At 39.1% G+C, this 102,079-nt stretch overlaps 7 protein-coding genes across 13 annotated transcripts; 4 read left to right on the forward strand and 3 right to left on the reverse strand.

Moving 5' to 3' along the window:
• Positions 1 to 1,361: 1,361 nt before the first annotated feature.
• skila (SKI-like proto-oncogene a) lies at positions 1,362 to 40,771 on the forward strand. Its single transcript, XM_055058218.1, has 8 exons — positions 1,362 to 1,607; positions 5,845 to 7,124; positions 28,615 to 28,710; positions 29,167 to 29,255; positions 30,736 to 30,878; positions 32,805 to 33,187; positions 34,817 to 35,047; positions 36,619 to 40,771. Exons 2-8 carry the CDS (start codon positions 6,003 to 6,005, stop codon positions 36,871 to 36,873), a joined length of 2,319 nt encoding a protein of 772 aa, XP_054914193.1. The 5' UTR covers positions 1,362 to 1,607; positions 5,845 to 6,002; the 3' UTR covers positions 36,874 to 40,771.
• Positions 40,772 to 43,673: 2,902 nt separating this feature from the next.
• nadkb (NAD kinase b) lies at positions 43,674 to 57,495 on the forward strand. 5 transcript variants are annotated; one of them, XM_055058352.1, is made up of 13 exons: positions 43,680 to 43,896; positions 44,844 to 44,869; positions 45,395 to 45,688; positions 45,775 to 45,858; positions 46,378 to 46,507; positions 48,060 to 48,168; positions 48,960 to 49,045; positions 49,669 to 49,771; positions 49,863 to 50,026; positions 55,739 to 55,838; positions 55,922 to 56,079; positions 56,600 to 56,682; positions 56,758 to 57,495. In XM_055058352.1, the coding sequence occupies exons 3-13, from the start codon at positions 45,396 to 45,398 to the stop codon at positions 56,915 to 56,917; spliced, it is 1,470 nt and encodes a 489-aa protein (XP_054914327.1). In that variant the 5' UTR covers positions 43,680 to 43,896; positions 44,844 to 44,869; position 45,395; the 3' UTR covers positions 56,918 to 57,495. The 5 variants fall into 5 exon arrangements, with proteins under 5 accessions (XP_054914325.1, XP_054914327.1, XP_054914324.1 ...); XM_055058350.1 differs by having other exon boundaries at positions 43,674 to 44,869; XM_055058349.1 differs by lacking the exon at positions 44,844 to 44,869.
• Positions 57,496 to 58,204: 709 nt separating this feature from the next.
• Positions 58,205 to 69,963, reverse strand: sec62 (SEC62 homolog, preprotein translocation factor). Its single transcript, XM_055058292.1, has 8 exons — positions 69,895 to 69,963; positions 65,930 to 66,038; positions 63,937 to 64,042; positions 63,582 to 63,771; positions 62,869 to 62,964; positions 62,731 to 62,791; positions 62,512 to 62,631; positions 58,205 to 61,081 (listed from the first exon to the last, which is right to left on the reverse strand). The coding sequence occupies exons 1-8, from the start codon at positions 69,928 to 69,930 to the stop codon at positions 60,549 to 60,551; spliced, it is 1,251 nt and encodes a 416-aa protein (XP_054914267.1). The 5' UTR covers positions 69,931 to 69,963; the 3' UTR covers positions 58,205 to 60,548.
• Positions 69,964 to 70,219: 256 nt separating this feature from the next.
• On the reverse strand, positions 70,220 to 79,060 carry samd7 (sterile alpha motif domain containing 7). Of its 2 annotated transcripts, none has more exons than XM_055058144.1 (9): positions 78,782 to 79,060; positions 75,134 to 75,270; positions 74,879 to 75,002; positions 74,213 to 74,337; positions 74,034 to 74,115; positions 72,728 to 73,404; positions 72,527 to 72,642; positions 71,812 to 71,922; positions 70,220 to 71,514 (listed from the first exon to the last, which is right to left on the reverse strand). In XM_055058144.1, the coding sequence occupies exons 2-9, from the start codon at positions 75,234 to 75,236 to the stop codon at positions 71,278 to 71,280; spliced, it is 1,575 nt and encodes a 524-aa protein (XP_054914119.1). In that variant the 5' UTR covers positions 75,237 to 75,270; positions 78,782 to 79,060; the 3' UTR covers positions 70,220 to 71,277. The 2 variants fall into 2 exon arrangements, with proteins under 2 accessions (XP_054914119.1, XP_054914118.1); XM_055058143.1 differs by having other exon boundaries at positions 78,776 to 79,060.
• Positions 79,061 to 83,730: 4,670 nt separating this feature from the next.
• Positions 83,731 to 84,746, forward strand: LOC129378033 (apolipoprotein D-like). The gene is made up of 4 exons (XM_055058278.1): positions 83,731 to 83,954; positions 84,029 to 84,150; positions 84,222 to 84,307; positions 84,421 to 84,746. The coding sequence occupies exons 1-4, from the start codon at positions 83,835 to 83,837 to the stop codon at positions 84,660 to 84,662; spliced, it is 570 nt and encodes a 189-aa protein (XP_054914253.1). The 5' UTR covers positions 83,731 to 83,834; the 3' UTR covers positions 84,663 to 84,746.
• A 1,178-nt stretch (positions 84,747 to 85,924) lies between these two features.
• On the reverse strand, positions 85,925 to 87,311 carry LOC129378031 (apolipoprotein D-like). The gene is made up of 4 exons (XM_055058276.1): positions 87,157 to 87,311; positions 86,514 to 86,635; positions 86,333 to 86,421; positions 85,925 to 86,256 (listed from the first exon to the last, which is right to left on the reverse strand). The coding sequence occupies exons 1-4, from the start codon at positions 87,274 to 87,276 to the stop codon at positions 86,015 to 86,017; spliced, it is 573 nt and encodes a 190-aa protein (XP_054914251.1). The 5' UTR covers positions 87,277 to 87,311; the 3' UTR covers positions 85,925 to 86,014.
• Positions 87,312 to 91,861: 4,550 nt separating this feature from the next.
• apoda.1 (apolipoprotein Da, duplicate 1) lies at positions 91,862 to 94,266 on the forward strand. 2 transcript variants are annotated; one of them, XM_055058233.1, is made up of 5 exons: positions 91,862 to 91,948; positions 92,030 to 92,167; positions 92,948 to 93,069; positions 93,174 to 93,259; positions 93,348 to 94,266. In XM_055058233.1, the coding sequence occupies exons 2-5, from the start codon at positions 92,033 to 92,035 to the stop codon at positions 93,581 to 93,583; spliced, it is 579 nt and encodes a 192-aa protein (XP_054914208.1). In that variant the 5' UTR covers positions 91,862 to 91,948; positions 92,030 to 92,032; the 3' UTR covers positions 93,584 to 94,266. The 2 variants fall into 2 exon arrangements, with proteins under 2 accessions (XP_054914208.1, XP_054914207.1); XM_055058232.1 differs by having other exon boundaries at positions 91,879 to 91,948; positions 92,010 to 92,167.
• The last annotated feature ends 7,813 nt before the right edge of the window (positions 94,267 to 102,079 follow it).

Raw genomic sequence — 102,079 nt, forward strand, 5'->3', positions numbered from 1 at the left:
AGGATGATAACCTTCTGAGGTTACAGCGTTCATTCAGTCTCAAGAGTACAACGCTGTACTTACCCACTCTTCTAAGAAAATTTCTGATTTAATCGCTAAAAAGGATTTCTGTCTTCTTCGAACACTAATTTTTGTTAGATCCTTTCTTCTGTGAAATTACAATGTACCTCCTAGGTGACCTTTTGACCTCTTTTGGAGGACATGTCCATATGACGAGCGGGGGAGGGGGCCAGAAAGACTCCCTTTAACCCAGTGAGTGTGTCCTCTTTTGTCCTCTCGTTTTTCTGTGAACTCAATGGGAAGTCAACAAAACAGAGAGCAAATGCTAAAGAAGGACATGCAGAGGGGGGGAAAGGTTCAACGCCCTGTCAAAAATATCTCTTTAACTCTGTAAAATTTGAAGATGTTAGAACATTTTATTTTGGCTTAATGTAAAGAGATATCTGAAGTATATATAGAAGGAAAATGTGTTTTGACATAGTTTATATTTTTTGTATGACCGATACTCACGTTTGATTTGTTTTATTTTCTTTTTCAGGGGATAATGAAAATTAATAAACATGAGTAAGTAATGTAGATACACCAGATTTATCCAAAGAGAAGCTTGTTCAAGCTTAAAGTTGGAAAATCAGTTGGATTATTAGCAATATAATTGGGTAATTAGAATAATAATTATTATTAGCTGAAACACCAATACTACTACTACTTATAATAATAATCATTAGTGAGTTATACAGCTATTTGACATTTAAAATACACATTTATGCTTAATGTAGTCATGTAATGCAACCCTTGAATCTATTATGATATGATATATACAGAAAGAGAAGGGAATATAATAGAACATAATAGACTAGAATAGGATAGAAAAAGCATTTATTCTAAGAAATTCTAGCGTAACAGAGGCATCATATATAAAGGTCCACATAAAAAAGTTTTTAAAGTGTTAAAAACAAGATATAAAAATCCAGATTAACAGTGAGAAGAATAATAGCAATAATAAAAATATTTGGAACAAGACTAAAAATACTTTGTGGTTATTACAAATAAAAATAAAAAATATTCAAGAGATATGGATCCTAAGTTGGATCACTTATCCCAATTTTTTTTTCAACATACACACACACAGTACACACACACATATATAAATATTTATAAAAGTTTAAAATGTTGTCAAAAAATATCACAACATAGTATTTAGGTATTGAGTTGCTTTAAAAAATTTGAATTCCCATCTTTTAACCTAAGTAGCTAAATCAAACTCCTCAGTTTCTGTTTTAAATGTTTTTGTTTGCGTGCCCTCGCCCCCTTTACAAAAGTTTCTGGAAGCGCCCCTGGTGCCTCTCGGCTCCGCTGGAGGGGAAAACTCCAGCGTCTCAGACCGTGCCAGACAGACAGACAGACAGACAGGAGGACAGACAGACGAGAGACACCCCCGCATAGTTTCCGTCAGCCGGGTGACGTCTCCGCCTCTCAGCCCGTGTGCAGTGTGACGTTACGGGGCTGTAGTGGAGCCTCTCTCTGCATCTTGTTGACGGTCCGCCAGGCTTTTCCAGTACAGAGAAGACCCCGGAGCGGAGAGGACGACGCGGACGTCGTTCAGGCAAGTGGTGGCTACTACGAATAATAATAATAATAATAATAATAATGATGATGATGGTGATAATGACGATAGAAGGACATTGAGTTTTTAAAACGGGTCGGTTAAAGCGGGGGTTGTTGAAGTGGAGTACGGTTTGTGGTTAACGGTCGGGTTTGCTCCGTTCAGCCGCCGCGAACGGAGACGGTGAAGCTAATCTCCTTTAGCCTCCCGTATCGCTCCCTATCAGGGGGGAGGTGAACCCGCTGGAATATCAGCGCTGGGTTATCTTCCTTATCGGTCACTGTGCTGGGGTAGCTCGTCCCGGTGAAGCGCCCCGGTGAGAGTCGGTCGAAGCGGACACACCGTGGCGTGTGGACGGAGCCCGGCGGGTCAGCTTCGTTTAGCCTGTCCGAGCTCCGTTTAACAGAGAATACCCTGGAAATGTGCTCCTTCCCAATCACTTTTCATTTCTGCCTATTTCTCTTTAAATAAGCCAACAGGCAATTTATTTCCAGGGTCTTCTTCTTCGCTTTAAATCTTTTGTAAGAACGAGTTCACAGCTCCGAAGGTGGAATATTTTTAGTGCTTTTTTCCGAGCGCGGCGCCCTTCCGATAAACGCCGCGGTCGGAAACCCAACCGTGCCCTCAGCAGATCGGCGTGCGCCAGACCAGACTGTAGCGTAGACAGTGAATGTCATTATCAGCACTGTCTGCATACCAGAGCCGAGCCAGAGGAGAGCGGCTACAGACTGAGGAGGAGGGGGGAGGGAGAGCAGGGGCATTACGCGGTGTCCTTGCAGCAAAAATGATACTAGAAGTGGAGGGAGTGACATTAAAGGAGATCAAGTTTACGGATTTTTGCGAGGCGTCTCATACTGTCGGAGTGAAGCTCTGCGGGCGATGCGCTTTCTGCCGTAAATTAATGGATCATAATGAACCGAGGTTGAAGTTGGCATCCGATTCGCAGCTTGAATAAAGGACCATTTCGCCGCATTAAACGAATCTGGTCAAGCTTGAACTTTAAAGGGGGCGATTATGGTTGAATGTCGATCCCCGTAGACAGGTGAAACTCAGAAATGATCATGAAAATGCAGACAGTCCTCAATGTCCTGGATGGTTTAATGTCACTTTGGTTCAAATTAATGGTTCATCACCAGAGGACACCGGAGCTGCACACCCCTGCTGTATTCAACTAAAAGAACAAGCCAGAATTAGCTTCTCTCACACTTTTTTTGTTGTTGTTGTTTTAGTTTTAGTCAACACCTTGGGTCTTGAAAACAATAACACCCAGACAGCTCAAACCTGTCAAACCTGAATAGAATAGATCTAGACTAATGAGATATTCTATGAAATACCGTTTGTGATTTCTTAAACGTCTATTTTGTTTATAAAAGTGAAAATATCTACAATTTGAAGTCCAATTTTTGCTTCTTCAATGTTCATGATCGGGATAACCTTGAAAATAGTAGCGAGGTAGGTAAAATAGACATGATGGACAAAGATACAACAAAATTATGCTGTCTAATAACAAATTAATTTCACGCATTGTAATCGTCCTTTAAGTCAAGTACCGACTTAAAAACTTTAGATCCAGCGTCATCAAAAGAGTGCAGAGATGGTGGCTTCTTGAAGCCCACAAATATTTCATATTAAAGCACCTACACACATCAACCTGCCTAGACTTGGAGACGGAAAAAAAAAAAAAAGGTATTTCCGTTCTCCAGAAAGATGCAAACTCATAACCCTTGGGACAATGATTAATTGATCATTAAGTCGTAGTGCCTTGTTTTCCGCTCTGTTGCTGAACATTCTATAATTTCTGCATAATTATTTACCTTGATATAGCAGAACTTTTGGCACTTAAGAAACTGCAGCTTTGGTAAGTTGCACCTCTTCTATCAGTTGTTTATCACTGCTTTAGAAAGGACACTTTTCATTTGCAAAGTTATTTTTCACTCAAAAGAAAAAAAAGCAGGGCGGTAAAGGATTTTGCACTGTCGAGCCTTGGTAAACTGGTTTGTTAAAATTCTCACTTTGCGCTTGAGAATTTGGTTTGAAACCCTTTGGTTGGACTGCCTGATGTAAATTTTCTCCTTTGTTTGTGTGAAGTGGGTTAATGGCCATTTGGTTCAGTGGACCATGCTGGAAGCCTCTGACCTCTGTTGCCCAAAGCAGAGGCAGCATAAAACATTACACTCTTTGTGAACCTTTGCTGCTCTGAAACAATTTTCAGTTATTTTTTTTATATCAGGAACAGGATGTATAGTGCCTTCGCATGAGCAAAAACCTCCTAAAATGTATATATATTGACATCTACAAACTTAAGACTTTTTATGTTTGAGAACAAAGTAGTGACACCATGAGGTCAATATGTGGTTTTCAAATTTTTTTTTTACAAATTAAGGTTTGAAGAGTGGAATTTCAGACTGAGGTGGAAGCAGTGGCGGAGCTAGACTTTTTTTCAAGGGGTGGCCAAAGGGTGAGCAAGGCTTTATCAGAGGGGTCCATATACAAATGATGAACGAAAGGAAACAAATATTTTCTCACACACACTCAAATTAAAATAGTTTATTTAACTAAGATTTGCCATGACCAAACAAGACGTTAAACGGCACTATGGAACAGTGAACATGTAAATGTAAACTCAGAGCCAATAATATGACCAAAAACAAATTCTCAAAAATAAATAAACAAATAAACTGGTATGCAATAGGTTGTGCTGGGTGGGGGCAGTTCAGTGCCATTTCCTTCTGCTTCACTGTCTTCCTCCCCAGAATCTGACTCTGAATCTGTATCACCCTCATCTCTCTCTGGAACTTAATTGGAAATGCATAAACAGACACAATAAAAATGCAAAAAGCATCATGCTAACCTTTAGAATTAGGCTTATTGGATTTTAATACTTAATAACTCTCTGTCACAGCCTCTAACCCGCTGGTGATCCACTTGGGCCTGGAGTCTCCTGGCTGGATTCTCCAGGTTGGTCACTGCTGCAGGGTTCTGTATGGTCCTGGTCACTGCTGCAGGGTTCTGTCTGGTCCTGGTCACTGCTGCAGGGTTCTGTCTGGTTCTGTCTGGTCCTGGACACTGCTGCAGGGTTCTGTCTGGTTCTGTGTGGTTCTGGTCACTGCTGCAGGGTTCTGTCTGGTCCTGGTCACTGCTGCAGGGTTCTGTCTGGCCCTGGTTTTTGCCTCTTTCAGAAGAACTGGGAGATATTCCCTTTTCTCTTCATTTGGGCTCTACACAAAATAAGACAGCCTGGTATTTAGACTCCATGACTGTTTGGCAGAGACAACACTATTTAAACTATTATTTAAACTAGTTTTTAGTTTTCTGTAGCTAGCTAAAATACTAAATTAAAAATACATTAATTAAAATTAATTAATATAACTAGTTAGGTTATAATTCAAAGCTTTCATATGACATAGCCTACTTACATTTCAGTCATTACAAAACTTAATGATTTTTCACATATTCTTACCACACACATTTCAAGCAAGAGCTGGGAGATAGAAAACATTACAGGGCAGCATGTCACTAAAACATATGTTAAAAGAATCTGTCTAAAACACGACCTACCAGCACTAGCATGGCTAATATAATAAACGAGGCACTATGTAGCGGTGCACAACCATTTTTTTTCTTTTTAGAAATGTATGACAATTGCCGCCTCTCATTAGGAAGGTAACAGCGGTTACCGCTGAGCGGTAAAATGTTGTAAATACCTGCAGAACTCCTGACGGTGTAACTCTAAATGTGTTTTGGATCAAGCAGGACCCACATGTCAGTTTAACCAATGAACAGCGTCGGGCATCGAGCTGCCTTCAGGGACAGTCGGAAATTACAGTTTTCCTGACAAATCTTTGCCGATCTCATAAGTATTATATTTTAAAATTACCATTTCCAGTGGGGTGGCACTAGGGGTGGCCAGGGCTCTGTTGTGGGTGGCAAGTGCCACCCCGGCCACCCCTCTGGCTCCGCCACTGGGTGGAAGTTCACGTCTCCAAATATGCAGCTAGAGCTACAATGAAGTGGATTAGGGTTAGGGTCCAGGCAAAGATTTGCAAAGTAATGACTGAGAGGGATTCAATGTAAATGCCTGCAACCATTTAAACAATTTTTTTTACATCCCTTTACTTTGTTATGTATTGCATTAAATCCCTAATAAACTCCAGTGAAGTTTGCTTAAAGGATGTAAAGACGCTACAATGTATAGAGTTGCCTTTTCTAAAATACCCTTTTTGTTTTTTGTGTGCAGACAGCGGATCAGAACCTAGAGACCTTCCGGAACCATCATGCATGTTTGCAGCTACCAGAAGACTTTCATTTAGTAAAGACTTGAAGGGAAAAACGGAAACCAGGAAAACAAGAAACAGAGGTCAGAAGAAAAAGCGAAGGACGATAATTCCCATACTTGGACATGGCCAGCACTCAGACCAGTTTGAAAACCCCTTTTAAAGACTTGACCTCCTTTAAGGGCAACATGAAGAGGCCATACAGGGAGCGAATGGAGGACGCGCCCATCAAGAAGCGAGTGATGGCAGAGATCAATCTGAAGAGGCGCGGTTTGGACTCCTTCCCGAAACTTCCCAAGGTGAAGAAGGAGCTGATGGAAGATCTAGCCCATGAGGCTGAGATGGACGCCGAGGCCCGGAGCGAACTGCACATCGTGGGCTCCGTGAAAGCCCTGGACTTGAGTCCTGGTCTCAAACACACGCTGGCTCAGTTCACCCTCAGCAGCCAGAGCTCCCTCGGTGGCCCGGCCGCGTTCTCGGCCCGAACGGGCCACGAGAGCTCCCCCGCAGGACTGCCGCCCCTGCCCTCCCCACCTGTTCTGGGTGGAGGCCCTCTTCTGGTTCCTTGCGACAGCTCCACCGAACTCACCCACTCCCTGTTAGAAGGAGAGTCCATCTCCTGCTTTGTGGTTGGCGGCGAGAAGCGGCTCTGCCTTCCTCAGGTGCTGAACTCAGTGCTGCGGGACTTCTCGCTCCAACAGATCAACACCGTGTGCGACGAGCTGTACGTCTACTGCTCCCGCTGCGACGCCGAGCAGCTGCACATCCTGAAGGTGCTGGGCATCCTGCCGTTCAACGCTCCATCCTGCGGCCTCATCACGCTGACTGACGCGCAGCGGCTGTGCAACGCCCTGCTGCGTCCCGGTGCCGCCCTCCCCACCGACCCCAGCGGCAAACGGTTATCCCAGGGCCTGCTGAAGGAGAGCGAGGCCAGCTTCCAGGTGGAGCACCAGTGTCTGGGCAAGTGTCAGGGCCTCTTCGTGCCCCAGTTCTACACCCAACCCGAGGCCCCCTGCATCCAGTGCGTTGAGTGCCAGCTGCTCTTTTCGCCACAGAAGTTTGTCATGCATTCACACAAGTCACCTGATAAGAGGACCTGCCACTGGGGCTTTGATTCAGCCAAGTGGCCCTGCTACCTGCAACTAGCCAGGAAGTACCAGGGAACTCCGGAGGAGCCCAAACTCAAGCAGCTGCTGGACGAGGTCAAAGAGAAGTTCCACTATCAGCTCAAGAGCTCCCTTGACAAAGTAAGTCAGCATTGTTTGTTTTGTGTGTTGTGTTAACTTTTCTCTCCTAAAAACTTGCTTTTCCTCTCACTCTGTCACGGCCTGAATGAGGCCAACTTGTCATTGAATAGTTCTCACATTAGTGCGCCTCATTGATCCCTGAAATAGCTAGCTTCCAGTCTTCTTCCATCAGTTGCACCTTCCACATTGAATGATGTGCTTGTTATTGCAACCTGGTTAGATGAGATTGGATTGCTGGTTGGATCTTAGAGTTTCTGACCAATTGTTCAAGGTGAAAATTGTCATGCTCTGGTGGCTAATCTAATAATAAAAAGTGTATATTTTTTTGTGTTGGGAAGTATATGTTTGTTTTTCTGGAGTGTAAGAAGTTGTGATGTTACGATCATGGCTATTAAAGCAAATTCACTCATCTGCAAATTTTGCTAATTTATTTTCACCATTCATCTTCAGCACATCTGACAAATCACCTTAACATTTTCACTGTTTCCTTATTTTCTGACCAATCACTGCAACTGCGCTGAATTTCGACCAATCCCCAATAGCCTTTTAAATTCATTTCCTCTTTCACAACATCTCTTGAAAGCCGAACCTGGAAGATAAAAGCATGCGTGTTACATTTACCTTTTTTTGTTTGGTTGTTTTGTTTCAAAAACTATTTTGAGATGTTCTGTAGGATTTATTGTTTCTTCTTCTGCATTTTAACAACTCCTCAGGACATAATTGTATTTTTATCAAGGGTGCTATTTCAAGAATGTACTTGAAAATGTGATTTGTACTTTAAATATGTTAAAACCCTGTCTTTTTTGGGGAGATTATGTGCTGCAATTTTGAATTTTAGGGTGCAACAAAAAAAAAACATGACTGTCTGGAGGGACTGTATATGTGGTTGATTTATTAGGCTGAAGCAGACTGCCTTATGGTCAGTGTTTTCTTAAACCAGTGTTGACCCAGAGTGTGTCTGAGTCCCGGGACAGGTGGTGACATCTGCCTCCCCAGGTCTGATCAGACCTAAGTTAGTCCAGCTGGCTACAGCTGAGGAGGAAGTGCATAATTTGTCCCCTCAGGGGTCACCTACAGGTCAGTGGGAATGGCGCTCAACAAAAGGTTCGGCGTAGGAGGTTCAGGGACGCCTGAATAGAATTGCTGCTCCAGTTTGCCTCAGTAAATTGAAACCTCTTTTTTTCATACGTGCCTTTGCAGTTAAAAAAATAACATAATGCTCCCTAAACAAGCTTACTTTGAGATTTCTTTTTCCAATCTAAATTTTTTGGCGGGAGTGAGTGTTTCTTAGAATAAAGGAAACTATCTGCACGCAAAAGCTATTTTTCAGAGTCCTTTCACCTGGAGGCCAACCTGAAATTGGTTCATTGAATTTCTTCATCTCATCTCTGAGGCTCTGAATTGCTTGATAGTTTTCCTTATTCTCTTTCTTCTTGCTGCAGGTGGGGGGAAAACATGTCAATATATGATCAAAGCCACAAGGCCAGCAAGTCTATAAAAAAGTCAACAGTCGCTGAGGGAAAAGCTGTAGATTTTCTCCCCCTGCCATGAAGTAGTTTATGTCCCCTGACCTGCCTTTGACCACAATAGAACCCCCCTCCTCCCCCCGGTTTCACTCTTGTATTGTTTCTGGATGTTTTTGTTGGTTCGCTGCGGTTTGTTCATGCTTTGATGCACAAATGGAGATAATTTTCCCCTTATAGTCAAAGCAAAACCAACAACCCTCACTGACATGGTTTATTTGTCACCTTTCCTAACAAAGCGGCTGCTTATGTGCGCAGAGATGGACTCCAAAACAAACACACAAATGTTTGTGTGTTTGGGAAACAGACAAATGATTTCCCTCTTCCGTGTCTGGTTGACTCGGAGCGTGTGGATGCGGCGGAAACGCCGTCTGCTGTCTCGTCGTCTCGCATCCTAACCGCATTCCTGTTCCACCCCTTTCCCATCTCTCCGACTCGGAGGTTTCTTCTCAGAGTTTTTATTACCGCAACGGAAATGCACTCAGTGAACAACAATGGACCCGGGCGACAAAAGCACCAAAGCATCTGTAATGTCATGTTGGATTATAAGTCCTAACATCTCGGTGTGCTTTTTTTATGTGTCAGACGCTGTCGCTCTGTGTACGTGCTTGTGTGTGTGTGTGTGTATGTATGTGTAAAGAGCAGATAATTGGAGGCCAGTGTGACACATTTTTCGTCTCTCTGTCTCACACTCTGTCAGGCTCTCTGGAGCCTGCGTCTCACCACTGTTCTAGGTGCTGTCTCTTCTCCGAGGTGATTTCCACACTTTCTCTGTAACGTCAGTGCTAGTGACGAGGTTTTATCCCACTGTGCCCTTTTCAAACTTTAGTTTCATTTTAGAAACCTCCAGAATCACTTATAGGCTTTCCTGGTTCCTCTGCTTCTGTTGGGAAAATCCAACTTTCAATTTAAGTACATTTATTAGTTTATCAAAATCATATGTGGGATAGTGCTAGGTACCGTAACAATCTCTTTAAAAATAATTGTAAAGAATAACTACTTTTTTTTCAAGATGACCAGTATTAGAGGTCCTTATTGGTAATCTTTGACATTCTGTATCCCTTTACTTATTAATAGGACGTCAGACAAAAAACCCATTTCTTTCAGCCACTAGGCTGGATGAGGAGCCATGTTTATCTTTCCCTCACACACAGTGAGCAGCACGGTAAACGAGGTAAAGCGTAGCATCACCATAAGCAATATTAGATGCCTTGATTAGGAGTGAAGCCATAACAAAGCTGTTTCTGTCCTACCACCACAAACGTAACTCTGTGTGGTTTGCTAAATACTACTGGGATTGTAAATTAGCATGCTTTGGTCAGATGAGATTATGGCTGAAGCGATTAATTGGATTAAACGGACGAATCGTGATGAATCAGATGTTGAAATAATCTAATCTCTTAATAGATTAATTAACTGGAGTATACGGGCTAAAAGAATGATGTTTGCTGGATGAACAACAGTTTCAGAGCAGAAGTTAAATCCTGAACTACTTAGGTGGCAGTTTTAGCTTCCTCTAGTTCAAATCTCCTGTTAAGCAACTTTTGATATCCAATGATTACTCAAAAAATAGTCAACAGATTATTCCTGCACTGTAGAAAAAGCTGAGCTTTTAACATGCTGCTAATAGAAGTATTTTTTTTAGCTGGAGATGCATCCAGCTTGTGCTACTAGGATTCTGCGTTGTTGCCTTTTAGGCAATAAAATATTTATTTTATTAACAAATGAGTTTAATCATTTGCTTAATTGCATTTTTAATGTGTTTCTGATGCTATATATGTGCCAGTTTTTGCGTGATTAATCATACAATTAATTATTGAATTGATAGAATAATCGATTACTTAAATTAAATCAGTTGCAACAATATTTATTTTTTCTCATCTGTACCGGAGATGCCAGTCGATGAATCTGTATGTATCCGTAAGTGTCACTTCGTACTTTTCCAGGGAAGTACGAAGTGACAGGGGGGCATGTTCCTGGAGAGGTTCCGGCATGGAAGTCCTCCAGGAAGCAGGTGATTTTCGACATTAAAGGATGATGACACTCAACCCGCCTCCGCCCCTCCCCTCCTCTTGAGAGCGGATGTATGAGTGTATAAAAGGTCAATAGTTAGAGAACAAGGTGACCCGGCAGCATCCCTCTTTACTCAGTCACAATACGGCGCTTCCCCTCCCATGGCCGCGCGATCTGCGCCTGCACATGTACGTAAATGAGAGGAAACGAGGAGGACATGTCGCTCAACCCCGAACATCCTCCAGACTCTTGGTGTCCAGCCGCCTCCACTCGACTGGCTGTGTGACTCATTTTTTCCATATCCCAGTGGATGTGAACAGGCCAGCCATGCATGCATCCCTGCGTTCTGGTTCATGCCTCGAACATGAACCCCCTTTTCCCATGAGCCCTTATTGACACACGGCGTCAATGTGCACATTTACTAGCGAGACGAGCTGAGACGCACACGAGAACAGATTTTTTTTTCTTCTCTCTTCAGTGGCTAGAAAGTCCCATATCCTGTTGGGAGTGTTTGGTTTAAGTAGGTGCATTTAAAAACTCCAGGACCTGCACTCTTTAAATGGCGCCTTGTGCCTGGAGGCCCGGCTGGCCCGTCTGCAGATCCCTGCTGTGTAAATAAAATTTGCTTGACGGACGCCATGAACAGACAGCAACAGCAAGCCAAAGCCTTATTAAACAGATTATTTTGGTACTCCACAAACAATGGGCTCATTTTGCCCACATGAGCCTGTGAAAGTGGCTTAGACTCTACAGTCAGACATCAGGTGGCGTCATATTTTATTTTCTTCTTTCCTTTATTTGGTTTCCAAAGAAGACAGGAAGCAACAGAGCAAATTCAGATTTGAGGTTTGGTTTTTTTTTTCCACCTTGCTGCATCGGTTTTAACTAAGCAACGGGTAACAAAAAAACAACACAACAAACATTTTGTTTCACTTTTATTTTCTCTTAAAGTCTGTGCATTCGGTTTCACCTTGTACGTGAGGCTTATCTTTGAGGCGCCTGCGAGCGAAACCCCGGACATGTGTTGCTTATTTGCCCTGGCCTTGTTTTGCAGCGTCTAGCTGGCCCAGAGTCAGAGGAGTCAGACGGAGGGAACAGCCTTCCCTCTGTCTGTCTCCCCCGGCCGGGCAGACACAGAGGCTGCGGCACAGACGGCAGACAGCTGCATCCCTCTCTCTCTCTGGCTTCCTCTGTTTGCTATTTGGAAACCAGTGACTTCATTACCACAGAGCAGCGCAGCTGTAGTCTCTGGCTGGCTCCTGGGCAGTCTGCTGCGTCTGCCTCTCTGTCATGCTCGTATCTAATTGGATTTTTGCAAACATGCTAATTAGGCGAGGGCCGCATTGAGCTTCTCACAGTGTGATAACCTTAGATAGAAATATCACAGTATTTACACAAAAATTGAAAAATAAAATCAAGTTAATTTGACTTGCAGGGTGAAAACCAGACCTGTTCTCTAAAAAGCACAAGAATTAGCTTTTTATTGTAGCATAAACAAGATATTTGAGTTTGGTGTCATTAGTCAGGTTATATGTTTAATTACCCAGCCTGGTGTTAGCAGCTTAACACAAGCCACTAATGGCTCACCACCTTTAGCTCAGAGTGACGGGTTGGAACATGTTATCACTGGTTGGGGCTAAGCAGGCTTCAAATTAGCTTGATATGGTCATCTGTTGATTTCTGATTGAGCAGACTGAATCATTAAAACTTGTGAGGTTTAACTTTTTAAAACCCAGCTTTTTAAAAACACAAAGTAACTTGACAGCCATAAACATGATGGTAACCATTCACCATGTTGTTCCTGCTTTTCTCTTCCCTTTAATCACCACTTTTTTTTGAGTTCATACTTTCAAAAGTTTTATCTTCCAACATTGGGTTTGCAATCCTTCCCTCATCTCCTTCCTCCCTGGTGCACATCGTATCTCTGAATGCCCCCCAGACTCCAGTCGGCTAACAGTAACAAAGTAAGCGGTCAAATGACCTGATAAGTTGATCATTACATAAGCAATAAGACCACTTGTGTGCATCTGCGAGGCGGATGGGCGGAAAGGCCAGCGGTTATTGATCAGATCTGCAGCCTCGACGGATGTGACAAGATGCAGATGACACGAAACAGAGAAAGAAGAAGAGAGGAGGAGTGAAACGAGAAAAATTGGAGAGAATGTCGGAAAAAGGGAGGGAAAGAGTTGGGGAGGTTAAGTCATCGCAGGCCAGTTTAAATGTTATTCAGTCACAAACAACTCCTCACCAGCCTCGTCCACATCTATTTGGCACTTACTGGGGGATTTTGTGTCCAGCTTGCCTCTCTCTTCTAGTTGAAAATTAACCTCTGCAGGACCTGAGCTGAATCTCCAGTCTGTCCGATAGCGGGGTGCCCAATCACATGCTCGCCACCTAACAACCAGCACACAGACCCACATTTTGGTGTTTCTCCTACTAAACACAGAGCTGCTGGTGTTGAGCAGAGAAACATATCATCTCTACCGACTGTAGTTTGCTTGGTAGGAGTGCTGATGGTTGTTGTGTGTGACCATGCTGCTTGTTGCAAAGGACCGAGCGGGGCCCCTCGAGGTGGGAGGAGCCGAGCCGAGGGGCCCTCTGCTGTGTCACCAGCAGGTCAGTGGCAGTATTACAGAGCTGTAAGCATCTCGCTGGAGAAATGCCAAAGTCATTACTTCTGAGTCTTTGTTTTGAATAGACAAGAATATTCTGGAGTTTTTGGTTTCACATGCTCAGTTGCCTCAGAACAGTTCAGGTCTTTACATGATTTAGTCCAGGAGCATCTCACAGTCTCTGCATTATGGTAAAACATGGAGCATTTCTATACTGGTTGGTCATTTCACTGCAACCGGATAATTTTTTGCTTGGTCAAGTCGTTGAAAGACAGAATAATCCAATTGTTTTCTGACCAATGAACACAGAATACATACCATTTTTATATTCTTTAGAAAATATTAATTAAAAAAACTACTTCATTTATTATTTAGATGCACCGATTGTCCTGGCTGAAACTACTCTTCAATATTTTTAATTTTTTTTATTGATGTTTTTCTCTAGGGGAATGTACCACACATAATCGAAGGAAAATGTACTGGAGGTTTGATGATAGATGTTGTATTTTTGTATGCAGTAGAAAAAGTACAAATCGCAAGAGAATCCTCAATTATGAATCAAAGTGCATACGTTTTTGTTGGAGCAATTCTTAGTTTTGATGCATTTACTGAAGGGTAAAAAAGAATCTGAATGTTCTAATTCTTATTTCTGCCTGATTTGTTAAGTCCTCTTCACTTAAATCTACTTATCAAAGTCAGAATATGAATAAACAAATGAAGCAGATAACATTATTGTAAAAGCAGTGAGATCATGTGATGCATCTTTGTTTTAAACGTTTTTTGGTGTGGTTATTTACTGAAGATTACACTGTCAGAATCTCATACCAGCTCACGCTCACACTGAAGTGGGCTTACTTTTGAGCAGCAGAGATGGCTCTGTCTGTACACTGGAGCCTCTGCCAGGTCCGCCAACAGTCACAGACTAAACAAACCTGTCAAGCCCCTCCCAGTCGTCCTTCAGACTTTAAAAGTGGCCCAGACTGAAGGCTTGTTTGCATGTTTGCCTCGCCCTGTCCCGTCTCTCCCCTCCTCCCCTCGGGGCACCAGGCCAGTTTGCTGCTTCTAAGGAAAACCAGCCTGATAACGATTGAAATCAGCAGCAGTTCCATGTAATGAGCTACGAGTCCAAACAAGACTGATTGGTGGAGAAGAGATGCATCTGAGTGGCTCGCCTCGGTTGTTTTCCATGAGACCAGAGTGATGAGTCTCCGTATTAATTAATCGACGTGTTTATGAGAAGATTAGCCGTCCGCTGTCTGGTCTCCAGGGGAGACAGCCGTAGGAGCAGGTTGGTGTCCAGGCAGCGTGGGGAACTGTGCGTTTGCATTTGAAAGGCTCCTCCCCCCGGGAACGGTGATTAATGAAGACATAAACTGAGAAAACCAGAGACGAAGCTATCCACAGGAGAACCAACATATGCAGCTCACTCCAACTCCCGGTCGCTTATTTACCCCCCCAAACCCTCCATCTCCCAGACAAGCAGATAAACAGGATATCAAAGGCGTGTCATAAGTCCCGCTGGGCCGCCGCGCTGCACATCCACAACACATTAAGCCCAGCCACCACACGGATCAATTATGCATGTTGCAAACATGGGGAAACCAAGGGAAAAAAGAAGAGCTGCTCTATTAAAACGAATCCCCATCCATCCACTTTGCTGCTAATTTATCACCCTGTGTGGTAATGCCTCGCCATCTCAACATGGAAGTAATTCTGCTCACAATGTTTGAAATTAGCTGGCCGCAGTCTTCCAGTCCGACGGCCACACATGTTTTAATAACCCACAGTGGCAGCCGAGTTAAGTGTTTCCATGATCTGTTATTAGTTTCTGCCTCAAGTCTAGACGGCGAATGAAAACAGAAAGCCCAGCACTGCTCCCACCTGCTAAACTCGGTCCGCTTGGCCCCGTCAGGCTCACCTTTGCTCCACTAACTTAAACTTCAAACACCTCCCAACTGTTTTCTTCCCGTTCCACCGTCGGCAGTCTCTTTACCCCATAAATCCTGATCTCACAAGGGGCTCTGAGTGATTTTGCTCGAGGCAAAACTGTAAAAGTAGCAACCAGGAAGCAGAAAGAAGCAAGGGACATTTTGTACTTCTACCCGCTCTTCTATTACTTTCAATCCCTCCGTTACCAAATGTTGATGTTTATCTCATTGTTAATCCCACCTGCATCGACATTGCTCATGGGAGTCATCCGTCTCACTGATATTTCTTCAGAATATACACCGTGTTCCAAATTATTATCCAAATCGGATTTAAGTGTCATAAAGATTAGATTTTTTGTTGTGCTATTAAATTTATAGATGATATTGTGTGTCAGGGCTCTTTGAATCACTATAATTAATTTCAGAGATCTGGGTTGATTAGTTTGTCTGATGAGTTCAATTAAAGAAAATTTACTTAAGAAGGATGTTCCACATTATTAAGCAGGCCACAGGTTTGAAGCAATATGAGAAAGAGAAAGGATCTCTCTGTCGGCGAAAATCATCAGATAGTGTAGTGCCGTATGACAAGATATGAGAACATTAGATATTTAACAAAAACTAAAGCGTTATCATGGTACTGTGAAGAGATTTGTGGCAGATTCAGAACAAAGATGGGTTTGTGCAGATAACGAGAAAGGTTTCTCTTCGACAAATTTATCGGATTAAGAGAGCAGCTCTTAAAATGCCCTTACAACGCAGCAAACATTTATTTGAAGCTGCTGGTGCCTCTGGAACCTCGAGGTGTAGGATCCTCCAGAGGCTTGCGGTGGATGAACCTACTAATCGGCCTCCCCTAACCAGCTCACAAGCAGAAACGGTCGCAGTGGGCCAAAGAAGGGGTCCTATGTTAAGATGTAACTCGGTCTGTTAAGATGTTTTTGATTGAAATAGTTTTTGATTTTAGTACATGTGACCGCTTAATGCTGTACATTCAAAGAATGACCGCTTGCAGTTCTTTATAATGTTTATTTCCATCAAATGTTTAGAAAATCATCTGTGAATAATAATTTGGAACAGTACAGTTTGAGTTTTTTTATTTTTGAAAAAAAAAATGCTGTTCTCATGGGGAGCTTTGTTCAGTAAAATTTGATTACTGTAATAGTTCATGACTTGAAAATTATACTGACCACCATTTGCATTGACCATTTAAGAAAATCTGAGAAAACATCACTTGCATAATAATTTGGAACACGGTGTGCAATGTTTTCTTTTGCCTCATTTCCCTCTGGAGATTGTAGCAGCTCAATTAGTTGCTGTATATATAGAGGCTTGGTTCTGCTTCTCCCTCTAGATCAACTCGGTCACTAAAAAGTTTCTGACCTCAATATGAGCTGTGAATGGTAACAGCTTGTTTGAAAGTAGTGGTGGTTCTGCGCTAGTAGTGGTGACAATGTGTCGAAAAGTGTCTTCGCAATGACAGTAAGTCTTGTTAAGAGCTATACAGCTGAAACAATTAATCAGATTAATCATGACAAATCGATTATTGAAATAATCAACTAATCTCTTAAATTGATTAATTGTTACGTGAAGTGTACAGACTCAAAAAAAAAAAAAGGCCATTTCTGTCCAATTAGTAATTCGGTAATCCAAAAAATAATAAACAGATTAGCCCTACACTTCATTGATGAGTCAAGCAGAAAGGGGTGAGCTTTTCCACATGAAAATACTTCAGTGGTTAAATGTGGTTAATCATGAGACTAATCAATAGAATCATTTATTACTAAAATCATTCATTGCATTCATTGTTTGTTGCCTGTTCCTTGGCTGCAGCATTGCTGCTGGAGAAACTTGGCTCTCAACAGGGTCTTGTTACCCTTGACTTTATCCTTCACAAAGCGCAGTTTGCCTTGTGGTTTCTTTTTATTTTTACAATCTGGCTACAGTTTAACCAGTTCCTGTGACATGTGTGCGTTGTAATGCCAGACATCTGATTTGTCATCGCTATCAAAATGAACTGGCTGAGACACATCCTGATCCCCGATGAGGCCATCCGTGCTGTATTTCTTCATAAGACTGACTCATGTTGAAGGGGATCTAGCAGTCAGTCTAACGATGCAGATTTTTTGGCAGGGTTGCCTTTTTTTCCTTCCTTTTTTATTTGTCAGCTGCTCTGGCAGACAGCCATCCCGCCCCGTTTTCTGTTCAGCAAGGGTGTGCACCTTATGGGAGACGGAACGTCCTTGTCATTACCGTGACGTTGGAAGGCCATGATGACCCGCCAGTCGCAGGAACCCTTCAGAAGTCGCAGACTGCATCTCTTCCTAAAGGTAGTCAAGGGGTCAGACAAACAAATATAGAATAAAATGCAGTCACCAGAAGATACTTCCTCCCCCCCATCCCACATCTCCCACCACCGTCCTGCAGCATGAGTCATGGCGCTCCATCCGTGCTGCGGTCTGCTCTCCACTCATCAGCGTCACGGTGGAGCCAGGACGAAGATTTATTACGGAGCAGGTCTCTCTCCCAGTCCGTTTGATCTTCGCCCAGGTGTGTTCACTTAGTGCTCTGACTCAGGCCGTAACAAGGTTTTTCCAGAGGCGAACCGGCTTCTCCTGCTCCAGACCGCTAATGGAGAATCGACTCGACCGAGGGTGTTTCAGTTTTAGATTAGATTGAGATTTCCTCGGAAGGAAAAAAAGAGACACTTTCAGAAATATTAATGTTTCTTGAAAAAAATAAAATCACTCGTGTGAGTCTGAAGGAAAGACTGTTGAGCCCCAGAGATGTGGAGGCCGAAGTCAAGCTGTCCATTCAAGTAGCAGCAGTGGAGGCTTCAAACAAGCGGCAACATGTAATATGAATGAGACCCGAGCTCCCTGCAGAACAGCCACCGTACCCAGTTTGAATTCAACAGCCTTTCTTTCCATGTAGCTCTGATAGATTTAACCCTGCGGGGCATTTTAGCCAGGTGAAAACTTCTCTTTGTGACACTGTGACTGTATCTTGGGTCTGGATCTCCTGAAGCCCTACAGTTTTCCAACCTTCCCTCCTCCGACCTCATTGCTGGCTGTGATAGCTCGGACGTTAATGCAGCTTTCCATGCTTCAGCAGAACGAAACCAAACAGGGTTGATTGATTGCCAGTAAAGAAGCACCTAAAATCTCAGTTTAGGATAGTTTTATTTGCAGATTTCTCTAGAACTGTCATGCAAACATATAAACAAAAATATTATCTTGAGACCATTTTCACATAATGCAATGGTAATGGCATATTAATGCAAGTGCACCCTCTCAAAGACCAATAAACTTTAATTTCTAATAAACATTTAACTCTAGAACTGGAAGACATTTTAAATATCCAAAAGAAATAAGTAAAACATCCAAATCGACAAATAAAATGGAAAACAAACAAGATTGTCCTTCTAGTTGAGACAAATGCACCAACCCATCATTCAGTCTTAGATAAAAAGAGATTTACGAGAAAAACAAATGGAAATGATCAAGCTTGTTTAAATTTATTCTGTGATTCATTGATTTATTGCTACAGAGATGCACCAGCTAGAATCTTGTTGCCAACTTCTAGTTTTTGATTTGCCAATATAGATGTTTAGCCAGTTCAGTTCTATAACAAAGGTTTTTATCCACAAACTTGACAACTGAAACATTTCCAAATCCATGATGTTTCATTACAGACAGAGGTTAAAAGGACTGTCTATAACAATACTGTATTGTATTGTATTGACTCCTGTTCTCCACATAAGATTATTTTTCTTCTTTTGCAATTTTCTTTGGTTTGTTATTTTGTTTGTATGTCCTTTTAAGTCCTGTAAAGCCCTTGTATTGCCTTGTTGCTGAACATGTGCTATATAAATAAAATTACCTTTACCTTCTACCTTTATTGAGCCTCGCTGTAAACTCCTCTGAGTCTTGCTCTCTCTTGCTCTCCCGCAGCCTGAACAAACTGCAATGGATTTTGGCATGTTGTATTGAATAGCTTCTTAAATCTTACTTTCACTTCATTTTAAGTAGATCATTGACATTTTGAATATTCTTCCTTTAGTAACAGCCTCTACCCTGAAGACCTCTAGTGCGACCTGGATACGCTTAACATTTGTTCACTGATTGGAAAACGATTGGATGTTTGATTTTCCAAGCAGTCAGTCACCAATTGGAGGAGATGAAGCTGAAAATTGTTGGATTTTGATCAAGGTCTGATTTCTCTGCAGTGATTAAGCATTAATTAGTCCTAATTAGACATGCACATGGTGATTTAAAATACGTCCAACAGCCAAGCAACTCTTTATTGCTTGGTAACTTTAGTTTTGCCTTGAAAGCGGGTCGGGCTGCGTCTCCATTTTGCGTTTTTCTCTTTCTGTAGTGATAGCAGTGCATTGCTGGCCTGCTGACAGCCTCTCTCAGCTTTCAGTCTGCTTAGCAACGCTTGTCCTCTCCGCGGCTCTCTCACTCGCCTCTTGTCTCCAAGCGCTCCGAGTTGTTTCATCCGTTTCGAATAGTAAGCCAAGCTCCCTTGTTTAGAAAACCGGGAGACCGATTCAAACATGATTTGTTAAACCAGTCAAACATGATTTGTTAAACCAGTACCCTGCCTTCTGATGAGCAAAAACTACAAGCAATTGTGGAGAATTTCTTCCTTTTTGGTTGGTAAAGCGCTTGCAGTTCTCTCACAGACGCAGAAGCTGTGTGAACGGTGTCCCAGTTAGAGCTCAGATGATGAGTACAGTCATCGGCAGACAAGACAAGGGCCCACTGGCCTCATTCTGAGTCTGTGTGTCCTCCTGGGAGCATGAAGTGTGTCTGCTCGTGTCTGTATTTGTTTGCTTGCAGTAAACTGCGTCATCCTCCCACATCACTGTTTGATGGAGCCATTGTTTGATAGGATGTTTGTTTACTCGTGTGTGTGTGTGTGCGTGTGCGTGTGTGCATGCGTGCGTGCATTGTCGTCTCTGTCTCCGGGCCTGGCTTCCTAACGCAGGTGAGCCCTGGCGGCTTTGGTAATTAATGATCTCTGCACCGGGGCGCCGAGGAGGGGAACGTGGCGCTCACACATTTCTGCACATGAGCAGTGCAGTCTAAGGCTATCTTCTATGCTGCACGGTTGATATTTCTTTCATGGATTAGAAACAGTCATGTTCAATAAATTAGAATTTGTACTCAGATCAGGGATGTTTGAAAATAACAACCTTTAGGCAGGTATTAAACATACTTTTCTGTATTTAGTGTATTTTTGATGTAATATTTTAATTTTGAATGTCATATTTTCATTACCTGGAGGAAGAAAATAATCATACTTAACAGAAATAAGGTTTTCATATGTTCACCTATGGGATTAAGCAATATAATGTGTTTTACATAGTGATAAAGTTCCTGAAATAAATGGGTTTTTCAATAATATTCTAATTTATTGAATGGATACACTCTGATTTTTATGAAGAGTACAGACGTGATGACCTAGCTGATTTAATTGCCATGCTATACTTCCCCTCCATGGTTTCTGTCACCCTGGTAAAGATATATCTAAAAAAAGCATTTCTACACCACCACTTTGTCGATGTTCTCGAAATAAAACTTTTAAAATTCCTCTGAGATTATTTAATGTCTTTTATTTTAAGGTTCATCAACGGGTGCTTATAATACTGGAGGGTGAATAAACGGGCCCGAGTAGGGAAACTACAGAAACTAGAACGAGAGAAATTATTTCTAATAATACAAATAAAATATTTCAGTTATCAGAACTAACTCTGGACACCATTTCACAGCTGTGAATCATTCTTCATGTCTTTCTGAGGCTATAAGTGCATTGTGAGGCAATATGTGCTGTCTGCATAGGACTATTAGTCACAGTTCTACAGACACATGATGAGAAGTGTGACATAATTCACTTGCACTTTTTGCTTATGAAGCAATGTCTGCTGGGGATGTACATCGCCCACAATATCTTGGCGCACCGTTTCATCACTGTTCAGAACACAGAGACACAGAACAGGACAATATTTATCATTTTTTAATGCGTCATGTTTATGCTAAATTTTCTATTCTTTAAAGCACTGTCAAACTGTTTTAACAAAATCTTGACTTTAATTAATTTTGCCTGAGTATAGAAAGCATAGCTTCTTTGTTGGATCTGGATCTCACTTCTCTAAAGTTCTCAAGTTAGTCAATTTTTCCCCTGCTGATATGTAACTAAACTAAGCACCCACACAATAAACTATTGTTTTTAAACTTAGACTGGGTCATGAGCCCGGATGCTAAAATTAGAAATAATCAAGAAAATATTATGTTTCTCCTTCAATTGGAAGCAAAGTTCAATCCCTTGTTTGCGAAGGATGCACGATGTGAGGTCTGTCTGATGTACAACTATTTTTAGGGTGAAATGTCTGTTCTCAAATGTCTGTAAAGTTTCATAAAACATTTGGCAGGTCATAAACCTTATTTCCTGATAAATAAATGCATCGAAACCAATAGTTGCTACCAACTTTAGTTTTTAAATCCAGTAGCATGTACTTTAATTTGCTTGTTTTGAGTTTTAGATAAAGATTAGGGATGTACGTTTCTGGAAACAAAACTATTTCAAAAAAGTGCTAAAAACAATAACAAACAAACAAAAACACTGAGTTTCTAAATCGAACTTAGGTAAGCCGTGTCACGGCGCCAGGCGTATCGGACGAACTATTAGCAAGTAGATTGATCATTTTCCAGTGTAGACTTCCACGATTGTACATAGCTGTTTTTAGCCGTCAAACCCTGGTTGTGCAAATTGTAAAATGGCCGACTGGAACTCTGGCCTTGCAGGAAGGAGGAAAGGAAAGTAAAAGAGGGGAGGGAGAAAAACCACATGTTTGACCGTCTAGACTCTAGACGGAGGAGCCATGTGTTGCAAAAAAACCCGTCCTCACTGCCTGGAGCCAAAGCAAGTTGGGAATGTACCTGTCCTCATCTGCCCTCTTTGTGAATGTGTGTGAGAGGAAAACTTGTTCATGACTAACCCAGCTGATGCTTATCAGTGTTTGTCTGACTGATCTTTCTCTTTACGTGCAGAAATAAAAGGTGGAACAGATGTGTGTGTCAGAGTGAAAAGACACAGAGAAAGACTGTTTGTTTCCTCGTTTGTCTTGGCTTTCTGCCTCAATTTTTTTTGTTATATAAATTATTTTTACTTCCAATTTCTGTCACCACCTGTCAGAAAACTCCTTTTGTTTCTGCGCCTCTTATCTGTCTTTGCAAAGCTAAATCTAAAGAAAAACACGTTAAGCAATCCGGTCCCTTACACGTACATCAAACAGAGACCACCATCGACGAATGACCTGCTTTATACATTCTTACAGGAATGAGTCAAGATCTGAAGTCCACTCGTATAATTCTGAAGTACAAAAAAAAAAAAAGAAGAGAAAAGAGGAAAGTATATTGGTTTAATTGCCCCACTTTACTGCCCGCTTCCCCTGTGGCTTTTTATCGATTTGGCTGCTGAAACAAAGTGTGGCTCCCAGTCTGTAGATAAATGGCTTATTGGATTAAGACCATTGTATAAAGGTCTCCGGTGTCCACCTTGTGCGATTTGCCAGGTGGGACCCCTCTGGAGCAAACCACACCCAGAATCTCGGGCTTAAAAGATTGCATCACCCTTCAGCACATCCTCTGTTTGTGTGTTCTGCGAGGTTCAAGGAGGAAGTAGATGTGTGTCTCTCCAGTTTGATCTTTGACACAGCTGATGACTGCAGCAGTACAGGATGTGGTTTAGAAACAGACAGACAGGGTGTGACTGACTGTCTCAGTACTTGTGTGTACCCCCCACAATCCCCCCGGCTGACTGTCTGAAGTAGATAGGAAAGGCACCCAAATAAAGGCTGTCTACTTCCTCTTCTCAGGCTAATGGCTGTCGCTTAAAAGTGGTCAGATGGGGGTTAAAGTGTCACGGTTTGGGTTTGTGGTGCCTTCTAGGAGTTTCAGTTTTAGTACCCCGACCGCTGATGTGTTGGTTTAACTAGAGGTGAAAATGATTGTCTAGTTTTGAGGGATTTAAATTGCAAAAAGAAAATGGTTATACTGGTTTGGGGATGAAAGGTCAGACCTAACCCTTATTGCACCCTTGATCAGGTTTGCCGCTGGGCTTGTCAAGACTTTTTATGCTTGTCTGAGTGTTTTTACATATATGGTTTTATTGTTTTACTGTACGGTCAGTACCCTGATTGCTGGTGCTAAAGGGAGGTTAACGAGGGCAGAAAATAGTTTCTTCTCTGGTTGTTTCCGCCTCTTTGTATAGGCAAGTATTCGTGCTACCTAAGTTTTTCATATCTGGCACATTAAAGCAAACTTCAATATGTTTTTAATGGAATTTTATGTGTTTAGACTGACACAAACTAGCTCATAATTGTGAACAGGAGGAAATGAAACAGGTTTTAATGCTTATTCATATAAAATACTTCAAAGCATCAAAATAAATTTATGTTACATTCGTAGATGTTATAGAATCACATCTCAAACTTTGGCTGGGAGAACCTTAAAATTAATATTCACAGATTCTCTCCTTCCAATTTTGACTTCATTTAAGCTTCTTCAAAGATTTGGCTGAAAAATCTAGTCTATTTGTAACTAATTCTGAAAAACATGCAGTTATTTTCCTTCTGCTTCAGATATGTGTTACTTTGTTTTGGTCTGTCAAAGAAAATCCAAATAAAATACACTGAAGATTGTAGCTGTGGCATGATGAAATTACAAAAGCTTTTGCATACCGATGCATGGATGATGCCTTAAATGAGTTGGAAAACTTTCTCTCACATTATTGATGTCTGAAACAAATGTCTGTTTATTCTCCAACTATCATTTTAAATAATTTAAACGGCACATGTAGCACTTTGCTGATGAATGTTTGTTCATTATGCATGTAAGGAGACAGCACGCATATTTATAGCCAAGAGTCTGTTGCGTTTGGACGGCAGACATCTGGAGGCTTCGCGTGACTCTGAGGAGGAGAGCCTGACCTGTGACCTGGCTGCGTCTCTGTGCTTCAGCATGTCGGTTTGCGTTAATGGCACCTTCGCCTTTAACTGATGAACACATTGCTAAGAATGGAATAATGACGGAGTAGAAACTCGTCCCTCTGCAGCGGATTTGAGCCTGGATTTGAGCCTTCACTTTCGTTTCTTAATTCTAAAATTCTTCATCTGGTGCAGAAATCAGCTGAAATAAATTAAAATGTTTGTGCATAAGCAGAACAATCACTCACTCAATCCTGTTCTATCCTTAAAACTGAGCTATACATATTTTAAAAGACACAAAAATGCTCCTTTGGTTTAAGATGCTTTTAGCTACAAAGTTCAGGTAGAAAAGGAAGAAGAGAAGAGCCCAGATGCTGTAAATGCTGATGGTGGAAGTTAAATGTCTGCACAGATGTCGCTCTGTGCACAAAAATGAAGTGCTTTTACTCTGAGTACAGTGATGGAGAGTCATGGATGTGTGTAGTACTCTGGCATCTAATAGTGCTCCCAAAACAGGACTTTTTTTGTGTGCTACATTAGTGCATCTGCTGCAGAAATGTCACGTGCCGGAGCCCAACGGTCGGGAGACTGAACCGAGGCTTTGGAAGTGGGTCACCGTGGGGAGTTCACATGGCTGTTTGTGTCTAGAGCGGAGCGCTCAGCAGCGCTGCGTGAGTGTAGCTGCAGCAGCAGGCAGACTGCTGGTGATTAGGAACAACAGGGCAGAGTTCAGCTGAGCGAGTGTGTGGAATGCTAATCCACATTGTCATAAGGCGAGCCATGGCCTGACAAAAGGACTGGAGACATCCGGGGGGTTAGAAGGGCTGTTCGTGAGCACGTCTGCCTTGCTCTGTGTGTGTGTTGGTCACAGGAGCGTCTCCAATGAGAGAGATGATTCATTAGTGGAGATTAAGACCAAGCAGCAGCCTGGTATCCGTGCTACTTAAGTAAGGTGGGGGTTGAGGGAACGAGACGGGGGGAAGTGGTTGTTGATATGTGTGAACATTTACACACGGCCAGGTTCATTAAAGAGCAGAGAGCAGTAGTGATAATGAGCCTGGGTGTGTTTTCTTGTGTGGGTGGTGGGTGTAAAGCTATCAGGTGTGCAGGAAATACTGAGAGATAAGCGACCACAGTAGTGGAAAGGAACAAGTAAACGTGTAGAGCTGTGAATGTATGTTATGAAATCATCAAATTAATTTTAATGTAGATAACAATAACAAAAGAATAAAAGTAAATAATGGATTAATGGCATTTCTTGAGTTCAGTTTTGCTGGGAGAGATCAGGCCTGTTTACTACCAGATTGGTGCAATCAATTAAATAGAACCTGTCATGTCAACATGAAGTAGGCCAAAGGATCTCAGAAAGCAACAAGCCTTGACCCTGTCGAAAGAAATTCAATAAGATACGAGACCCATCATTGTGGAAATGGTGATAAATACATTTTAAACACTTTTTTCAGTGACTTGCAATAATTAATGCAACCATTAATTCAGGTCGGTGACAGGAACCTCTGAAGGAGAATGAGTAGCATCAGATTTTAGCAGTTGTAGGATTTCTTTTTTGTCTTTTGCAAAAGACCACAAGTTGTTTCTCCCACTAGTATTTGTCTTGTGTGTTTGTTTTGGCTGTATTTACCCACAATGCCCTGCGCAGTAGTTTGTTTCCTGCTTTTGCAGCGGTCTTCGAACTGCTTGGCATTCGCAAATGCATTCGAATCGCTCCAGAGTTCACTTAATCTGAACCGAGATCTAGGCTTTTAGGTGGACTAGAGTTCGCTATTTTTCGTTAGTTATATTGCGAATTCACACCTTCCTAAATTAACTAGACTTTCCAGGAAAACAAACTAAATTTTGATTTTAAAAAAGTGGACTAAATAGCATTTAGTTTAGGGTGTTGATGCACCATAAACAGGCCTTTAACACTTTGAAACCCCTGCAAATTCTGCAAAGAGGAGAGGGTCAGAATTCCTCATTAGTGATGTGGAAGATTTGTCAGTTGTTGCCACAAAGGGTGAAAAGAAATCTTTAACATTTTCTTTCTAGCAATGTTTGTCCTAAGCATGAAACCTAATCCCAAACAGCCCTGTCCCTCTAATTGATCTGCACAGATATAGAGCAAAGTAGATAAGTGGTCTCAGTAATGGAGCTTCTTCTGTTGTGGGGGTCAAACAGATGAAAGACCCCTGAGAGACCTGAAGTTAATGTCGGTTCAGTTCAGTGCTCTCCATCTGTCTTCCCCTTCACACACAAACCACACACACACACACAACCTTCACAGTGAAGGAAGCTGACGAGAAGGCGCCACCACTGCAGTGTTTTTTTTTCTTGTTTTTTTTCTCTCCCAACTCACTCTTATTACTCAACCCTTCCCTCATCTTTTCACTGTCCCATCATCCCACCCTCTCTCTCCCCCTCCTTCGCTCGCCCCCTCCTTTCAGCGCTGCAGTGCTTCCTTCTGAGCAGAAAAAAAAAAAAAGAGAAAAAACCACCAACCAAATGCGCTCTGGAGCGGACGAGCCTCCTGCCTTCCACACTACACCTGGCTACACATCCAGCTCCATCCTCCATTTGCATGCTCGTTCAGTCATGGCCTTGTAAATAACGGACAGTCCCCCGCTCAGCTGACAGGAGGGGCCACACAAATTAGAACTAGGTAGAGCATCTTCAATTTACAATGAAATAAAAAAAGAGAAACGACTTCCCTTTTATGAGGCAGGGTTTGTGTTTGATAGATGTTGAACAAGGTTTCAGGTCCTGGGGGTGTGCACCAGGCAGTAAAAGATGGTGTTTTCCAAATTGGATAAAAGTGATAAGAGAGAATTATTATGATGTCTAGAGGAATGCAGGCAGATGCTGGACTGCAGCTTGTATAACTGGGACTTAGGTGTCACATTCATTTGCACACATTCTTCTTAGCTTCTGTAATGCATCACTGTGGAGGAAAATCCTTTACTCCAGCTGTTGAAAAGCTGTCTGCTCACCATAGATGGCTTTAAAAGGCGAGGGAGTCAATTATTGATGCTTTCTACAACCTTGTTTCATTTATTTTCTCCTCCTCTGGTCTTCATCTCCCCTCTGCGCCTGTCCCTACCTCACCAGAGCTTCTCTTTGCTCTGGTTCTATCCGCGCTACCTGCCGATTTGCTTCAAAGTGCATGAACGCTGAGGCCTCAGATAAGCATCAACTGTGTCAGTTCGTGGGCTCTTGCTGAGCGCGGCCCCGTGTTTGTACAGAACACAGATCCAGAAAAGCAGAGATGGGAGCGGTGGTATTTAACAAACACATCTGCAGACGCTCTAATGTACATCTGTGCTTTGAAGCGAGAGCTTGACTCCAGCTGCGCTGCATCTCTGCACAGAAGCACCTGACAACAAGACATGTTGACTGTCGGCAAGGCGTTTCCTTGTGGTTTATTTATAGGCCTTCTCTTACTTTCCACAGTGTTGTATCACAGCGAGGCACAGACCAGTTAGAAACTCTCACAGTATGAAGTTTTTAGTGAAAACACTGGTTTTGTTGTAGTTACCATGAAACAATAATGTTCAACACTGTCTAGTTGGTTATATTTGAGAGAGAAAACCAATGACCTATTTTCCTAATGTCATGGTATATAATTATTGATAGCTATTTTGATTAATTTTGGGCAACCAGTCAAATATTTTGACCAACATTTACCAGAAACCCTTTAGTCTCTCTGATGCAATTTCTGGCATCTCCTGAAGGGTTTCAAGTTGTAGAACAACCTGACAGACAATTTTAGCAGATTTGAAACTGCTACTTTAGAAAACGTTGGTATATGTTTGCACTGGTAACTGGCCCATTGCTATTCTAGACCAACCTATCATCCGTGAGGTGTAAAATTCTATTTGTGAGCTGACCTGTGAAGACACTATTGCAGTCATCAATGTGACTAAATATAAATGAGTGAATTAGTTTCTCTTGATCTTGCATTAGACCTTTAATCCTGAGAATGTTCTTCAGACAATAGAAGACCGACTTTGTAATTGTCTTTATGTGTCTTTGAAGGTACAGGTCTGAGTCGACCAATACACCCTGAATTTTTGCCTGATCACTGGTTTCTAGTGGTAATCAGTGAAGCTGAGTGCTGACTAGATCATTCCTCTTCATTAAGATAATTTTAGTTTTGTTTCTGTTCAGCTGAAGAAAGTTATGACATCTCTTCACAATGATTTGGTCAATGAATGAATGGGTTCATGTAATGTAAAGATGTGCATCATCTGCTTTTCAGACATCATGCTGCACTTATAAAACCAATCACTTCCATGGATTTGTTGGACCGAATCTTTGTTTTCCGAATGTTCTGTTCTTCTCCATCCTCACGTCTCTGTGGTTTTGGTAACTCTGGATGGTATTTGTGTGTTAACTCAACTGCCGTCTCTCTCTCTTCATGTGTTTTAGAAGTCGGGAGAGGAAGAGGAGAGCCAACTGAGGAAGTCCTCAGTGGAAATTTGCTCCGCTTCAGACAAGTTAGCTGACACAGAGCCTACGAGAAAGGTCAGTACCCACCCCTAAGAGTCATGAGCCTCACCTCTATTCCTTTTCACACCTTGCGTTCGCTAATTCATAGCAGACGCAAGGTGCTCTGTTCTGTTGGATGAGACTCTTAATCCACTTCCCTTCCACACTCACTGAGTTAAAATGAAGGCTATTCAGTGGGACTATTTTCTCCTCTGAAGTGCATTGTCTCAGCTGATGCCTTATGGGTAATCTCGAACTCACATCTCACATGTATGCATGCATATTGGACTATGGCTCCTATGAGAGAGATGTGCAGAATATTCCCGTCTCACTTTGCTGTTTCACTGTTCATCCAGTCTGCACCAGTTTCCTTCACAGCTCAGTAAATTGGTATAGAACATCTCTAACCATAGCAGTATGTTAGAAAGACAGCGTTTTGGTGGTTGTTTGTCATAGTTATGCTGTTCTTAACTTTTTTCTTCTCTTCCACAGGGGAAACCATCCCCACCAGCTCTGATGTTCAACCGTCTTTTTACAGACATAAAGGAGGAGCCAGGACACCCCACCCTGGTCCATCCCAGGTACTGCACCTCACCTGCTGTGACACAATCTGAAGTTTAAAAATGGTCAATTTCTGCACTGTTATGTCTCATATTGCTTAGTTCAGATACAATTGTATGTTTGTAGTAGCAGACCTCTGCCATTTTACTTCGAGTTACCATAATACGGCCATCCATCCATTGTTCTCTATTTCTTCTTTGCTGCTTCTCCTTCTGTCCCTTCCCCAGTTGCTCCAGTCTGTTTAGTTATCGCTCCATTTTAGGTGACACAGTAATCTCTCCCAGATTAAAGCCTGGAATTAAAGGGTTTACGGAGCCACTGCAGTGTCTGACTGCTTCCCATGGAGACTCTTACAGACTTCAGGCTAGACGAATTAGAGGATGGGAGAGAGAGATTAGAGCCACGATCACCCGGTGGCATCATGAGATTTCACGTTTACATGCATAGACCAGATTAGAACACCAGTTCAGAGCCAGACGAGGTTCAGTTTCGGTTGTCGCAGGGGTCCTCTAGAGGGACACGCGTCTAATGCAAGCCTGCCTTGCATTATTCAATCAGGTCTCAGTTGTTTTAAGTGAAGAAGCTTCATATCCCCGCGCAGGCAGACAGGCAGCGCCTCGTTCCCATCCAGAGGGAGAGCAGGAATGTCTTGGTTGGTGGAGTTTTGAACAGAGCCCCGCTGAGCTGTCAGGCTTAACCTAGTTCACTGCTCCAGCGTGAGCGCGCTCTGAAGCCGGGGCTGCGGCTGGGGGGAGGGCCCAGAGCGCCACACAGATGAGTGTTGACTCAGTGGCTTCCGAGCATCTCCAGGCAGTATCTGTCTCCCCGTTGTGCACCACTACCTGGACGTTTGTGATAAGCTGAAGGCCTGTTTAGGCTGAAATCCTGGCAACGCACGATAAGGAATATCCATATTCCACACAGCGTTTTGTTTAGCTCCTGCTCTGAGATTTATCACGCTGCTTTGAGCTAAAAGAGATAGCAAATGGAGATTGGTCTTTGTTTCAGATGTGTTTGTTGTAAAGGGCAACACAGCATTTTGGAGCCATAACTCTTTACTATTTATAGTTTTTGGTGAAATCGCTGAAAGGAATCTAAACCACCTTTATCAGACCTAAAGCAGAAATGGGGAATATTTTTAAACACATTACAAAGTTCTGAAAATACTCCTGATTCTTGGACCCTTTTTTTCTACATTTTGAAATCACAAACTTACATATATTTTTACATTTTACATAATAGAACAACATGATTGCAAACTTTTCTTTTTACAAATAAAAATGTTAAGATTGCAGCATGTATGGGACCATCATCTTGTGGGACTACTCTGGGTGTGCTGCTTTGTGCTCGTCTGATACATGTAATCCTGATAAAATACTTATTTGTAGTTATAGAACAAGTTCAGTGTGTACAAAATCTGAGATTACACTGTAAAACAAAAGTATTGTGTCTTCGCGCATTTAAATGCTTCGTTTTTAACTCTTCTCCTCTGTTTTCCAGTTACTACCTGTACACATACGATAAGATGGTGGCTCCCAATGTTTCTCTGAGGACGGAGGCGGAGATGAGCCCTGAGGTGTTCGGCGTCCTGCTCAAGCATCACTTCAGCCGCAGGATGCTGGGCCACGAAGAGCCACCAATGGGTCAGTAGGAAATGGAGCGAACTGTGAACTTACCTGCACAAAAATCCACTTTTTGTTTGAAAGTATTTTACTGGGGACAAGAAGAAGAACATCTACACACTTTATGTCGCTTTCTTCTGCAGAGACATGGTGAAATAAACTCAAGGTTTGCAAAAAAATAAATAAATAAATGTTAGTGATAAAATGAAGGTAGTCTGAAATCTGAAAAATGCAGACTAATCAAAATAAAATATCAACTATGGCACAAAATAGTTGCAGTTTTAATTTTCTTAAACAATAATTCCACAATATTTAATTTTGAATGTATAATATATACTTTTTCTTCAAGTTAAAAATAGTTATTGTGAGTAAAACTTTCATTTATTAAAGTTGAGGGAAATTAAAGGTTGATTATTTCAGTTGCTGCAATGAAAGATTGAAGTTTATTTTAAGTCTTTTTACACATCTCTATCACAGGTGTTTGTATGGAGGGTATTTTAGTTGAAAACGCCCCAACATTTTTTTTTAGATCAGAAAAAATAACTTACAGATATGGAACTCAAATAAATGTTGAATGAATATACCATATGTTCAAATCTATAATCAGTTGGCTCAAATGATAGTTATGAAGCTAATAAGCTGATGAAAACTCTTAATACAGAGTACATTTATTTTAATAGCAGTTAGCAAATACAACAAAGAAACACAGAAGATTCATGAAAATTAATTTGATCCAATTTAATGATAATTTCCAAACGCAGTTTTTTTTTTTTACCCCGTTAAATAAATCTTTCATATCTAATTAGAACACCTTTGCACGCCTATTGGACACAGTCTGATGTGTGTCTGCTATAAATATGTGACATCAATACAGCGAAGCAGCAGCTGTTTGCATGCAGCATAAGCATAAATGACAGGCGTATCAAGTTCACGCAGCTCACTCTGAGCTGACACATGCTCAGTAGCAACTTCCAGCACCGAAAACTCTGCAGCTACAGAGTCGCTCATTGACCTTCGGATAACAACACTTGCGGGCTGCCGCACGTCTGACGCGCCGGTGACCTCCTCTTTCACGCCGTGCGTTCACATATACATAAAAAAAAAAAAAAGGATGAATCAGATGAACGGTTTCAGTCTGTCGTTATTAACGCGCCGTCTGATTGCCAGCCTGCATGTTTCTCTCTTTCTCTTTCCGCTCTCCAACCAATCTGTCCTCCTTCTCTCCATCTCTCTGTCTCTCTCTGTTTTCCTGGCAGCCGGCAACGCAACCTCTCTGAGCCGACTCTCCGTCTGTTCCCATACTTCTCTTCTTCCGTCCATCCATCCATCATTGTCTCTTTCCTCTCTGGCTTCCTTCATCTCTCAGTCTGCTGTCAAATCCTCCGCCCACTCCTCTCAGAGTGAGCTTTTCCTCCTTCCTCCCTGCCTTTTTCCAGACCAATCTGGATTTTTTCTCCTTTAAGACGCTGTAGAAAGTAGGCCGTGAACTGCCGTAGTGCAGCGTTTCCCTTCCTCTTTACCAAACTGCTGGTTTGAATAGAGGATCTAATATTAGCTCTGTGGCTTTGAATCAATTTGAATAATGATTTGTGCCAGAGATTAGCATCCAACCGACCGTTTCCCATGATGCACACCCCTTAAAGACCACAGTCAGGGGAACAAGCCGGAGTTTTAAAAAAACAAGGAGATGCAGCGGAGCATCTCACCTACACAGCTCACCTTTATTCCTGTTTCTGTGTCTGAGGGCAAACACAAACAGAAATTGTGGGCGAGTGTTTGGTTCCTCGGAAGAAGTGCGATGTTTTATGAGGTTGTGTGAGGGTGTTACTAACCGTGTGCACACCAACACGACTCACACTTCTTCTTGTCTTTCAACCACTTCCTCTGCTTTTCTTTTGATCTTCTCCCTTCCCGTCCTCACTCTCTTCTCTTTCTTGCCTTCCTCAGATCTCCACGCGTCGCCTCCTGTCACAGCCGGCGCCGAGGAGGCCAAATCCCAGAGCGCGGCGGCTGCTGCCTTGGCCACTGAGCGGGAAAGCCAAACCCAGGCAGTTTCCATGGAGACGAGCAGCCCGTGCTGCAAGAAAGCCACCCACATCCCCTCCCACACTCCTCCTCCGGCATCTCTTCCTCGGTCTGCGTCGATGCTGTCGTCGGAAACGGAAGCGGCGTCAAAGGACATGAGCGCCGCCGTTGCTGCGCCGTTAGCGGCGGCGGTGGGGGTTGTGGAGGACGACAAGGACAGGATTGTTGTGGAGATTATGCAGATGTACAGCACGCAGCAGGAGAAGCTCAACTCCACCCTGCAGAAACAGCTGCAGCTGGAAATGGTGAGTTGGTGGATGGAAACAGAAATGAGTTGCAGATAAACCCGACTAGAACCGTTGTTTCAAAAGGCGTCGTTGACGTTGAGATGACGCCAACCCAACCTCCACCCCGCCTTCTCTCCATTCCAACACTTGCATTAGGAAATATTTTTCTATTTATGCCCGCTAATTTCCCATTCAATTTTTTTATACAAAATTTTCCATACGTTGCAGAATTATACATTGATATTCCCTGAACTTTTTAAAGTCACAGCAACAAACTTCAATGTGTTTTCTATATATAGATCAGTGGTCTGAAACCTTACCATGTCCAGAAACATAAATCTCATTCAGAGCCACAAATGTTACTTAATCTATTGAGAAGAGACAAATTTAAAAATTTTCAATAAAAATCTACTATAGGAACATTGTGGCCACATTTAAAGAACCACCATTTTAATTCTGCTTTTAGATTTTAAAATAAAGACTAACATTTATATGAAGAGGATTGATACATTTTCTTTTAAAGGAAGAAGGTTGATGTTTGTGGAAAAGGATGTAAATAAAAAAAAAATTACAACACAATGATGAGGAAAATCTAAATAATCGTACTGATAATTCTGTCATTTTGTTTTGGAAATTTAATGCAGTATTAATTCCAACAGCTAAAATCTGCACTTTATTTCTATAGTTTTAGCTAAATTATTAAGAGTCATTGTTGAAAGTCCAAATAGCCATTTACGGCTCCAGTCCCGCAGGTTGCAGACTTTTGAGATAGTTCAACACAAAGTACATTGTACAGTGTAAAAATCTTAAAAGTGTGGGTGTGCATTTGCACTTAGCATGTATTCAATGTCGTCGACCAGAACTACTTTTCTTGCTGTGTTTAGCTCAATCTCTGGCCATCTTCCCATCAAGCAGTTTTGTTTTCCTTCTTGAAGAAAAGCATCCCACAGTATAATGCTGCCACCACCATGCTTCACAACAGATGATAGAATATCATTACACAATATTGTCCATTTTTCACCACAAATAGTTTGATTTTGCTCTGACCAAATATTTTCTTGCACATGTCTGCTAAACAACTTTAAACAAGAATTATGGTGCAAGACTAATAATCATTATACTAATAGACTCTCCCACATGAGCTGAGGATCTATGCAGTTCCTGCAGAGTAATCTTAGGCCTTTCAGTGATTTGTTAGATTAATCCTCTCCCTATTCAGTCTATTTGTTAGTTTAGTTTTTCAGTTTCTGTATGACAGATTAACCGTTATTTAAAACATAAGATATAACTCTCCTAGGAGAGTGTAATTGTCACTAATGTTCTCTGATTAACCTCTGAGGGTTACACAAAGCAGCTGCATTTACTCTGAGACGTCAGACTTGAATTATTTTGGCACATCAGAGTAAAAGTGGACAAAATAATCCTATTTTATCTGCAGAAATGATTGAAACCTATGTGCAAATACAAGTCATAGGTTGCGAACACAGTTTGGGATTCTGTCAGGTTTTGGGCAGCGGTGGAAGCACGAAGTCTAACCTCCCTGAGAAGAAGCTGTATTGCAAAGTGTTTCTCCTGCACGCTCAGTGTACGGGATCATTATTATCACCATTACTCAGATCGTTCTTGTGTTGGATTCTGTGCGTCCAGGAGCTGGAGGCGTTGCGTGGGGGTGAGGCGGCGAGGCTACGAGAGCTGAGCGCGGAGCAGCGGGAGCTCCGCAGCGAGCTGGAGGCGGTGCACAGCGAGCAGGCGCGGCGGCTCGGACAGGCCCGGCAGGAGCAGCTGGAGCTGGAGAGCCGCCTGGAGCAACTCCGGCAGCAGGCCTGCGCCTGCGAACCCGGGGCCCAGCGGCAGCAGGAGGCCCACTACACCGCTCAGGTAGGAGTTCCAAATTATTATGCAAGTGATATTTTCTCAGATTTTCTTATATGATCAATGCAAATGATGGTCAATATAATTTTCAAGTCATGAAGTATTACAGTAAATATCACATTTTAATGAACAAGCTCCCCATGAGAACAGTATTTTTTTTAAATAAAAAACTTTTTTAACAGCTGCTCTCTTAATCTAATGCATTTGTCTAACAGAAATCTTTCTCATTATGTCTTTATCTGTACAAACCCATCTTTGCTCTGGATCAGCCACAAATCTCTTCACAGTACAATGACAATACTTTAGTTTTTGTTAAATATCTAATGTTCTCATATCTTGTCATACGGCACTACAATGTCTGATGATTTTCGCCGACAGAGAGATCCTTTCTCTTTCTCATATTGCTTCAAACCTGTGGCCTGCTTAATAATGTGGAACATCCTTCTTCAGTAGATTTTCTTTAATTGAACTCATCAGACAAACTAATCAACCCAGATCTCTGAAATTAATTATAGTGATTCAAAGAGCCCTGACACACAATACCATCTATAAATTTAATAGCACAACAAAAAATGTAATCTTTATGACACTTAAATCCGATTTGCATTATAATTTGGAACACAGTGTAAACGCATCACCAGTTCAAAGTCACGCTGAATTACAGCAATATAAAACTTTGTTTTATGGGCCATTTTTACATCAAAAACTTTTTCTTTTCTTTTTTTTCACTCTTTCTTCTGTAGATATGCTAGATATTTGAAATGTTTGTCCGGTATTATTTGAACTCTGAGTTTTGTGTAAGAATGTAAAAACACTCTTAGAGGATGTTGTTTGGGTTTCCAGGAGATTAAACCTGGAGACAGACTGAGTTATGTTGGCCTGAGCTCAGCTCTGCAGTTTCACATCCAGCCTCACCAACACAGCTTTTGACTCCACTTCTCAGCAGATTCTTGAAAATTTCCTAACTTTATCTCTTTATCTTAGCTGCTCTAGAAAGAAATGAAGTCTGTGGACAGACATGCAGCATTAGTCTTGTTTACCACAAAGATACTTTATAAACAGAATTACATCACTGTCCATTTATGAGCTGTGAAATATGAGCGCTAATGGTAAACAGTCCCAGTTGCTTCACCCTGAATATGAATGTGGCTTAACAGTGAAAGTGCAGCTAAAATCTGGATTTCTGCAATATTATGTTACAGATTTCTTACTGTTATAAGGATCTAAAGCCATGTTTTGTGGATGTTTTACCTCATTTGGCCTTAATTAAGTTCTGCAGAAATCTTGAAAAAAATAAAAGAAATGTAAATCATGTCTTTCCATTATTAGTTTGATGATTTACACGTCTTTAATCAATTTGCATGTTGAGGGGATAAATCGGCTCTATTAGACACCCGTCAGCTCCTTTTTCCTCTAATAGTAATTGATTTACGGTTTAGTTCGTTTTGTCTTCAAACATTATATTTGCATTTGAAACTAGACCAAAAAATGTTTGGTAACATTTTGTGTAAATGTTGAGCAGGGGTTTTTCTGCCATGCTTGATCCTAACCCGACCTCTTTCTCCGTCTCCTCCCAGTTGTCAGAGCTGCGGCAGAGGCTGGAGAGGGCCGAGGCCGACCGGCAGGAGCTGCAGGAGGAGCTTCACAGGGAGCGGGAGGCGCGGGAGAAGCTGGAGCACACCATTGCCCAGCTCAAGCAGCAGATGGCCCAGTCTGGCATGATGGGAGGCAGCCCCTCTCCCCCTCTCACTCCTTCCACTGGACCCCTGAACGCCCACTCCCCACCCTGCTCTTCCTCCATTGCTGAGGCCACTGTGGCCGGCCTGAAGTAACTGCGACATTTTCTTCCCGTCACTCGCCAACTCTACAGACACAAAACAATTCAGCCTGACCCATCGCAGGCTCCCCTTCTGATCCCTGTTTTTAAAATATACAACATGACAAAATTTATGTTTTGGGTTTTTTTTGTTTTTTTTTTAACTCACACACATATATATATATATATATCTCCAGTCCTCTCTTTAAACAGTATTTAAAGACTTTTTGGGCATGTATGTTTGATTTAATTTATAGTTTTTAATAAACTAACTGCTGCTTTAGAGACAGGAAGTTCCATCACTATCCTTCCCCGCCTGGATCGTCGTCCTTCCTGCTCCCTGGTTCGTGAACACTCTGGATTTTGGACTCCACTGTTCCTCGCTGGTGACACTTTATGCTACTACCTGGCACAGCCGCCAGTACCTACAGACTTTGTAAACATGAAGCTCAGATTCTGAAGAATCAGCGAGTGGAGGAGTTTAAAATGACATATCTCTCTCTATATATATATACTATATATATATATATAAAATATATATTTTCTTTTGGACTCCTTATAAACACAAATAAATATAATCATGTTAAAATATTAAGTCTTTATGGAGGAAAAAAGACCTTTACTGTACAATAGCAGACATTTGTCATTTGCAGATGTTGTAGGACCTCATGAAAATATGTCAGTAATGATGTTGAAGTGACTGAGTGTGACCTCTCCCCAAAGTCCCTCTACACTTCTTGTACTTAGCTATGAAATACTACAGCCTGGAGGGCAGATTGGTTTCCTCTTCATTGGACCAGCCAGCTGCTGGTCCGCGGGTCATTCAGACATCGAACTATGCTGGGTTTTTCAAACATTCCCTTTTCAAAACTGCACAGATTTCTCCGTCATTTGTTTCCTCTGGTTCAAATCCCTTCATGACACCAAAACAAGCTGGAGAGTGATCAGAATGAACAAAAGCGTTACCCCTCCACACTGGTAGACAAGGCTACAACTTTTCAACCGACTAGCCTGGATCTCTTGGGTAGAATTTCAAAAGAGCCAATCAGCGAACAGAAGGAGACGATGACGTCGACTTTCTGCGATGGTTTGGTAGCCTGCCTTTAGCTTTAGCAATGACAGCGGAGGAAGTGAACGTAGCCTTTTTGTCCATGTCGGCCACACTTCCACGTATTGAATCTTCCTCTCTCTTTGCAGTGGAGGATGGTTGTTTACAGCGCAGGTAATTTCCGCAAAGCGTTATTGCGTCAAATTTGGGTACAATTTAAAACTTCAGCAGAGCCTAGCCCTCCAGCTAGCAATCGGTTGAAAATGACCAACGGTCCAGACGCTGTGTACTGGCTTTTGGTTTTACAGAACTTAAAGTCATCCTCTGACGCATTAACTAGATATTTTAAAGCTTTTTATTCAACAGTGAGCCTACGAATAGCAGAATGACTGCAGCTACTAAACTTAGCAAGTGTTTATTCTAGATTGTTCCTCAAATCTATGCAATAAAACCAACATAACAGTAAATACATCTTATAAATTATATAGTTTGCCAGTTTTTTAAAAATATTGATTTAAAAAAATGATAATAATCTTCAAATCACCACACCCAGCCAGGAAATTCGTTAAAAAGGAATTAAAGTTGCATTTCTCATTTAATTTAACACTTATTTGAAAAAGTGTTAAAATATTTTAAATCACTATTTAAAACCTTCAACCTGCGGTATTTTTCCTCGCTCTTTCTCACACTCTGATCTCACGCCGGTAGTTTGGACGCAGGAGGGTTTTTTTTTTTTTTTTTTTCTGCGTTACCTGAAAGAACCCGCAACGTGTCCGCACACACCGGAGCGTGTCGGTGCCTCGCAGCCGTCCGTGCGGAACGGTGGCTCCTCAGTTCCCCAGCAGATGATGAAAGCCGCAGGCCGTCACGGCTCTCCCAGCCCCTCTCTTCACTGGCAGCCATTCTTGCCGTCTTAAGAATGCGGGTCGCAGGTGAAAGCTGCCGGTTCGCCGGGAGTTTCGGGTTCTGTTCGCACTTGTTCACGAACAGCGTGAAGCGGTGGACATTGAGCGCCGAGGCTCGCTGGGGCCCCTCTGGTGGGATGACCCACATCCAGATCCGAACCCATCAGGACCAGGCTGAAGCGTTTTTTATCGCCACTATAAAAGAACAGAACAAATCCCTATGAGCGTCTATGCGAGTGCGTGCGTGTGTAAATAACTGTAACGGAATAGTCCTCGGTTAAAAAAACAAACAAAAAAATAAAAATACTGAGCTTCTTTTTTATGCATCTGCTATTAATGCAAATTGATAAGACATTCCACTGTGCTCCATCCTGTTCGATGCAGATTTTCTTACACAGCCTCCCTTTACAGAGACCGACCGGAAGGAGCGGACAGAGAGAAGGCGGAACAAATGTACACTCTACTGTTGTTGCATTGAAAACATTAAGATGGTGAAAGAAAAATGTTTAACATATAAGCGAAAGATTTATATTCACTTTGTAAATAAGGTAGTCATTAATATATTAACTGTTCTTATATAAATAATCTATAAAAGGTTATATGATTTGGACCACAGCTGAGGCTGGAGTGGGCCTAATTGTTTTTCCTTTCTTTTATTTAAAAAAAAAAAGAGAAAAAGATAAAGGACTCTTCTAGAGTGGGGAATGAAGTGCATGGTTTACTCAGACATCAACTATAAAACTGAAAAAAAAAAAAAAAACTTTGTTACACATTTTTACTCCACTTTCAGAACCGACGCTGTTGTTTATGGATTTTATCATGACAGATTTTGTTTTTGCTATTTGAACATTCTTCCTTAATCTAAATCAGAAATTTGTTCAAGAAGACATTTTGGAGAAAAAAAAAACAAAAAGAAGAAAAAATTTTTTTTGCATGTTTTGCTGCCCTTCCAGTTTTTGTCGCCAAGTTTCAATCTGTTTATTGTTAGAAAAAAAAAGATTTCCCTCCTCAGATTTTTAAAAAGGCTCATGTGCATGAATTATTGAACATGTGCAAATTTTTATCTCCCTTGTGGTTGAGAGGCTGGCCAGGACATGAAGTCACATGTCCTGGTGTCCAGTATGATCATGAAGATTGTAGACTGTAGAATAATTTGGTCTGACTATTTTTTCCCTCATATTGAAATCATGTGAAATCATCTGATTGCCATCAGATTCTAATCAGTATTACTTTTATTCTCCTGTTTGCTTTTGCAGCAAAAAAATTCACCCAAGATGTTTTCTTTTCTACTGTAAGAGAAGTTTGCATTGTAACCACAAGCGGGCGCTGTTTAGTCTTTTTAAGTGTGCATCTATTACTAACCAGTAGGATGAAAAAAATTCCTTTTAAGATGGCATGCTGGGCCTTTCTTTGGCTTTTTGCAGCGCTTTGAGAGCTTAGATGTGTTTTGTACAGTTGTGAATTTTGCCAAACTGATAAAAATGAAAAGATGGAGCCTGGAAAATGACTGCAGGAGGCTCAGATTGACAGTCGAAGGTGGAATTTACGCAAAAATAAACCTAAATCTGTTACTTTCCTATCAGTGCTGTTTGAAAACATGAAACGCAGTGTCTGTGTGTGTGACCATTGCATACTACGTTGCCAATACTACAGTGTGATGAGACTTTTTTGTTCTTGCATGAATTAGAGACACTGTTCTCCTACCTCATGTTGTGATATAAGATGTTTTTTAAAGCAGAGGACACTGCATCTCTAACTGTTGAGCATCATTATTAAATGACATACCTGTAAATGCTTTTAGCCGATACCACGGTTGTATTTAGTGTTTTTGTTTTGTTTTGTTTTTATTTCTGAATCCCCCCCCCCCCTCTTTCTTCCTTGATTTCAGAATTTGTAAATAAATCCTGTATAGACGATGAACTTGGATCAAATTCAAGTAAAGTTCTGTAGTGTCAAAACGAGCGTTGTCTTTGGTTTCTTTCATTTTCATTTTAATCAGACAGAATGCCAGTCCAGGTTTAGCTTGTATAGAGGAAAAACAGAAAACACAAAATTAAAAGTTGAAAAAACAGAAAATAATTCAAATCGGAGAGTCGTAGAAGAAGAAAAGTGAGGAAAAGTGGTAAGCCTCGTGCAATGTGGTTGAAGAAAACCTAATTCCTTATGTGTGTCAAACTCAAGGCCCTCCATAGTGGAACCTTTTAAATTATTTTTTAAAAATATTTTATCCATCTAATCATTTTTTTATCTTTATACTATCAAATTACATTAATGTGAGAAGATTTTATTTAAAAAGGTACTTATCTATTTTATAGGACAAATTTAACATTTTGATTTCAGCTTTCCTTCCTCCATCTCAAGTCCTGGGTTTTGTCTTGTGCATCCAGGCTAAAATTAACTAAAACCTCTTCTCACAGAAGCTGTCTGTCTGCAGAAATGCTGCCAAGCCCTGCAGTCGCTGCAAGGCCTGACAGACTGCACATAAAACAATCTCTACCAGGAGGCTGTTGACAAAGCAGAGCCAGGCAACGTTCAGGTCCAGGTATTCACACCGGGAGAATGAGAAGTGGGGCCAAGAAAATCAGGAAAAATGTCATTGGAAAACAGTATGTTGAGCTGAACTTCCTTTAGGCAATAGTGGGGTTTTTTTCTTGTTCAGTCGCTGCGTTTCTATTACAAACGTGTGCAGAACTTTGTCAGTGTCCTGTTAATGTCAAACAATAATATTAAATAAGACACAAAACCACAAGTTAATAAGTCTGCTTATGCTACAGCCCTCAAAAAAACCATGCTGCACCACAGTTCTCCAACTACTTCCTGTCATATTCTTGTTCGTGATTTGCGCTTGTGTTAACATCTGGTTTTTGAACAGAAAAAAAAGTTTCCGTTGCAGTTTTGTGAAATAAAGAAACTAACTTCGATTCAGCAACAAACAAACAACAACAACAAAAAAACATCATTTTACTGGAAAAACAAGTTGTTTTTTTTGTGGAAATTGGCAAATTTCCATTAAGCTAATTTATTTTCAAAATGTCAAATTGCACAATCATATGGTTAATGAAAGCACATCTACTGACAATGCAAAGTGGAATGATGCTTCTTAAACGTAGTGCTTTATTTTGAACGTCATATAGCAAAAGGACCTGTATTTCAGCAGCTCTCGTGTCCTGGGAGACGCATCCAATACAGTTTCTTTCACTGCGAACATTTGGTTTGTGAAAAACACTCATTGGGTAACAGTTTTAAACATCTCAAACATACATCTTTCTGATTCTTAAAAAATTAAGCTAAGCTTTAAGTCATAGCTTAGCTTAAAGTATTTGAAGTTGAGTTTCTGATCATGAATCTTTAAGAATGGCCTAAGTTGGACTCCAAGCTATATCTTGGATCAAATCGAGACAATCTTAAATTATACATTTTCATTAATTAGATAGATATAGGTTAAGCGTGCACTGGCTTCAGCCTATTGCGAGCCCTTTCTTCATTTGTGTGTTTAAGTAGAAAACTCCATGCCTCTGGTTATTTTCAATGTTAAGTATTTTGTAATTGTTCATATTTTTGTCTATTATGTATTATTTATTGCATGTCTATGGATGCTGTTTGTTTGTTTTTTCTTACTTTTTTCTTTATTGTTGAAAAATAAAATTAAATCCAACCCAGCATAAATCCAGAAACTTCTGTTTATCTTTAGGAGTAAATAAGCGTTAACCTACAGCCTGCAATACCCACAATGGCCCCTGGTGGGTTGTTTAGTATAAAACCAAGTCCATTAGTTACAAGTCAGTAAAGTCTGGATTCTAACAATGATGTTATAACGTAAAATAAGAAATATAAGATATTAAATTGTCTCTCTCTGAATGTTTTTATATATTTTTAATCTGTAAAATAGAGCTGATCAGATCTTTCTAGATTAAATGCTTGTACTTTTTCAAACAAATACAAAAATACAAAATACAGCTGCATCCTGTGGCTTCATTGCTATTTAAAATAGCTCTAAGCTGACACAAAACTAAAAACTCATGTGCAAACCAATTACTCACTCAGAAACCATGACCCATAGTCAATCACAAAAATTTAAATGCTGTAGTGAGAGTGTAGGGAAAAAAATTAAGTGTATTTTTTAAAGCCCTTTATAAGAATAGGCAATTTACTTATTTAAATAATATTTTTTTATGTAGTTACTAGGAATGTACTTATTTTAAATCTTGATTGAATTTGCTCTAGCACTGCAGTAAGTGTTCATAGCTGCTTATGGACACTGATAATATCAAACAACAAGGGTTTTCTATTAATTTTACCTTATTGAAACTTGACATTTTACAATGTTTTTCAGAAATACTTGGAAATGTGGATTTCCAGCATCATCTTCACACCCTTTAGAGCTTTTAAGATGTCTTTAAAAGAAAAGAAAAAAAAATCAAACAGATCATTACACATGATGAACTCATCACAGCTTGGCATTTTGTGGGAGTTTGCCATTTTCAAGCCTCAAACATTCAGCTTGGTGTGTTACTGACTGCTGAAATTAGAGTGAACACTAGGGGAAGATCAAAAGAAGACTGTTATTACATTTTATTTATGCATTACACAGAATAATGTTAGTCATTGTGTACAAAATACACATGATGCACTTGTTTTCCAATAATTACTCTGTTAGCTGTAGATGACACACAATTAACCTTTAAAAAACGGATCTACTCCTTTTTACAATCCGCTGCATTGCAAATTTTTTTATTTTATGTTATTTTTGGGCAAAAGAACATGCAGTTTCTTCTCGTACTGATTCCAGTTTCTGTAATTCTGCGTGTAGTTCTGAGTGTGACCAGCTGGGGCAAACATGGCGCTGTAATGCGTAGTGGTCACCCGCAATAGCTTCCTGTGACGTCAGCTCGCTCCTGCTCTGTAATGTTTTATTTTTTTTAATGTCTCTTCTTTAAATATAATGTCGTCATTTTCTGAATGTATCCTTGCCTTTCGTGTCCCTGGGTCGACATGAGCTTTGTTTAGTCGTCTGTGGAAAAGTAAAGCGTCACTTCGTTCAGATTTGCGGCGTTTTCTGACGGCTAGCTAGCTGAGCTATTGCTAGGTAACGTTATCTGTCAATGGTTTGTGAGTGACATCAGCTAATCCGGGTGCTACAGTCATTACTGGAGTGTGGTACTTTACACAACAAGGCTGTCTGACTCAAACTGTGACACAAGTACCTTCAGTTTGTCTGGTTAGACTATAAATACACCTGCCTAATATTTGATCTGAAACGTTTAAGTTGGTAATAATATGTGAAATGATTGGTGTGGGGTTTTTCCATGAATGGGATTTATGTTTCATGTTTGCTGCGTACAGATTTATTTAATTTTTTATGTTCTTTTTGGTCACACTTTAAGGTTTCAGATGATTGACTAATTTTAATACCACACAAAGGAAATTTAGGTTTAAAATGTTGATTTCTTTTCTCAAAAGTAAAATCCTATCCAAACCCTGATCCTAAGTAATAAAGTAGTTTCTCACTAAACCTAAAATCTGCTACCTGTTTTACAACCAACCTTAGAGAAATATGGTGCACCAGATTTTTATTTATTTATTTTGTTGCATAATTGTTTTAATTAATCTCAAAAATACTTTATTTGGTCAAAAGGGAACTTAAATGTCTTCCTAACTCATATCTTCAAGTATCTTCAAAGAGTTGTTGAGGAAGGTTGTGGAGAAGAATCTCCAGTTGCAGGCTGTCTTGCAACTCTTGCAAACTGCCTCTAACTGAAGACTGTTAATGTAGAGTTCAATACTGAGGCAGCAGAAACGGTACTCCACAGTAACATGTCCTGGATGACACCATAAGGGGTTGGCAAGCACTGTTAATCCAGTTCATTCGCTTTTGTTTGTCTTTACTTCAGATTTAATGAGCTGCTGAGCCGTCCGGTTGGCTAAATTACAAAAAAGTCATTTTTGGGAAGAATTACTGTAAGAATTGGTCTGCGGTGTTTTTAACCTTGACATATTTTTGTTTACCTTGTTTCTTTTTTGTTGTTGAGTCAGGTTTTATCACCCTGACCTTATTGGAGGTAAGTGAGGTCTGCAGTGCTTTAGATGTTGTTTAGGGTTCTTTGAGATCATTTAAGACAAATTTTTGGTAGAGTGATCAAAAATTTATTGTTATTGGTGGCTCTTACTGTAGTTCATTTGAGTCACAAAGACATCAAATGGTTTTATAACCCTTTCCAGGCAGTGCATTAGGACCATTGTACATAGAAATAAGACAAAAGGAGTAAATGTCTGCCAAAAAACAAATTTTGAGAATAATCTCAGAAAATTTCTGGAAAAAAACTTTGAAATTTCTGAGTTTTCAAATTCAGAAATCCTCCCCCAAAAAATCTGTAGAAAATGTCTTAAATTAATTAAAAAAGAATTCTGTTTTATGGCAAAAAATTTTTTACCCCCCCCCCTTTTTTTTTTTTGCAGTGCCCCTAATATGGCGCTGTAGATATATGTAGATATATTATTTTCTGCATAAGACCTGGTGTCTGTAGCTTTTCTCCCTTAATCTTAAGAGATTAAATAATTATTCCAAAGCGCTCTTTGTTTTTCAGGATGGAGAACTCAGAGGCCGGTCTGTCATCGAGGTCTCTTCCGGCGTTGGACCGGAGCGTGTCGAGATCCTCCGGCTGTCCTGATCAGCAGCCGGACTCGACCAGGTCATCGAAGCACAGGGACCAAACGTCCAGGTCACCTAGGAGACGGAAGGAGGGGAAGAGGTCACAGCAGCGGGTGGATGATCACGAGCAGCGGCTGTGGGAGATGGAGCGGCGGAGGTTGCCAGGCCAACACGAGCACTTGGAGCCCGCCGGTTCATTGTGCGGCGCAGCAGAAAGCTCTCCAAAGAGGTCTGTGCTCCAGGTGGCTCGGTTTCTTCTGCTCCAAAAATGAGGTGATGTTAAGCTCCTCCTTTTTTTAATCCTCCTCCTCACAGAAGAGCTCACTTTCTGCATGGACCGTATCCAGCCACTCACTTTGGACCCAAAGCCTGCATTCTCCCCAACCCAACTTCAGTCATGTAAGCAAGAAGCTGCGTAATAAGCTGAACTTTGTGTACACTGACTGCTTGTTAGAGCAATGGCTCAGAGAAGTTTGTGCAACTGAGTTAGATAAGAGAAAGTAAGATTGTGATTGGCTCGTTTTAAAGCAGTCTGGTTAACTTTACTGTCAGCTGTTCTGAAATTATTTGGGTCTGAACACACACAGGTGGAATAATCTTTACAATGCCTGCTGTTTCCCACACAAAGAAGAGGAAAGACAAATGGTAAAGGAAGGAGAGGACATTTTTATTGTTATATTTGGAATTTGACCCCGATCCTCTGCTGTAGCTAAGAGTCACAGCAGTTAATGAACAACTTTACTGCTCAGAAATGTGGAATAATCTTTATTTAATTCAGAAAATATGGTATGTGTGGAACATTTGCTCTGGTAGTTTCTATTTTCCTGTTTGTATCTTGTTGCTGACAAAGGGAGTTGCGCTGTATATTTCTGTGTTTGTTTCCTTGTGTGTGTGTAATATTTTCCCTACGTGTCCCAGGCACATCCAGGACCCGGTAAGTCAGAGGCTCACCTGGAACAAAGCTCCCGTCAACGTGCTCGTCATCAGGAAGATCAGGGACGAGAGTCTGGTCGAGCCTTTCAAAGAGCTCTGCAGGTTTCTAGTAGAGGTACGAGACTAATGTGTGATCAAACACGCAGCGGTTAACTCAAGTACTGTATAAACATGCAGAACTCTGAAGAATATTCGCTCACTTTGCTCTTATGTTGCAAAAACAGGTTTTAATGTTTTTGAATGGTGGATCTAATGCCATAGAGTGACATTGTGAAATGGAAGTAAGAAATTATAATGTGCTTTGCATTTTTATTTCTGCGTTTCTCTTCTATTTCACAATTGTACACTATTTTGTGTTGGATTACCACAGGAGTCAGCAATATTTTCCATTCAAACAGCCATTTTTCCCTCAGCTGCAACAAAATAAAACCTTCTTAAAACCACAAAAACTGATTTTCTAAATATGTACTGCACACAATGTTTTACTTAGAAAAACTAACAAAATTAAACTAAAATGTATTTCTATTTACAAATATTAAAACAAAATTAATCTGCTATTACAAGAGGGAAAAACAATTTTATATATGAAAAATTCAGAAAAAATGTTGAACTTTTAAAAGACTGTTGTAGATATTGTATGCAGATTTTGCATAAAAACATCTAAAATTACCATCTCTAATTGCATCCATAATCACAAACTTTTCTTTTTGTAAGTGCCACAGATTTTACATAAAATCCAGAAAGAAACAAAATGCAGTGCATACAGTAGTGTTTTCTGCTTTCATATTCTATGTAAACCAAACCATTTGCACATTAATAAAACATTTCCTATTAAAATCTGGTGCAATTTAATAAAAGAAGTAAATGTAAGACATCTACACCAATATTTGCTTTATAAAAATGCAGAATGGATTTCCTAAGCCCTTACATGCATGTTGTACACACAACAAAGGCACAACATATTAATTGTGTTGAAATGAGACAAGATGAAGGAGCTTGTTTTAAGAAAAAAAAAATCCTTAAATTTGATTTTTAAAAAGTGCTAGATCCACTGGCAGATTATTTCACTTATAATATAGTAAAAATGTTTTGTTAAAAGTGAAACTGTAACGTTTTCGTCAATATTAAGGAATTATTGACTTAAAACAAGCTCCTGTATCTCTGAAATTTTACTTGCAAGTTAGTTTTGTCTTATTTCAAGTGTACAAAGACATTTGCAGTTAAAAATAGACAAAATACTTTTTTATGCACCATGGTGGGGTACTTTGTACAAGCTTTTTGAAGCGCCACCTTAATATTTGAAGGTGATTACTTTATCACTTTTATCTGGACAGAATCTTCTGTTCCTTCTCTCTGCCAAGCGCAGAAGGTTAAACCTCTTCGCCTCCCCTGAACATGAGTTCCTGTGGTGCCAAAGAGCAGCAGGTGCCAAAGAGCAGCAGGTCTAACCACCATCAATCCAGGAAATGTTTCAGACAAACAGAGGAACGCTCCAGTCTGGTCTCCTGCAGCTGCAACGTATTTTAACCACATGTTTGTAAAACCAGACGTTCAGAGCCGACCTGCAGGTCCACATGTTTGTATTTCATCCAAACACCACCATGCTGAGCCGCAAGCAAACGGTGCGCGATTCGGTGTTGTGGCTAACGTGTGTGTTTGTGCTTCAGGAGAAGCAGATGATGGTGTATGTGGAGCGCAGGGTAGCAGACGACGCCACGCTGTCGAAGGACGAGGCCTTCGGCTCCATCCGCAATCAGCTCTGCACCTTCAGAGAGGGTGAGACATCTGCGCGTCTCACAGCAAAGCCATGCAAACTGTCTGTGACGCAACACTGCCATGCAAAACTATCCACTTCAAAGATTTCTGCTGATTATATCTTTGTGCAAATGTAAATATAAATGATGCTGTGTGACATTCAAATCAGGAAACTTACAATAATACTGCTCTTATTTAAATATTTTACAGAATTAGCACATTTAGAAGCACCCCTAAATTAACTTTATGCATGTTTTGTCTTTTTTTATGGTGCTACTGATAAATAATCACCAGTTTGTAGTTTTGTTTATTCTCTGTTTGTGGGGTTGTTTGGTGTTATGAGTTATTAAATAATAGTTCATTCCTTGTAAAAAGGATCTAGTTTCTTCCTGTTTCATCTTAAGTCAGAAATAAAAGTAAACGCATCCTCTTTTTTATTTACATAATTAATTTCTATGTAAGCCAAATACAAACATGAGCTTTTTAAAAGTGGATTTTATTGTAATAATTAACATTACTGGTGAACATGTGAATAATAGTAATTTTATATCAGTAGTAAAGAAGGATTAGATTTCTGAATCTATGGAAGAAAATAAAAAGAGGAAGTTTTGCTTGAGTGTAATTGAAACACACAGTATCATAAATAAGTATTTACACCCCTTGAACTTTTTCTCATTTTGTGACATTAAAACTTAATAACTCATTTTTCCAACTTGGAGGTTGAATACAGTGAAGATGAGTTTGATGTTGTTCCCAAATCCAAAATTCAACATCACAATGACAAGTTTCATTTGTAATGTTTGTGACTTCAGGTTATGACGATATCTCCGACTGCATCGACCTGATCATTTGTCTGGGTGGCGATGGGACGCTGCTTTATGCCTCTTCTCTCTTTCAGGTACTGATACTTTGATAAAATGAGATGGATGCAAGATATTATTGACTGCTGTAAGAAAAACATGCCGCATTGATGCATATTTATTTCATTAGTTGACAATGTTAAACAAGTTTAAGGAGTTTTTATCTCAGTTTTTGTGAATCAGAAAGTTTTTCTTCAGTCTGCTCAGATTTCTGGATTTAGTTTTTCAGTTTTACCATAATTTTCCTTTAACCTAAAATAACATTCAGGAGACGTTGTTGCAAAAGGAAAGCAGTCTGAAGAAAAGCCAATTAAGTTACAATAAAGGAGATCTTTTCAGAAACCTAATTACTCAGTAATTATGCTATAAAATCACTTTTTCTACATTTTTCTCCTGATCAAATTAACTTTAGGAAACTTATGTTGTTTAAAACTTAGTTTAGCACATCAGAGAATCCACTAATTTTACTTTCTGCATTTTAATTATGTCTCTCAGAAGTTTTGCATGATTCTTGTGCATCACAGATGTGACAGAAAGGTTTTAGTTTAAATTATTTTCACAGCCACTGAATTTGAAGAGATTTTGCTGATATTCTGTACTGCAGACTCTGTTGTTCAGAAAAGTTTTGACGCACACAGATTTCCTGTGTCTTCCTCTCCAGGGCAGCGTCCCGCCGGTGATGGCGTTCCACCTCGGCTCTCTGGGGTTCCTGACTCCCTTCAAGTTTGAGTCGTACAGAACCGAAGTGGCCAAAGTGTTGGAAGGTAAAGCGAAACTATCCGTGAAACTGTAAGCGACCCGTTCAATCAAGACGCACAAATCTGAGGAGCCGGGTGTGTCGTGCTGTGGTCAAAGGGAACGCGGCCATCACTCTGCGCAGCCGGCTGAAGGTGAAGGTGGTGAAGGATATGCTTCAGAGGACGGGGCAGCAGCCGGAGAGCAGAGAGATGGAGCACAACGGCCTCCTTCCTCATGGACACACCAATAGCGAGGCTGGGAAGGTCACCCTGCAGCTACAGGTCAGAGGTCGCTGTTTACATACTGAGCTTGTTCAATGCAATGTTTTTGTTTAATTTTTAATGAGAAAATTAGGATAACATCAATGTTTCTTGGCTTTACATCTCAAAAAGGGAGAATAAGTTGTTTTATTTTTAGCTATGTTGGCACCAACATTGGTGTCGGTTGATATTAGTAATGTTTTAACATATCGGTATCAGTCTGGTAAATAAAAGCATGTTACCATTTGTTTCTGACCATTTTCTTTACAAAAGTGTTGAAAGAATGGGGAAAAAGAAAATGGTAAATATTGGTTATCAGCCATAGCAGGAGTATTAAAATACTATGAAATAATATAAATCTTCATATCGGTGCATCCTTAATTATTATTCGTATTTCTATTACTAAAACTTGATTCTAGTTTTCTAAAAAAATTAAGCAAAATACTTCTTTATGAGTTTATGAGTAACTAATGAACTACGGCTATCACATTAGTAAGTGGTTATTTAGATTAGTGATTATTTAAAAAAAAAAAAAAAAAAGAAAACCAGCACATTCTGCATATTTTTTATTTAACAATTTAATCTTTTTAATACAATATTGCACATATATTAGAAATGCAAATGAACAAATAATTAAATCCCTTTTAAGAAAATTAACATTTCATTACCTAAAATGCAGTACCATGGCTCTCCTTTAGTGGGGAATTGATCATTTGGAGCAAATAATCGTCAGCAGTAAGAACAATGCATCAATATGAACAAAGCTCAGCACTTTCTGCTTTGCTTCACATCAATGCAGTAGAGAGCTGATTTGTTAATTATTTATTTTATTAACTGATGATTAATTAGATAGAAAAAGGTGCTTTATAGGAGAAATGTTTATTTTTTTACAGGATTTGAACCTGGTGAAGATAAAACTATGCCACTTGAAGAGTTCTGGGTGGGACATATTTACAGACAGACATTGAAGTTGCAGTTTGTTGTTGGGATTAACCCACATTTGCAATGCTCTTCTATTTATGCTCTATATTTATTATTTTGCATCTTGGTTACTAAGTTATTTATCAAGTTTGGGAACAAAAGATGGTGAAAGTCCATCCAGCTGGCCAAATATTTTCTCTTCAATCAGAATCTGAATGTATTGTATCTGTAACATAACAGCTTTGGCTTCTCTAATCTGATCTCTGGCTTGAAAAAGGAAGTATGGCGTGTTTTTGTGCAAAGGCTATGTTTTGTACATGAGCCACCTGCTGTGGGAGTGAGTGTTTCCTCCACCCAAATTGATGAATCCAGGACTGAATGTCACATGTTTGATTAGAAAGGCCCATTGTTATTCCTTGTAACTGTGAAAACGTATTCCTTATTTTTCCTCTTGTTTTTTTTCCTTGCCTTCACTTGATCTGGACGAACCAAGTGGCAAAAGAAATGCATCATGTGCATTCTTAAAGAGCCTTGTTCCACAGGTGCTTTGCGTGTTTATTTGTAATTATAATGACTCACCGAGTCCAGCTGCCAGCGGTCCTCCTCCTGTTGCTGTGTTGACCTTCTCTCTCTCTCGCCGCATTTTAAGTCCCTTTAGCTGCTGGAACATCGTCCGCAGATTGTCTGCAGCTTTTTGTGATTTATCTCAGACTGTAAGCTGATCTGTCTCTGCTGCTGCCTAGCAACTAGCAAAACCTTTCCTCCTTATGTTGCTGACTCTTCTGGCAACTTTTTCTAACTAAGGTTGGGTTCTCGCTTACAGAGTCCTGCAGGGAACATGGGGAACATTTTTTCCTTTGCGTTCCCTCGCAAAGGTTTTTCTATGAACATTAATATCTCCTTGTGAAATATCTGAAGTTTTATATCTTTTTCTTTAGGATAGAAAGGCACCACAAACCTATGATGCAAACAGAAACTTTCCGTAAGTAGGAAAGAAATAAAAATACATCCTAATTTGGACTATTTCTGAGTTACTATTGCGGGGTAAGAAGTCATCTGACAGCTTTGATTGTGTCTCTTTTGTGCTGGTTGTGCACACTGTAGCCTGAAGTGACTATAAGATTATAAAATAATATGTTAAAATACTGCGTAGAATAAGTAAAATAAATGTCTAAAAACAACAAAACAAAAAGGTTTTGTACTTTGTAGCCTGACTCATAGTCCAACAGTGTGTAAGTTGTAGTTTATCATCATCATCTACACACTTCTGATTTAAAATGGTATTGCATTTTAATACCAGCTCGACAGGATGGAAATTAATTATTAAGTGCTGACTTGCTATATTCTCAATGGCAATTAAAAAGCTCAAAAGGGATGAAACAGGACCACTATGCTGTTCTCTGTTTAGCCTTTCTGTTATCTGCTAGAAGTCTCGCTCTCATTAAGCCTGAAATGTCCTGACATGTTGCTAAAAACAGCTTTTAAGATGGCTTTGTAGTCCTTTGTGTTTTCATTGAATTAACTCTGAAAATCACTCCATTTGAGCTGATCATCTGTTTAAGCTGCAGACCAATCTGTTCCCAGTCACTCGTGGTTTTCTCTGTGCATATCTAACGACTGAGGATTGATTTAGTGATTGTGCAGCAGTCGACTTTATTGTCGCAGTTCTTTTTACTGCAGAATAAACGCAGAACTTTTCTTTGGATCCAGTAACCTCTGGGTTTCGCTCCTCCGATCCTGCGGTTTCGTGACAAAGCGCTCATGCGACCGCAGGCTGACGGAGCGAGCTGCTGGGATGTCAACGTCGACCTCAGAAGCGTTGGTGTGCGCACGCAGAACATGTGTCCGGGTCGGCGAGGGAACATCCACCCGGTCTCCATGATGACCGTCATAACAAAGCTCACGGGAGGGACCGCTGGATGTTGTGAGGTTCTGTTGAGCCCGTTTCCGTGGAGACAGTGGCGTCAAAAGCGGAGTCGTCACCAAATGGGTATTTAATGATTCCTGATGCTCTCAGTCTGGCAGAGAGTGTAACTAAACAACACGCCTCACTGCACGCGCTCGCACACCTGTCTGTGTTTTGTCAGTTTCTGCTCGGCTCCCTCCGCCCCGTCGTCTCGCTCCAGAGGGGTTTTTCTTTCCTTTCTGTTTTTTTGCTCTCATCAGTGAAGTACAGTGCTAGATTGTTTTTACTGCTCTCCGAACCCCACTTATGCCCTCCCATTACCTCACGTCTGCCGTCTCCAGCAGGCAGGACGTTTGAGTTGAGCTCCGCTGACGTCAGCACATCTGCCAGACATCACGGCTCAGCGGTGCAGAATGCCGTGTGATGGAGGCGCAGAGCGTGATTTGTTGTGCGGTGGGTCCGCTGTTGGTTTCCCTCCGGGCCGCAGGACTGTGGGTCTCAGCCTGCTGGTGGAGGGTTTGTTGTTTTCATTGACAACACGGATTAAACGTCACGTCTGCGAGAGGAGATTACACACCGCAGACTCCAGAGAATGTGCATCAGTATCTAATTATTCATGCGGCTTTTGTTTTCAGTTTAATAAATTAAATTCATGTAGGTTTGGCTGTGTTGTTTTTCAGCTGTGACACATTTAATGACATGTAAATGGCCCTTGAAACAGAGGGCCAATAAAGTCTTTAGAAACCTGGGAAAGTCCTGACTTTAATTATTTGTTCCTCCAGTCTGAATAAGTTTGATAAACGCAGCTAGTTTCTAGTGCAAATATCTTTGTATAGTTGAAATGATAATAATAATTAAAAAAAAAACTTATATGTATCTTTAAAACTTATTTTAAGTCAATAATTCCTTAATCCTAGCAGATTATTTTACTAATATGTTGGGGAAAATGTTGTGTTATAAGTAAAATGATCTGCCAGTTGAACTAGTAGTTTGTTGTAAAAATAAGCTCCCATCTCGCGCTGAAAAGTTACTTGCTAGTTTTTTCTTAATTTGAGATATTTGCACAAGAAGCAAGACAAAAGTACTTGACAAGATTTTGTGTTTTTGCAGTGGAGTTAAAAAACATAGAAAAGTGATTAAGATTTCGCTTCTTACTTCATGGAACAAGAGAACAAAATCACGTTTATTGTGATAAAACTTAAGTTCTTGCTTCACTTTTTAATTCATTTTGCTTTGAGTGACACACACACACACACACACACACACACACACACACATTAAGAGATGCAAAAAATGTAGATTTACTGTTTTGATTTGGACTTTAGATGTTTTCCTTTCTGTTTTAAATTGCATTCACTGTTACTGAACTTGCTTTGAATTTTTGTTTGGTTTTGGACTTTAGAAAAGTTATTTAAACTTTATAATCTAATCCAGACTTTTCTGGGTTTTATCTGACCCTGGTTTAGTCAATAAAAGACTATTTTAGTGCTGTGTTGTTTCTTAAATTGTGTGGCCAAAAAAATAATAAAACTAATCTATTTTGTATTCAAATATAGATAATGTCACAAAAACTGATTAAAAAAGTCTGGAAAAGTATTAAATAACTAAATGGTCAATTAAAAAAAAATCTCTTTACAAGATTTGTTAGCATAACAAGCCTTTTTTGTTCCAGTTAACAAAATTGTTTATTTAAATTAATAAGCAAATTTAATGACAGTGCAGTCAAACCATAAGCAGTTGAAATCCGCCCATCGACCTGATTTGCAAAGCGATTGTTAACAGATCACGTCTCCTTTTGCTTGCAATGGTTACATCCTGAGAAAAGCATGCAACATCATTGCTTTGTGTCAAAATGACCTCAGATGGGAGGAGATTGCAGGCAGGAATATTTCTTCTGGAAGAACATCAAAAACTTAAATGTGAGAGTAAGAAGGAGTCAGTGGGAGATCCACAGTGTTTACACAAACATTTGAAAAGAAAATGCATTGCAAGATCTGAATGATCATATTTGAAACAGAAGTATGGTTTACTTCTCTTCAAGGGAAACTTTACATAGCTCATTTTTAAACTTATAATACTGTTAGACATCTATTAAATCCATAGAACTAAGTCTGCAACTATTGATTCTTTTAATAATTGATTGATCTGTTCATTATTCTGGTGATTAATCATAAAAAACTTGACATTTTGTGCTAATTTTAAATATAATATTAGGCATACATTAAAAGATTCAATTAAGAAAGTAAAAATTGCCTAAACTACATAAAGTCTGTCTGTCTGTCTGTCTGTCTGTCTGTCTGTCTGTCTGTCTGTCTGTCTGTCTGTCTGTCTGTCTGTCTGTCTGTCTGTCTATCTATCTATCTATCTATCTATCTATCTATCTATCTATCTATCTATCTATCTATCTATCTATCTATCTATCTATCTATCTATCTATCTATCTATCTATCTATCTATCTATCTATCTATCTATCTATCTATCTATCTATCTATCTATCTATCTATCTATCTATCTATCTATCTATCTATCTATCTATCTATCTATCTATCTATCTATCTATCTATCTATCTATCTATCTATCTATCTATCTATCTATCTATCTATCTATCTATCTATCTATCTATCTATCTATCTATCTATCTATCTATCTATCTATCTATCTATCTATCTATCTATCTATCTATCTATCTATCTATTGGTTTCTGAATATTAACACATTCTGGTTTCTGGCCTGTAGGTGTCACTGCAGTGACATTTTTAACTATATACAAACTATTACACACACTGCAGCACATCAGTATTAAACAATTAGCATTTCAATCAGCTTTTCTGCATATTTGTTAAACTTCCAGACTAAAAGGTTTTGTGATGTTTGTGTTCCTAAAGTCTTTCTAATTTGACGCAGGTGCTGAATGAAGTGGTGGTGGACCGAGGCCCGTCTTCCTATCTGTCCAACGTTGACTTGTACCTCGATGGGAGGCTCATTACTTCGGTCCAGGGAGACGGTGAGATGAGAAAACTCCTTTTTTTTCTCTCTTCTTGTTCTGCTTCATCTCAAAAACAGAGTGAAAATGTCCGTGTCCTCCAGGGGTGATCGTGTCCACGCCCACCGGCAGCACGGCGTACGCAGCTGCAGCAGGAGCCTCGATGATCCACCCCAACGTCCCCGCCATCATGGTCACACCCATCTGTCCACACTCCCTGTCCTTCAGGCCCATCGTGGTTCCTGCTGGAGTGGAGCTCATGGTGAGAAGAAGCAAAGAAGAGGGGATCTAATGAAAATAACTAACATGGCAGAAACTATGAAGTGCAAATTCAAACCAAAAAACCCAAAACTCAACTGTCAGTCACTGACAGGACTGGACGATATAGCTGAAAAATGTATCACCATGTAAACGTTTAATATCAGTCTATCGATAATTTAAGTGTTTATTAATAATAATTTACAGTTTGATGATTGATATACACCAAACTGTGAGCTTTCCTGGTTTTTCCACAGTTTTCACTTCACGCTGTTGTTTTTAGAGTTTGAGCTGCTGAAGCTTTTCCTCTGCCTACATCCCCCAGAATGCTGTGTGGTTCTGGGATGGACTTCAGGGAAATGATTGGTCATTCCATCAGACGTGTTATGTATTGATATTGTTATTGATTGATGCAAAATTAATATTTGCCCCAAACATTTCTGTCACTTTTAGGGATTTATAGGTGAGTTTAAAAAGAGAAGATGTTCTGCGCTGAAGCCTCTTTTTTTTTGGTTTGCCAACAGATCACTCTGTCCCCTGAAGCCAGGAATAACGTCTGGGTGTCGTTTGATGGCAGGAGGAGACAGGAGATCCAGCATGGAGACTGGTACATTTTATACGTCTCATCAACGCTCCTCGTCTGCGTCGGCTGCTCTCCTTACCCTCCTTCTGTCTTTGACAGCATCAAGATCACCACGTCTTGTTACCCCGTGCCGTCCATCTGCTGCCATGACCTGGTGTACGACTGGTTCGAAAGCCTGGCGCAGTGCTTGCACTGGAACGTTCGCAAGAGGCAGGCCCGACTCGCCGACGTCTCAGACTCTTCGGACACGGAGAACTGAAAGAGCGACGGCAGAGGAGATCAGGTTCGCTCCGAGATCTGATCAGAAAGCACCAGACTGTGACAGAGGCAGATCAGTGTGACACAGCTGCACTGTACAGGCTGTTATAGTGAGTTTACCCCTGAGTCATAATATCTTAATGCACACTGCGTTTTAATTTGACGTTTTTATGAGAGCATGCAGACACCTAATGCAATATGAGCATTGAGGAGATCATGGCCCTTCCATACATAAAAAACAGCATGCTATAGGAAAAACTTAGCATAAAAACAGCCTGAATAAATAAAACCTAAGTAGACTGACCTTCCTATCACATGTAAATGTGTACATATAGATCTCTAGTTTAAATGTGTGTGTTATATTTATGTTCATATGTCAGCAAGTTGAAACTATTACTAACGATGACCTGAAGTTTGTGTTTTCCTGCAGCATCTAGAGCCGTCATTTTGTTTGCACTGTAGTTACGTTTGAAGCTAAAGCTGCACTCAGACTTCACAGCTACGTGAATTTCATGTTTATGAAACTGACAAATAATGATGCAGAAAGCCATAATGTGAAAATAAAAAGCTTGAACTGTTCTCTTTGTTAGCTTGATCTTTGCTTGTTAAGTCTTTGAAAGAACGATGAAACTTGTTTGCAAAGCAACTTTGCAACTTTCTAGAATGTAGCAAAGCAGAGTGCAGCATGTGAGGATATTTATGTTTTATCACAGTGATATGCGCACTCTGTTTCCATAAATGGCAGTAACACCAAAAAAGTTAAATATTTTTTGTAGATTCATTAGTTATTTCCGTTACTTTCTTGTTTCACAGCTAAACACAATTCTTAATGTTTTTAAAGAAATATGCAAGGCAACTAGCTTTCTAATGGTGACTAAGGGCTGAAGAAACTCGCTGTTCACAGAAAGTTGAGTGGAAGGAAAATTTTTGCAAGAATAAATGACGAAGATTAAGTTTTCTGTAGATTCAGATCAGCTGGAGGCCTGAACTGCCGCCACATAAATGCATCCACAGGTTAGAGGCGTGGAAATTCAACTTCTGAACAGGAGTCATCAGAAATGACAAAAAACTATATTTGATATTCTGAGTTTTGAAATATTTGAGAATATTTCTTATTACTAATAATCAAAACAAATATAAATTTATGAATGGAACTGAGTTTCACTTTCAAACTAAATTACCTCAATAACATATTTTTCAAGATATATTTGTAGTACATCCTAAATTGACAGTTTTGTTATAACTCTTACATTTTCCACACAGTGACAGAAACCACACATTCTCTTGATGCTTTCTAGGTTTTTATTGCAATGATAACATACAGATATAATCCAGACATCCAATTTCAGTAAATTACACTTCAATATCTTAGAAGACAGTCTTGAGAGTGACATCGACAAGGTGGTAAAAAATAAAAGACACCAGAGATAAAATGTGGAAGGTTTTTTTTTTAAAACATTTTTACTTGAATTTTCCCTGTAAATGTGCGACGAGAAACAGCAGCAGCAGCAGCAGCATAGGGTGATACTACGATACACAACAGATCGATAGTTTGCAACAGTCAAGAACAGCTGGGAGAATCGTTTTGTTTTTGTGTGAAGAATCAGAGTTGAGCTGCTGGCATCTCCGCAAACAGATGCACTTTTGCCCGTTTCAAAACAACAAAAAAAAAGGAAAAATTATTTTTTTAAAAAGGAAAAATTAAAAAAATGATGGAAACAGAATGATAAACAGGACGACATGCAAATTAGAAAAATCAGAATGCGGCACCTCGTTAGGACTACATTAAGGGAAAAAAAACTACTTAGACTAGACGACGTACAGAAAGCTGTGTTGATGTTAAACCTTTTTATCAGTTTGTGTTACAGGAAACTTCAGGTTTCTTTGTTAGAGGGAGAAAAATAGACCTGGTAACTCACAACCAACCACATCACACACTTTGACATAGCTGCAAATCTAATAAAAAATAATAATGCTGCAATCCAATGATTCCCAGATTCTATCTTTTAAAAGTTATTCTCTATGATTTAGATAGAAACAATGACAGAACAAATGAAAAAAAGTTGTTTTATAGGCTTAGACTTTGAGTACTATATGCATATATCTGATACATTAATAGAATCCATATATAAACGATACATTTCTGTTTTATACTTAAATATAATCCTTGCTATGCCTAAAAAGAGCCTCTAACCCAAAGATAAAGTGAAAGAACAGCTTGGACCTCAGTGACTGGATCTCAGCCAATCAGTGAGCGGATCTGGACTCAAAAAATAAGCCCACTGATTGGTTGCGCAAGTCTAGATACAACTCCTTTGGGTGAGTCTGGTGTGAACGCAGTTTTAACGGTTTCATTGAGACCAGAATCCTCTCTGTTTACCTGCATGCTAACAACTTTGCGCTGTGCTTTTTGAGAGCATTTTTGACACTGTAGTTACAAAACAAATGGCTTAATAAAACTGAACTCAGATGCTCGAGTTTAATCGTGCATCGCTTTAGTTATTTGGTGTGTTTGGCACTAGAGTTCACTTTAGATCTGGTTTGTTCCCAACTTCAGCTCTTACAGAGTTAATTCATCAGCAAATTCTGCAGTATTAACAAAATCTAAAAAAATATTTAGCATGCCAGCTGTCTCCGGTAGCTTAAATGTACTTGTAGAGATAAATTACATGAAAAAATATTTTATACTGAAAGGGCAACTGCAATAAGATTATTTAAAAAACAAACAAACAAAAAAAACAAAAGCATCTCAATCGATTAGAGTATTTCAGTTCAAAAAGTTAAACTAAGATTTATTACGCGGTAAAATGTTTCAAAAGTTTATTTTGTTCATAGTGATGACTAAGACTTACAGCTAATGAATAAAACTAAATAAAATAAAAAAAGAAGTGTCATGAATTGAATGAAATGAATAAGTTGGAAGTTGAGTGGAACTAAAACAAAAAACTGCACCAGCAACAAGGCCTGCTGATGTGGCTATTAGCTGTAAGACATATTCATCAAAATAAACAAGTCAAATATCTGAACATGTGCAAAGAATTTATGTAACACAGAAGTTTTCCTCTCTGAATTGAATTAGTGAATAAATTAATGAATTGAGATGAATCTGAAGAGACTCTGCAGACCTTTAATCTGCCTCTGTGGTTTTGGGGATTTGGTCCGTCTGGCTGAGCTCAGGATGAACAGCTGGCACCACGATTGTCCTTCTGCCTGAGGAATCTACCGGACTCACCAGATGACCGGACAGGAAGTGCCAAAACGTCCTGACCGGTGAAACACGACTTCCCACAATCATCTAGATTGGACCTCTTCTTGTTCTCCAACTGAAGTAAAGACCCTGGCAGGCGGTGTTTTGATAGGTTCCTCAGGCAAACAGCAGTTTCATTTTAACATAAATAACATTTAATTGGAAAGGAATCATTTCCACCGTAAGGCTTCTTCTTCTTTTTTTAAACATTTTCCCCATCATTATGGCCGTAAACCTGTGAGCGATGTGTCTATCCCGGTTCTGTTTAGTGGAAGGAAGATCTCAACAACATGAGACGGAGCCTCTGTGCTGCCAGAGAGGCTGGACAAGCAGGTCCTGGGATCACAGCAGGGAGGGAGGAAACGAGAGTGATGGAACTGGAAGTTTATGTCTCAGCAGTCTGGACTTTACTCTCGCTGCCCTCTTTCCTCTCGTGCACCTCCTCGTCTTCCTCCTCTCCTTCTTCCTCGTTTTCCTCCTCCTCCTCCTCTTCCTCCTCTGTGTGCTGCTCCAGCTCCTCCCTGGTGATCATTTCAAAGTCGTTTCCGTTGCTGTGCTGCGAGCCTTCGTCCTCCCGGCGGTCGCTGTCCGTATCCGAGTGGCGGTCTTCCGTCGCGTCTCCCTTCGCCTCTTTGCTCTCCTCGTCTTCGTCCTCTTCCTCGTCGTCGCCGTCCTTCTTCTCGCTGTCCGACTTTTCGTCGCTGTCCGACTTCTGCGCCTTGAGGGAGGCGGCGCCGTCCTTCTCGTCAGTCTTGTCGGAGCCCTTCTTGTCGCTGCTTCGCGGCCCTTTGTACTCGTGCGTGTAGATCGGCCTGAACGAGTCGATGAAGCCCACGTCTGCGGTCAGGTTGGGCAGGAACCAGAAGTGATGGCGTCCGCCGGTCACCAGCCAGATAATCAGGAAGAGGATGCAGCGAGCTGAGGAGAGAAGGAACAACTGGATAGGAAGACATTTTCTCACAGTACACCATAAAACTTTGATAAATGTTGTTTGTTTTCTTTTTTAAATCACATGAGTGCATTCTTTCTCAATATCCTTAATAAAAAAAGATCTGAAAAGTGTGGGGTGCATTTATATTCAGTCACCTTTACTAAAATAAAGAATCAGTTGCGTAAACTCAGAGCAGGGCCCCAAACTCGTCATTTTGGGGAGCATCAAGATTATAAATGTCAAAGAATGTATTGATAAAACAAATGGTTAAAATGTCAATAAATACCTGTTACTGCATTTAATGAATACTTCTTAAAATTAAATACTATTATTAATTAGAATTTGCCCTTATGTATGACGGTAAATGTGATTTTTTTTGTTACTTGCCACATCGATAACTTGACATCAAGTAAAGCTGAGGCAGCGGTGTAGTACAATCAAGAAACACTGCCCCCTGCAGGTGGGAGTCAGCGTCACTTAAATGGGCTTGGAGATTTTTGAGGAACATTTGCAAAGATACATTAGTGTGAAAAAATTGCAGGGATCTGTTGAGTTTATGTGAAATTCCTCCACTGTGGAAAAACAAACTGGATGGACTGATGGATGTATTTTGGCAGAAAAAGATAAAAACTGATTTGATTTGATTTATAAAACAACACTCAAGCACTCAACTGTTAACTATAAGGTTCTAACTTTAGTCTGGAGGGCCACATAAAAAGCATTTGGCTGCTGGGCCTCGAGTTTGACCTGTTCTTTTGAAGTTTATTGGAGTTTAATAGTACACAAAACCAAGAAAGCTATAGAGAGCCCATTAATTCAAATTTAAACAAATGAATACCGTGATTAATAAATAATTAAAAAATGCTCTATCAAATAAATAAATGTTTCTTATGTATTTATTTCATAATAATAATTCTGTCACTTTTGTTTTGTAAGCTACTTTACATTTTTCAGTTACTTTGATTTCTCTAACTCTGTTTTTATTCAAAGTTCTTTTTATTTCATATTCTTATTTTCAAATAAGGTTTTTTGATGGAAATTAAAAACTAACATAAATCCCAAAATAAATATGGAAGTGAATGAATAAATCTTAAAATAAGTAAAAAAAAATAAAAAAAAACCTAGACAAATAATTAACTATTATTAACAAAATAAGCTCCAGATATTTTTATTTTGTTGGAACATTCATTTGTCTAGTTACATACTTAGTGGTTATTTATTACAAACTTTTGAATTAAATGGTTCTCCATGAGCAACACACCAGGACAGTAGGCGATAAGATTTTAGTTACATTTTGGTATCAGTATTTAATGCATTTAAAGTCAAACATCACATGAACGTATTTTTAAAACATTATTGTCACTGTGTGGAAAAACTCTGTCAAACTGTGATCTTTTATTTTGACAGTTCAACTCACCGACTGCTAGAAGCAGGATGCTGGCCACAAAGCAGCCAGCTGCAACACTCAGATAGTAAACTCCAACACGCATTTCTGCAGGCCACAGCGGGAACAGGGTTGCTGCAATCACTGCAATAACTGAGAAGAAGAAGAAGAAGAAGAAGAGTTAGGAGAAGAAGAAGAGGGTGAGGCGATCGCTCCATTCGCGGTAACCTTTCGGTTGCAGGCCTGACTTACCGAGGATCAAACCCATTGCAAACGTTTTGAAATGAACCGGGTCGTAAATCCACACGTACACCTGTGGACGCAAAGAGACGTGCGTTACGTTTTTCACTTCCTGAAGGAACAGCTTTTCAAAGACGCAGAGGTTCCCACCTCATTCCCATCCAGGAACAGCTGATCCTCATGAGGCTCCAGTTTAAACTTTTTCTTCACTTCTTTCTTCTTCTTTGGGGTTCCTGGGCTTTCATCCTAACGTGAAAGAAAGTCTGTTTTACAATCACAACCCTCATTGTGGAGTTTTCTTTTTGAAATTAAAATAAATTGTAAGTTATAGTAACATAATTATTAAATAGAAATTCTGTTTAGGACAATTATCAAAATTGTTTAAACTGAATCAAATATGATTCACACAAAGTTTCCGTGCATCGTGTTTCTTTAAGAGCGAGAACTTTATGTATAGAAATACTAATAAAACTGATATATTTTCTCCTAATTGTGGGGTTTGTAGCTTTTTCAGTCACAGATGCCACTCTGTCTTTCTTAGGGAAAACACAGGATTGCAATGGATGATTCAACCAGGACGTTGAAGGACGTTTAGGACGTCACTAAATATTTCTTTGCTGTAGAGGTACAAAAGTTTTCCCCTCAAATATTTAAAGTTTGAACTGGGTAAATATAAACAGCTGGGTAAATATCAACTCACTGACTGTTTTGAGGTCGATCAGCTCAGAGTAAAGGTAACAGAAAAAATATAATTTGTTTGTTTTAGACAGAACCAAAATGATGTTCAGTTATAAGTAATGAAAAAGCAGCTGCAGATAAGCTATAATTACTGTCCATTTCCAGATTTTTTCTAAGTCACTTACACTTTTCTCTTTCTTGGTTTCAGCAACTTCAGACTCTTTCTTCTTCTCTTTCTCTTTCTTCCCTTTTTTCTCCTCCTCTTTGCTGCTGTCACTCTTGATTTTCTCTTTCTCCTTCTCTTTCTTAGCGTCTTTCTCTGGCTTCTTCTTCATCACCTTAAGAGCTCGGTGGAAGAACTGCTTCTTTAAGAGTCTGCAAACAAGAAGAAAATATTTGATTTTCAGGAGCTGTATGTAATATTTACTGCTGAAAGTCCCCCATTTACATATATAGAGAAAAAATGTAAGAAATTGTGGCTTTGGAAAGTAAAACCGGCTCATCTCAGTGATCCACCCAGAGTTGGATGTGCTGACGGACCTGTTGCAGTAATCTACCACCGACTCTCTGGTGGTGAACAGCGCCTCTTCTCCTTTCTTAGCTTTGGCCCATTTGGAGTCCAGCAGGCAGTCCACGGCCTTGGAGGCTGAACGTAGAGAAACAGAAAAACGTCACGTCTGTAGGGCTGCTGTTAATGATCATTTCGGTTAATCTATTGATTATTTGAATTTGAAAAATGGCCACATTTTGCTGATTTTGTTTTTACGTAAGCCTGTTGTACACAATAGCAGAAATAGATTAAAGGATGCAAATAATTTAATTTATGCTCAAAATAAGAAAATAAACACTGTATTGCCTAAAGTGCAGTAATAGCATTCCTTTACTGATTGCTTCATAATTTGTAGCAAAAAATGAATCTGCAGCTAGACAAATACTTCTAACATGTAAAAAGCTCAGTTCTTATTACTTTATTGATTAACATTAATACACTTTAGGGCTGATCTGTTGATTATTTGGGGTATCAACAGATCAATAATTGCACAGTAAAAGCTGCTTAGTGTTTGTTTTTTTTGTTTACAGAATTTGACCGAGGTAATCTAAACCCACACCACTTGAGGAGTTGAGTAGAACATATTTATATACAAAACGTTTTTCCTGCCTTGTCTTTTTTGTACAGTTTTGTCTTAATTACTTCTCTGAGAATGTTGTTCTTTCAGCAAATGATCTTTCATTCAAGTCTGATTACTAAATCAGTGGATAATTATCTCAATAATACATTCATGGGGATTAACGGTCTCAGCCCAAATACTGTGATGTAAATCAGACATATTGATCAATCAGATTATCTGGAAAAAAACTTTCACGTCAATTTAACAGATTTAGATCAGGACTTTGCCGGTGTCATTTCAATGCATGAATTTGCTCTAATTCCTGTGCTGCAGTTCTGGATAAATGTGTTTAAGGCTGTTGTTCCAACTCCGTCTCCACGCTGGTGTCAGGTATCGTCTTTATCTCTTCTTGGCTTCAATTAACAAACCTGCAGTGAGTTTATGAGAGTCTGGTCTGTACAGACAGCTGCCTGCTGCTACAGACAATTAAACACTGAACAATAACTGAGCCTGACAGCATAACAATGAGCTGCTGTTATCACCTCACTGTCTTATGCTGCAGCCAACTAGACAACATCCTGATTTTATCCATGTTTGCTCTCATATAGACTGAAGTACAGAACAAAGACTTATTTGCTGCACACTGAGATGAAACTGTGAGCAAATAGTTCTATTTAAAACACATTTCTATTGGGATGAATCATTTATTCCCTGTTTTACTGAAGTTAAATATTTCTTTGTATATTTCCTAGCAGTAGGAGTGGGTGATACGGACTTAAAATTTTTTATCATAATATTTTGTAACAACTATAAAAATGACAATACCTGCGACTTATTACTTCTTTATTAGATAAGTGTATGACTATGACTGTGTTATAGCAATTACAGCTCTTGAAAAATGTTTCTATTTGAAACGCACTTCTTTTGGACACCAGTCACATAAACAAGTGTAATTTGTTTCATTAGATTGGACAGATTAACTTTACTTTCAAATGTATAAATACTTATTGATGGATTTATCTAACGAACATAAGAGAAAACAGTGAAACTATCAATCCACACAGTAAAGACGATTAGAGGGAGCTTTAAATATCACTAATTGGAATTTATTGACAAGGATAAATTAAAATTCTTCTTTTGATAAGAAATTTACACCAATAAATAAGATCAATTCTCACCCCTACTGCACCAAAACCTGTGATGTGAAGGTTTTTGGTGCAGATCTATGTCTACAAATAAATTCTTCAGCATTCACAAGTTATTCTGGCAGCTTAATAGTTCACAGCATTTCTAAAAACTGACAAATGGGATCAGCTGTGCCACAAAATACAAAAAATATAAACCCTGTGAGGCAGAAAAATGTCCAACAAACAAAATCTGCCAAGCATTATGTTTTCCTCATGTTTGTTAAGCTGAGCACTAACCAATAAAGTAGTCGACTCGGTGACCCATCATGTTGGTGGACTTGGTGGGGCAATTAAACCGAAGGTACTTGGCCACCGCCTTCTCCTCCTTGGTGGGCTCGCTCACCTCCTGCAGAGACAAACAGCACCAAGAGTCAGACACAATGACCTCATGGGAGAACCTTATTCTCCCATGAGACGGTAAGTGATGAGGGAAAGCCAGCGTCTTCTAGCATCCATTGAGAGAAAACATCCGTTGCTAATTCTGCTTTACTGTGTGCATAAGTTTGTTCTTAAGCAAATGTAATTTTTTTTAGATGCAAAGGTAAATTAGCTGCATAGTGTTGCTGAGATGACTTTGGGTGCTAATGGTGCAAGAAGAAAACTAAAAGTTGCCATTTTCAATCTGAGGTCAGAGAAAGCGTGAAGGTATGAGAAGCTACCTAAAAAAAAAAAAAACAGTATTTAGAAACATCTGTATTTTAGTTCAGCTGTGAGAGACAGACTTTCAGTCGCAAACAGGAAGGCTAAACAAAGCAGGAAAGTTCCTCTTTTATCCTGTAAAGTTATAAACATTCATATGACATGGAGGAGTTGGAATTGTTGGAAACTAAAAGACGCCAAAGACACTTTAAATGTTACATCCAATAACATTTTATCTTTTGTATCTAGTTTATCTTTCTTTTAGACATATTGTTTTCTCTACACAAGGTGTGACATTTGATAAGCTCCTAAAATAAGTAATACTTTACAGATGCTGATCTTACATCTTCATTATGATTTCCCTTCACAAGGTAATCTGTACAAACTGATATTGAAGGTTCAGTTTGCTCATCTCTATAATTTTCAGAAACTAGTTTTTTGATCAAGAAGTTGTGAACACTAAACATAAAAATCTGATTATAAAAATCTGACAGTAACTAGTCAACGCAGCAATTTCTGACTACTGATTTCTCTCATTTCCATCATCAAAGCGTCTGGACTGCTCCCCTTTAGTACCTTGGTCATTACTACCTACTAACTATGACAGTCCATCTAAATGAACAAATACGTTATAGGAAAACAGATTTTTTATGAATGACAATTAAAATAGTAGAGTCAACCAAATATTACATCCAAGTAATCCTTTTCAATTGCAATTCCACACATATTGATGGATGAAGCTACAACAGCAATGCAATATATTGGCCTCCTATGACACACACTCCTCATTCAACATCTGTGTGTCTGTTCTGCTGCTAGCAGCGACGAGCAACATGGCAGCGAAGGCAAGAGAAGAAAAAAAAAGGCAGAATCAATCTAGAGATTCTGTGCTGCTTCGTTCAGTCCAGCTGGCTTTGATCCCCACCAGGAGGAACAACCACGCTTATAAACGCCCCTTTGTTTGGAGAAGCAGCCATTAGAGACAGATCAGTTGCACCTGGCAAGAATAGGGAATCTCTTTGTTAGTTTGTATGACCGAGGACCTACCTGGGTTGATCGCAGGAGAATAAGCTCCTCTCAACTAAGCAGGTCTGAACGATACAGCCGTTCTAAGGAAATGCTGATTCAACGTCGTAGTCACTTTGTGGTCCCAGTCTGCACATTTCAAATGTCAACTGCATGCTCAGTGCTGCATTATAGTTATTATGGAGTACCACACCGTAACCTACAGTGCCTTCCTAAGTTTTTAGGACATTTTTCACGTTGTAATCAAGTGTTTTTCAACCCTTGTCCTCAAGTCACACTGCCCTGCATGTTTTAGGAATTCTCCTGCTTCAGCACACATGATTTCAATTGATGGCTGTTTAACAGGGTGTTGCCAAACTGAAAACATGCAGGTCAGTGTGCCTTGAGGACAAGCAGATTTGGGAAACGCTACTTAAATATATTATATTGGGATTTTTTGTGACAGACCAACAAAGTAGTAGTTCTTAAGTGGAAGGAAGACAATACATGGTTTTTACAACAGTTCTGTGTGGCCAGAAAGTGTATTTTTCCTCTTTTAATGTAATACCTCTAAATAAAATCTACCACATTTAGGTGTGACCTAGTTAGTAAAGAAAGCCCACCTGTATATAAAGCAACCTCAGTATCAATCCAGCCATTCTGTGAAGTTTTTAGAGAACATTAGTGAACAAAAAGCATCACAAAGACCAAGAAGAGGATGGTTCTTTCTAAAGAAAGCCAAAAATAAATTTATTTTACAATAACCAAAGTGATACTGAGTGATATATTACATATGAATGTACTTTAAATCTAACTTGTGTCTGAGCATGTGGAATACAATGATGTTTTCGCTTTGTATTTAGTTTAACATAGTGTAACATGTTTTAATATACCTAGTTAAATAAGTAATGCACTTTATTTAAATAATGTTCATTTTAGACATGGTTTCTGTTTAAATATTTTGTCAAATCTTGGATTAGTAAATGTTTTCACTTCAAATTTGTATATCTTATTTTAAAGAATCAACTTTTTGTGGTCTTGATTTGAGTATTGATATTACGGCTTTGCATTTTAGCCCACTGGCCTTTCTTATTGGTTATTTGTTTATAGGTTTTAAAAAAAGTTATTGGATTTAAAATTATGCATTACTTTGTGTTTGTGTATCACAGGGACTTTCAACACGTGGGTTGTATAAAACATGTGTTGCAAGGAATGTTTTTTAATAATAAAGACAATAATAATGGGGTTTTTTTTTGTCTTTTTTCTTTGTGTTTTGTGCAATATCTGCACTTAACAACTACAATGGAAGCACAGCAATGACACAGCATTTGAAACAACAATAATTTTTTTTTGGTTTGTTTCAAAATAAGCTGTGTATATTATTAAGTGGGTTTCCTATTATATTTTTGATATTAATGAGAAAGGCTCAGTCAGATGGCCTTATTTTGTAAAATATGTTTTTTCCCCCCTCTGGAAGTGTTAGACAATTCATTTTATTAAAGAAAAAATTTAAACAGAAATAAATTTCTCATTTAATTTAACTCCCTTTTGAAATAGATTTTATTTTTTGATGCTGTAGACAAATTTTAAGTGAATAGAGAAGGCTGACAATCCTTGGTCTGTCATATCTTATCCCAAAATTATTTCAGTGTGTTAGGTTCAGATTGTTAAAAAAACTTTTCTAAGACACTAAAGGCTCATTTTAATAGCAAAAAAAGGTATGAATCACCTTGCAACAAATGAATCAAATCAAATCAAAACAGAACAGTTATGCATGTAGTTATGTTTGTTTGAGGCAAGATTCCTTTGATCGAAATTGATGACTGAGATAAATACAAGTATTGTAATAGAGATCAACCTAAACGTTTACAAGCTGCCAGGCATCCATCTTGTTTTCTAGGTTAGCGTTGAGAAGAACAAATTCTCGGAATTTTCCAGCAATATTTCACCGTCGTCCTGTTTCTTTTTAATTTACTATAATTCAAATGAACAGAAGTGAACGGCTCGTTGTATTCCAGTGAGGACGAAGTTAATGAAGCCTGTAGGTACAGGTCCATATACTCTTAAGTTTTTTGTCTTCAAGGCGCTCAAAGAGGGTCTCCAATTCATCTTCCTGGACACATGAAGAAGTGTATTGTGTCAGCTCGCTAATTAAATTGCCCCTCGTTATGTAAACACGGTGCTTAGAGCTGACGCAGCTTAGCCAGAAAACATTTATAACCACTTCAGCCTCGATGAGAATGAAAAGGATGAGCAAGACAGAAAGCGGAGAACCGTCCATAAAATGGCAGGAGTGGGGGATATGTATGAGAGCTACAGGTCGCATGCGAGATAAAGTGCAGTAAAAACTGGTATTTATTTTCGCTGCTTTGCTAATCATAGCAACCGTTAGCTACTTACAGCTTCAATTGCTCTCAGTTATTTAACGACTCTTGCGTTAGAAAAGGCTGCCGTTGGGGGTAAAGTTCGACGGTTCGCCGTACAAACCGACCCCGAATTTTATTTGTAGTGTACCAACCGGCGGACGCAACATTTCTTCGCGAATGAAGTGATGTTACCTGGATACGCTTCTTGTGCCTCCTGCGCTCCGCCATGATCCTTTCCAACTCAGCTACCCCGTGTGTAAAGTCTCGCGAGACTCATCGGCAGCGAGAAAACAGAGCTTTGCATTCACAACTATATGTTACCTTTAGTTTTAATGGTCAAAGTTAAGCCATTTCAAATTAATAATGGCGCGCTCAGTAAATTGTAAAATAAGACACTGAACTGAGAGTTCATTTTTTTTATTTGTATAAAATGAGGGTGAGAAGAAATTTTACATTTCATGTTTACATGTTTAAAATGTTCCTTGCATATTGTAGTATTAATTTTTTTCATAAGACATGCCACATTAAAATTAATTTGTTAATTAATCTATTTTTTTTTATTATAAATTCACAAAATGTAAACTCAAGTGCCGTATTTCCGCCTCTGGGTGTCGCTGTTTCTTTTGCCATTTTGACTTCTCTCCAATGGGAATATTGCAGGAGATTACAGCAGATTGGTTTGGATGGGACTAATTGCAGTGATGGATGCAACGTTGTGTGTGAGATGTGATTCAGCTGCAAGGATTAAATACTTTATACTGACACACATATAAGGAGAGGCTCTACTGCATATTAATTTGTAGAAAAAGACTTTATTTTTAATCAAATAAATGCAAAAAAGTATCAAACAGCAGAGGCAAAATGAAAAAATAAGCCATTATATAGTAGTTAAATGTTTCCCACACTGTAAAAACACAAAATCTTCCCAAGTATTTTTGTCTATTTTCTTGTGCAAATATCAAAGTATGCTTGAAATCAGACAACAATTACTCAAATGTAAGTTTTAAGCAATACATAATAGTTTCTTTCAAGTCATTGATTCTTGAATATTGATTTTAAATAAAACTAATTGTTCCACAGGCAGATCTTTTTTTTTTTTTTTTTTTTTTTTTTTTAATTCTCATGTGAATATCTGCCAGAGTAGCTTGTTCTTTTTTGTCAATATTCAGGAATTATTGACTTAAAACAAGCTACTGTATATTGCTGAAAAGTTACATGCACGTTAGTTTGATCTTATTTTAGCTGTGCTAATATAATTGTACTTGAAACTAGACCAAAAATTCATTTTTGGGATAGATTTGGTGTTTCTGCAACACATAATTTCTATTGTTTTTAGCTCAGCTGAATAAACAAAGAGAATCAGAAGCTTATAAAAATAATTAAAATCTACAATCAGAAACTATAATGTATAAAATATAATTGAAATTTATTTTTGATTTTTTTTACTATGTACATGTATGGGCATATTGAACAGAAAATACCATCGTTAACACTGACTCATGACGTAAACAAAAGAAACAGCTCTTCAGGCCTGAACCTGGTTCAGTTCTTATTTGTCCCTGGTGTCTGCAGAGATCAGGCCATCTCACTGCTGGCTGAAGGAGGGGAACTGTTTTCCGCCTCGTGAAGATGTTCAGTGGATTTGATGACCTCTGGGTCTCTCGGGCTCGCTACCATATCCTCGCTGTTGCAGTTGACGGGGGAGCCCATTTCTGGTGAGCGGTCCCCGGGCTTTTCGGAGGCGGCCTGCAGAGCGGCGCCGGAAAGAGGCAGGTTCAGCATGTACATCATGCTGCCCATTCTTCTGGAGACCTGCAGACATGCAAGGAAAGTAGATGTAGGTTAGATACAGAGAGCTGCATATGATGATGGCAATAACCAGCTTAACTTTTCCTCATTGGGAATACTTAGAGACAAGTACGCCATCAAAATGGATTGCACATTTTTAGACCAAGATTTCATTCGTTACTGTAGTGAGCAATGAGATTTTTTTAAATGTTCCTTGAAATCCTCCTCAGTGTGTGTAGATGAACTTGTTCCAATTATTTTAAACTTTAAAATTTTTGCCTTATTCCTACGTTTAAATGAATAACTAATTTTTTTGTGTACCTGTGATCGTATTTTCAGAGCCGGTCCGAGTTTGAGCCCCAGCGTGTCCAGTAGGTGCTCCTCTGAAAGAAGCGGCAGTGTTTCTCCATCAATCATGTGGTCCTTAAATGTCTGGAGAAATAATTTCAGAAAAAATTAAAGCTGCAGTTTATAATATTTATGAAAAACATGTTTTTACTTATTTGCTGAAATTGTCATTTTGTCGTGACAGTGGAATATGAGACAGATAAGCTGTGAAAAGATCAGGGTCCTCTGCTTTCCTCTTGTGGTCCTGATGTCATCTACAGCCAGGAAGAGGGTCTTAGTGCTGTTAATCACTCTAGTGTACACACTGCTCACACCCTCCCTTTGCTTTCTGCTACACAACATCTGGTTCACTGCAGCGCAGTCTGCCATGAATGCTCAAGCTAGTTTACATGGCCACCAAACAGCTTTTCTGCAATGGAAAATTGTTTCTCCGTCAATAGGTTGATTGACAGCACTAAAACCTTCCTTCTGGCTCTGATTGGTTGTGTTTGGATTCTATTCTTCAGATGATAATGGTAGCACTGGGAGGTGATGGAAGAGCTCAGTTTTTCCACAAATTACTTGTTCACACGACACGGTGAGAGTTTTAGCAAATATGCAAAAAACTTAATTTTGTAATAGTACAGCTCTATAACACAAAGAAAAGAAAGTTAGAGAAAACATGATAAAGATGGTTCTTGTGACTAACCTGAGCGTATTCTGAACATGTTGGTATACTGCTGATGAAATTGTAGACGTCGTTCACCGTCCACTTCCTTATGTCCTCTGGCACTTCCTCACCGTTCAGAAAGAGATTTGGCGGACCTGGAAAGCAGAAGGTACATGTTAATTAAATCATCTCACAGTTTTAAATGAAGCTGTAATTCTCGTGCTGCTTTTACAGACTCACCAGATGGAAGGAAGCCATTTCCTGGGACAGGGAAGACGTAAGGCATCCCTGTGAGAGCTCCGCCAGAGGAAGGGTAAATGAATTTTTCCTGGAAAGCAGAACACTGACCAGGTATTTCTTTATCATTCGAAGCCCCGTTGGTCATGTCTGAACAACCGTCCTGAGCTGCAGCGCAGGTTTTACGCAGCCCGGCCTCTCCCTCTTTGTAGCTCTTCCTGCTTCCTGTGGTCAGCTCAGAGTCTGTTTTCGTTTGGTGGTGCGTTTTACTCGTGCCACACTCTTCTCCCACATCCCCCTTCGCTTCCAGCTCTTTCTCCTCTCCAGATGTGGCTTCTGGACTCTGCTCCACACTTTTGTCTTCAGTTTGGCCCTTCAGGCTGGTGGCCTGGTTCTCCGTGCTCTTGTGGACGGCGGGCCTCCTCCCAGCCCTCCGACCTCTCTCCCTGTGCAGCGAGCTGATGGGTGGGTAGGGGCTGGCCGACATGAGTATGCTATTGGAGTGCAGCTCATCCAGGGAGGGACGGTGGACGAAGACGTCGTGGCCGTCCGGCATGCGCTGGCGCCCTCTGAAGAGCATGGGATTGGAATGGTACGACATAGGATTCTCGATCGCCATCAGCCCTTTTTGGTGAGCGTTCTCCAGCTCCTTCTGGTGCAGGATGGCGTTCATCTCCATCCTGAAGATAAGTCAGCACAGACATTTGGTGGAAATGTAGGAACAAACTTTCTGTCACTGAGAGAATTTAGCAGGATGTGATACCCCTACACAAACTCAAGCTGAGTGTTTTTGGTCGAGTTTGAAGTGCAAATATCTTGAAATAATACAGAACTAACTTACAAGTAACTTTTCAGCACAATATCAGAGTTTGTTTTAACTCAATAATTCCTCAATAGTGATGGAAAAGCGCATTATTTCACATCAAACAAGGGAAAAATATCTTATTGTTTCTTCTGCAAATATTTTCTTGAAATAAGACAAACCAGAATAACTTTTCAGCATGGTTGACAAGCTGTCTTTAAATCAATAACTCCTTAATTAATATTGATTAAAAAAAGAACTAGTTATAAAAGAAAGAATGTGACAGTGGAACAAAACATATTAACTTGTAATAAGGGGAAAATATTGTGGTCTATTGAAAGATTGTTTAACTTCTAACAATTATTTACAATCTCCTATTTCAAGCAGAAAAGTTAATTGTAAGTTGTTTGTCTTATTTCAAGTGTACTAAGATATTTGCACTAAATAGACCAAGTTGGTAAGACTTTGAATTTTCTCAGTGTGGTGATGACGTTCTGCATGCTCTACCTTGCTATGTTCTGCTTGTGTATGAGCTCCTGCCGCCGGGCAACCGTTTCCATTGGCTCCGAGGGCAGGAAGCCGTAGCCGGCTGAGAAGGAGGAAGATGGGGGGAAAAAATGGAGAACATCTTGTTAAATCCTAACACCGAAGGTTGGAATCCTCTCAGGTGGGACGGCTGCGCTCACCTGGTCCAGGGAAGGTTCTGCCAGGCAGGACGTTGGCGTGAGGCGGAAGAGGTGGGCCGAGGTGAGGCCCCATGTGCATCTGCCTCGCCTCGGATGTCACCATCTCTGAGGGAGGAACCAACTCCCTGATGAGGTCAAAGGATGAGATGTCAGGCAGCTCACCACAACTTGTAGTGGGACAACTTGTTGAAAAACAATTAGTTGAACTTCACATTTTTGTTGTTGAATAAGATTTATCTTTCCATTGTTGATAATTTTTGGAAAAGACTCTTGTGGCTTATTTTGCATTTTCATGTTGAATTTTGTTGCTTATTTTTAACTTTTTTGGATTATCTATTCTGGATTGTTACAATCCAAAGAGTAATTTCTGCCCTCAGTCCAAATAAACAAGATTAGTTTAGAGAATCCAAAGTCAAATACAACATCATATTTTATAAATATCTGATAACTTTTCTATTTATTCTCAATTCAAAATTAAATTAATCCGCATCCTTCATCTGACGGATAAAACAATTTTTTTATTAGATATTTAAATAAAACTGCTAAATTGAAAATTTTGTACTATTAAAATGTATTAAGATAGATATTTCCAAAAAGTTTAAAATGTCTGCTTAAAACTCTTGGGTGCAGGAAGACTTAGTTATGTAGGTGAATTCAGATACAGACCTCTCCATAAATCGAGGTTCGAACTGTGCCGGGACCCCCTGCAGCCTCTGCTGGCCCTGAGCGAGGATCTGCGGCGCCATGGCCATCTGGTTCCTCATTATCATCTCCTGTCTTTGCCTCAGTTCTACAAGAGCGGAGAAAATAGCAGCACAGGCCAATGAGATTCATCTGACAGGACAGGAAACTGTAACATGCTCTGACTGTCAATGGTATAGAGTCTATAAGATGGATTTGGATGAAGAGATGGATCCTCACCTCCAGCTGACATGCCGTTGACCAGCCGGTACCAGTGCTTCTCATCCAGAGTGCCCTGTTCGCCCATCGCCGTCATCTTCCTCAGCTGCTCCCGGGGGGTCATTACAAGCACACCACCTTCAACCGCCACAGGAATCCTGCTCATAAACAGAATTTAACAGGATTTTCTCAGATATTAGCTTTAATATAATGTGATTTAATTGCTGATTAGCATAAGAAGATCAACTCATTAGTAATTATTTTACAATGTTTTGAGTTTGGATTTTATGGAGGACATTTTTCTTGCTTGGTTTTCACAATCGCTGAACTTGTAGTATCTTCTTTTTGCCGCTAGAGGACAGCAGATATCTTTGTTTTTTTTAAAGGGGGCGTGCATCGGAAATTAATAGAAACAGAATCATTTAATACTTTATTAAATAATCATTTCTAATGCTTGTTATCAAAATGAATAAAAAGTAACATTTAATAACAATGAGAGCAAATACCTGAATATTGTTTGCTGAAGTTACTAAGTTATAATTTTCAGCCTGAGCATGAAACCTTAACTTCTCTCATATTTTCTGAAAATAAAACAACCTCATTGTTATGTATGTTTCAAAAACTGTTTCTTTTTAAACGTTTCCTTATATTAAATTTGATCTTTTCTAGCGCTCCCCTTGGAGATGTCGCCCACCACATTAACCTCTCACCCTTAATCTCACCTTTCAAACTCAACTAATAATCTTAAATCCACCTTGGCTGTAACCTTCATCACAAAATTAATCTGTAAATCCAAATCCTCTTCTTGTGCAAAGGCCAGCAAACATGCTCTTTTGCTGATGATTTTGTCTTTTGTTTTTCTATCCTTGCGAGGACATCTAGTCGCGATTCAAGTCTAGCACACACTGAGACAAGAATTCATTTGAGGCTTGGAAAAAATAAATCAGCCTCACCGTATTGCCCAAATCCCATTACAAAATATGATACTGTAAATGACTCAGTAATCCAGTTCTGCTAATTAAGGGCCAACCTGCAGCTGCAATCATGAATGTCTCTGGCAACCCCTTTAAATGAATCCTCTTAGGCTGATTAAAGTAGCGTATGATTGATACGTTTGTCAATGTTAACTGTGCACTTTTATTTTGAAGTCCAGTTCTTGCCAGACAAATGCTGCCATGACAAAATGCCCCAAGGCATCATGCATTATCCACAGTCCCTCAAGTTCCCTCTGAAAGCCGTGTAATCTGAGGGCTGTAATCCCTCTGTTAGTCCTGCAACAGTCTGCTGCCTACATCTGCTGACCTTCCTGGCCCGTCCCACTCCACCATCCCCACCTTCCCAGGTCCCTGCTACCCCCAGGATCCTATTAGCTAAGTCCTGGCTATACAGCACTTTAAAGGGATGTGTTAGAGGTAATCCGCACGTTTAGAGTTTTACCCTTAGCAAACCTTGCCAGTAAGCATCCCGGACAATACACCTCTAAGTGCTAAGCCTATTAGTCTCCATTAGCTCCCAGGATGTCCCAAAAACACCTTGGGGATAAATCTGGGGAAGCAATCGGTTTATGTGGAGCTATGTGGCGCGAACACATGCCACATCTAGCGCCTTCCTTATCCGTGTCACAACCACTAACATCAGCAAATCAGTGGAAAGGATTTTAAAAAAATGTTTTTATTTCTAAAACGAGTGTGAAAACTGAAGGTTTACACATAGTATTAAAATTTGTGAAATGTGCAGCTTCATCTGAGTAAAGAAAGAGTCTACAAAAATCTAAATTTCTAATGGTGAAAAGTTGTTCAGTTTGCCTTGAATAGAGAAAGAATTAAATTCAAAGGACTGACCAGCTGAGCTAATCTACCAAACAAAATGATGAGTTTTTATCGATTTAAGAAAAATATACATGATCTTACCACAATGAAGATTTGACAAAAGTGCTCATACTCCAATGTTTTTCAGAATCAGCATGTGCAAAAGTATATTTTCCAGCCTTTTCTTAATTTGAAGTGTTGATTTTATTTTCCAGCCTTTTTTTAAATTTGAAGTGTTGATTTTCTGAAAGTCTTTGTGTTTCAATTGGCCAGTATGGGGATTGAACCTATGACCACTGATGGCACAGTTACTTTGCAAAAGTAACTTTAATCGAATTACTGATTACTCCTTGAAAGAGTAACTTAGTTAGATATCTTATTATTCGATTTGGAAAGTAACTACGTAACTTGTTAGTTACTTCCAGCAGCTGCTAACAACAACGCTATGTCACCTGTGAAAATTACATTGATCTTTTATGATGGTATCAACAATGTGTCTCCACTTATATAATTGAACTGAAGGAGAGATTTTTTAATGGTTACAACAGTACAAAAACAAAAAAACTTTAGTAATTTGTGTGGTCCAGTATTGTCTGGAAAACTATAAATAGGATTGCTAGTTTTATTAATTAGTAGTTAATAAAGCTAGCATTAGCTTTATTAATTAGTGTTTAATAAACCTAGCATTAGCTTTAGTGATCAAGTGATTTTTCTAATACTGACCGTCCCCATTAACTTTATGAGCAAATCTATGGGTTAAAAGAGTAAATCTTGAACACACCCAACATCCATGGAAAATAAAAGATTGATTTTATCCTAAGAGAATAAAACTGTTTTGTCACAATAACCCAAATGTGTAAAAGAACCAACCCAACAATTTTAGCTAAAACACAAGCATGAGCGTCAGAAAATTAATTATTATACAAGCAAAAGCTAAGCAAGCAAACAAAGTTCAATGAGAGTTGTTTTATTGGCATTTTTTTCATCAGTTTTCCTCTCTATACTTTTAAAAAATGTATATATTGACTGAAATACAAACAATACATTACAGGCAAAACACAAGCTCCAACTTGCAGCATATTGCTGTTTGGATTTCTTTGAACTTCACCTCACCTCACTTTCCTGAGGTTAACAAGCCTGACATGCACATTTTAAGCATCTTGTACTTTTGTGCGAGTGAAACTGTAACGAAAGGTGAGCTGCACAGAAACCCCTCCTCCCCCAAAAAAACCAACCACCTCTGCCGTATTTCCTTCAGCGAGCAGAGGCCACACCACAGCTGCCAAATCCGGGGATTGGGCTCCTCGGATTTGCAGTTGCCTGGTTAATCTCATTACAAGAATGAATTAAAGAGAAAAATTGCTGACAACTTAGATAGAGTCCTGAGGAGGTCATATCAGACAAGACAGAAGCGATGTCTAGTCCTTCCTAATCCCCCAACACAACACAGGTTGCAGCCGTGCACATTCTGGCAATTGCATGGAGCAGATTGCATTTCTTGAGACGTTTGTGCATCGTGAATGCCATTTTCAGAAACAATTTCCCGTAATAAAATGCTAGTTTAACCCGTTTTATTACTTTTTCCTTCAAATTATTAACTGACCATGTGAAGAAGATGAACTAATTACTGTAAACTAAGTTTCTTGCTGATGCAGTCTAGTTTCTCACAAGGAAATTTAACAAAACAGAAAAAAATACATTTCTTGTATCTTGTATTTCTTGTTAGGTGCTGGGTTAATTTTATCAACCCATGAGGTTATGTTTATGCAGCATATGTTGCAGTAAAAGAATTAAAAAAAAAAAACGTGAAAGAAAAACTGTGCAATAAAAAAACAAAACATTTTTAGTGACTCACCTTTACCTTGGCAGAGCTTGCAGGTGTCGTCGCTGCAATTCAGGTGAGAAGAAAAAACAAAAATACGACCTGAACGTAATTTCAAACCGACAAGAGCTCGTCTCTCCTCTGTCTCTCCTTCAGCATCCAACTGGGCAGCAGAGTGAGCACAATCTGCTGCCAGCAAAGTGCCTTAACTAAGAGAGACCTTTTAAATACCGATTCATTTCATCTCCATTAGCTGGCCTTATCTCCTGCGGTAAGCCCTCCCTGTCCTGACATCACTATGATCTCCCATCCAACCACCCGCTGCACCTTGCAACTGATGTGTAATTACTGAAGCAGCACTGGTCCCTAAGCGTGGAGTGCTAAACCTCTTTCAACGTTTACCTCACTAATCCCGTGTTAGCACTTTAGGCCACAGTTAAGACACCTAAATGCTTAGCTTCCTTTTCTAGTGGCAAAATGGCCAGCCCCCTCCTTCGCTGCTTAGTGGCACCATGCAGAGAAACTGAACCTGCTGTTTGTAGAGTGCAACAGCTCCACTGATCAGTCTTGTAATCTCTGTTTTTTTTTTTTTTTTTTTGTACACATGTCTAGTTTGGGTGTCAGGAGTATTGTGCTCCCCAGGGTGCAAAAGAGCTGACCCAAACATGCTTGGTGGTAATTTGGCAGAAATCCGACTGAATGTTGGCTGGATCATCCTCTCAGACCTCCTAATCTGACAGTTTGTGCTAACCAAGCTTAAAGAAGGGGTCTGCACTTTGAATGATGTTTTCTTTCATGCCTAGTGAGGAGCTAGTTGTTCACAGTTGGTGGGCAGCAAAGAAAATTAGCCAAACAGCAGAAACAACACGGAGGTGTGGGATAGAGGGTGCAACATGGGGTTGAATCTGAATCTCTCTGTTCAATCTGCAGGAATTGGAGCCTCCTTTCAGAACAAATGCTCCATTTGAACTGAAGTTGCATTATTCTTATTGGTACAACAATGCTGTTCAAATAATTATTTTAACCTGTGACATTATGAAGTAGGGTGTAATATCGCAATTCTCAACCAGGAAAAATCTTAAATCAGGATTTTTATGCAGTCAGTGAAATTGGCTGTTTTAAAAAGTTTTTGTTTTGCTAAAAAAGACAATAAACTACATAACACAGATCTATTAATTATCACAGCACTAAATTCAACAGTATAATCGGACGTTTAAGAAACAAAAACCAGATTTTTAAGAAATGTAAACTGATTTACATTTCTTCAGTTAAATGTATAACAAGTTATAAAGATTACAATGGTATCTAAACAACAACAATTTAATCCTTTTACAAAATAAAATGACCTTCAAAATGTCATTAATATCTTCAACCAAAGCAGCTCAAATAAAAACATTTGGAGCCCAAACGTAGCTGAGTGAATTTGACTTTGTCCAATTTGAAGAAGGTGTTGGGGCTGGTTGACCTTTCATGACCTCTGGAAACATTTCTTTATAACCTTAAAATTATAGCGGCGCAAACGAAAACGTTTTCTCCTCAAACGTTTGACTCCATTTTTGATTTGAAGAAGAATACAGGCACAATTCACAGAGTAAAAAGCATCATGAAAGAAGTAGCTACACAATTTCTCATGGACAAAGTTAATGTTTTGGAGTGGCTGACAGTGTCTGAATTTCTGGTATTTTGCTTTCTTGGACCCCAGAAATAGTGAGATGATCATAAAGTATGAAATAAAGATGAAAGAACGAGATACAAGCAAGCAACTAAGAGTTTGCTCAGTCAGGCTGCTGGGCCACAGAGGCAGGGTGAGGAGCTCCATCTTCTGGGGAGACTCTACTCTTGACAGGCGTCACTAGTAGGACAACCAAAGGCGGATTTTAAATTTGCTGGAGGAACTTGTTATCCATCCTGGAACAGAAACATTCAGGAGGAAGAAGTCAGTGCTTCCCTGTTTGATTTGTTACCTTTAAGGTTTTGGGATTTCTGGGGTCTTTCCAAGTACTCCAGGTTCCTCCTAGTCCGAAAACATGCTGTTAGCTTAATTGGTTAATCTGAGTTGCCCTTGTGTGCGGGTACATGGTTGTTTGTCCCTTATGTAGGTGTGTGTGTGTCTGTGTTGCCCTGGCTCTTTAATCGCTCTAAAATTTTTGAGATCAAACTATTTTTAACAATAACCAGGGTGCATACACAAAGATTTAATTTGCTAATCCCACACTAAACCATTTCAGGTGATCCAGTATTCAAAAGCTACAATGCTGCAGCTATTCTTACTCCATCACATTTGTTTCTGTGTTTCTGCCATATTGTTATGTACTTATTTAATTCAGTTATTTGACATACATTTTAAATTTCATTGCGCTTTGTTTCTTGCACAGCGACAATAAAAGGAATTCCAATTCTGATTAATTAAATGAACTCTTAGACTCTTGCAGAGCGGATTCATTCATTTGATTCAGGCATGTTTGAAGCAGGGATGCATCTAAAAGTTGAGGAAAGTAGCATTTTATAATTAGACTGATTTATGATAAATCTTTAACAAATCTTGGCCTAATTTTCTCTGCAGAACGGTGCAAGCTGAACCATATTGGAACGTTTCTCTTCCAGCATAAATGACCCGTTTGCTGCAGTATGTCTAAAGGCTCAAGACTTTCACTAGGTAATTTCATTTTGTTTCTCATAAATAAACCTCTGGGTGAATGTGATTCTCACTTTGGTATTCTCCTTTTTAGCCCAGTCTCTGTTATGGATTGTGGTAGAAAGGACTCAAATGTAGAACAAAATGAGTTAGAAGAGGAGAAATTGATAAAAGGAAACTTGTGAGTTGCTTTTATACTGAGGCAATGACTACGAACCTGATTAACAAATCAGGTTAAATGTGGTACAGCTGTGGGAGAAACTGCAGTAATTAGCTGAAAATCTCCACTTTTGTTTTGTAAATATGAAGCTGTGATAATACAATTTTGGAGGAATCTGAAATGAATATATTTTCATCACCTGTTTTCTCAAAAATGACCAGAGCTGCACTGCAAAAACACAAAATCTAGCCAAGTAGTTTTATCTGGTTTCTAGTGTTCCAGTTTATAAATCACTGAACGGTTTAGCACCACATTACATTAAAGATCTGCTGTTGTTGAATCAACCTTTCAGACCTCTCAGGTCTTCTGGTTCTGGTCAGATCTGCATCCCCAGGACCAGAACCAAATGAGGAGAAGCAGCATTCAGCTTCTATGCATCACAAATCTGGAACAAACTTCCGGAAAACTGCAAAACAGCTGAAACACTTTAAATCTCGACTGAAAACCCGCCTGTTCAGAGTTGTATTTGAAACGTAATCAATCATTAATTTAATGATGGCATTTGACTTAATGTAATGTTATGGTTGTTGATTCAGTGTTACATGACTTTGTGTTTTTATGTTTGTTTTAATGTAAAGCACTTTGAAACTTTGTAATTCATAGAAGATTGTTTTAAGTAAATAATTCCTTAATATTGATAACAGTGGTAGTTTATTTCTCCTATAACATGAAAAAATTGTCTTGTTATAAGTGATTTTATCTACCAATTAAATATTTTTACTTAAAACAATCTCATATACCTTGCTTAAAAGTATAAGTTAGTTTTGTCTTATTTTAAGTGTAACAAATATTTGCGCTAGAAACAAGACTAAAAATAAATAATAAAGTGTAAATGTTTGAACTCCATTGCTGTGTGTAAAACATCTACATGATAAATGAGTTTCATTTTTTGAGCTGAATTACTAAAATACATCAACTTTTTTATGACATAATTTACATAATTTACAGAGATGCGCCCGAATCTGGGCGTTCAGAAGTCAAGTGGATTTTTACTGAAAAAGCAGAGCGGAAACTACGAATAACGGACTTAGGAATTAGGAGAACAGGGGCTTTAGGACATCTAAACCGCTAATTTAAGAATCTCTCAGGTGTAAGCTTTTTATAAGGGATTTCTGTCCGTGTTGTTTGCACCCAGCATTATGGAGTCACGGTGAGGCGAAGGGATCAGAGCCGGTTTAACCTCAACAAACAGCTACAGCTATAAATTCTCTGTGGGTAAGAAGGGCCAACGTCCATCTTCTGACTGCAGCAACAGTCTGGTGTCCGGATGAACTGCATTTCCTGCCTCTGTCACATGATGACCTGTTCCTGAGCTGTAATCCCTCCACTTTCGAAGCCTTGTGTCTTTCACGCCTTAAGGGGGAAATCTTGTTTGGATCATGATCAGTGTGATATCATGGGAGCCGGGTAGTTTTCTGTTAAATATGCAGCTAAATATTTGGCAACGTACAAAAAATGTAAGAATAAAACACGAGAAAACAAAAAAGCATTTGATAATGTTCTGATTGCAGATTTTTACATATTATGTATCTTCTTATTAATGAACTAGAAATATATGTTGTTTTTTTGGGGGACTTTTCTAAATACATACATACATACTAACCTATTTGGAATGCTCTTTTTTTAATATATCCTTTACCTTTTTGAAAGCTAAAACTTCTTTTGTTGCCATTTAATTTCGTATATTTCTGTGATTCTTATTCTGATTAGACATGAAAGATTTGCCAATAAGAAAATGGATCAGGTTATTATATCTGAATGATCATATTAAATACACTTAGATAAATGTACATTTTTACCATGGAAAAAGAGGAAAAAATTAAAAAAGGCAATGAAAGGACTTTAAAAACTATCACATAATACACAGCCGTCACACATGGAGCCTCACATGTCACAGATCATTTCTGTAATCTATACAGTTAGCTAATGTATTGAAAGCATGTTTGTTCAGCGGCCAAGGTCTGTGATTGGTGACAATCCGTCTATCTTGACATGAACAGGTGCCAAAAGTCTCACACCTTTATAAAACAAAAACGTGACATGCAGATGAGATCTGGGGTCAGCAGTCGAGCTCCACTATAAATACAGCAACACGACGCTGAACGTCACTGTTACCCAGTAGAACAGGTAGGAAACAACTGGGATCTACTGCTGGACTTTACTCTGGCGAGTCTCCATTTGTGTAAAGTTAGGTAAAATTCAGAATCTTTTTCTACTTTTTAAGGTTTTATAGAAAGATGAAGTTCCTCCAGGTGTTTTCCTTCACTCTGCTGTCCGTCCTGGCGGCCAACTCTCAGGTCATCATGCCTGGCAGATGCCCCAGCGCTGCTGTTCAGCAGCAGTTTGATGCTGCCAGGGTGAGAAATCCTTCAGATGGAGCAGCAGAGCAGGATGTGGCTTTGTGTTGACTGTGAGTCTGCTTGTTTTGCAGTATCTTGGTAAATGGTATGAAATCCAGAGGATGCCCCACACCTTCCAGAACGGCCAGTGCAGCACCGCCACCTACAGCCTGCAGAGTCCTGGAGTTGTCGGAGTCGTCAACAGGGAGCTACTGTGAGATTTACTCAGTCTCTCCTGATCAGATGCATTTCTAAACATTGTTATAAGATTTGATTTAATTTCAGTGCAAATGGGACCATTGATGTAATCACCGGCACCGCCAAACCCGACCCCACTGAGCCCGCCAAGCTGCTGGTCTACTTCTTTGAGGGTACAGACCTGGTTTGGTTTCCACGCTCATTTGAATCTAGTTTTAGTCGTGTGTTTAATCCCGCTGCAGGTGGAGGTTTACTCACAGCCTGCTGTGTCTCTTTGCTCCTGCAGACTCTCCTCCTGCTCCTTACTGGGTTCTGTCCACAGACTACGACAACTACGCTCTGGTCTACAGCTGCACCGACCTCAGCGTGCTCCACGCCGACTTCGTGTGGATCCTGAGCAGGCAGCCCACTCTGCCCGACCAGACGCTGGAGGAGCTGCACGGCCTCCTGCGGTCCCTCGGAGTCAGTGTGGACAAGCTGCTGGTCACCAACCAGGACGCAGATTACTGTAGCGCCATGAACCAGTAGATTGAGATTGTGGAGTTTGTATTTATTGATGCAGAATCTTTGTTTGAGCATAATTTAATAAACTTGCACGTCCAAAACAAACAATGTGGTTTCACTGGTACATTTCTTGTTATAGTTTTTGTGAAGTGCAGCAGTAATTATTTGTGGTTTATTATTGACAGAGTTCTGCTAATGTGTCACCTCAGTAAATATTTAACATGAAATTATCTGAAAATACAAATACTTGGCTTGAGATTTTTGGCACAATTTTTGCAGATTAGTTCTTGTCAAGGCTATTTGCAGATCCATTCAAAGCTTCCACCACTCAGCAGTGCTAAGCTGTGCTGTTGACCATGAAGTTGGACTCATTTTAAGACATTTCTGCTTTCACTGAGGTTTAATTTTCACTGAGGTTTAATTTTCACTGAGGTTTAATTTTCACTGTGGTTTAATTTTCACTGAGGTTTAATTTTCACTGAGGTTTAATTTTCACTGTGGTTTAATTTTCACTGTGGTGTCTGAAACAGTCAGATCAATAAAGTTTTAAACAACTATAGCTCAATTTGTCAAAAATAAATCACACATCTCATGTTTGTTGAGTCTTAAAAACAAATTTATTCCTATTTTATTAACTTACCTTTGGTAAAGGAATATGGTGAATTTGTGTATTTGCCAAATTATATATGAATTTATCACCAAACTATCAAATAATTACATATCACCAATCTCAATAAAGTGAGTTCTTAAAAGAGTTATGAATGAAAAGTGACAGTAATTATGACTGAATAGATTTTAAGAACTTTAATTTTAAGTTAAAACTATTGATTTAATTATGTTTGTGTGACTCAATTTCTGGGTGGAAATAAATGGCAATTAAAACCAAAAGGTTCACATCAGATAGAACTGATTGATTATTCAAAACAAATTAAGTGTTTTTCCTATTCCTATTCAACCACTTCTGTTTTGCCATCCTAATGAATAATTAAAGTTGTTTTAATTAATGCTTGTACTTTCATAATAATGCTATTTATTGTTTTATATTTATAGACAGAATTTACATATTTTGCATTTTATAGCCTTTTACTTCTTTTTAGGAAGATGCATTTTCCATAACTTTTAAAGAAATAGCCAATTATTTACAGCAACGTTAGTTAATATATATTTTCCCTGCCAAATAAATCAATCTGACTTAAATATATAAAAATAAGCCTTAAATGTGACTTTTACCGTTTAAACTGAGTGTTAAATGCAACCAGTGAAGCAAAATAATAAATAAAACAGCCTTTTTTGGAATACAAGAATCAGAAATTTTATTTCCACAAAATAAAATACAAACACGTATAAGATGATGCTCATCATAACGCGGCTCCGTCTCACTGGTTCATGGGACTGCAGTAAGTCTCGTCCTGAACAGTGGCGGCCATCTTGTCCACGTTGACACCGATGGAGGACAAGATGCTGAGCAGGTCCTCAGTGGTCTCTTTGGGCAGAGTGGGCGTCCTGCTAAGGATCCAGGACAGCTCCATGTGGAACAGGCCGTAGTCGGTGCAGCCATAGATCAGCGTGTAGCTGTCGTAGTCGGTGGACAGAACCCAGTACGGACCGGGAGGAATGTCTAGAGTCAAAACAGCAGCGGGAGAATTTTAAAGATCTTGAATAAATAGACTTATTTCTGAAAGAAAATTGTTTACCATCAGAGAAGGAGACCTCCAGCTTGGCCGGCTCAGCAGGGTCCTTCACTTTAGCCGTGCCAACAGCAGAGTTAATGGTTCCATTGTCACTGCAGGTTAATAAACAAATCAGTTCTGATTTAAGGCTGCAGGACTTTGTTTGACCAATTCTGTTCAAAAACAAGCAGGACGTTTTACTCACAGCAGCTCTCTGTTGAAGACTCCAACGACTCCGGGACTCTTCAGGCTGTACTCGGCGGTGGCACATTGACCTTGCTGGAAAGTTGTTGGCAGCTTCCGGATCTCAAACCATTTACCAAGATACTGAAGCGGAACCATATTTATCAAACTCCAAACATGAAGAAAACAGCAGCTTAGTTACAAAACAGGACATCTGAGAATGTCTCACATCACCAGAGTGGCGCAGCAACTACTTTCCATTACTTGAGCAAGTTTTTGTGAAAGAATTACTTCTTATTAGTCGGTATATTTGACTTTAATTTCAGAAATTTGAATTTGAAGTATTGCTACTATTAGTTGACTAAAACTTCTGGATTCTCTTCTCACTGAATAAAGGACAAATATTTTAACCAAATTTTCACCAGATAAAGACGCTTGTTAGACTCATGTTTTTTTTTTTTTTTTTTTGACAGAAGCTGATTTAGAAAAATATTTATTTTGTCTTATTTTATAATTATTTTCACTTTGGTCAATAAAAATACTTTTTTATTTAATTTCTTAGCTACTTTCTACTATTATGTAAGAACAAATATGTTAAAGTAGTGCTGCTTTTGGTTGAGTACAATTTTTGGCTACTTTACCAGATTAGATCAAATGTTTCTCACCCTGGCAGCATCAAAGTTGGCCTGGACTGCAGGATCGGGACATTTTCCAGACCTGAGATTCTGGGCGCTGCCTCCAGCGGCCAGCAGCATAGTCAAAGTAAGAATCTGCACAGCGTTCATCTTGTCGCCTCAGTCTGCAAAGAGTAAAACAGAAAAAGGCAGCTGAAAGACGAGTCAAAATCCAGCCGCTTTAGGAAGGTGTCGTCTGCTCACCTCTGTGAAACCAGCAGGAGTGACCACATCCCGCTTCTGGAGGCTTTTAAAGAGCCAAACGTCTCCAGGCTTCAGCCCCTCCTTGTTGTTTGATGACGTGAGAACTGGCACCTGTTCAAATGAAACAGACTCTCTCCAAAGATATTCACCTGCACAAAGTTTGGTTAGGCTGCTAAATAATGAACTTATCTGGACTCGAGTAGCTTTAGACATTAATTTAAGAAAAACATAAATTTGACTGTAATTGTAGTTTCTATCAAGGCAAGGCTTAATGTTTTAGATACAAACCATTTTAGGAAATGTTTTATATCTAAATTTACTGTCTGTTGGCATCATAATCTGAAATAAAGTTAGGATAGCTCTTGTTATAAAAGTAAAATATGTGAAAATATATTTCAACTTTCAATCATTTTACAGACAAGGGGAAGATTTGTTTTGCCTGACATGACATTATGCATAAAAAAGCATGTTGATGAAATGAAACATTAATCCATAACCCCCCTCCAAAAAAACAACAACAACAATGATTTTATTCCATTAATATCTTTACATTTTTGGGGGTTTATTGAAAATTATGGAAAAGGTTTTCTCCGGACAAAGTTTATATCCAGTCCACTAAATTCTGAAGTTTTAGCTTCATTTAGTCTAAATTAAAATAACTTTACAGATGACTGAAAGTTGATAAAACTTTAAGCAGAAACGATTTGACTTTCAAGCATTTCATCCAAAAACAAAAACATAGAAACTTGCAGGTCTGAGTTGCTCAGAAAACAAAATAAAGTCAACAAAACAGTCACACCAGCGCATATTGCAGGTTTCGTTTGTAAAATCTACAAAATAATCTTAATCTGCTCTTCTCTGCTCTTATTGCACTAAATTAGGACTATGTCTGCAAATTAACATGACTGTTTCTATAATAGTTGATGAAATTTTTGACATTTCTGAGAATTTATGAATGAAACTGGAAAGAAACTTCATTGTAGAATGAGAGGGAGACAGATATTTCTGGATAAAATCAATGCTGCTTAGTTAGGCTCAAGAGGAAACTGGTAAATGATTCTAAAATCTTCCAACACGTTGATTGAACTGACCAATATCCACCTGAATCTGACCTGCTTCTTTACAATGTACGTTTTAACCATAAAGTGAAATGCTGCTCAGTAAATGGAAAACGAACGAGACGTTACACAACCGAGACACATGACTGACCGACTTCAAGGTAAATAGACTTAGATAACACAAATCTTTAGAGATTGGGTTTGTTAAATAATTTACTCTTGTTGAATATGTTGTAATCTAAAGCTAACAAAGTGTTTTCTAAAAAATTATATTGCTTTTGTCTCAAATAAAGAAAACCAGTTGTGTCAGTCGCATAACTAAATGGGTGCAAAAGAAAAAAAATAAATAATAAAAAATAAATCAATTAAATCAAATTAAGATTATCTTGTTTTAGGTCAGTTATTATTAAATTATTTCTTGTTGCTAAATGTTTTTTTAATTCTAAATTACAATAGACAATTCTTATTTTACATATACACCTATGAATACACTTAATATACTGACAAAATAGTGCATAAAAATTAAAAACAATTGCAATGCAGAAGTTTCAGCCCTTTTTTTGTTGCTTTTTCAACTAAAGGAAAAAAAAAGATAAAAAATAAAACTAGACAACAAACTCAACCCTCCTTTCCATCTCAGCTCCCCAAAGTCACGGATCTGGTTGTCTTGATCCAGTCAGTTTGTAACTTCCTCATTTTCACATAATGCGTTTTCCTCATGATGCCATCTTGTTTGTGATGCACAGCAAAAAATCTGATGCTGCAGCTCCTGTACAACACAGAGGAGACGGTGTTTGCAGCCTTTCAAGCTATCCTCCTAAACATGCAACTATATAGTATATGAAGCTCCCCTTTATTGTCCTCTTTTAAAACTGTTTCAGCATTCTATTGATTTGATTGTCTTTCTTTTCTTTTGTCCTTTCCATATTTTTAATGTTCATTGATGTTATCTGTACATCAGTTTGTTGCTATTTTAAAGTGCTTTATAAATTAAACAGTAATAGTTTATGAATAGGGGAATAGTTCAATCATAAATCCTTTAGTGATTCAAATATAAACTCAACATATCATGTCACACTGTCTTACAGATTTAAACACATTTTTCCTGGGGATGTTCTTTGAATAACCATCGGAGCAGTCGGTTCAGTTTAGGCGACAGATCGTCCTTCAGGTTTTGACCCCAGTCATCCCTCAGCAGCAGGAAACATTCTCAAGCTCTAGTCCACGTGTGTTGCTGCTCACTTTCAGGGTTTTCCGTCCTCCCTCTGTGGTAATGTACAGCTTGTATATGTGTGCACAGCTGCAGGGGCATCAGCAGCATGGCTGCATATGCTCTGGCACGTGAGTCTTTTGCTAGAAGATCAAACTCGGTCTTTTTGTAAACTTTGAAAAGTTTCTTTTTGGATGAAAAAAGAAACAAGTGCCTGATCATTAAAACTCAATATGAAGATATTGTTTAATTTCCCGAAAGGTCAGCTGATTTCACATTGCTCAAGCATATTAAAGCTCCTCTGCTGCCCTCTAGTGGACAAAAACACAGAGCCAACTTTCATATCTAAAGGTAAAATATATTCTGTTGTATGATTAATTCAACAAAATACCCAACCTGATTTTAGTATTTCAAGCAAGAAACTGTTTCAGAAGTAGGTCCTCCTTTTCTGCTCTAAGTCAGAACAACAAATCCCCATTGCAGTGACATATTGTTGCCTTCACAAGATCATAGGTCCAGATGGTTTCCCAAAGTGTGCTTCTGGACGAAGGCCGCAGGAAACGAATAATTGCCTTCTGGCGTATTGAACTCTTAAACTGGAGTACCTGGAGAGAACCCACTCATGCACCAGGAGAACAACTCCATGCAGGGATTCAAACATAAGAATGTTTTGCTGAAACATAATTGAAAGAACCCCGCAATTTTATAATTCGTGAAACCTCACGGGACAGAATACCAGCACAAAAAAGAAAATCCAAATACAGAACCTTGTGATGAGATTAAAAGAGACCAAAACTCTCCTCAGGATCCACCTTTGCATGCTGCATCTTTAATACATTTCTCAACTCTTTGATATTTCCTCATTATCCTGCAGCCCATTTGGCTGTGCGCTCGCTTCTGTCCTTGATCTTCTGACCAGTCGAGCTCATTGCCTCCATCCTGGCAGAAAGCAGCCGCTGCTGCTTTACCCGGGCTTTGATGTGTCTGGCTGCAGCTAACAAGTCTTTCCTCCCTGAAATACAAGCTGGATATATTAGCTGGAAATTGAACCTTTTGATCTTTTTTTCTTCTTCTTTAGTTTAATCTTGTTTGTCGTCGGAGGGCTTTGTCTGGAGGCAGACAGTATTTAATAGATTTCTGCATGTAAATCACTGTGTTTATTTTAGAGTATTTGTGTTATCAAACAGCAACAGGACCTTACAGATAATAAAATGTCAGGTTACCGACTCGAGTTCTGGCTTCTCATTCTTATGGAATCTAAAGTTTTCTGTGAAATAAAAGTTTTTAACCTTGTCCTTGCATGTCTTTGCTGCACAAAATCCATTCCTTTCAAAAAAATAAAAAATAAAAAATAAAAAAAATAGTGAGAGGATTCAAATATTCATATTCCTTGAACTTTTCCACAGCATTTATTGTATAACAATAAGAGTATTAAATTATGATTGATAGTGATTTATTGTTAGCTTGTAAAATGAAAAGAAATCAACGCTGCATTTTTAAAATCTTCATGAAAAAAAAAAAAAAAACAGAAATCTGAAAAGTGTGATGTACATTTAAATTTAACTCGTCCTACCATACCAAACCAAAATTCAACATTCTGGCCCACAAACAAAACTCTTTACAGTTGCCTCATTTTTTCTCCTGTTGTTACTCATCTTTTATATTAACCCTAACCCTTTTCTTTCCTTCTTCTTTTTTCTTTTTTTTTTATTGTCACAAAGGAATGTTGTGCAATTCCTTTGTGTCCTTCGCCTGATGCCTTCATACATTAAGATAATTTTCTCTCAAACTATCTGCAAAACATCTTCGGCCAAATGTAGATGAGCAGATGTGAGTAAACTCAATTTGACAACTGAACAGAAGAGGACTAAATGCTAAACTTGAATCTTAAAGAGTTTTAAAAAGTGCATCTTAAGTTCGATACCACAAAAACTTCTCAGCTGAATTGAAAATGACCATCCTCTTTGTGAAACTGTCTTGGGAAGGCAGAGCATTTTCAGTATGCACACTTCTGACTGCAGATAAATCAGTGGAAAAATCTGACAAATGAGAACAAAAAAAGCTCAAGTTTCCATTGCAGCCCACCTCAAGCAGGAGAACCTTCGGATAACTTTGTGACATTCCAGTCAGAGCGTCACCCATGACTCTGATTTGGTAATGACCGACTTTACGCCGGTAATAAAACTGGAGAAAGACAAAGAATCTCATTGATTTCAGAGATGTGCAAAAACTTTGTGAAGAACAACGTCTCCGAGTCAAACCCTGAGATCTCTGAGGAGAGAACACGGATCCACAAAGAGGAACAAAACCGGTAAGATAAATGTACTTTCTCTGACTAATTTAAACATTTATTGATTTTAAAATACCAGCAGCTTTTGTTGCTTTTCTGCAGGTGATGCAGCCTGCTCTTACCATGAGGGTGTTTCTGGCTTCGATTTTTGTGCTTGTGATCCCCATCATTCGGGCTCAGGTTCCCCACTGGGGTCCGTGTCCAGAACCAGAAGTCCAGCCCGCCTTCATCCTTAAACAGGTAACAGGATTCCCAGCGTGAGTCCAAACTGTCTTTGAATGACCTGATTGAAAAGGTTTCAACAGCATTCAAGTCTCACAATTTAAGTTGCTTTTTTTCCCCCTTTTTCTTACCAAACATTAGAATTAAACAGCATTAAAATATTGCAAAACTCTTTTAAAAATAATTTTACAATAGAGAAAATATTAATGGTGTTAATATTTTTAAAACCTTTTTCATAAAGTGAATTTAAAACATTTGTGCAAATTTGAGAAAAACTGAGAAATTATTATTATTACATGTTAAAAATTTTACTATTTAATCTTCTCATTGCAAAATGTCGGGAATGCATTTATCTGCAATTGTTAAAAATAAAATCTCGCTGTGGTAAAAGGTTGTGTATTGAAATGATGTTAAATAAGATGGTTTAGATTGAACAATGGATATGCAGTATTTCAAAATCAAGCATGCATTTCTGCTATTTTATGACAAAGAAGCAACATCTTATCCTTTAATCTGTTCTCAAACAGTGCACAAACTACTATTTAACTGAAATAGAACATAAAGTGATGCTTTAAGTGCAGACTCACTAAGATATTCTCTAGTATATTGTCCTTGAGGGATAAAAAAACCCGGAGAGCGCAGGGTAGTTAATGACTTTCCACTGCAGATACAGAGTGGGCCTGAAAGCTAACCTGTCGCATGTTTCTGTAAACCCATTACAGTATGTAGATTTATTCACAGTCTCCTCTCACGTTGCTCTAAATTGCCTCTGAACCTGTGTGTCCCTGGCCCTCGCAGTTCATGGGGAGATGGTTTGAAATTGCCAAGCTGCCGGCCCAGTTTGAGAAGGGCCGCTGCATCGAGACCAATTTCACTCTGACGACGGACAACTCCATTCGAGTGGTCAGCTCGGAAATACTGTGAGTCACTGCGAGCGGGAACCTTGTGGAAATGTGTCAGGAGGTGCTTGTTGGCACCGTTTAGGGCTGCGCAAAAACTCTGTGTGTGATTTTGTGTGTGTCAGAAAAGGAGAGGTGAGGAAAATAGTGGGAACCGGAGTGATAGAGGATCTGAAGAATCCAGCTAAACTGGGAATAACCTACTCCTACGGTCAGCGGGAATACATCGGAGTAAAAATGATCACCTCTTGTTTATGTTCTGACCTTTGACTTTTACTCTCTGTGTCTACTCAATGTAGTCCTCCCTTACTCCCCTTACTGGATCCTGTCCACTGACTACGTGAACTTTGCCCTGGTGTACTCCTGCACGGATGTCCTCAGGCTCTTCCATGTGGACTTTGCCTGGATCCTGGGCCGCACCCGGAGCCTGCCGGACGCCACCGTGGAGAAGGCCAGGGAGACCTTCGCCACCAACAACATCGACGTGACCCGGATGATCCCCAGCAGGCAGCAGGGATGCGACAAAACTCTCTGAGGCTGCGGCGAAAAAGCAACACAAGATGGCGCCGTTGCAGGTGGAAGAAGAGAAACGATTGCAGATTTTTTTTTCTCCCCACTCTTTATTTCTACAGAGAAGAGTTTTAATATTTTATTGCAGTTGTAATGAATAGAGCAATCTCAGCTGTTTGCTTGCTGATTAAAGTACATTATTTGAAAGCTTTATGTTCATCTGGAAAAATATTTGCTAAAACATTTTGCCGTTTCTAATCAGACATCTATTAGGAAAGCCTCAGTGAACTAGATTCATTTTATTACAAGGAAACAGCTGTGTTTTTTTTTCAGTGAAAACACATGATACTGATTGCTTTATTTGTCTCTCAAACTCCAAACATGAAGGTTCTCATTAGTCCCAGCAGAGTCAGGAAAACATGTGACCTTTCTTGATTTTTTGACAAATTAACGTGAAGCATTTTTCTGGGATTATTCACCTCAACCAGATGCTAGTTTTGTTTTTGATGACTGATATAAAACCTTTGTGGAATGTGCATTAAACTGCAGAATATAGTCAATGGATGCCTCAATAGTAAAATGTGCTACTTGGATCAATCTTCAATGAAACAATTTACATAAGAGAATAAAAATCTGTATGTTTTGAAAGTAAAAACTCTGTTTCAAAACACTTAATATTTTATTAAATATTAAATCTCAGAAATTTAATGATTAAACTTGCTGTCATTTTCTTGCCATTAACGATGTGCTAATTTTTTATTTTATTATTCACTTTTAAAAAACAACCATTTACTGTCTCAATTGGTTTTTGTTTGTAGCCAGATTTCTGTTGGCCTTTTAATTTAAAGCAAAAAAAAAAAAAAAAAAAAAAGTATATATTGGAAAGCAATTTATAGTTAAGGTCAAGATTATTCACACCTCTTGTAGGTGTGAATAATAATTGTGTTTTTAAACTTTAATCAACAGTCTTACTGGAAATAAAGTAAACATGTTTTTTTTCTTTCACTGATGCTCTTTTGACATTGTTTTATTTTCTTTTGAGACATAAAAGCACCGTAAATAAAAAGTTTTGGTTGAATGAAAGTCATTTAAAAACCAAATCTGTAGGGATTTTGAGTTTTTCTGTACCTGAGCTTGCAGACAAAGCAAATAACCTTATTTTATAAAGTGTTTTTACAACACTCAAGCACTGCACTTTTGAGAAAAATGAACACCAAATCAATTACAAAATTAAACAGAAATAATAAACATATTTGCAAGTTTAATAGATGAAGTTTAATTATTGATTCACATTTACAGAAGATAGTAGATATCTGACTGAAATACAGCATTTTTCTTCAGTGCAGTGACGCGTGCACCTGTCTAACACTTTTGCCCTCTTGTTTGCACAAACAAAACAGGACACAGTTGTTTTCAGCTTTATGTTTGCATAAATTTCTGCTATATTGTTGTGGCAGTTTTCATTGTTCAGCATAAGGAGGGGGAGCTGTCAGAGGCCACGCAGGTGGCGAAGAGCTGCGATGAATGATGCTCTCCAGGATGCATCGTGGTGGTTTTTCAGCAGCGGCGTGCAGAGTGCTCTCACACACACACACACACACACGCACACACATAAACATCCATATTTCCCTTCAATAACAACACAATAACTCAGCCTCCAGAGGCTTCGTAGAGGCTCACAATTATACATGAAACTGTAGATTTAATTAGATGAAACTTACAGATCCCGCTTACTCACTATGACTCAGTCTGAACGGCTCTGTGGGCTTTCCACAGTGAGCTGAGTGGGAGTAAAATCTGGATCATGGGGCACACAGCTCAGACGTGGCACTTACCCCCATAGAGGAGAATGTAAACTCTGCAGACACACAAAGACGAGCTCTGCCAGCTTAAATACTGCAAAGAGAAGACGAGAAATCCTCAATCAATGTCAGGCTGCTAAAGCAAGCAGATACCAGGACGAAAATATTAAAATAATTGTGAATTAAAAAGTAAATCAACCAGTTTCAAAAGGTAACACCAGCTCCTCTGAAAATAATTAACTGTGGGAGAAAAAAATAAAAAGTCCTGGATGGATAAATCTGTGGTTGATGATTCCTGATTATAAAGTAGTTCATCAGATAATTTAGGTGTTAATCAGGAGCCAAATTGCAGAAAGTTCATTAGGAGCTGCTGCACAGAATAACAAGCTGTATACTGATTGAATCAGGGGCAGAGATTAGCAGCAGGAAGAGTTAATGATGGTCTAATAAGAGTAAGGGGCAGCGTTTTCTTCTCGTCTGTTGTTTCAACGCTGATTTCTAAATGTGGTTTTTTTAGTTGTATTGCCAGTAAAGAGCAGACTGGCTTTCCTTTTGTTCCTGTAAGATGCATGTTTGCTGTCTGACAGGCTGGGGGAAGCAAATACTCATTCAGACGAGAAGTTTTTTCCACATATGTAAAAAGGTAAGATACAAACCATTCTAATCACAAGCCTAAAAATACAAACATGTCAGACTCGTTAAAGATATTCCTTCAAATTTAACAAATACTACAAATGACACAAACACTAGTGTCTAATTCTACTTACTGAGATATTAAATCCAACAATATAATAGACTGCAAAGAAGCATTGGGAATTAAATAAACTAAACATGAACATTTCTTTGTTAAAAACTATGAACTCGTTTTCTTTGAGTTATTTTGGATCTAAAAGAGTTGCATTTTTTGTCATTTGCTCTTTGATTGGCTGCTTTGCAAACGCCAGCCAATAGTGTGTCAGTACCATCCCAATTATGAGTTTCCCCTTTCAAAGCTACATTTTCTCTTGAGTATTCCAGAAATTATTTCCAAAAATATGTATGGAAATGTTCAAATAATCATTTGTAGTAAAAGTCACAAAACAAACAAAAAAACAGGTTATTAGTCAACACTGTAGCACTATAAATATAAATTGTCTCTATCAACATGTCATCAACAGCCTTCTAGAAAATAAATCTCCTGGAGATTTTACTTTATTCCAGAGTATATATATTTATTATTTATCAAACAAATCTATATTTCAAGGTTTTTACTCACAAAAAAACATAAACAAGAAACCAAACTAACAAAACCAGAAAGACAAACCATAAAAGATCAGAATATATTTGATGTGAATAATGAATGAATATTCTTGAAGTTTTCCTTCAACTGATTCAAACTTTGAAAGCTCAAAGATTTCCACAGATGTTTCCCAGGACCCTGTGGGGACAAAAGTTCTTTCATGCCTGATATCTAACTTCACCAATGGGAAATGGGATTACACATGGAAGGAGGAAGGCAGAAGTACAGTTGTGGACTTTTTTTTATTTTTACTCTTATTGGAGCCAATAAAACCAAAACTGTCAGAGTCTCCTGCATAGATGAGACACACGCTGGCAGCAACCGCCTGCACCTCACCTGTTTCCAGTGCTGGGAAATATCACAACAAAAGTTCATCTCTCTCAGAACAGCAGGGAAATGAGAAATTGTTTTGGCAAAATCGCCCATCATCAGACTGCCTTTGATTTAAGCTTTCAAACTTCTGACTTTCAGGTGTTTTTGTAAGTTTTTTTCTTTGAGTTTTTTTTTGGACATAGTGCATAGGTGTGTACAAAATATTTAAATAACATATTGTTATTTATGCCTTTTTCCTTTCCTTAAGCTCAAAATATTAGAATTCGAGAGCAAATCAATGTTTGGGGGTAGAGTTAAAAAACTACAACACGAAAATAAAACAAAATTTCAAGATGAAATCTGAAACTAAAGTGTCCATCTTTCTATGCTACTATAGATTCAATACTGATACAATTTGGCTGAATATGTCAAGATCAGTATTATAAACTTCTACATTATGTATGTAATTACTAAAATAAACATTTTGATAATATTCTAACTTATTGAATATGATTGTATGTGTTTATTTCGATTAAACAGAAAATATTTGTTTTCAGTGAATGACAAACATCCTCTGAAGTCTTTGATATATCAAACAGCAGCATTTGCGAAAATAAAAATGGTCACATGTAGATGTATATAATTTACTCATAATTCACTTTGAAACACGTCATTAAGTCACAGATAACGTATCCGAGTAACTGAAGATTCAAAGGTTTAAAAGGAGAGGTTTCAACATTGTTGAAGAGAGTTCTCTTTGTTTTTAGGGTTTTAATTTTGCGCCTGCAGAGAAAGCAAAGTTATTCTGCTGCAAAAACACAATATACTGGAGGTTACCCTGTGCATGACCTGAGAAGAGAATAATGTCGCATCCAGGGAGTCCCCTGTGTCACAAATAAAAGTGGGGGGGAAAGAAAATCCTACACTAATCATAACAGCAGTTTCATGGAAATGAAAAAGTAAAACGAAAGCTCATATTTTCTCAAGTCAATAACAGCCACAACAAACTTGAATTATTTAAAACGGTTGGTACTTCAGTCTATTTTTGCAGTGTTTATCCAGCATTCCTGAGCAGCTGGATGAAAAGCTTCGGTCCGGTCTCTGCTGGAACATGGGCGGCCAGAAAGCAAAATCTTTGTTCTGATTGCATCAGCTTCTCATTGTGCAATGAGACTTCTGAGATTTGGTTAGAAAGATTATTTTTAAAGGATTGAAGAATCACATTTTAGCAAGTTCTAGGTTTAAAACTACAAGGACTGAAATTTTGAAAGAGTTTAATAAAACTTTACACTCAGTGACGACGCTCTAGGATGTAATATTTGTTAGAAATGTTCAAATGCAGGATGTCTGTTCCAGTTGGTTGAATCGAAGTGAACTGAGGAGGAGTCTGTCATGTTCGGATGGGGAATCGTCAGTCAGGGCAGATTGAATCTATTAGCGCTCAGTGATTAGCTCCTGGGCGTCTGAGCTCTTCTGTTTCCTCAGCAGGAAATCTCTTTACTGGCCTTGAAACCTTCAGCATTTCCCGCCCCTCTTTTATAAAAACCCGTTTCATGCCGGAGTGTGATCCCTGTCCCGAGGCTTCGCTTCAAACAGCCTGGGTTTCACACCATGTGTGACACAGATTCGACGCAGACCCCTCGGCGGGAGCAACGTGGATGTGTTTGGCGTGAGGCTCATTCGAGGTGACAGCGGTTATTCCCCTCTGATGTACATGTGTGCCATTTTACTGCCTCATGGACACGACTTCTCAATCCTCTCTGGCCCAGATATTATTCATAAAGAGATTTTAAATGTTCATTAATCTGAACAATCAGGTGCATAATGCGCCTCGGTTCTTCCTCAGTCACAGCCGTAAATGGCTTTGGCGGTTTGGCCTCATTTACTGTATGTTATGAAATATCCAGGCTACAGCAGCACTGTGGAAAATAACTTTATTGGATTGTATATCTCTCTCTCGAAAGCTTCATGAGACTCTTTGCGTATTAGCATCTTGAAATTGCACTTTTGCCATCAATGTTATACTGGCCGAAATATCAATTCAATCTTTTGGAAGAAACTGATTTAGGGTGTATTCAGAACGGACAGTCTGGTAGACTCGATTCGATTAGGGACTAAAATTGCAACATTTGTTACATTTTCAGAACTCTAGTTTGCATTCACACTGCACTGTGTCAAACAACTAAGACTAACTAAAAACCGGCTCCTGTCGCCTGTGGGGGCGCTGCACCAAGAACTAAACCTCTGAAGAAGACCAGCGCAACTTTCTGCTTGACAAACGGAGCAGTGTCAGATTTTAGCGGTTGTAGAATATTAATTGAAATACATTATTAGTCTGGACATCGCCTGTTAGCTGCTAATGCTAGCGACGCTGCAGGCGCCATTACAGTTTGGTTTCTATCAAGATCCAAGAGAGTACTAAGGAAATTCTTCCATCCTATTTAAACAAACGAGGCAATTAATTCAGCTTATGTCGTTTATTAAAGGTTTAAAAATTACAGCAGCTGCAAAGTGCCACAGCAATGGGACAATAAGCTGATTAAAAGTTGTAGAACAACTTCAAACCATTTATAATCTGCTTTTCCTGCGGGTTAACATCTTCGTTAACCTGCTGAGCAGAGAGCAATATATTGACCAGAATGTCCTGCACTGTAGCCAACTTCCTGCTTTTGAAATGCTCTCTAGTCCGGTTGCATTCAGACAAGTTTTCTCCCGTTTTAGAGTAGAAACCGGTTTTTAGGCGGATCAGAGTTCGGTTTTTAAGTCTGTTTTGGAATTCAAATTTGCATTCAGACCTCCCCAAAAGCTCGGACTTTCTAGAAAAATGGATTAGAGATTTCATGTCTCTTGTTTAATTTTAAGAGAAACAAATTATCTTTGTGTGTGTAATGTTGATATTCATCAATTTTGACCAAAATATAAAAAACCTAGAACACAAAGCAGAAATTTGTCTGGAGAACCAACTCCATTACCTTTGTTAATATTTAATTCAGCCAACTCTGCCTTGTTGAATTAAATTGAGCTTGGTTCCTTAATGATCTACACCAAGTTTTTGCTACAACATTTTTTCTTTGTTATTATTTTATTTGTTGTTCCATGGATCCATTATCCATTGATCTAGACATTAGAAAACGTATGTACTGGAAACATTTAATTCCCTGGTTCCACAACATCCCAAAGATGATTGTGGTTTGACAGGTTAAGACAACGTCTTAAATAATAATAAAAAAAAACATTTATAAAAAGAAAATAAACTGTTATGTGAACCAGCAACTATGCTGTCCTCGTAGGAAACTTCCAAGCTCAACTCCACTTTACAAGCCGTTCCTTGTGAGTTTTATAACATATTTAAGCCTCTGGAAACGAAGCAGTGATTCTTTATGTTGAATGCATCAGCAACCATCCCGACAATAGACATGGTAAGCATAATGAAAAGTTTAATCAATGGGTTCATTGTTTGTTATATTGTCCTCTACTGCAGATAATTAGGTTCATAAATATTTCATTGGTGACACAAAGGCTGCATCTGACAAACTGGCAGTGTTCATTTTGCTTGCTATAGAGAAATGTTTCTCTTGTCCCCTAGTTTGATTAAAGCGGATCAAACAGAGCTGGTGTAAACGCCTTCAATCACCAACCTGGATTCCACTCATTCCACTTTCCCATGCTCAGACGCAGCCAACATTAATGTGTTTAATCATCAGTATATGTGGCAAGACTGGAAATAGTGATTTGTTGCTAATAAAATGCTCTGACTTTTCACATTAATTAATTTCTGAAAAATGACTCAGATCTGGATGGGTCAATATAAAGAGATTAGATTGTCCTTCTACCCCCATAAATGAGACAGAAACTGTAAGCAAACAACTACAACTCTGGTTTTATAATGTGTGTAAAAAAACCAAAAGAAACAAACTGAAGTCTCTGTTTAGTCTCTTTTGAGGCTGTAATTAGGCTTCACATCCTGTTTTCTTTCTGGTTCTGTCCAACTTTGTTTTGTTTTTAAATAACATGTTAGAAAAAAGGAGCATACACAAATTAGACACGCAACCTACAAATATACAGAATAGAGTTACCAACTATTCTCGTTCATCATTTCTTTATAATTGGTCAAAGGCAATAATATTTGACATGCATATTGCCCAACTTTATGATTTCACATAAAGTTGGGCAATATGTATTTTATTAATGGAATAATAACACAAGGGTAAGAGTAGAAATACGTCATAATAATACTACTAATGTAAAAGTAAAACCATGACCTGGTTAAACTACTATTAAAAGTTTATTTTTCCCACAAAGAACTATAATAAAGTAAATGTAAATAGTTACTGCCCATTTCTGTTCTCAACTATCAGTTTCAGAAATCAACATTTAAAGTAAGTAATATACATTTCTATCACACAACAGTGGAAAAATACTTTGAGTGATAATTTTTACTAGTGTTTTTAAAATGGCACAGCAGACTTCAGAGATAAACAAAACCAAGGAGTGTGAATACAAACAGTGTGTGTCTGTTGCATTGATTGGTTAACATCTGTTTGGTCTTCAGCGAGTGAAATAACTTGAGGTGGCTATTCGAGTAAAATTAGTGTTACTTTAAAATAATCTCACTGAAATAAGAAAAAAGTAGGATGCAGTGCAACAGTTCCTAGAAATGTTGCACTGCAAGTGTGCAGTTGCACACTTGCAATAACAAGTGTGCAACTTGTTATTGCCCATCTCTGCTTGTCATGCCCTGATTTCTCTTTGCATCTCTGCTTTGAATCCTTTACTGATATACAGGTAAACTGCATATCACAAACAAAAAAGAAACATCCAAAGAAAATATATAGGCATAAAAGCCAGTCGACCGAGATTACTTTAATTTAAAATAACACAAAATAGCCTGGCTCTGTGCAGACAAAATGTAAAGACTTGATGAATTACTCTTGCAGTTTTGCACTTTGCAAAGACATATAACTTTCTCCTTACAGAAGAGTTAGTTAAAAACATTATGAGTCCAGAGAAGACTATAACATAGCAATAAAACTAAGCTGTGGTGTGTAAAATCCAATGTTTGATGAAATGTGATTTTTAGTTTTAATAGGTGTTGCTGACAATGGAATCAACTCTTAAATATTTTTGT

The sequence above is a fragment of the Poeciliopsis prolifica genome, unplaced genomic scaffold (assembly GCF_027474105.1).
Source record: "Poeciliopsis prolifica strain line A6 unplaced genomic scaffold, Auburn_PproV2 SCAFFOLD050, whole genome shotgun sequence".
NCBI classification, from domain to species: domain Eukaryota; kingdom Metazoa; phylum Chordata; class Actinopteri; order Cyprinodontiformes; family Poeciliidae; genus Poeciliopsis; species Poeciliopsis prolifica.

Bases quoted from the DNA above. Each gene is read 5' to 3' on its own strand.
- skila (XM_055058218.1), top strand. From the start codon at position 6,003: ATGGCCAGCACTCAGACCAGTTTGAAAACCCCTTTTAAAGACTTGACC. The intron at 28,711-29,166 runs GTCAGTACCCAC...TCTCTTCCACAG, and splicing joins ACACAGAGCCTACGAGAAAG to GGGAAACCATCCCCACCAGC. The intron at 30,879-32,804 runs GTCAGTAGGAAA...TGCCTTCCTCAG, and splicing joins CCACGAAGAGCCACCAATGG to ATCTCCACGCGTCGCCTCCT.
- nadkb (XM_055058350.1), top strand. From the start codon at position 45,396: ATGGAGAACTCAGAGGCCGGTCTGTCATCGAGGTCTCTTCCGGCGTTG. The intron at 50,027-55,738 runs GTCAGAGGTCGC...AATTTGACGCAG, and splicing joins AGGTCACCCTGCAGCTACAG to GTGCTGAATGAAGTGGTGGT. The intron at 55,839-55,921 runs GTGAGATGAGAA...CGTGTCCTCCAG, and splicing joins TACTTCGGTCCAGGGAGACG to GGGTGATCGTGTCCACGCCC.
- sec62 (XM_055058292.1), bottom strand. From the start codon at position 69,930: ATGGCGGAGCGCAGGAGGCACAAGAAGCGTATCCAG. The intron at 62,965-63,581 runs GTAAGTGACTTA...CTTTCACGTTAG, and splicing joins AAACCAAGAAAGAGAAAAGT to GATGAAAGCCCAGGAACCCC. The intron at 62,792-62,868 runs GTGGGAACCTCT...TTGCGTCCACAG, and splicing joins TGTTCCTGGATGGGAATGAG to GTGTACGTGTGGATTTACGA.
- samd7 (XM_055058144.1), bottom strand. From the start codon at position 75,236: ATGACCCCCCGGGAGCAGCTGAGGAAGATGACGGCGATGGGCGAACAG. The intron at 71,923-72,526 runs GTTAGTCACAAG...TTATTTCTCCAG, and splicing joins CATGTTCAGAATACGCTCAG to ACATTTAAGGACCACATGAT. The intron at 71,515-71,811 runs GTACACAAAAAA...GCATGTCTGCAG, and splicing joins CTCTGAAAATACGATCACAG to GTCTCCAGAAGAATGGGCAG.
- LOC129378033 (XM_055058278.1), top strand. From the start codon at position 83,835: ATGAAGTTCCTCCAGGTGTTTTCCTTCACTCTGCTGTCCGTCCTGGCG. The intron at 83,955-84,028 runs GTGAGAAATCCT...CTTGTTTTGCAG, and splicing joins AGCAGTTTGATGCTGCCAGG to TATCTTGGTAAATGGTATGA. The intron at 84,151-84,221 runs GTGAGATTTACT...ATTTAATTTCAG, and splicing joins GTCGTCAACAGGGAGCTACT to TGCAAATGGGACCATTGATG.
- LOC129378031 (XM_055058276.1), bottom strand. From the start codon at position 87,276: ATGAACGCTGTGCAGATTCTTACTTTGACTATGCTGCTGGCCGCTGGA. The intron at 86,636-87,156 runs GTGAGAAACATT...GTTCCGCTTCAG, and splicing joins CCAACTTTGATGCTGCCAGG to TATCTTGGTAAATGGTTTGA. The intron at 86,422-86,513 runs GTGAGTAAAACG...ATTAACCTGCAG, and splicing joins GTCTTCAACAGAGAGCTGCT to TGACAATGGAACCATTAACT.
- apoda.1 (XM_055058233.1), top strand. From the start codon at position 92,033: ATGCAGCCTGCTCTTACCATGAGGGTGTTTCTGGCTTCGATTTTTGTG. The intron at 92,168-92,947 runs GTAACAGGATTC...TGGCCCTCGCAG, and splicing joins CCGCCTTCATCCTTAAACAG to TTCATGGGGAGATGGTTTGA. The intron at 93,260-93,347 runs GTCAGCGGGAAT...TACTCAATGTAG, and splicing joins GGGAATAACCTACTCCTACG to TCCTCCCTTACTCCCCTTAC.